The sequence below is a fragment of the Melanotaenia boesemani genome, chromosome 21, assembly GCF_017639745.1.
Source record: "Melanotaenia boesemani isolate fMelBoe1 chromosome 21, fMelBoe1.pri, whole genome shotgun sequence".
Classification (NCBI taxonomy): domain Eukaryota; kingdom Metazoa; phylum Chordata; class Actinopteri; order Atheriniformes; family Melanotaeniidae; genus Melanotaenia; species Melanotaenia boesemani.
Window position 1 is genome coordinate 17451860 of NC_055702.1, and position 140401 is coordinate 17592260.

The following is a 140401-nucleotide window of genomic DNA, read 5'->3' on the forward strand; positions in this document are numbered from 1 at the left end:
TTTAAATCATAGCCTCATTATTCAGTCAGCATGAGCCATGCAGCCCTAAATTGTTTTTATTACCTATTATTTATAGTTGTGTAGAAAAGACATAATGTTCTTCTCAACCACACAATAGTCAGCATTTAAAACATAATTACATTTCTATTTGAGCTACATATGCATCTAGAAAGGAAACCTGTTCCACGAAAATGTCTGTGCTGTTGTTACTGATCAACATGCCAGGCTATAATGAGAGTTTTCACTTTGCACTCACTTCCTTTATTTATCCAGCATGTGTTTTTCCACACATACAAGTTGTGCCAACACTTCATGTTTATTTCCAAAGATCCTGAAAACGCTAACATTTCTTGCCCAGGAAAACTCTTTAAGTTGTAAATGTATTTTCAGGCCCTTACTGGGGTTTTTATTGGAGGAAGTATGTTCACAGTTACTGGATGAAATAGACTTAGTCTGAAAAAAGTTATATAAGCTAATATTAAAGGAATACCATGGTATTCCTTTAATATTAGCTTATATATATAAAAGTGCACTTTTGTGTATTTACGTTTGTTAAACATTAAGTCCAGCTATTGTTTAGGTATTAATGTTTTCACTACATCTGACAAAAGGCTTGTGTATAGCCAAAAAAAAAATGTCATCTGGAAAGTTCCATGTCAAGATTACTGTTTTCAGTCCCACATGACAGAATCCAACAAACCTTTAAGGTGTTGATATAAACAAGACATGAATAAAATTAGATTGACTGATGTGTGACTTGTTCTTGCATTTATAGCGTTGACTTCGTTTTTTTTTGTTTTTTTTTAATGCAGGCAAAAAGTCATAAGCTACATGAATTAAAACCAATTTGTTAAGCGCTCGTTTCAGCGAAAGACCTCCAACTCACTATGGGGCTACTTGTAGTTTATGAGGAAATGAATGTCTAACAATGAGCGCAGCCATTCGGTGGCAGCATCACGGACAGACCAGCTGCTCTGTGCAGCTTCAGGTGTTTTCTCTGACTCACTCCCGTCGGATTTCTGAGCGCACCTTCTCATTTCCACAGGACCCGTCAACTGTAAGTGATTAAATGCTTTATTTTATTTATTTTCAGTAGCCAAGCTGACATTTAACAAATAATCGCATTTTAACCATATAAGCTGCATTCTAGAAATAAGTTTAACATAATTCTATTGACAATATTTTCCCCCAAGGATCCCTGCAGGGTAAAAACGATGTTGCAGCTGAATTATAGTGTTAATTCAAACTTACTCAAACTTAAAATTCTTTCATCAAAAAGAAAATGATAGTTTGTTTGAGACACGTTTCAGGGATGTTTAACTTTGCAGTTTGATTTTCAAATTGTTGTTTCTTTAGCGTTTGAGATCATCTACCAGATTATCTCGATCTGCTCAGAAGGGTCGTTTTTTTTTTTTTTTTTTTTTTTTAATTCATGCCAGTCATTGCATCGTATTTACCCTTTCATGAAGCCCCAGATACCGACAGCTGTTAAAAGCCCCTCACCTGTTGCTTCAGTAACCCACTACTTTAACGAAATTAGCTCTGTAATGCGAATGTAACGTAATGTAATATCACATGGAAACAAGGAGCTGCAGTCCTTCAGCTTTTACTAAGATTGTACGTTTATTTATTTATTTATTTAGTGCATTGTTCGTTAATAATAATCTGAATTTACCAACTGCTTATGTTTGATAAATAAACTAAACCTTGTTAAACATATTTTAGAGAAAGGGGGGGGATCAGCAGTATAAAAACAGATAGATAGATAGATAGATAGATAGATAGATAGATAGATAGATAGATAGATAGATAGATAGATAGATAGATAGATAGATAGATAGATAGATAGATAGATATGAATTATTCTGCTTATTTTGAGTTTTGGTTTACAGAAATATAAAAGTAATTGTAATTTATTACATCCAATTCCATATAGCTGTGTGTAGGATTTTAAAATGTTGGAAAAAAAAGCAAGCAGGCTCTCTTTAAAATTGTAGTTTAATCAGAGGAAATATTCATTTATGTTGTGGAGCCCAGTTAAATATCAAGAGATAAATTTTAAAGCCTTTATGTTGTTGGGAGAGTATGAGGCTATCAAAACCATTTTGAATCACCATGCCATTGAATTGTGATACAAATAAACTTGCCTTGCATTGCCTTACTTACATTACGTCAAGCAAGGGTTCTCGTTTATGTAATTTGATTTGGGAGAATGACATTTTTTGTAAAAAAAAAAAAAATATGATTAAATAAACAAAATAAGAAAAAAAAAATCATATTAATCAACAATCTGACTATGATGTGGCAGAGTGGAAATTAGGCTGAGTGGCCTGAAATATAATTACTAATGAATGTACAATGTATTAATTAGAAGATGTGGGGAGAACTCAGATAAAAAAGAGTCACAGATTCAATAAATTAATCTTATTTACTGAATTGAACGTTCTTTACTCATTACATTGTGAAACATCATCTGACAATATTAAGGTTTACTTATAAGCCTTTAAATTTAAAATTTCCAATTTAAATGACCAATTTTTTTGATTAATACTTAATTTCTTATTAAAGTGATATGAACCAGTGGTTCCCAACCTATTTTCCTTGATGACATCCTGATTTTCACAATAAATAACGTATTCTGGCTGAATCCTGTCATTCAAGAAAGCCAAAATTAAATCAACAACATATAACCTTACTAAATAAATAAATAGGGACAATGTGTGGACATCGATCACAATGGCTCTGAATGCTGAAAGCCTCAGGCACTCCCAGTGCTCTTTGGGGGACCCCTTGAAACCTCCAGTTCAGTGGGTGTGAAACTTTAGGATAAACTTAAAAACCAATAAAATAGGATTTTCATCATTTTTGCTAATTGTATTGTAGTTCTTCTCAACTTTTTTTTAAATGCAGTTAAACCAGTTTCACAAAGTAGTATACTAACAGATAAGGAGCAGACATTCAGCTTATCCACGTGGTTTTGTCAGACAAAAGTTAGTTAACTTAAAACTTGCATTTTCTTTACTACCAGTTGCTAAAAGAAGTCAAGCTGGATAAAGACGGATGATTAGGTTTTTTCACTTTAATCTCCACCTCAGTAACACTTTTTAGAAGTGTGAAGTAAAGACATAAACCCACATTGAGATTTTTAGTAGTTCTTGGTGGATTCATTATATGTTCTGCATTAATTGATGCATCGGGTCATTAGCATGTATCACATAAGCATATGATTTGTACCCTTTCATTGCTGTGACCCATTTTCATTTTAAAACCATGGAAAATGTAATGGTGTTTTTTTTCTAAATTACAAATGACAGCAAATCTGATGGTTCATTGCAGTCTTTCTTCAGACTACACAAATTACAGTTATCATTTAATTCTGAACTCAACAAAAGTTGTATGACAGTCAATTTTTTGGCAATAATGATTTTCTTTTCTTCCTCCTCTGACTCTTTTGAACAATCCAGAAAAATTCTGCAGTCATGGACAGGACACACAACACAGCTCTGTTCTGCCTGTTGTGCCTTGAGCTGCTAAAGGTTAGTTGGGGGTAAAATACACACTGCAGAATTTAGTAATCTAAGTACAAAATATAATGTTCATTTATCTATTTAGTGGCAATCGCAGTGCTGTTATTTTTTTTTTTTCTGTAGTATGTTTTTATGCACATTTTTTACAGTTTGAGATGGTCAACGGGAAAGTTTTAGAGGAGACTTATCGGAAGTGGGTTCAGTATAAAGAAGACTGTGTCACAATGATAAAAAATGGGCCACTGCCTCAAGGTACAGATAAACTTAATTAATTCAAGATTGAGTTACTCTGAAAAAGAAAACATGTTGGTAAAGTCAAATGAAATAATTTCAATATTGCACTAAAAATTACTACATGTGCCTTCTTTTGACAGTTGTCTCATTTGAAGCAATTTTCCTATCAATATTTACAAAAAATAAATTAAATTAAATATTTTATTTGCATCATTTATAGTATGTTTGGAGTTTCTTTCAAATTCAACCAGAACCATTGTCTTGTGCCTCGTAATGGTTTGAATATAATCTTTAGATGCGTCTCTTTGGTTGATTCTTCAGTCTGTGAATGAGCAGCTGGAGGATGTTAACATTTAGTGGAATGTTAACAAGGTTAAATATGTATTCTTAGTAGAAATGGTGTTACAGTGTCTCTTTCTTTGCAATTCCAGTTGGCTTGTTCTGTAACAGGACATTCGATAGATATGCCTGCTGGCCAGATACCCCTGCTGGCGATATGATCAACATCTCATGCCCTTTCTACTTGCCCTGGTATGACAAAGGTATCACCAACAGACTGAATCATATTTGTTTCTTTTAAGTATAGCATTGATATGTTATAAACTTAATGAACTTAACATTGTAAATAGGATTGGGTCAGTGAATTTACTTCCTTTTAAAAGCTGATGAGGACATTTTTTTTATTATGTCCAAATAGAGAAGACCTATAACTGATCGAGGGTGTACTTTCTCTTTCAAATGACTTTAACTCTAACTTAACAAATCAAGGCATCACCTAAATGTTAGCCAATTTCTTTTCATATAATATTTTTGGAATATTTGTTATTTGGCACATCCATTTGTGTTTATTTGTCAGGCCATCATTTTAAATGAGATTGTTTTCTTAATGACTTGCCTGGCTAAATAAAGGTCAAATTTAAAGAAAATAACTCTTATCAGCTGAAGGGATAAACTAGCCAGACATATGTATCCACCTGCCCTTTCTACGTTCCCACACTTATGCTAATTAGCAGTATGCAAGTAGCAACAACAATATAGATGTTATTGTTTTCTACCAGTATCCAAGGGCGTAGTGCGTAGGCAATGTGGATATGATGGACTCTGGGAAAGAAGTGACAATGGAGAGGTGTGGAGGGATATGAGCCAGTGTGAAGAGGAAAAAGAGGTGACATCTCAGGAGGTATGACAGATTATTTCTTTTCAGACCCATATCATCTTGAAAAGAAAGAACAGAAAATAAACTGAAGTGATTAACACTGCGTGCACTGCTATGACTTTAAAGGTGCTGGTGCAGTGTGTAACAAAATGACAGAAAATTTTTTATATTATCAAAAACTGCGTTTCTATTGGTATTTAATCACTTCACTGGACTAACTGTAATGTTTTCATTCTCTCAGAATGAACCATTTATATCTGCTTGTCATGGATCCAGATGGCAGTTGCCATATTTGTGCAACATATTTGAGCTTTAAAACAGCAATACTGCTTTGTTTTACAGGCTCTAGAGCACCATTTGGGATTAATAACACCTTAAAACGCACATAGAAAAACACACATCCATGCAGTTTTGAAGTAGTTACTTGTAGTACAGAGATAACAAGATTCCTGCATATAAAAAGAAATGGTAGAAATATCAAGATTTGTAAAAATGCAATAACTGAAGAATGAAGTTTAAATGTTTTAGTGGAATATTTTCTAAGTTCTTAAAGAAATATTTTGTACTCTCTGAGAAATCTTAAAGGAAGAAGAAAAAGAAGAAAAGTTTGAATGTATGGCTTCTTGCCTTGAATTGAAAGACGTTGGTCTTTAATGTTAAAGTTAGAATGATAAGATAGCTAGTCTCTTTTCCATGCACAGTGCTAGTCTGCAAAATCATTTTATGCTGTACAGCCACATATAATCAGGTATGCTGTTAGCATATAATTTCAACACATGGAAAATTGTCTGCAAGGTCTGCAAGATTTTACATGGCTATTAGCTCTAATGTCTCAATTTTTCCCATGAAAAATATTTCAGTTCAAAGACATGTCCTTTATTCAGGCATGAAACTTTGAAACCTGTCTAAAAAATATTAAATGAATATTTAAAGTACATCTGCATTAGTGACAGTGAAAAGACTTTGACTGCACATTTACATTCAACAATACCAGTCAAAAATATGATTACAGACTATGTTTTTAGCTAAATTGACACATTTTGTAGGTCTTTTGACTCATGACTTGGCAAATTTTTACTTTATCTTTAATATCAATATCGAATGTAATTTTATAAGCTCTCACTCACAAATGTCGGGATTTTTCTTTGTAGCTATGGATCAAACAGTTGCTGGTCAGCTTCAGGATGTTGTACACTGTTGGATATTCTTTGTCCCTGTCCACACTCATAATGTCTCTTATCATTCTCCTGAGCTTAAGGTAAGCTGTCCCACATTGAAACGTCCTTTTTTGTACTTATTCATTTATCCTTCTTCCTTTCACTAATGTTGCAATATGCAAACAATCAAATAAGACTGTGCTGCACCCTCACTAAAGCAAAACTGCAAACACTGCATTTTCAAAGTTCTCAGCACAGCTGGCTCACAAAATTAGGATTTTGTTGTTACTGTGTCTCTTAACAGGAAACTTCATTGCACTAGAAACTACATCCACGCCAACCTCTTCTTGTCTTTCATCTTGCGAGCTGTGGCTGTCATTGTGAAAGACACAATGCTGGATCGCCACTGGGGAAGAGAAATCATAACACAGACTGACGTGAGTGAGATGCTCAGTCATCAGGTAGGTCTTGAAATTTTCTGACAATGATTTATTGGTTTTTCTTGGCATCAAGTCCCCCAACAATGGCTCAGTATTTGCTTAAAGACTTCTCTCTGTATTCTCCATGCTATTTTTGTTTCTTTTAGGCTGCTATTGGCTGCAGGATAGCGCAGGCGGTGATGCAGTACTGCGTCCTGGCCAATCACTATTGGTTCTTTGGAGAAGCAATTTATTTGCACTCTGTACTCATTTCCTCTGTGTTTATTGATAACAACAAATACCTGCCTTACCTCTGTCTGGGCTGGGGTAAGTTCTGTCGTGAAAGGAGCTTTTGGCTGACTTAATACTCAAAATTTAAGGGGATTTTTGCCATCATTTGATACCCACACTGACTTTACATTAAAGAGAAATTCATTTAGGAGGTATGACAGTATCAAAATACATTAGGAATAACCATCGCTTGTTAAAAAAAATGTACATCAAATTAGGCTTACAGTATATGGCAGCAGAATATTCATTGAATGGATACCATGGAAACACTTAGTAGCTGAAGTACTGACCAGCATTTTCTTTTATGCTCACACTTCAGGAACCCCACTTTTATTTGTGGTTCCCTGGGTGGTGGTGAAGATATTGAATGAAAACAAAGAGTAAGTAAGCACATTTGTGGGTGTAGCACCCCCATGAGTAGGCAACTGTGCAACAGATACAAATAATGATTTGCCTTTTCTTATCAGGTGTTGGGCTGTCAATGAGAACATGAACTACTGGTGGATCATTCGTTTCCCAATTCTTTTTGCTTCACTAGTAAAGTTGCCTTATGCAAAAAGTCAATGTGTTTACTCACATGTTGTATGCAACACAATACATATATTCATGTACTAAATTCAGCAAATAATTCAGTTATTCTCTGATCAACAGATCAATTTGCTGATTTTTATGAAGATCCTGGGGGTCATATTTTCCAAATTACGAGCCAACAATCAGAGTCGATACCCAGAATACAAACTTAGGTAAGCTGTCTGCTTTTTTTTCAATGTTTGAATTCTAAGACTTTCACATAATGAATAATGAACATAAAACAATGTTTATGACAATGTGACAAATTGTTCTATTCTCTTTGATTGGTTCTTGTAGGCTTGCCAAGGCCACCCTTACGCTCATTCCTCTGTTTGGAATTCATGAGGTGATTTTCATCTTTGCTACAGATGAGCAGACAACCGGCATTTTTCGCTATGTAAAGGTGTTCTTTACTCTCTTTATTAGTTCATTTCAGGTAGGTACAATCTGCATGAAGAGCAAGTGCATGCTATTGCTGATGCCATCTAACACAGTGTCATCATTTATACATGTAATCATATGCAATATATATATAGTATATATATATATTTCACCTTTATTAAATAAAAATGGGCTTTGATCTCTCTGCAGGGTTTCCTGGTTGCTGTACTCTACTGCTATGCCAATAAAGAGGTTTGTGTAATCTTGTGTTAACATTAATTTTGAAGAAAGCAGAAGTAGTAAATCATGTATGCTTGTTAACGTCATGGAAAACATGTGATGAGCTTTTATGGATCAACAAAACAAAAACAAACAAAAACAAAAAAACAAAACAAAACAAACAAACAAAAAAAAACAAAAGACACATAAGTCAATGCAAGGGTTTGTAGGTGGAATTGATGTAAGAGTAACTCCAAATGTAAAGAAATACTGTATGTTTTCATTCTTGTATTGTCTAAGGATGTAATTATCAAATATTAATTATTTGCTTGTTTGATAGGGAAGTTAAGTTTTTAATAATCTTGTCATTACCATGGTGGGTGACTTATCAGCTTGTATGCAAACATTTAATTTTAAAAGTAGGCTATTGCAAAATGGGTAAATGAAATCTCATATTAAATCTTGAATGACTTACCTCCACTTTGGGTGCAGGTGCAGACAGAGCTGAAGAGGAAGTTGCGCAGCTGGAGGACAGAGACAGAGATTGTGTGCTGTGTACAGTGACTAGCCGTGCTTGAATCTAGAGCAGACACTTTCTCCATTGCCACAGTCCCACAACGCAACAGATCCTCTGTTTCAGTCAGCAGGGCAATTTCGGATGGTTTACCTACTCTTGATAGTTCACAGATTTTCAGACAACCAGTCCAGCCAACTTCCCTGCAAGCAGGTGATTGTTTATTGCACTCTCCATTAGCAGGAAATGGATATAGCAACCTGCTACAAAGGGATCAAGATAAGACGAGACAGTCTTCTGTGTCAATGCAGGTGTCCTTCCTCATTAATCTAAAAGACCCCGTGGAACTACTCCCACATGTTGTGAACACAGACTCAGACTGAATGCAGTATATCAGTTATTTTTGGACTAAATTTCAGGTTCTTTGTTGTTTGTTGTGAAGACACACACGTGTGTGTGTGTACAATTGTGCAGTATTAAAATGTTTGTTTTAATATTTTAATGTGTGATATAAACAAAACCACCACATGGTTCATTCACTGTCTAAGCCAGTAATGTGGTGGGTGATTTCTAGGCTATAACATGTTATTAAATGAGTTTTATGAGCTCTCACATAGAGAACAAAACCTTAACTCAACCGTTAACTCAAGAATTAGGATGAAATTGCTGTTAATTTTTTCGTTCCATAAACTACATTACCCAGAAGCACCACGACTTTTCCAACGTCATGACATCATCAGCATCACGGTGTCGTTGGCAACAGCGGAGACTCAAGCGGGAAGAAATGAAGTGCTGCAACAAGAGAAGTTAAATCTGATGTTCACACGGTATCCGAAGAATTGGGAAGACTCTTGAACCTTATAATGACTGAAAGCAGTAAAGTGTTTTATTGAGTTTCGCTGTGGAAAACGGAGAAGAAACTTTCTTTCCCGTTTGTTTATTTAACTGTAACCTTGCTAGCTAAATTACACAGAGGCTTCAACAGGTGGATTTTCCAATAGCAATATCTGCCAATGGCCTCCAAAGGTAAAGTGATCTTTTAAGTTTTCAATGAAAGCTGCTTGTTATAGTTATTTTGGATGCAGCATTAGAGACTGTGAGACTCAAACCATATCGTGAACTGCTTGCGTTTAGCTGGTTAATGACAAGCCTGTCCTGTTATTTTGATCATGCAGGCTGGCAGCATCCTTACGTAAACATATTCAAGCACATCAGAGTTGAAGAATGGAAGAGGTCTGCCAAAGAGGGAGATGTGTCAGTGTATATGGTAACTTCTTACACTCTATATAATTGATGTTTAAAGTTACATTGTGACTCAAATTGGCCCTTGAATAAAACTCAACAATTGTGGGCTTTAAAGGTGGTTATAACGTATTTGTAGTTAAAACGATAGATCTGTTGGCAGCAAGACACCTACGATCAATAATATGTCAGTAATAGCCAGTTTTCTTTTGTGTTTAGCTATCTAATGACTGATTAAAGATATAGTATTGTTTATCAATAAGTGTTCTGAACAAACTGGCTTTATGTTCTCCAATACATTTCCCCAGGACAAAACACTGAAGTGTCAAGTGTTTCGGATCAAGGGTCCAGTTCCTTCCAACAGCTACATCTTAATTCCCAAAAACACCAAGCAGTCACTAGGGCTGACTGGCCGCTTCTTCTACCTTCTCTTCAGACCCACTCCTGGAAAATACTTTGTGGTCCATCTTGATGTCACTGTGGAGGTATGAGACCTGATTCTGGTGAAATACAAAAAAGGGGCATTGCTATGTTTTTGATCTCTATACTATGTTTGATAGACGATAGATGATTAATAGGTCCTCCCTGTTAGCTCTTCAATCAATTAACTCCAAAGCATATCTTGGTTATGTGAAGGTATTTAAGGCTAATTGCTCAAAGTGTTGTGTGTAAATATGTGTTATGTGTGTAAATAAGGGAAAAATTTGCCTTAAATCAAACTGGAAAATTACTGTAAATTGGCCACACTGTGATGGGATAAGCCCCATCACTGCGAGATACTGTTTTATACAGTTTGAAAGAAAACATTTCCCAGATAGCAGGCATATTTGGGTCGAATCGGGCCACTTTTGGTATTTATGGCTCAGTTACAGCACTGGCAAGCGTTGCAAGGGCCAGAAGTGGATCAAATATCAGCCAGCCTGACTTGGATCATGGCAAGTCACCTGTGTTGCCACATGTGGTCCAGATGTCAGTTGTTGGCCTGGGCATGGATTATGGCAGGTATTTTGTGGGCCATAAGTGGTCCTAAGATGTGAAGTCTCCCTTATATCAATGGCCCACAAGGTCATGTGGCTGTGCTTTGACAGCCACACTCACATTTGGTCAATGCTGTAGGTCAAGGCCAAATTTGGGCTAAACAAAAATGCACATTTGGGCCAAACATTTATTGCTATCTGGGTGTCTTTGTTGTAAAATAATTTTTTTTCACCAGTAAGCATCATACCTCTTGATAAACTGAGACTATTTACTATAATTCTAATACCACCCATTTCCTCCTCTTTCTATGTGCTCTGATGTGTAGGAGGGCCAGGTGGTCCGTGTCTCCTTTTCCAACATGTTTAAAGAGTTCAAGTTCTCTCCTACATGGCTTCAGTTTCCTTTCTTGTGTGGTGCCGCAAAGGATTCGGTTTATGAAAGCACCTCCAGATCTGCAAGGCATGGTAAAACACATGCTTATGCACATGTTCTATTATGCACCTGTTTAAATATTTCTTCTTTATGTAGTTTGACAAACACTGGATGTATTGTTTCAGTGCTGGCAGTGTTTCTGTTTATGTAATGCAGGTTTGGTGGGTCCAGCCCCTGTTTCAGTCCGTTGGACCTGTTTGATGTTGGATCTGAAGTACACACTTTCTGTCTACCTAAGTCGCCATTATAAGCACCTGAAGAGCATTAAGCTATGTGCCAATATGGCAGTCAAAAACATGTTTACAAGTGACCTGCTGCTAGATCCTGGTGAGAGCCACAACTACTAAAGTGAGGTGTTCTTAAAAATTGTTTATGTCTGTGTTACAGTGTATTTGCACAATTGATTTTGATTTATAAATGTTTGAGTTGCTGGTTGTTTCCAATTAGTTTGAATTAATCAAGTATGAATAATGAGCAAGTTACTTAATGGATAGTGATCCATTCACATTGAATTATCGTGGATAATTCAATCATCGATAGTGGATAATAACCAAGTAGTGTTTTTATTAGAGGCTAAATGTATGGAATAGAAAATATTAAAAGGATCTTTTTTAGTCCCACTTTTAAAAAAAGAGATGTATTCTGGTCTTAACTGTCCTGTGATTTGTAACGAATCCAGTGTAAAGATTTTAAAGTAGGGCCTCCATCTTTAAATTTGTGGTGTTTAGGAGCAGGGTACCATAAAAACAATCCTCAAAAAGATTAACAGGTTGCTCCATTGTTATGTCTTTTATCAACTACACAGATACGTTATTTTTAAGTAACATTTTTCCTTCAAACAGTCCAAACTTGCCTTTATGCATATAGTTTCTTTCAAACCCTTTTGTAGGCACTCATTGAGACTTTAGCATTTTAAACTTTTGTCAGCTTTAAATCTTTCCTGATTTTATTTCAATACACAATCATAAGCTTTTTAGCTATTTTAAGCAAGACCCCTGCTTCTTTCTCAGGTCATAATCATTCAACGTAAAGAATCCACTCTGCTGTTTTGCATAAACAGGAAGTTCTAGTTCGGTGTTGTCCGTAATATGAAGCATATATTTCTTTTCTTCTTTCAACAGGAATTTCCTTCAGTGAAGCTAAACAAATGGGTCTGGCCTCTTCTCAGGGAACTGGTCCAATTCCCAGAGAGATGTCGTTCCCAGTGCCCAAGGGAGGCTCCTGGCATGACCTCTATGATCACATCAAGTACAGTTATCACACCACAGAACAGACAGTGCAGTGTTTTGGAGATAAAAAATATAAGTTTTAGATGTCAGTTAATCTGGATTAATATTGGGACAAGTTTTTTTTTTTTTACACTATCATTTGCTATCATTAAAGAGAAATCCATGCAAGGATCCAATAACAAGAATTAAATAAATGAGAATCAATCAAATATTAAAATGTACATGAGTATTGTGGGTAGATTTTTCTTTTAAGCCTTACACAGAAAGCACATTTCACATTTATTTGCTCAGAAAACCATTAAATAACATCTACAGTAAAAAGTATTGATATTGATTAAAAAAGAAAGTATGTGTTTCAGTTTGTTGCTACAGATCCCCTCACTTTTTCCAGGTTTCCATCCGATGGCACAAAGTTACCCTTTGACTCCATTCAAAAAGACAATCCACATTCTCGGATAGGTAAGTTCTAAAAAAATTCCAAAGCTGTTTACGTTCACGTTTTTCCTCAGACTTTTTACTGCCTTTGTTTGCTATTCTTCTAGATCTCTAAAAGCAAAACAACAACCTGCTTTAACAAGAATTTGTAATGAACTCTTTCTTTGCTCTGCACCATTAATAAATTATATTTCAGTCATTGCTTTTGTTCATTTCTTACATTTTAAATTGTTTTCATTATGTGCTAACACTGGACACAATTTGAAAACACTGGAGTATTAAAAAGTGGTTTTGTAGAACAAGCAAAATTAGGCCCATATTAATCCTGTTTATGCTGATATTTGTTTAATAATAAATTGTATTTGGCCCATAGGATTCCTTTTCAGTAGAAATTATAACATAACTGACTATCTCTCTAAGATTGTTTGACATTGTGTAAGACAAAGAAATGAAAAATGTACATTTTTTTTCTTTCCTTTTTAGAATTTTGTTCAAATGTGTTCAAAACTATTTATAACTTTTTTCTTCTCAGTTATCAAAAAACAAAAGCTTTACATGTTATCATAGGATAACAATTTGTTGTTTACTTTTGGTAAAATTGCCTGGTCTGGTTCATTTTTCTTTGTCTAGATGAGAATTTCTAAATATAAGTCAAGCTTTTGTGTAGATGTATTGAATTTGATCAGATACATTGAAATAAATTGTTTTGGACACAGCTTTAGTATCATCTTCATTTTCTAACCAATTAGTATTGTTTTTATTTCATTAAAACTACTGCAACATTGAAAATTCCCTATGGTAAAAATAAAGTTTTTTTTTAAATTTAATTTTAATTTAATTCACAAGTCAAAAGAAATCCCGATAGTAATGTACTGTGGACTAATTTCTACATCTCTTTCTCAGGAAGTGCTTCAAACCAAAGAAGCCCAGTTAGACAAGAGACTTGCTGTGTCAACCTTAGCAAACCAGTTCATGACCGTGTTTCCCTCATCCAGCAGATCACCACCCCAAAATTAGTAAGACTGATGTCATTAAACCTGCAACATCAAGCCTTTATGTTTTCAATCAGTGTGAACTGTTGTGTAATTATTGTATGTCATTGAGTTTGAGCCTCTGTAATAAGATGTAGTATGGAGGAGTATATCATATAAATGAATTTATTTTCCCCATCTCTTTTCAGCTCCCGAGGAAAACCACCCCTGTCGTATCAAGTATACCTGACCTGGGTGTTGTCACGACTCACCAGAAGGATTGGCTTTGTGATAATGACTGCCAACTGCAAGAGTCCCTACGTTCCAGTTCACAGCAGCTCACTTCCAGGCTAGCATGTGGCACTGATTATGGTGGGACTGATGAGTATGTGCATCCTGACGATGATTTCAGCACACATGGAGAGGAAAATGAAGAAGAGGTGATCCTTCCTGCATTTCCTGCCGAAATTCAATTTGATGTCACATTCTTTTGTCTTTTTTTTGTCTGGCTCTTCACTACTGAGTTGCTTTTGAACAACTTTATGTAAGCTTATAAAAATTTTATAAAATTAATGTGGATCTTATGATGTTTTAGCTGGTGTGGACTCCTAGTTCACATCCTGAAACTCTTCCATCACCTAAAGAAACCAAACATCAGGTGGGAGATGAAAAGTGCAATAAAAGAAGCTGTTAAGATGTATTTGTAGAGCACTTTGTGAAAATTACCCTGTCTTTATCTTCTTTAAAAGCTACTTCCAGACCCGATTCTCAGGCTCAGTCACATTATTGGCTTTGGAGGAGCAACTACAAGATATGTACGTTAAGTTTTAATTAAATCCTTATCGACTGAAAAGGCATTTGGTGCATTTTGATTTTATATATATCATGTCATATAGAATTCTATCCCTTTTATGCACGTGAACTACAGTGGACACGTGCATTAATATTTATTATTTTTATATATATATATATATATATATATATATATATATATATATATATATATATATATACAGTACAGACCAAAAGTTTGGACACACCTTCTCATTCAAAGAGTTTTCTTTATTTTCATGACTATGAACATTGTAGATTCACACTGAAGGCATCCAAACTTTGAATTAACACATGTGGAAGTATAGTACATAACCAAAAAGTGTGAAACAACTAAAAATATGTCATATTCTAGGTTCTTCAAAGTAGCCACCTTTTGCTTTGATTACTGCTTTGCACACTCTTGGCATTCTCTTGATGAGCTTCAAGAGGTAGTCATCTGAAATGGTTTTCACTTCACAGGTGTGCCCTGTCAGGTTTAATAAGTGGGATTTCTTGCCTTTTAAATGGGGTTGGGACCATCAGTTGCATTGTGGAGAAGTCAGGTGGATACACAGCTGATAGTCCTACTGAATAGACTGTTAGAATTTGTATTATGGCAAGAAAAAAGCAGCTAAGTAAAGAAAAACAAGTGGCCATCATTACTTTAAGAAATGAAGGTCAGTCAGTCCGAAAAATTGGGAAAACTTTGAAAGTGTCCCCAAGTGCAGTCTCAAAAACCATCAAACGCTACAAAGAAACTGGCTCACATGCGGACCGCCCCAGGAAAGGAAGACCAAGAGTCACCTCTGCTGCGGAGGATAAGTTCATCCGAGTCACCAGCCTCAGAAATCGCAGGTTAACAGCAGCTCAGATTAGAGACCAGGTCAATGCCACACAGAGTTCTAGCAGCAGACACATCTGTCGAACAACTGTTAAGAGGAGACTGTGTGAATCAGGCCTTCATGGTAGAATATCTGCTAGGAAACCACTGCTAAGGACAGGCAACAAACAGAAGAGACTTGTTTGGGCTAAAGAACACAAGGAATGGACATTAGACCAGTGGAAATCTGTGCTTTGGTCTGATGAGTCCAAATTTGAGATTTTTGGTTCCAACCACCGTGTCTTTGTGCGACGCAGAAAAGGTGAACGGATGGTCTCTACATGCCTGGTTCCCACCGTGAAGCATGGAGGAGGAGGTGTGATGGTGTGGGGGTGCTTTGCTGGTGACACTGTTGGGGATTTATTCAGAATTGAAGGCATACTGAACCAGCATGGCTACCACAGCATCTTGCAGCGGCATGCTATTCCATCCGGTTTGCGTTTAGTTGGACCATCATTTATTTTTCAACAGGACAATGACCCCAAACACACCTCCAGGCTGTGTAAGGGCTATTTGACCAGGAAGGAGAGTGATGGGGTGCTGCGCCAGATGACCTGGCCTCCACAGTCACCAGACCTGAACCCAATCGAGATGGTTTGGGGTGAGCTGGACCGCAGAGTGAAGGCAAAAGGGCCAACAAGTGCTAAGCATCTCTGGGAACTCCTTCAAGACTGTTGGAAGAGCATTTCAGATGACTACCTCTTGAAGCTCATCAAGAGAATGCCAAGAGTGTGCAAAGCAGTAATCAAAGCAAAAGGTGGCTACTTTGAAGAACCTAGAATATGACATATTTTCAGTTGTTTCACACTTTTTGGTTATGTACTATACTTCCACATGTGTTAATTCATAGTTTGGATGCCTTCAGTGTGAATCTACAATGTTCATAGTCATGAAAATAAAGAAAACTCTTTGAATGAGAAGGTGTGTCCAAACTTTTGGTCTGTACTGTATATATGTGTGTGTGTGTGTATATATACATATATATATGTATATATATATGAATGTTATAGAAATATTATAACATATTTTTGTAGAATAAATCGGCATAGGTTTATAGAAAGTTGAAAAAGCTTCACTTTACATGTCTTTAACGTCAGATATTCTGTGTGGAAAAACATGCATCACTGCAACTATTCCTTTTCATGCTGCAGGTGCTTTGGACCAAATCAGGTGATGAAGTGGTTTATCCATGTCATGCAATTATTGTCTCTATGAAGATATCCTCCAACCAGCAAAGATTCTTCGTTGGACACACAGATAAGGTAGATTAGTTGTGACGCATCTTGCAGTAAGTAGGGGAAACACAAGTGATGAAATAAGTTTGGTAATGATTCATTTTATTTCTGCAAGTGGAGAAGTGAAATTCTTGCACCACCTGTCCTTGTGTCCTCTCTGTAGGTTTCTGCACTGGCTTTTAATGGTAACACAACGCTGCTGGTTTCAGCACAAAGTGGCAACAACAGTGTCGTTCGTGTATGGAACTACAGCAAAGGAAACTGTCTCACGATGTTCAGGACTCACGCACATTCGTTGTCCTGTCTTAGGTAACCAGAATCATGCACACATTCACTCATATATATATATATATATATATATATATATATATATATATATATATATATATATATATGTGTGTGTGTGTGTGTGTGTAGAATTGTTCCTTTGTCTTTAATTTCAAGCTTAGAATAAATATTGCTTGCACACACTAACCTAATATGTTCTTTTTATTACTTTTTTTCTTCTTCCAATTTTAAGCTTTTCATATGGGGGTGGTATTCTCTGTGGAGTGGGTAAAGATAGCCACAATAAAACAGTAAGCTCCTCTTATTTATTGTTTCCTGCATGAAAACAATGACTGACTATATTTTTACTCACTCATTTACATATTTTTATGACATGCTTTGCCATTCCACCATTATTAGGAAAAGGTGGCAGCTGATTATTCTATGATCGTTTTGTAGATGGTGGTGGTGTGGAACACTCGCGGTGTTAGTGAAGGAGGAAAGGTGACCATCCTAGCCAAGGCCCACACAGATGTGGACATTAACACCATGAAGGTTGCCTTCTTTGATGATACAAGGTACCCTGCCCCTTGAATAAAGACATTTTTTCAATATATGTTGTTAGCCAGTTGTACATGTGTGCTTATATGGAAGCAGTTTTGTACATTGTGCTGCCATACTGTGAAAACTGTCACAGAAGTTGTTAGTATTAGTGACATCTGCTCTGTATCCTACATATAATACACATAATAGCCTTGGCAGCTTCTGCATTCCTCACAGACCTCATCTTGTTTTTGTCTGTAATAATTGCGGAATAAAAAAACATTTTCAAACAGCATTTATTTATCAACTTAAAGATGAAAGTTTTCTGTTTCCTTTAGAGTGAGGAATGTCATTATTTATGAGATGACGATTTGTGAATGCCACGTTAGCATAATATGATTCATGGGTAGTTTCCTTGGCAGTTTGGTTGCAGGAAGGCAGGATGGGTCATAATGAGGTACTGAGGAATGAGGATTCCTCATTGTGAAGTGAGATGTTCTGTATAAAGAAATCTGTAAATCATACATATGCATCATTAAATTTTTTGGTCCAGTCACTCATCTTCTCTGCCAGGCATTCTTATTACAAGCCAGTATGAGAAGCAGGTGAGAAGGTTTTAGCATCAACAGGCAAAAAAATAGCTAATGCTGCTTAATCAGTCATCAAAGTTCTGAAATTAGGTTAATATGTGACTTTGCTGACTTTAGGATGGTATCATGTGGCCGGGACAATGTTCGTCTTTGGCGCGTACGGAATGGGACGCTGCGGTCCTGTCCAGTCAACCTGGGTGAATACCACTCAATACACTTCACCGATGTGACCTTTGAGGAGGGAAATTTCTCAGAACAGCATATTGATGATCGAACTCTGTGAGCAAATCATTCATGCACTTTATCAAATATGTATTAAAATCAATTTGCACTTTACTATTTATTTTTGTACCTTCTTATTATATATGTATTGTTGAATGTTTGTCTGCAACCTGTCAAAGAACAACAGATGCAAATAAGCAGTAACACTAGTTCTGTACACATTTACATTTTGTATGTTTTTACTTATGTTTATTAATGTGCAATGAGTCCCTTTACAATAAATAAAAAAAAAAATCAGTCATTTAAACCTTCTGAGTTAAATTAGCTTTAGCGTAGGTGTAAATATGAGTTCACTGAAAATGTTGATTTAATGGACTGCTACTTTTACTGTGTGACTGTCCTCTCATAGATTTGCCAGCAGTCGGAGTGGCCATATTTTTGAGATTGACTACAGCAGAGTTGCTATCAAGAATGTGAGGAGGCTTTTGCCAGCTCAGCAACAGCATGCAGAGCGTAGGGAAAAATGGACTTTTAGCACAGGTAGGTCAGTTTTGGACTGTTTTGAAATTCTGTACTTTAGATGAAGTGTTGGGAACATCTTTGTAGAAATTTAGGTGATGTGTGTGCAGATTTTAAATGTAACTTTACATTATTTTAATTTACCCTCACAATAGTTGAACACCAACTAAGCCAAATCTTCCCCCCTTAAATATAATGATTTCTTCTCTGTCCGTAAAAGATTGTGGAATTCTGTTTAATTGACTGTACTAACATATTTCCATCCCCACAAAACTTATAAACATTTATCTGTTTATCTCAGGTCCAGGAATCGCCATCAACAGCATCAGTGTCTCTTCTTCATTCTGCGCCACCGGCTCTGAAGATGGCTTCCTGCGGCTCTGGCCCCTTGATTTTTCCGCTATCATACTTGAGGCTGGTATGCACAGCAAGGGGTGGAATAACATTTACCTGCATTAGACTAACAAATCACACTTTGCAGGCAGTGCTTTAATCCTTAGGCCATCAATGACTTCACTGTCATTTTCTTGTTTGGGGTGTTGGTTGTGTTGCATTTTATAATAAACTGAGTTTATAAATAGCAAATAAACTGTTAACTATTTAAGTAAAGCATTTTGCAAACAGAGTTACAAATGTTTGAACATGCAAAACTGGAAAACACCCTTTTTTTGTTTTTTATTTATTATGTTGCTCCAAAATTATTTAAGAAGATACACGGTATTGAAATCATTCCCCCTGTTATCTTTCCATTGTGTAATATGATCAAAGTGACAACTTATGTTGCATTTTTTCTGATCTTGCTTATTGTTGTGGCACTTTGCCAGACAGTTTGTTGCCAAGGAGACCAGCAGCAGAAATTACATGAAAATAAAGAATAAATTAGAGTTAAAAAAATTTAAAAACTGGACTCAAGTTACAGATGTCAGAGATGTCACTTAAATGCTGTGCATTCTTTAAAACTTCTACGTTTATTTTTAACGAACTGTCAGATCATTTAAAATTATATTTAATTTTATATAAAATTTTCGATTTAGTACCCGAGAGTCCTTTTTTTTTTCTTCTTTTTTTACATCACTGGTGTTTGAGCAGTCTCATGTCCACACACAGAGATAACAAGCATGTGTTTGTATTCCAGAGCACGAAGGACCTGTGAGCACGGTGTTGATATCATTTGACAGCCTTCAGGTCCTGGCAGCTACCTCTACCTGTAACCTTGGTTTCCTTGATGTAAGCAGCCGTGGATACAACACACTAATGAGGTCACATACAGATACTGTGCTTGGCTTCAGTGTGGACGGCATTCGTCGGTACCTCACAACAGCCTCCTCTGATGGAACAGTGCGCATTTGGAACATGGATTCATTACATCAGGTCAATCAACATTAAATATTTCAGCCAAGTTTTTTTGTTAAGCTTGAGAATTATTCAGGTCTTATGTCAGTAGGTCTTACTGTGTAAAAGTAAGACCACATGCAGATGGCTATTGCTCTCGAATCGAAATAGGCTTTTGTGAATTGAATTGAATCGAATCGATTCAGGAAATTAGTGACGATACCCAACCCTGCTACTTAGTATGTCTGAACTGATGAAACTAACGTTGTCCCTGTTACCACTAGTCTTTATGATATTTAGTCTTATTTACTCTATTTTCTCATGTGTTTAGTTGTACGACTTTGTGTCTGAGGACAATCCCTGCTCTGTGGCCTTCCATCCCCATGAGCAGACCTTCTCTTGTGGCTTCAGTTCGGGTATTGTCAGAGTGTTCGACATTTCCAGTTCCAACCTGCTGGCTGAACATAAGTACGTACCAATTCAACTGAAAACACTGTCAGAAACGACACATGCATACAGAAAACTGGCTGAAGAAATGACACTATGATTGAACAAAAACTGTTTTTGTTTGCTTGTTTTTTTCTTCCCCTTATTTGTTTTGTAACCCAGGCAGCACAGAGGTGAGGTGATTGGTCTTGCCTTCTCTTCAGATGGAGAGTTTATGTACAGCGCAGACTCGCAGGGCTCCCTGGTACTTTATAACGCTTCAGAGGAAGATCACAACGTTATCAGAGTTGCATGTATGTATATTATTACATAAACACGTCTGAAGTCGATTTCAGGACAGCAAATAGTATGTCACATACAAATGCATTAGAAATATAACTTGACTAAACTTATTAATATCAAGAAATCATATAGTAATAGCTAACTACATGTAATAAACATAGTACATATATTAAACTAACAAGCCTACATGTACAAGAACATGAGATACAACACATAAAAAAAACAGTTTACAAAGACTTCAAAGGCCAAGGTTAATGTTTTTGTGTTCAGTATTTGTAGACATTGGCTCCTCTGGATCAGTAACCCATTCATTAGCTCATATTCTGCCTGTTGTATCTAGCTGAATATCTTAATATTCCAGATTTTGAAATATTTTTGGGTGGTATTGTACACAGATCAAACTTAAGATGTTCTCACAGTGAGCTTTTGTCTCTTAATGTCAAGTATGTTATTTGAAGTTTGCTTTCAATCATTTTGCTGTTCTAGAAGCTAGAACAGCTAGAACCTCCTGTATTGAGGACTTGTGCACCCAGACTTTGATGATAAGATAATCCAAATCCCTCTGTTTGTGCAGTGTATCCTGTGCTTCTGGCTCATACACAAGTTTGCTTATGAGGCAGTCATATACAGCAAAGCGTGTTTTGATTGACTATACACAATTTTGTAGGTAATGTAGTGGCCCAAGGCACTGAGCGCGCTCCAGATGCTCTCGCAGTGAGCAGAGACAGTCACTTTCTGGCTTTTGTTGGTCCTTCCGAGTACATTGTCACCATTTCCAATGCACAGTCGCTGGATGAGGTAATTTCCCTATTGTGACATTTCAGCACTATAACACCTGTCCTGTTTCTTAATTAATTTAAAATGAGATTTCATGAAATAATCAAGAAGCGGCAATCTTTCTTTATATAAGTTTTTTTTTTTCTTGTAATCCCATTGTGAGCAGTTAATATCTTACATATCAATGTAGGTAGAACATAGGTTCTTTTGCCCCACTGTGTCCAAATTAACCTTTGGCTCCTCTATAGCTGCTGCATGTAGATGTGAGTATTTTGGATTTAGAGAGCCCCCGACTGGATTCTGCTCTGAAGGTCTGCTTCTCTCCGGCCTCCACTGAGCACTTGCTGATTGCCACATCAGCAAACAAAATCCTCTGGCTTAACACCAAGACGGGCCGTCTGCTCCGACAGGTAACTGCTTTAACACATGACCATGTGACATCTTTGAGTTAGGAATTGGTTTGTCGTCAGAGTCCAAGTTGGATCATCAACATGAGGTACGGAAATAAAATCGTCTAGTTTCCGTCCCTGTGTTTATGTTTGGTGCTAGGAATCGTAGAGTTACTATAGTCTTTGAAATACTGGTGAGAACATGCATGACTCATTCCGACACAATCTGATTAAAATGTTATCATTGTAGTAGTGATTATAATAGTATTTCTAAGGACAAGCTGTTGTATTCTGGTAGAAGTGTTTTTTTTTTCCTCTCTCGATTTCTGTCCTGACAGCTGTCAAAGGTGCATAAACACCAGTGCTCGTCTCTGGCCGTGAGTGAAGATAGTCGATTCTTGCTGACTGCCGGACACAATGCTGTGAAAGTGTGGGATTATAACATGCAGCTCCATATTAATTCACAGGTAGTCACCAATTAAACAATTCAGTCTTTTATAAGTACAGTTGGTTACCAAACTCTTTGTATTCTAAACTTTACAAAGCAGCTGCAGACTGTCTATGATTGTTAGTTCTGCCCAAACATTTATGTCCTCATGGGCACAGGCAGAATCATAATTAATGATGATTAAACTGCTATGGCATAAAACTGAAAAAAACAACCTTAACGACTATTTCTATATAGACAGGACTGCGAGTATGACTGTATCTGAAAACAAAGTCTCTTGTAACATCTGAAATCTATATAACTGTTTACATCAAGAGACTTCAAGATGCCTTCAAGAACACATACCCGTTCTCAACTTAAATGAACATCACTGTTTTATCTAACAATATAAAGTCTTTTTCTTTGCTATAAATAAACACAATGCTTTTTTCATTGTTTCATTACTCATAAGGGTGCTACACATCAAAGTACTGTTTCAACTGATATGTTTACGCCTTATGAATTGCAACCAAAGTTACACTTTTGCTATAGAAACATTCAAATTACACTAATATATGCTGTATTTTGTATCACCATTTTGTCAATAACATATCTGAATATTTTTGGTCATATCACTCAGGTCTACTGTTGAATATTGTAGCGAAATCTAGGTACTACTTGTATGAGCTGAAATGTGAACAATATCGACTTATTGAAATTATTTTCAATGAATTTTTTTAACTAACCAAACCCTAATCTGACCTAAAACCTAACCTGATGTTCTGCAAACAATTTAGTTTTAATTTTTCTTAAAGATGTGTGAAATAATTCAGTTTCATGGCGGGATAAACTGTAATAGCTAGAAATGAAAAAACATTGTGAAACAAATTATCTTTTTATAATTTAGCCATAGCCGTTATGTTATTGTTGTTTTATAGAAACTAATGTATGCTTCTCTGCATCAGATGTTCATAGGCCACAGTCAGCCCATTCGCCAGGTCAGCTTCACCCCTGACCAACTGGGTGTAGTCTCAGTGGGAGATGCCATATTTCTTTGGGACTTCCTTGCAAATCCTGTTGAATCTCTGGCTGACAGTTGGTAATAAATCACTCAACATATCATTTCAGTGCATATATGTCACTCTGTGTTAGATATATTATTTTTTATAGTACTGATTCAGGCTCTCTGTTCCCACAGTTCATGCTTTAAAGAAGGCCACACCTCACAACGGAAAGCAGGTATTTAACTCAGTTTAATGTTGTGTAATAATTTGAAGTGAATCCAATTCAGTGACTCCTACCCATCACAAATTCTGGCTTTGCTATATTATATAACTACTTAACCAGACACTGAAATGAGTGGAGTGCAGATGTCGAATGAGGTGCCTCGGCAGACGGCTCCCCTCCCCTCCTCACCACCACGGCTGGACATCAGCATTAACCAAGTTGCCCAGGAAGGCAAGTTTCTGTTGTGTTTTTAAAATATCCACTCGAGCATCTTAAGTAAGGTTGAATTGTCATGCATTTGTAACAACCAACTGGCACATCTTCATTTCACCCTTTGTTTCAAGACCAAGGGGTGTCATTAGGATGTGGTGCCAGTACTGAAAGAACTGTGTTGGAAATCTTTATTTATTCAGCCCTAGATCCAAAAAGCCAGGGTGCTGTGAAATGTTTAAATAAAAGCAAAATGCAAATATTTGCACATCTTATAAATTGACTTTTTATTTGTAATAAAACACAGAAGCATATCTTGAAAGGGACACGTTTTACTGTTTTGTGAAAACATTTTGCTCATCTTGAATTTGGTAACAGCAACAAGTCTTATTAAGTCAAGGTCAGTGTGTTATAAGGACTATATCTGAATACATGAAACCCAGCATGAAGTTATCCAGTTAGGGACAGATTTGTTTACCCTGCAAACCATCCTAAATGCTTGATTTATTAATTTATAAGTCACACTGACAGAGCTGTTTGACCATTTCTAGAAGTGAAATAGAGTAATTTGTATTCATGCTCCAGGATTATTCAAAATAAATAACCACCAGTTAACGGTATAACTGATTCTAAGAATTTCCCATAGAGTCATTAACATGGCCTTGTTTGTTTAATTTCCATTTACATGGAGGAAATCTGCTGCTCTGTCTAAAAAAGGATTCCATTGTTTTTTTATATTTGCAATAAGCTGCAATGATTTAATTCATATAAAATAAAGGGTTCTTTAAACTGATCGTTTTAAAGAAAAACTGATTAATAACTGCTGTGAACAATTTGCAATATTCATGCATAATTAAGTTAACTTTGTTTTTAAGCTGTTTTGGTATGTTTTTTCTGTTGTTTGCATACAGGCTTGTCTGTTTGTGAAGATAACTCAGTAAACCCAACCACTCCAGTTCAAGACACTGGTCCAGGTCAGTCCTCTGATCCTAGATCTGCTGTCTCCTTTCTCAAAGTGACAGTCCTGGACATGCCTCCTGTTAATACCAATTGTATGGACAGTGGTAAGTGCCTGCTACTTTTTTCATAAATATGAATTAACTTTATGTGTTTTTTATTAAATGTCTTTCTTGTTTGTAAATATGTTATCTTTGTCATGTAGTTGAGACGAATCAGAGGAAGCCTGCACGTCCAGATTGTTACAGGCACTTTAACCTACGTTTCAAGACCTCCTTTCTTGATCAGGTATAGAGCTTTTTTTTCAATAATGTGCTGAAGTCAAGGAGTTTATTTGTGTGTCTGGTTTGTGTAACTGTTTTCTTTGATCCAGACCATTGTAGCTCCCCAACCACAAGAAGAGGGCATGAAACTAAAAGCAGTGATAGGCTACAACGGTAATGGACGTGGCAACATGGTGTGGAGCCCTGATCAAGGTGAACATGGCATAACAGTAAAATATGTAGAAACCCTTTCTGTGTAAAATCTCAAATCAAGACATTTAATTTTTGCTGTAAGGTACTCCTAAGGTCATTTTCTTTAATGTTTATTTGAAATAAAAGTAATGGAGTAAATTGTACTGTACATAAACAGTGTATAGCGAGAATAACATTAATGTGTGGCATACTGAACACATACGTAAGACTAAATATCAAAATTGCATTATGTTTCTCATTTTAACCCTTAACAATGTACTGTTCATAATTTGTTGTATGTTTTATTATAACAAGCAATTATTTTCTGTTGCAGGTTTATTTGCTTACTCTTGTGGTTGTGTGGTGGTGGTGGAGTACCTTCATACAGGCAGTCAGAGACACTTACAGGGTCACAGCGAGGAGATCTCCTGTCTTGCAGTAACAAACGATGCACAGGTACGTGCTTTGAATGTTTACTGTTATATGGCATTTAAACCCTGAATGCAGGAATGATGTGTACAGAGCCACATTAACTTTAACTGCACAAAATGTGGGAAAAAAAATCAGATATTTAGTTGCTGAAAAGTTGAATTCATTATTTGAAGCAACAGCTGGCACCATCACAACATCGCCTGCAGTTATATGTTATTCAGGACTCCAATTCCAGTGGAACCTTAATTCTTGCCATCTCATTAGATGCAGAAAAGGCGCCCGATAGGGTGGAATGGGTGTACCTATTTGACATAATGAATAGTTTTTTTTAGGGGATAAATTTATCAACTGGGTGAAGATATATAAATCACCAATGGACAAGTTCTTGTAAAAAGACGCTGTTCAGGCACATCAAAGTTGTCCTTTATCACTTTTCCTTTTTGCTCTGGCTCTTGAACCACTGGCAGAAATGATCAGGAGTCATAAAGACGTTACAGGTGTTAAATTGGCAGGTAGAGATCACAGAATCCACTGTATGCAGACAATATTTTACTTTCTATATAAAAAGTCTGATTTTGATTTCTGTAATTTTCTCTTGTTATAAATCATTTCTCTAAAATCTCAGGTTATAAAATCAATTTTGAAAAATCTGAAGCCCGCCGTCTTGGGACTTTTATTCAGCAAGCTGATTTCCCACTTAAATAGTCTCCATCTGGTTTCACATACCTCTATATAAAAATATCTGCCAACCTCAACCATCTTTAAAAACTAAATGTTGTTACAGGTACTAAAACAGATTTAAATCGACTGATGAATTTACCGTTATTCCTGATTTGTAGGCCAAGCCTGATAAAAGCTGTATTGCCAAGGCTCCTTTATCCAATGCAAATGTTTCCTCTCCATAAAACGAAAAACACAAGTTATGATATTGAAAGATCTGTTTCTAGATATTCAGGGTATGGGAGGAAGAAAAGAATTAAAACTCCTCATATTGTGATCCTGGTGTTTTTTGTCAAGTAATACCCAGCTCCCAAAATATGTTCAAAATAATATAACTGTATTCATCCACAAATTTATTTACATATCTGCAAGTCTTATAGTGATGGTCTGCAAATTTTCTCATGATTAATATCTTATGAGTCCTCTTAAGGACTTTTTATTATCTGTATATATTTGCAAAAAGTTTCTTATTTTATCAGAAACTTCTATCTCTGGACTCATATAGAATAAATAAAATCACCAGGAGAAAGACCTCATAATACAAGTGGATGCACTTTTAAAAGTGACTTTAATGCTTGGTTAGTCAGGTAGAATAAAAGTTGCTTTGAAAATATCTTTGTGTCAAAAAGTAGAGAGAACTATAAGTAGCAAATTCAAGGTTCTGCTCCATTTATCTATTTTCTTTACTCGTTTTATCCTGTTTAAGGCTCCAGGGAAGCAGAAACTTCTCTCAGGTGCCACTGGGAAAGAGAGTAATTCCTTGGGTTTCCTCCTTTCTACCCCAGGGTTGATACCATGCATGCTTTGATTTAATTGTTGGGTTTGTTTGGTTTTTTTTCTTTTTGTTTGTTTTGTTTTTTTATGGACAAATTTCGATGACAGAGGTATTAATAAGTGTGCATGTTACTTGAAAAAAATCAGCTGTGTTTTGCTTTAGTTCTAATAATTTATTTGCAGACCATGGCATCTGCAGCTGGCGGTAATAACGGTAGCAGGAGCCTCATCTGCATTTGGGACATCCAGAGTGGGACTTGTCGTCGCAGCATCACCTACCACAAAGGAGCTGTGCAGAGTCTTGCTTTCTCTAGAGATGACCGCTTCTTTCTCTCAGTCGGTTGGTAAAGGTTTTATTAGAGACACTTGAGTTATTAATGCACCCTGTAAATTTCAATTTCAGCTTGTATTTTCGGTAATTGATCAAAATTCAGCAATAAATGTGGATTTTCAAATGTTGTTCATAACTTCTTTTTTTGGGGGGGGGGTATGTTATGTAGGGGACTTCTCTGACCCAGGGTTAGCACTATGGAGCAGCCAGAACTTCCAGCTCCTGTCCACTGTGAATGTATCAGGACCAATCCACGATGCTGCCTTTAGCCCCTCTGCAGCCAGCCAGATGGCGTGTGTGGGCACCCACGGGGTTTACTTCTGCTTCATCCACACACAGAGCTCAGATGTAGACCTCAAGGTAAATGATAACAGAAAAACACTGACGATCACAGCTCAGGATGCAGCTTTTAAATTTGTAACACAGTCTTCATTATCAGATGAAAGACTTTAGGTCTCAAGTGCTTATAAGTGAGGCTGCACAATATCAGGATAACATGCAATATGCGATAACACTGCTGAAAGCTGCAATGACAAAATGGTCTGCAATAAATTAAAATAAATCCAGCTGCTGCGTTGATGTTTTCCTATATAGCTTGTGCCATAACAACGCTAGTATTATAGCACATAAATAAAATAATAAATAATAAAATCTAGCTAATTTGGTCAAAACACAGATTATTTACTATGGTGTCCTTCAGCCTAAAGACTAGAGGTAAAATAAAAAATTGACAGCCTTTGTTTGAAGTTTGAAGATGTTTCTTCTTTACCAACGTTTGATTAATTATAAGGAGATTCATTTTTTATTCCAGTGTGTCAAAAGCAGTTTCTGTCAAATGAAGCAGAGTTTTAGACATTAATGGACTGATGGCTAATATGAAAAACAGAATAACTCTAATAACGCCAGATAAGATGCCCTCATCAATAACTGTCTAACACCATCAGTCCAGATATCCATAGGACTGTCCTTGTCGGCAAATATGGGGTAATTAGGACTCGCAACACACAAAGTGTCACGGGGATTCGTCTATAGCTACTTGTGGTTGTGTAGGTGGCAGCGGAGATTAACATGTAGCCCCTGGTGTTGTACACAAGTGTTTGATATGTCTTGCAGAGTACCTGTGTTTGTAGTGCGTCATCTCTCTTCTAACCAACGCAGTTCTATATAGTGGATGTGCTGTTCTGTTTGCCACAAGTTCCTCTGCATCCACATTTTCCTTGCTCCTCTTGTTACCTTCCCCATTAACACACTCACTCCGTGTGCTCTAGGGGACAGCTGTTGGCATCTACATAGAGCAGGTACCCAGGACAGTAAGAGTCCATTTGATTCGCCATTGAAGCGTACAGAGCATGAATGTTCAGCAGCGTTTGGAAGAGCGCCACGTCACTTCCTTAAAATATGCAAATAGGGACTGCTATTCATCACAGTTTAGGCAGTTGTTGCAATATGTATATCACAAAAGCTAATGTCACAATAAAGTAAATTTCTATATATTGTGCAGCACTACTTGTAAGGTATATTTAGTTTAAAAGTTATGGCAAATATGTTTTTAGTTCTTAAAAAGGCAAAGACTGTTCTTGTATTCATTTTTGTGCATAAGAATAAATATTCCTTTACCATGTAGGTCCAAAGGGTGACAGCACCAGCAGAGGTGGGTGATGTGGAGTTGACAGCTCTGTGCTACCACATGGACTGCTTTCTGTTCACGGGCACAAATCGAGGACATGTTTGTGCTTGGGACATAAACATGCAGCGCTGCTTCATGATCTGGGAGGCTGATGATGGAGAGATAGGTACAAATTGGCATTCTATATATTCTGTGGTATAGGTATAGCATTTCAAACTACATCATGGAGAGATGTGTTTTACTTAGAAAAAATGAGCAGCAGGATTTATTTGTCATGGACTCATTTGTATTTTGGCCCCAGGGTTCTATAAATGCTAACAGGATTGATATGGTTTCTTGGTGCAGGAGTGTTGCTGTGTCAAGGGAGTCGTCTCTTGACGGGCAGCAGCACCCGCTGGTTACGACTGTGGGAGGTAGAGGATGTACAAAAAATGAAGCTTGAAAATAAAGTCTGCTGTGTGGAAGACAGGTATGCAGCCTATTTTCTCCTAATATTCCCTTTCTGTGTACAGTGCATGCCTTGTTGTTTTTATTCAAGATAGTGTTGCTACAAGTGTCAGCTGAAATGTCTTCATTTGTAGCTGTAAGAGTTAGTTCATTCAGAAGGGGGGAGTCAAATTAGTGCAATGAGAAAACACAACAGTAATATACATGCAGATTTATTGACTAAGTATTACAGACCTAAAACAGACAGAACAAAATATAAATTGATGAGGGCGGCAGTTTGTGTTAAAAATAAAATATCTGGAGCATATTGTAGGATGAACAGAAAAATCATGAAGCTCATGAGTGAATTTCAGGGGAAAAAATTATTGTGATATTAGTATGGACATGAATAAAGGATATGTAGAAACACATGTAGCCTTATAAATAAAAGATAGAATAAAACATAGAAAATTCTAACTTCAACCTAACCACCATGAGCTCTGTGAAAGAGGCATTTTTCTACTGTTAAGTTTGGCTTAAGTTACTGAAATATGGTTCGAACTATGTTACTTTTTTGACACAAACACGCATGCAGGTTTGGGTTCAGGCATTTCCAGGTCTGCAGCCATGCACCGCTCTGCTGCTGGATGAGAAAATCCTCTCTCTGTGCTTCTTTCAGCTCTGGGTTGATAACAGATAAGATGAGCCATGGTCCTGCACAAGGTTAAAGACGCAAATCAACTTATATAAACTTTTTATTCCAAGTGACGAGTTGGCAACAGCATCTCTAAATGTCTTGGTGCTATTTTTATATTAAATTTAGTTGGACTTCCATGTAGACTGATGCTACAAATTTGGTTGCAAAGGTCATTTTAAAAAAAAGTGCCCAAATATTAGAGGGAAACAATTTAATTGTTTGAAAAGAAAACAAACTAGTTTAACACCCTCCCATCTCTTGTTCACAAGATATTTACAAGATATACTTTACTGACACAGTACAGCCATTGTCTCATTTGGACTTGTGGTCTAGAAGTTGTCTCTCCTAAAATTTTATTTTTTTTTAAGTTACTAAAAAAATATATTATAATCTGCCATATTTGTGATTATTGAGGGAACATTTTCCTTTAGAAAATTAGATAAATCCACTGGCTCTTCAGTGCAGAGTGCATGAAGGCTCTCTGCATTAACAACACAATGTTTGGGTTTAGATAAAGTAGAATCAACTCTGGCGTTATGAATAGTAATGCTCGAGGTGTGACGCAGCTGTTCAAAGGTAGAAGGTGGGTCAGAGCAAATCATGTTGGAGCTAAAGTTGTTGACTCTATTGTTCCAAAATCACACACATACTGTCCTGATGATGCATGAACAAGCACATTTTGCTTGCAAATACTCTGTATTTGTCTGTGGAATGTCTTGGGCCTTCATAATTCTAATAACACATGGACCAGCTTTATAACAAAAACATAGATGAAAATGCCTTTTTACACAATAGTACCTTTTAAAGAGAAATCTAAAAGGTATTCAGGAGTGTTGGTGCACTGATACACACAGGGTGGAAGTGGAAATGTCAGTATGAGAATATCACATCTCTAATCCTATTATCAAATAAATCACTATTAAGTGGTCGGTAACATCTGTATATATTTCATAATCATTTTAAGAACATTTAATATTGCTAGATAAAGTTTAAACTTGACTCTTGACTACAATTGCTAAATGTTTAGACATAAAAAGTATCAGCTTGGTGAAAACACCTTCATAGCTGTTGCACATGGAAATATCTTAAATTTGTGGTGGTATGGAAAAACCGCCATGAACAACTTCAATGGACAGAAGCTGGAGCTTTTGGACTGGCTCAGTGTGGGTAGAATTTGCATACATTGTGCATTCAAAGATATCTTAGAAGCTGAAATGTGCTGGAGCATTGTATAATTTCATCCCAAAGAGTGGAAGAACATTTCGAAATGAGGCATACTGTGTATTTTCTTTTATTTATTTGTTTGCTCATGAAATAAATTCTATCTCTGCACATACATGCAGCACACAGTACACAGTTACCACTTTGAAATATTAGATAGTTAGTAGATAGGTTTTCTGTGTATTTATACCAAACGCTGTAATTATGGATAAATACGGGATTCATGATGTTTTTAGGTCTCCTGGCTCACAATGTATGATTTTGTTTTTGATTTATTCTTTCCAGTGGGTGATTTCAGCCGTAAAAAAGTGCCCATAAGAAATCAGTGGACCAGCTTTCTTTTTTTTTTTTTTTTTTTTTTTTTTTTTATAATGAATTTATTTTTATTTTTCATCTCACCTGTATGTGTTCTTTAGTGGGACAACAGTGTCAGTGGAACAAGAGATAATGTTGGATGGGATGACTGTAAGTGCAGCTTTTGATAGCACAATGGACATGGGCATCGTTGGCACTACAGCAGGAACCCTCTGGTACATCAACTGGTCAGAAAACACCAGCATTCGTCTGGTCAGCGGGCACAAAACCAAGGTAACCAATGGAAGCTTTTGGAGATGAAAAATAACTGCATGCACTTTGTGAGTCTCTAGATGGGGCCGGAATCTATAATGTATAACTTGATGGTTGGGGGACATGCTCATTGAAGGTTTTGAAACAATCCACATGTTTTGATAATGTTTTAATCACTCATTTATTATTATTATTATTATTATTGTTGTTATTATTATTATAATTAATTAATTAATTTTTTTTTTTTTTTTTTTTTAGAAAACCCAGTAGCTTTGCAAAGTGAAATGCCTTCAAAGATCTGATGTGTCCTTCACTAAGTCTCATTTACCAGCACCTCTATTTAATTGTGTGAATGCTTCTTTATATTTGAACAATAATTAAAATATAGGTATTTACTAACATAAATATGTATAATTTCCCTCAGGGATGAGTAAAGTATTTTTCATTTCATTCACTTCATAGTCTGTCTGGCTAACTTAATATGCATGGCAAGCTTATTTGTATAGAGATTTTCATGTACATAAAAAACTCAAACTGCTTAACATGAAGCATTAAAAGCAAGTTGCAAAAGAAACTTTTAAAATATATTGAAAAACAAAAGAATTAAAACAAATCTAAGGAATTAAGTAGAACAAGCTAAAATAGAGAGAAGCAGAAAATGAATGCATTGTGTTACATATGATACAGACTGACATCAGTGGGAGATGCATTATCATTGTTATCGTCACCATCTCTGTCAATGCACGTATGTGAGAAAATACTGTATATTCAGGAAAAAAGAAAAGGAAAAAGACATTCGTAATTAAAAGTGGCATCAAATAAAAGGCACTTTCTTAGCACTATTCCTTCGGTGAGAATCAAGACATTTAAAATGCTAAACGTGTTTCTCTACAGTATTTTAAATGTCACCTGTTCTCCACTGCCTTCCCCTAAAAGGGCATAAAATACAATACATCCACTTACATCCACTGGAATTCTCATCAGACTACCTTGCTAGGGCTCTACAGACTTGCCACTCCCACACTTAGATGAAGCAGATGTCTTTAATGTCGGCGCCTACATGAGCCTGCATACCATTCCCCTGTCAGGCACACATCTAGACATTAACTGTGTGGTGATCATATTCAGAGAAGCAATTAATGGTTTTGATTAAATTTCTTGGAACAGATGTTTAATCTTTCATCACATAATAAGCTCCTTTTTAAAACTCAGAGGTACTATGGATCCAGCGGGTGTGTTTTTTTAAACATTTATTATTTTGAATGCACTGATTGTTGGAAAGCAGAAAGCTAAAGTTCTTAAACAGAAAAGTCATTTTTAAGTGAGCAGGGGTTTTTTGAGAAATCTCTTTTTTTGCAGAAACCCATGCTGCCAATGTGTATGTGTTCAAATAAGAAAAAAGGCTTTATTCTCTGTGTGCATTCTTCTCTGTTGTTCAGGTTAATGACGTCGTGTTTAGCTTTGATGAGAGCCACTTTGCCACATGCAGTGAGGATGGCAGTGTTAGAGTGTGGTCAACCTCCAGCTATGAACTGGTGGTGCAGTTCCAGGTGCTCAATCAGGTGAGAGAATAAATCTCATATAATGAAATGTGAAAGATACACTTTCCACTCATATATTTTCAGGCACCAGGTCAAAACATTAAATCCACTGTTGATGCAAATAGAAGAAACTGTACTTGCCAGCTGTATAACTTCCTGTAGAATCATCTGTCCTTTAATTGACTCTGTCCTGTTTGTCTATCTTGATCAGGCTTGTGGCTGTGTCTGCTGGAGCCCATTTTCTAGCAAAGATACCACATGTATAGCTGCAGGATACAGTGATGGGACTCTAAGGATCTTTCGACTTGCCTCTGCAGAGATGGAGATGAAACTGCATCCTCATCATGTGGCTGTCACTGCTATCCAGTACTCTGCTAATGGTAAAAACAAAAACAATTCTAAAAAAAAAAACATTGGTGTGTTGTTTTGCAGTATTTGTTCAATTTGCCTTGCAGTTGGTTTGAGGTGAAATATATTTCTAGCCACTGAAAAACCATGAATGCTATGATAACTCTGCAACACTGACAGCAGAGAGCATAGACTGTATTTCCAAGGTATAGTCTTCGGAAGGAAGCCTTTTGTTTTACTGAAAGTGCCAGGAGCATTGAAAAGGTAAAGTAGAGTTGTTATGTTTCATCCTGTTGTTGTCTGCCTCCCTTCAGGTCATGTGATCCTTTCAGCAGGGAAGAATGGCCTGGTAGCCATCAGCAGCCCATTAAATGGAGCAACTATTCGTACAATCAAGGACCACAAAGGAGCGACGATTACGACAATCCAGTGTGTGAATGAGCAGGTCAGCTCATTGAAGTTTGTCCACGGAGAAGTTGTGTGGAAAGCAAATAAAAGGATAAAACAAAGAATAATAGAGCTTAGAGTTCCTGATATGAGCCAGAAAATAAAACATCAGCTCTGTAGAGAGACCAGAGAATCAGTTTGGATATTGATTCTCCCCTAAGTGTAAATTTCTGTGTATGCTGAATTTACTTTGTTAAACAAACTTTTTTAAAATAACAGTAACAGCAACACTAACATCTTTATATAAAAAAATCACATGGATCATCCTTTTAACAACGGTTTTGTTCTAAGAGCTGTTAGAACAAACCTGTTCCTAACTTTATATGTGTTAAGCTGAGTTATGAAAAAAAAAATTTGTTAAAAAAAAGTATATTTATTGCATCTAATATTTTAGATGCAAGGATCTAAAATATTAATTAAAATAATTTTGCAACATTTTCTAAGTTTGTTTCATCAGTTTTTCACTGCTGCTGGTTCATCTTCTCCTCAGTGCAAGAAGTTTGGACTGGAAGGAAATGAAATGTGGTTGACTGCCAGCGCAGACAGACGCGTCAGTGTGTGGGCCACTGATTGGTCGAAGGAGAAGTGTGACCTGCTTGACTGGCTTTCATTTCCTGCTCCAGCCTATTTTACGGTACCATCTATGTTTAAGTAATTGTTAATTTAGGTTAAGTTGTTACCTCTCTTGAAAATATTTACGCATTTAATCTATTTCTATAATTTCATATTAATGAGTAGAGGCTACTTGGCGCTTCGTAGAAATTTGCAGACTTGGCACGAGGAAACTGAGAAACTGCAAAAGAAGAACCTGAAGCACTTGAGAAGCTCACAGTTATCAGTGAAACTGTTCATTAAAAGGTTTTAAGTAAAAAAGAGAAATGAGTCAACAGAAATACTTTGTCCCTGTCTCATCTGTTTTGCATATTACAATTAAAAACCTCCTTGCGTCAAAAATAGCTTTATTTAGGAAAGAGTTGGTTGGACAGAGTTACAGATGGAGGTCAGACTGAACTCATGGTTAAGTGCATGACTAACTTGCTTCAGTTCTCAGCTCATTTACTTTTAATCTTGCTGAGGTTTTGGTTAACGCCATGACAGTTTTACAGCTCCTTCCTACATAAGAAAATAATTATCATTATAGTTCAGATTTGAGAAGATTTCAACCACAAAGGCTGATTTAAAATGTCACTGAGCTATAACAGCCTTATTGTGTTTACAAAAAGAGAAACTAAACAACAAAAAACACACTTGTGTTTTGTTACTGTTGTCTTATTCTAACACAGGGGTCATTGTAACTGTAATGTTATTTTTGCTTTTATTGTAAAATGATGCTCAGTGTCTCTTTAAATCATATTTTTGTTTAATCTGTATTTTCTTACTGTCTCTTTCTTCTACATTCCTCATCAGAGTGGACATGTAGAATTATTTTGGGGTCAAGATGTTGCTTGCAGGATGATTGAATGGTTGGAGATGTAATTAAGGTATTTCAGGGGATTTGGCAGCTGGTTCTGGTTGAGTTTCTGGGCTGTAAGTGACAGTGTGGTTTTCATCAAGCTTGTAAGGCTCCGAGTGTAGCATCGGTGTCCATTTCTCTGGTTTTTTGACACAGTACATTGTAATGACCTGAAATGTCACTCCAAATTTTGAGTACTATGTTCCCCACATATTTAAGATTGTCTTTTTTTTGGAAAATATGCTTGTATTTTATAAAGATTTAATTATGAGGTTAATATTTGTCAGTCATATAACGCTGAGAAATTTCTGTTGTATTAACTGTTTTTTGTAAACATTCACCATTTACCTCCATTACCTGTCGTTTTGCCCAACAAGGTCATTCTGTATTATCATTTTAATCAATTATATCATTTTGTGTGTAGGAAGGAAAAGGATGAAAGGTAATTGATGTGAATATTAAAGTTTTTTTAAAGACACCACAAACTGAAATGACGTGAGGGAAACACGATTTAATATTTGGTGGTGCTCCTGTGGGATTGTCAGAATTGGTGAGACAGAAGCAAAACAGGAAATATTTGGATTGTACTAAGACCTTTATTATGGAAGCCGAGAGCAGTCATTATCGGCTGTTATTCGTTTTTTAGTCATTATCAGTGATGGATGTTGCTTGAACTGACGTCAGCTTGTGTTTGTGCTGTGCTGAGTCATCCCAGTACAGGGAAGAGCCAGACTGATTGACCAGGAGCAGCTATAGCTCCTTCGCAACTGCATTTGAATAATCTGTATAACGAGACAAATTTTTAAGGAAGACCTGGAAGAAATCTGTTAGAACATAGAAATTGAATCATTTTGGGAGGGAACAACCCTCCCATTTTCAGTTTTGATGCAGTCTGTTTTTGACTGTGTTGCATCTCATAGTTTCTGTAATCTCTCTGTGTTTTAGGGTGACAGCCTGCCACCCAGTCTAGCTGCCTTCTACCCTGATAATCATGGCCTGCTCGTCTACACAGGCTACGGAGTAGAGAAAAATCTGACTTTTTACAGCCTGGCAAAAAAACAGGTAACACAGTCGATCTGTTGCTATGCTTAACCACTTTTCCTATACCAACCCATAGAGGGAAGGTGTTGGCAGGATGTCCACAAAAATGTAGAGAAGGTTATGCTGTTTTCTTTTACAACAGATAATAAAAACGATTGCCCTGCCCCATTGGGCCACATGCATCAGCCTCTCCAGCCAGCTCATTTCTGTGGGATCAAAAGGTAAGACTCTTGTTATATGACATGTTTAACGTTAGGAGATTTTGTGCTGAAAATTTCTCATTGTGTCTAATCTCTTGTCAGAGCGAGTGCTAAAGCTGGTCAAGTCCACCAGTGGCAGGTTTCAGGATTTCGTGCAGCACAGCGACGCACTGCAGACATGTCACTTCTCCCCCTCTGGGATGCTTCTTTTTTCCGTAGCCTATAATGAGATCCTGCTCTGGGAGGTGCGGGGCCTCTGATCTATTGTAGAAATTGTGGCAATGTAGATTTGTCTGCTATCACATGTACTAAAGTTTTTGTTTGTTGTAGATTTATTATCCTGTAGATATTTTTTTATTAAAAGTTTTAGAGAAACTGGTTTAATTGGAGTATATGAATGGAATATATTCTTTCCACATGTATGGTTTTAAATAAACTTTTTTAATGTAAAGAAAAAATCTGTTGCATTGCCAATCTCTTTTAATGATGTCTTTAAAATGCGGACAAGTGTTTGAGAGTATTTTGCATCTGTGAGAGAATTTTCATCACTTTGCAAATCACTTTTGAAAAGTTGCCTACACTAGAAAACACGCTTTAAACTTAGCCCTCTCAAAATGAAACTAGTTGTAAAATCACTTCTGACTTTTTGCTTGACTTTTCAGAGTAATTTACCATGTTAGTCAAAGAATAAAATGCACACAGTGTGTAATGAACAACAAATGGATCAGAGGAATACAGAGCCTTAAATGACTAAAATGGGTAAATTGACAGAAATTGTAATGTCATTATTTAATGGCGCAAACCCTAATTTTGAGTTTTTATAAAACTGAAGAGGAATCTTTGAGAAACATGACGTGGCACAGGATATCCATTTATTTTATTGCATTCTTCCAAATTACTTGTCCTGTTTAATATATTACTAAAGTTTGTGCAGTTCTATCAATAGCCTCTGTATGTGTGCGTGTGTGTGCGTATCTGAAGAAAGAAGCTAAACACAAGTTGTCCACCAGAGGGCGTCTTTCTGCAGCCTGCTCTGTATGAACCGGAAAGATATGGTTTCACCTTGGGTGCATATCTCTGAAAGAGGCGCACGTTTGGTTTGAGCTGGTAATTTGACATTCAAATGAAAGTTATATGTCTCTGTAGCAGCTCGGTGCGTCTAGCTGTTCTTCGGAGAGTGAAGAAACATGAAACAAGACGTCAGGATACTTCTGTTGGGGGAACGTAAGTCTTTCGCACTAACCGTGGACCACAAGCTACACGATTAGCAAACATTAGCTGCTGCAGCTAATTAACTTGTAGCTGAATTTGTCTGGAGCATCTCTTGTGTCAGATATAGTTTTAATAATTAAATCTACAGTGAGTAAATCCAATAATAGTATATCTTGTGTTTTGTGCTAAGTGGTTGTTTTTCAAATGTTAATTTCTGGCATGCTAGCTTTCAGCACTTTTTGCTATAAAGTTGAAACTGTCGGTTTGGCTAGCTGTAACTAGTGCTTTTGCTTTAATCTACTTATTGATGGATTGTACTCTGAAAGCAACACAAATCAGACGCCACATTTAAATTATAGGCTAACATAACCTCTCTCGGTGTTGCCTTTCTGAAAGTTCAACTTTTCCATTTTGATGAACTTAATAGAATTGTGTGGGAAATCCGAGGCCTGATCCGTAGCTAAATGTTAGTTTGAAGCCACACTAACCAGCAGCATTGCAACCTGTATCGCATTTGTTCATGATAATATAAAGAGCAGCTAGTACATGTATTGTAAACACTCTCATGGTAAGATCTTTAAATAAACAAGAGGTCTCTAAAGTTCTTTTGGTCCTTGCCTGACAGCTGTTTTCATCCTCATTTTCTTTCAACAGCCAAGGTGGGGAAGACCTCCCTAATCATGTCCCTGGTTGGAGAAGAGTTTCCAGAGGTGGTAAGTGTTAACACAGCTATGTTATGTTTTTGCTTTAACTTCCTTCATCTTGGTCTCACATAGATGAACACCTGCCTCTTGGTTACAGCATAAAACACATTTTGCTTAGGTTATTACATAATACTAAATATTGTTGGCTTTTAATGAATCATCTTTTTAAACTTGTTTAACAGGAGGACAGGTAGATCAAGCATTAATGAAAGCTATAAGTGTCTAATCTGTTGTAAGATGTTAAATCTTTTTTATTTTGTTTTTTTACTGGTGTAAATGTTTGCATTAGTGTTGAAATGTGAATTTCTTTTAGTTTCTTTCAGTTTTATGAATGAAACATAATCTAATGTAAAATTAACACTGTCAGCCTAAATAATCCTTCTCTGACGGTCATGTAACCACTGTGATGCAACTACATAACAATCAAGTGTAGTTTAATTTATTTGTGTGACCTTTAAGACATTTTCTGTGGCATAAACAGTTGCCTGTCTTGTTAGTTCAAGATTTTTATTTGCTGTCAAACCATTTTGCCATGCTGGCTGTATGGTTGAAAAACTGGAATTGGGTTGTACGTGGTTATAGTCTGAGCTCATACATTTAAATGGTCTTCAATCTCTACTAGGTGCCCCCCAGAGCTGAGGAGATCACCATCCCTGCTGATGTAACTCCAGAGAAGGTGCCCACTCACATTGTGGACTACTCGGGTAAAAAATACAAACTCAAACTTATGTCACCCACTATTACTTGTCTATGTGACTAACCTTAGTACTTGTACATTACGATACAAGCTGTAAAACAAGCATGTTTGTGTTCAATTTGTTGAGCCATAAATGTTGCATGTGAGATGAATGTGGGATTTTAAGATTTCTTTGTTTGATCTTAACCCCAATAGAAAAAGAGCAAAGCGATGAAGTCCTTAGAGATGAGATCATCAAGGTAAATATGCCATACTGCACAGATAAACACACTAAAAATAATAAACTCCAGCAGTGTAGAAGTAGATGACTTTCATACATTGATGTGCGGAGAAAAAAATAAAAAATAGATAAGGTGCAGCCAATCAAAACTGAGCTTCAAGATTTTCGAGGGGTTCCGTCAACCCTGAATAAATATATGTAAGAATGATCCTTATTAATTAATGAAGTTGTTTGCAGCTTTTCCTCAAACTTGGCACCAAATATGTCAGATGTATTTGTTACTCAGGGGTTTTAAATAAGAACTCATGACATTTTTTTTGTCTGTTTTTAGTATGAAGTTCACATTGTCTCAACTTTGTCTAACTTACAGGCTAATGTGGTGTGTGTGGTGTATGATGTCACCAATGAGGATACAATAAATAGGGTAATAACCAGTTTTACATATTATCTAATACTGAACATAGTTAACAGACTTTATATTAATGAAACTTAATAGATTAAGGACAGAAATTGCATTCATAATGCTTTTTCCCCCCCAGATTAAAACCAAATGGATACCCTTTGTAAATGGAGATGCTGAGAAAGGGAGCAAGTATGTATCAGCTGTGGATGGTTTTGTGTTGAATGGGCTTTGCTTGTCAAGTGAACCTTGAACTCCTTCCAGCATGTTTACATGTAATGTTGGCAGACTTTGAAATCTAATAACCTAAGCCTCTTGTAAAGTTGCATTATGTGGCCTTGAGTAACATTTAAGATCATTAATTAAATACCTAAAATGTGGATTGGGTGCATTATACTGCACTGTATTCAAGTTCACTAACTCAAATAATCATGTGGTATTGCTGTCGACTGATAGTTTGTTTGTTCCATCAGGATTCCTATCATCCTTGTGGGAAACAAATCTGATCTGCGTAGTGGAAGTTCAATGGAAACCATTCTTCCCATCATGAACCAGTTCTCTGAGATTGAGACGTGTGTTGAGGTGAAACTTAACTCTGCAGACTTGTGCACTTTCCATATCTCCGCTGTTTGCATACACCTGCTAGTTTTATCACTGAGATGCTGATAGTGGCCTGGTGTACACGTTCACATTTATCCTACTTTTAGATTGCTTTGAATAATTTATGAAAAATAATCATTCTGCTTTTTTTCTTTCTTTCTTTTCTTTTTTAAGTGTTCTGCAAAAAACCTCAAAAACATTTCAGAGCTGTTCTACTATGCACAGAAGGCTGTCCTCCACCCTACTGCTCCTCTTTATGACCCTGAGGATAAACAGGTCGGCCATATTTGGAAATAGTTGCTACTAGCTATGGACTGTGGACCAGATTGTCTCAGTATAGTTATTGAGATATGTGCGTATCACCAACATTTAACATGTGATATTTTTCTGCAGCTAAAACCAGCATGTGTTCGAGCCCTGAGCAGAATATTCTACGTTTCAGACCAGGATAATGACCGCATCCTCAGTGATGCTGAACTCAACAGCTTTCAGGTGCCAGATAAAGTCACTTAACATCTCATCAGCTGCTATCAGACAAAACTGTTTTACTATAAGAAAATAAATTCTATCTCTTCTTTGTAGAAATCTTGTTTTGGAAATCCTCTAGCACCTCAAGCTTTGGAAGATGTGAAAACTGTAGTTTGGAAGAACACCAGTGATGGAGTACAAGACAATGGCCTGACCCTCAATGGTAGAAAACATTCGTAAATAAGAAAATGTAATTTTAAACCGTTTTGTTAGAGGGGCCCCACTGAACTAATGACCTTGTATCACCTTTCTTCTTTTTCAGGTTTCTTGTTTCTTAATACATTATTTATCCAAAGGGGCCGGCATGAAACCACGTGGACCATCCTCAGGAAGTTTGGTTACGACGACAACCTTGAGTTGACTGATGATTACCTTTACCCTGAGTATGCAAATTGTCTTCATCTTGCAGATCTAAACCATCAAACTGAGTAACTGTTAATTGCACATTTTTAGAGAATTGTATAGAAATATTTATATGTAGTTATTCTTATTTCACACTTGATGTATTTGTCCTGTGTTTCACTTGGATGCATAACCACAGGAATGGCTATTTATTTTTACCCTGTTGTTTTTCTCTCTATGTCCAGACTGCGAGTTCCTGTTGGCTGCACCACGGAGCTCAACCACTTTGGTCGCCAGTTCCTCCAGCGATTATTTGACAAGTATGATGAAGTGAGTTTTAGGCTTTCCTGTCCGAGTCGCTGTGTCCCACTTGAATATAAATCATGATGAATATAAAATCTTGTTATCTGGGATATGTTTATCTTGTTTTGAAGAAGTGGTCTGTATTTTTCCTCCTCAGGATAAGGACTCTGCCCTGTCACCAACAGAGCTTAAGAACCTGTTTTGCGTATGTCCTTATATGCCTTGGGGTGCAGATGTCTTTGTGACTGTACCAACCACAGACGAGGGCTATATTTCTAATCACGGTTACCACTGTCAGTGGGTGTAAGTATCTTACTGAAGTACTGAGAGTTCTTAGTAGTTAACAGCATGCTCTACCCTTTATAGCATTTTGTTTATTGTCTGCACTGTTTAAAACTCACCTGTATACACTTCACATGCAGGTTGTCTGCATACCTTGACATCCACCGTTGCCTGGAGCACCTAGGATACCTAGGCTACCCTATCCTCACTGAGCAGGAGTCACAGACTGCTGCAGTCACAGGTGTGTGGGGGATTAACTTTGTCAGTTGTAGGTAATGTGGTCCATGACCTTTTCAAAAGTTGAAGCTTTATTTTTCTGGAGCATGGGAGACATGTACTTGACTTGATTGCCAGCCTCATAGATGATTACCACGGGGACATTTCCTGTTATTATCCATTCTACTGTAGCCTCATAGGATTTAGTGCACGTGTATTTGCACACGATAGCCTGCATGAAATGTTCACTTTTAAGTTGGGAACGTTTAAATGGAACGTGTGTCCTGATTCATGGTTAAAAATAGTGTTCTATCCACACATGAAGCGATCTGTTAACTGAAATTTATTGTTTTTATTGCCATTACTCACACAAACCTTTCCTCTATAGCACCTTCGGATTAGCTGACCTTAGTTGTCTAAGAGGCAATGAAAACGCAAACAGACATTTTTTCTTCTTAAATGGTCTTGTGCAAAATCTGTCATTGTTCTGAAATTGATCAACAGCTGTTAAATGGACAAGAGCTTTGTGAGGTTCAGATGTTTATTACAGTTTGAAGACCAAACCAAAGAATTTGATTTTCTAATTTGTTAAGTATTTGTACAGAAATTTTTTTTTTAGAAAACTACAGCTAGTTTAAATAGTCACAGTAAGTGACAGACAGTACAGAGTTGTGCATGATAAGCAGTCCCACATATCCCAAACTGTATCCTGTACTGAGGACAAACCCTTCTGATTTTGGTAGAGACATGCATTTCCAGTTACATGATGGTTAGTAAAAGTTTTTGTGGCATTAGTGGTTAGAATCCAAGGTTTGTTTGGGTTTATTTTTTTCTCTCTCTGCATTTTTTTTCTTTACTTTGACATTGTTGGGGGCGATAACCAGGGAAACTAGTTTTGTGGATTTACAGTAAACAAGATGGTGAATTGGTTAGGATACAGGAAAGGAGGCTTATATGTCAGACAGACACTTCTCTGTGCTGCGAAGCATGTCCATTGCAGACTCCTTTGGTCAATGTAAAGGTGGCATGTTTTCATGACACAGCAGTTGCATAGCATATCTGAGGACTCCATCTACCGGCTTCTGTTGGATTTGAGAAGTGCTACAGCCTGCTTGTCCTCCTGTTTGATGTGATCACCTTCTTTTCCGGTCTATGAGGCATCACCATCACATGCCAGAGCCTCTAAACATGGTTCCAAATGAGGTGGGGATGGAGTGAACAAGCATAGAGCTGAGTGGGCTAGCCACCCCATGAACTGGCTAGGTCCTTGAACAGTCCATCCAAGCTTAGTGTGGATTGCTGCTGGGTGGGCCTTGTCTGACTAGCTCAATAGGAGTTATCAGATGGGGCTGGTCAGACCCAATGAGGAGCAATGACTTAGTCTCCTTTAGAACAGGAATGGGGATGTTACACAGTTGTTTGAACTTCCTTTGAAGTTGTTCAACAGGACATAAGTGGTTTGGCTAAGTTGAGATGGCTAGCTATAAAGGCTCCATCAATCTTATAGACAGTCTGAGGAGATGCTGAAAGAATAAAAGTAAATACCTGGCATTCTCCTCTTGGATGGCTCTAAGTCCTACATGGGAGTGAGAGTCTGAATACACACTCCGCAGGTACGAATGGGTGAATTCTGGTGGAAGTTCCCATTCTGAATCTCTCCTGTGGTGGTAGCTTGGGGCTAGCTGTGGAGTCTCACTGTGAGCAGCATTCCCATCAGTGGTTTTTGTCCATGGAAGGGGGTCGTCCGGAGTGGACTTCCATGAGGCAGATTCATACCCGTTAAGACCGGAACAGACTAACCTTACATACGTCACCTTACATACGTCACTTTCTTCAAACAGACACAGCAATACAATCATGAACACTACATATTTTAGCTTTTAATGCAAGTTTTACATGTTTCCCTGTTTGAACCTGATTCAAATGAACAAATCACTGAGGTGAACTTGATAAGCTCTTGGATCCATTTAATTTGAATCAGGTGTGTAGGAGCAGGAAAACCTAAAAACCTTAGAAGACATGGGTTTCCACCCCTGCTTTAACGGGACATCAAAAATTACTGCTTTTATGTCCCATTTCAAGGACATTATTAGTCATAATAATAAGTCCTGAAAAGTAAGACAACAATCACTTTAACTTAACCTCAGAAATGGTGAAAACGTTTTTTTTTTTATCTTTTGATCAAGTAGAGCAGGAGCCCAAGTGTTTTCTAGTTGTTCAGAGACAAAATGACAGAATGGCAAACAGGTTTGTTTAAGCCTTGTGACATATTTTGTATTTGTGTTCTATTTTTCTTTAATATGTGCAGTGACACGGGAGAAAGAGGTGGATTTGGAAAAGCGGCAGACTCAGCGAACAGTGTTTCTCTGCAAGGTGATTGGACCACGAGGGACAGGGAAGACAGTCTTTCTCCAGTCCTTTGTGGGGCGCCACGTTCTGGTACGGCACCATCATCTAGTCTGGAGTTGATAATGTCATATAGCCTGCGAGAAGCTCATACAATTCTCCATTATCAAACTTAAAAATACTGAAATATGACTTTTTTTTTCCTCTCCTTTTTGGTTTTAATAGAATAAAAGAAATCCCAGCAGTGCCTTCTCACCATATGTCATAAATACAGTCCAAGTCAGCAACCAGGAGAAATACCTCATTGTAAGTATATTGCATGGTAATCTTAATGGTGACTCTTCTTAGCATAACTAAATCCTAAAAACTACTTTTCCTGTTCCTGTCCAGCTTCATGAGGTAGATGTGGAGACAGAGTTCCTGAAGGCATCAGACGCCTCCTGTGATGTCGCTTGTCTCATGTATGACATCAGTGACCCCCATTCTTTCGACTATTGTGCCAGTATATACAAGGTAGGTCATGAAACAGCATGTGAAGGTTTCTGTCCATCAGCAACATGACTCAAAATGGAAGGATTTGGAATAAATTTCAGGAAAACAGAAATAAAATAAAAGAACAAGTGGCCATATTTTTTTAGGTTAGGATTTTTTACGATTACCAGAATCATTGGCCAAAAACACTAAACAAAACAAAAAAAAAGTTAAAAGATGACATCAGGGTAGATATTATAATCCCACATTGTTTGACCTGAATCATGTTGATGGATCAAATGATCCAGAAAGTTCAAAATATCAGGAGGTACTAGGTGTGCTATTGGACCTTTTTGGGGTTTTTTCTCAGGTACATGACGCTGTGGCTTGGCAGAGGTGTGCGCTCTCTGAGTCCTTCTAGTTATTGTTTTTACTGTTTGCCAGCTCTTTTACTTTTTTTTCTTCTGTTTGCATGCAGTAATCCAAGTTAATAATGCTCTCTTCATGGCCTTAAGCAGTTTCTTCAAGTTTCATGAGTTAATTAGCCAAAGCAAATCTGGAGAGCTGAAAGTGACTGATTAGATAATCCATTTTATTACACAGAATGCTGAAGGAAAGAGACAAAGACACCAGATCACCAACTGATCCCTTTTCAACTTTAATCTGTAAATATTGACATTAATAAATTAAACAGAAGGTAAATAATCTTCCACACCTGCTATGACTCAGATAATTAAATTGGAATAAATGCATTAATTAGCTTAAAGTACTAATTGAGACATGCAATTAAATCATACAGGTAATAATGGCTGCTTCCAACATCGTAGTTGTACATGACATTAAAAAATGTTTCATTCTTGCTCATTTTTTCCCCTCACTTTAATTTTTTTTTATGTATCTATAAACCAGCAACATTACATGGAGAGCAACATCCCATGTGTGCTGGTTGCCTCCAAGGTGGACCTTCCTGAAGTCAAGCAGTTCCATGGGATGACTCCAGCAGAGTTCTGCTACAAACACCGTCTGCCTCCACCGCTGCCCTTCTCCAGCCTGTTACTCGACTCCACCAGCAAGAACATCTACTCCAGGCTTGCCTGGGCAGCAATGTACCCGTACGTTCAAGTACCACTTTCCCACAAAAACAGGTTTTACTAAAATTAAAGATAAAATCAAGATGAGTCGCAAGTATAGTCTAAATGTGAGAGGATATAATTAGGCTTACATGGTTAATAGTAGTATCTGGATTTATTGTTGCTAACTCTCAGTGATTTCTTTTCCTCCCATTTCCAGACACCTGAATGGTTCAGACATGAGCAGCACATCATTCTGGCTCAGGGTGGCGTTGGGCTCGGCTGTGGTTGCAGTTCTTGGTTTTGCTATTTACAGAGCTGTAGCTAGACTGAAATGACCAACTGGAGACTTTTTTTTTTTTTTTTTTTTTAAATAAAAACCTCCATCCATCAAGACCAAACTTCTAAGACCAGATCTAGAATCACTGCAGTCTGAACAGAAGAAAGTCCACTTCACCCTCAAGTCTCCCAGGAATACGTTTGCCATCCTGTCTGACCGCTTCACTTTGAAGTCATTTGATCACAGCAGTCCGGAGGCAATTGGATATTGGTGATCATGTTATTCCACATGCTGCCAGCTTTTTCTGCCTTATATTGTCTAACCAGGCTAAGTAGGGGATACCCTGTCTGTGCTTGATACACAAAGAATTGCTACTGTTAGTGTCCAAAAAGGTGCTTTATCAGGGGGAGGGCCTGCAGGATAATTGTGTCACGTCCTCTGCTTTCCCCTTCGATGTGGGAGTGTTAAAGGTGCAAAAATGCTGTGTTTCTGAGCATAACAGGTAAAATGCCAAATTGACTGGAACCAAAATGGGGGGCATTGGAATAATTGTTAAGAGAGGACACCCTTACCGGCTGCTGCCCAAATCTCTAACATGAACATTGCTTTTATTTTTGCCCAGGACAAAACAGAGTGGAGATGTTTATCTGATTGCCAAATAACCTGAGCAGCAATGGGTAGTTTTAGCATGTTGTCACTCTTTTAGGCATATCATTCAGCCCGAAAACAAATCATCTTTAGCTTGAATCTTTTTGTTAAAATGTTTTTAGCAGTAAGTCTTCCATGAAAATGCTGCAACGAGGAGAGATTGCTCTTTGCATGAAGAAACCTTGCTTTTTATGTGAGAGGTGATTTGTATTAGCGTAAAGAACGTAAAGAAATTTCTACAGTTCAAAGAGTTTAAGGCTTAAAAACTGTGGTGTTAAAGAATGATTTCTGCCTCCAGTTTCCCTCTGCTCTGCTCACATTGACATGGAATTTATTTTATAAACAAAAATGGACTGGTAATCTGTGCTTTTCTCTTCTTAAACCTGCCACGTTTGACACAATCTGTCGCAGTTTCAACGAGTTGACTGTTGCTTAATTAATCTGAGGACCTGTTGTTTGTGTGGGATGCAAATCACAAAACTGTGACTTTTCAAACAGTGTTTTCTTACTGACAGTAAACTGATTTAGATGCTTAATAAAAGATCAGACTGGGCTGTGAGTTCTCGCAAAAAGACATTTGGGTGTTGACATGAAAAATGCACACTGTGACTAATGTAATACGTTTGATAGCAGGTATTTAAAACTTCTATACATAATATAACCTTGTCAACATTGTTTGCCTTGTGATATTTGAATTTGTAACACAAATGAGCTCCCTTTTGCACATAGCACTTGAAAACGCAAGAACAGCATTCTCAGTGAAGCTGGGAACAACACCAAGAGGTATTTGACACGGTTAGTTTTATTATGTTTACAACTACCTTTGTAAATTGTCAGTATTTTGAAGGTAATTTTAATTTAATCCTGATTGCCATCAGTTTGACTCAGTCTCCTGGTGCTGTCTCTACTGTAGAGAAGCTGTCATTTCCTGCAAGACTCCACAAGATGGCAGTGTTTGTCAGGTGAGAAGCAGGACTGTAGCGCATGGGTGTGTCTACAAAGACACCCCCTCAATGATGAGTTGCTTGGAGAAGTAGATGTATAAAATCGCATCACTGCTGCAAGTTAACCTTCGTTATCTGTTGGTAAGTTTTTTTTAAATAGCTCATCGAGTAGTTTCCAGTAAGTTAACACCCTGGCGTTTCTGTCCGAAGGTGCATTTCTCCTGCACGCTTGGTGACTTTCTCAATGGAATAACTAAAGCTCAAGTCCAAAGAAATATTACTGAAGTACCTCCTGTCTGCGCCTGAAGAGAAGTAAGCGTGCATGATTGTAATTATTGATTAAACGTGCCGAAGTGTCAGTGCTCATCATGTGACTCCTGTAGTGCCCATTTCAAAGTCTAACCTAGATTATAACTTGTTTTCTTGTTGAGCATAGTCATGTGTGGTCAAATCTGCAACACAAACATGTCAAGCCGTTGAAACCCGGGCAGGAAGCTCTACATTTTGCACAAATCCTGTAGTTTTTTTTTTTTTAAACAAACCTGCAAATCTCAATGGAGAATATATGGCCCATATGCCCAGAAAACCCTCAACTCATTTAACTGAAGCCCACACCAAGCATGACGCACGCGTAAAGTGAACACTTTTTTTTTTTTTAGAAGATGACAAAAGTTTATTGACATACATTTGTAAACAGTCTTCAAAGTGACTGAACAATGGGGTGTTTGTATATTATGAATGAGAAAATGTACATAATGGAAACTGAATGAGAACTATGGAACCTTTAGGAAAATCTTGCTGACGTCCACTGTTCTTTACATTGTAAAGGCTCCACAATGCTCACCATTCAAACATTTGTATTTTCAGTATGAACCCGTGCACTAACAATAACTTCATTAGTTCGACTGTATATACACCTTTTCAGCAAAATACCAGTTTAGTGTAGCCATTTGTGAACAGACAGAAATTAACTAAATTGTTAACGAAATTTAAAATGCTCACAATTACTTCTACAGCTTTTTGATGAAATAGTGCAGTGGAGGGAAAACTACTGATACAGCTTACTTTGAATGAGACCTTACAAAAATAATACATTTACGAAAACATTTACTCGATTATTTACAATGACATTGTGTGTCTAATTGTCCTTTTTCTTTTACTTCTTTTTTGATGTCTTGGCTGCCTTCTTGGGTGTCTTTGCCTTGGGTTTGGCAGCTTTCTTTGCTGGTTTTGCCTTGGGCTTAGCTGCCTTGGACTTCTTAACTGGTGCCTTTTTGGCTTTCGCTGGTGCCGCCTTTTTCGCGACCTTTTTCACTTTCTTCGCAGCTGCTTTCTTGGGTTTTTCCGGCGTCTTGGACACCTTCTTAGGTTTGGCTGCCTTCTTGGGTTTAGGTTTCGCTACTTTCTTTGGTTTGGCAACCACCGCTGCCTTGATTGGCTTTTTGGAGTCCTCTGGCTTGGTCAGCCTGAAGGATCCGGACGCTCCGATACCTTTGGTGTGGCGCAGCATCCCGGATGCTACCAACCTCTTTAAGGCCATCTTAATCTGAACATCGGCATTGTCGCCCACTTTGTAGTTCTTCCTCACGTACTTCTGAATGGACTGACGGGACGCTCCGCTCCGACTCGCATCGTGAACAATAGCCGCTTTGATCATCTCCGAGTACTTCGGATGAGAAGCGGGTTTTTTAGGCTTGGATGCCTTTTTGGCTTTGGCTGGGGCGGCCGACGTCTCTGCCATGGTGACTTTCTTTTAAAGAAGTTAAGGAAAAAAGTCCTGGAGGTGTAATTTCGCCGGCTCGGTGCGCTTGACCGTCAGAGAGCAAATAAAAAAATGTGTAGTCAGAAATAAAATATGGCTTTTCCTCAAACTCCGACCTCACAGGCTGTCGCACTTTCTGCTCTTTAGGATTAAAATATTAATCGAACTGTCCAGGTACAATGACGCTCCTGTATCTTGGTTCACTTAAGTGTCTTATTCCACAGGCGCTCCGGTGAGCCTATGAAGCCTATCTGCGGACGTGATTGAGAACACCAACTGCCAGCAGCTGATCTAGCGGACTCCATGGAACTGGCGCCGTCCCGTTTGTGTTTCTTCATCCTACAACTCCCGTCAAATATAAAAACTACGGATGGGTATTGATTCACAAAACATTATGGGCTGATAGCAGAGACATTGGGCTTCACTGTGACACACTTGTTTTCCTTCTTCCGCGCCGGCGAACAACTTTTATTCCAGGAAAACCCGCTGGAAGTAATGTGCGACGTGAACAATTTTGCACAATTCGCATTAAATTGACCCAAACAGTCGGAACCAGGGGGGAAATCATGCAATGTAAATCGAAATTTAATCTTTGCTCAAACCGATGCACATTGTTCGGCCAGTACAGGAGTCCGTTTTTCCTTTTAATACTTTGATACATTTTCCCAACTAACACAGTCCGGCCATTGACTTTGAGTGACGTGGTCGAGATTATTTACTGTTAAACCTCCTATAAATTAAATGTCACAATATCTAAGTTACAGGTGACCGTTGGGACTGTAGTAGGGCTTTATTTGGGTTGTAATACGGTGGATGGGTTTGCTGTATGGGCTGGTTTTAGGGCAGAATTGGTTATAACTATCACTATGGCTGTCGCCTCTCGAGCTCCATTGTCAGGAAAGTTGCCAACACCTCCAAAGATCAGGGATTCTGATGGCGGATCATTTAATTGATCACATTATTTCTGACATGCAAAGCAAAGTGATAACTGTGTGACCAGGTGTGAGTCCAGCTGCAGGAGGGGGACTGCAGCCGAAACAAAAGTCCTTCAATATAGGGCGCAGTGATTGCTTTCTTTTGTTCAGGAACTGGCGCATCAGAGCACAGTCAATAACAGGTCTGATATTTGGGTTTCCTCATAATAATAATGAAGTGTACCGTTCCAAAGCAACAAAAACCTCAAAAACAACTAACTTAATAATGATTTGGCTGTGTTGTTTCTTATTTTATTATCAGCACTGATGTCCCTCCCTGCAACGCCATTTTGATTCCTACATGAAAGTCACAGCCGCTGGAATAGTGCTTTTCCCCGACTTTTGTGACTTGGTTATTGTTATTTGACAGTATTTTTATTTTTACAAAATAACCACATTTCTATCCTTCTCAGCATCACTTGTTAGTCCACAGTAGTACCAAGGAACTAGGTGGTTTGCAAGAGGAGAGTTCCTTTATATTGTCGACAACTGTAGACCACTGCTCATTTTACAACAGCTAATTGTACAAAATGAAGTTATATTTAACTTAACTAAAACATCAAATGTCTTTGTTTGTAGTAGCGGACAAACAATGTCAGCAATTAAGAAACAAGTTTTTCCCCATTGGGAAATATGTATCCCTGTTTCTCCACCTGTCTCCTCATACTGAGTTGGTGAATGTTTTTCGTTTATTTATGTGCGTGTTTACGAGAAGGTGGGAGAGTTATTGGGTTATAGCGGGCATGGAAGGATGAACGAATGAAAAGGAAAGAGGGAGGGGGAGGACCACGATGAATGAGTGAGGTTTTTTTTTTTCATGTAAGACTGCGGAGCTAAAGAGGGAGGGAGTGGGTGAAAGGATGAGTTAGTGAATTGGTGAGTGTAAAAGGGAGGGAGAGCGAGGGGAGTCAATTTTAGAAGAGCGGTGAAGGAGCGGATAAATTAAGCCGTGGCGAGCTGGGGTGACTGAGTGAATGAAAATATTTAAATCGCGCAATTGAATAGGGGAGTAATAAGAAGGGAAGAGGAGAGCTTAATTGGGTTAAGCAGTGTTCTCCTTATATGCTTCCCTATAGTAGTATAAACAACATGTCCTTTGTTTACCACTCCTATTCAGGCCACGCGCAGACTGAAAAGCTGTCGTGCGTGGGATAATTTTTTTGGGATACTGATCCTTCGTCACGGTCACCGATTGTCTAAAAGTGATGTGTTAGTGTCTATGACTGTTGGTGCCCCGTTTAGTTGGTGCTGGAAAGCAGCAGCCAAACTGACTTCTCCCCCCACGTTAAACCACTCCTTTCAGCCACCGACAGAGGGACGTCTTCCACAGTGACTGGACCTCCCGCACCCTGATCATGATTGGCACAATAAAGTAGCTATCAGTGTAATGTGATGACCTGGACATTTCTTTTTTTTTTTTTTCTTCTTTTTTTTTAAAATAAATCTTATGTAATTGTTGGTCTGCCATCATTATAGTCTGATGTCTTTGTTGTGGTGAGGAGAAGGAGGGGTTCTTTGTGTTGGAAGGAGAGCTCGCAAGATTAGTAAATTCAGAAATATAATGTGAAGCTATTTTTGGATCTGATTTGTAGATTGTATTGTTTTTAATCACAAATTTCTAAAAAAAAAAAAAAAAAAAAAATGTTTATTCCATTCTGCTCTGTGTGGATTTATTGCTTCTCTGATTTGGAGTAAATAGAATAACAAAAGAAGCCTTTGTATGATGGTGTCACCTTGATCTGCAGTGTGTGCCTTGCATGTTCAAATCAGGTAATTGAACTGCCAGCAGGAATAAAAGTAATGGTTAGTTACCTCTGATGTCACTGTGTGAAAGAGATTTGATGTTCTTTGTGCCATTTTGGTGCATATAGGCTACTGTATAATGCCACCATGCTCTACAGACTGCATTTTGTCTGTAGTAAGAAACTGAGGTGCACATATATCCAGCTTACATAATGCTTAACCCACTTCTGGGTCATTTGTCAGGAGTCGGAGAGAGTGGAGTGGGAGTTATATTACATATGTATTTACAGAAGACAGCTAAACCATCGTGTCAGGTGCGTTTTAGTGTTGCGACTCTAAATCTCTCTGATGCCAGTTTGTAATTTTATCCAGCCGCAACCCTCTCAAGTATTGTCCTGCCTCTGGCCCAAAGCATTTTGGGTATCTACCATTTCACTTCAGCGTTATGCCTGTCAAGACTGTGGATCATTTGTTAAAGAGTCCAGAATTGTCCAGCACATGATCTCACTGTTACTTTAAATGCATACTTTCTGAGTTGCTCTGAGGTTTTTTGTTTGTTTGCTTTGTTTTTTTTTTGTTGTTGTATTTTTTTTTAGGACTGTTGGTGACTTCAGCTCTAAATGTTAGATAAGATCAAATTAAATAACTTCTTTTACATTTACTTAACTGGTGGAAAAAGAGATCTGGAGACGTTTTTTTTAGTGAAATGTTTTCCTTTTATGAGCCCAAAGAGTTTGTGCTTTTATTAGTCATCAACCAAATGAAATCATTCTTCTTGCAATTTTACATTTTCTATGTCAAATAGCTTTTAACTAGACTGTCGCACACACACCATAAATATGTGAAGATAAAAGTCACAATGATTGTCTGTAAAATAAAATATAAATGTTACAAAATTATATCATTTAAAAGAAGGAAGTAGAAAATGTGCAAGCTAGTGTTTTTACAACAGCTTTGTTTTGTGTAGCTGTAGACAGTCTAAGTGGCCTTCACTTAAAAAAAAAACATCAGGCGCTCCACCATCATGTACAACCTTCAAAGCAAACCATATTTTCACCCTTTCATGATAACTATTATTAATTATATGTTCAGTTGCATAGGTTTATATTTAGATATTTTTCTCCATCAGGCTCATCATTTGTATATGATGAAACATAACTGAGGTCAAAGTTGCACAAAAACAAACTCAGAGCCACAAAAACACATTAAAAATGTATTTAGCTATATTTGTTATATTTCTTTATACAAACACAGTTTGCTTTTAACTATTTGTTTTAAAAAACAAGAAATAATCTCTTACCAGAAAATATGAAAAGAATGTCCACTGAACTTGAGTGGGATTTATGACCTGAGGGGAGAGTTGAATTTCAGAAAACGAAGTACAAACAGCAAGCAGAGCATGTGCACAGCGGTGTGTGGGGTGAATTTATGAAACAGTATGACTGAGGAATTGATAAGATTTACAATTATCAACCATTTTAACCTTTTATTTCCCACCTATACGTTTCCATTGGTATTTTCACCAATATCACTTATAATTCAGTAAATGGAGCAGACATGGTAGATTTTAATGGTTTATTAAATGGGAGTAGGATTAGATAAGTATTAGCTGCCTCCTACTTCCTTTTGAACATAAGAAGGTAAACTATTTTTCGTGCGAGGACAGTCCATGGATTCTGAGGTGAGCTGTTAACACCATTGTTTACCGTGTCATTGTGATGACTTTTCTTTTAATAATTGTTTTATTGTTTGAAATAACAGAATTCTTACGAATTCCTATTCTTACATTCATAGCACACTTGCACTTTCAGCACTGTGTTTCAGCTAATTTAAAACTGAGTCATGGAAATAAGATGAAAGTTCATGTAGTTTCATGTGAGTATTGACAAAACTGTGTGGGGTAAAGTGCTCTTCTCGCCCATGATTCAGTCATTCACGTAGGAAAGCTGCACCATGTAGCTCAAGCTGATTGAAATGATCTAGTAGGCCACTACAAGTTGTGGGTGAGTGGAAAATTATTTGCATTTCTGAGGGCGAGTCAAAGGCTTGAATGGATTTGTACAGATTTTCTAAAGAAGAATTCATGATCATAACTTTAGTGGATCACCACAAAATGCAAAAAGCTGGTAAAACTCAAATGTGCAAAAAATGTTCATTAAGAAAGTCATATTGTTTTCTTCTGAAAACAAAAGTCAACCTCTAAAATTAGGAGGAAAGAGGGCAGCATGGAGAACAGGGAGCAGCACAAAGCCTTGTCTATGATCCAAAGTGGTGCTTCTTTCATTGTTGGAGATGCTGCATTCAGATTTATCAGATTTTAGGAACAGGGTGAATCTATTGGGACAAAAGTGTTTTTAGATTCAACTAGATGCATCACAACTGACTGGATTACTTCAATTATCGAAACAGTACTTTTCAAAGTGAGGAGGCGGATTATTTTATCACAGTCCATCTGAGCAGCATGCCATAGAGAACTTGGTAAAAGGCAGTAAAAGTACAGCTGGCTACAGCTAATAGTGCTAGACTTGGCATAATTTGTTGTTTTACCTCACGCCAGACCTGTTATAACTAAATCTCCCAGTGATTTATTTTAAACAAGTATCACCCTCAGAAATGGTTCTGTATAATTGTAAATTAAACCTGAAACCTTTGGTGTTTGATATTTAAAAGTGAATATTCAGAACCACAGAGTGGGGATACAAAGTAAAAGTGCATGTGATTTTAGCCTTCCTACATGTACCGTTTTAAAATGGTTTTTATTTGCTATTAGACCAGTACTCAGAATATTCCCTGATCTCAGAATATTGAAATCACTGAACATGAGAATTTTTTTTGACACACAAGCACTTGTTGTACAGTTTCATGAAGGCCATCTGGGTGTGAATGTGCTCTCTGGAGGTTGTTTGTTCATGTTTCAACAGTTGTGTCACACTTGGATGTCAGAGCAGATGCCAGTAGCCAAGTGCCACGCCGCAAGCCACACAGCAGCGGCCCATCACTTCGCCCCACACTAAGGACTTCTTTGTAGACATCTTACAATTCTCATTCAGAAACACCATCATCACATCTTTTATAGAGACAGTAACTATATCCACAATGTCAGCTGTCAAAGCGCCGCTCACATGACGGGCTTCTCACTGGACCCAGTTTCTCAGAGCACCTGTGGCAGTCAGTCAGAGCAGCAGGGATGACTTTAGAGTCTGTTGTGAGGTATTGTCAGCTGACATTTTTTATAGTTGTACTTAATTGAGAGAAAAATTGTAGCCATTACACTTTTCATTACAAGAACTTTTACATGCTTATGAGTTGGTACGAGCATTAAAATGAGAGCAGCTATCATTTTATTAGCTATACATGACCACATCTAATTTGACACTTGATTCTTTCTTCTTGAGGAAGTCTACATTTAGCCTTAATCCTGACTTTAACCCTTGCCCTGTTAATACACTGGGACTTAGGTGGAGTTCAGGAGTAACACAATCTGCTGCTGCAGCAGGCATAGTTGCCAGATTAGAGTCATGCTGTATGTAAATATTGTATTTGGGTAGTTTTATTTCCAGAAAAAATGTTGCAAAACTGTCTTTAACCAGTACAAGTTAATGAGAAGTCTTCATTTTTTTCTACATTGTCTTATGTTAAAATTGTTAACAGATAAATGGGATTTTTTTTTCTTCCCTTGTTCACGTTAACTCGGTTTTCAGCATGTTTTTAGGATACGTTGCAAAAGTGCATTGCTTCTAACACAATGTGTGAATTTGCCAACAGAGGGCAGTAGCAGCTAAAAGAGAAACAAATGTGTCCTTTGTCATAACATAATATTTGATTTTACATTTAACTGCGAATATATAATTCATAAATTTGAATAAAAGGAAAGAAGGCACACAAATGTATAAATATAAATTCAAAGTAATGTACCCATAAAATAAAGTCATGCTCAGATCTTTTTGTAAAAAGCAGGAAAAACAAACTTTTTTTAAGGCATCTCTTGTCTGTAACCAGTGATGAGATCATAACTGAGGCCTCTGTGGACCATCTCACTAAATCAATATTGTTGCCAACAGCTTTTTGTGACACTCTCAGAGGAAGTTGTCAAGTGTCACAGTTTATCTCCAACCAGATACAAAACTCTCATGCAGTACGGTGTGATGAATAAGAAAATAAAGTGCCTAACATTTTAAGCTCGGTACAAATCTGTATGTAGTGTCTTGCATCTTGTCTTTTAAGGATAAACAGAGGTGATGAGCTCAGATTGAGATGGAGCATTTCAAGGTTTAAACACTAGAGGTCTCTGCACACCTGTAGTTTATTGCACTTACTTCTAATCTATTGCAAGGAGCAAACCTCAGCACCGAGCCTGACTTAACAAGATGAGGCACTATGACACTACAGTGTCATAAAGTGCTGCAGATGCTTGACAGAAATATTATTCCCAAATGAGCTGTAGATATTACAGAGATTGAGTCAGACCAGTGTCCCACCCTCATGAAATAAAGAGCTGACAGAGTTCATAGAATTTACAATATATCCTTCCCACTTATTATTTTCATCTTGCTCATTCCTTTTCCTCTTAATTCTTTCTGATTTCAACCTCTTACTGTAACTCCTTGCCTCCCCCATTTTATGTCCTCCAGAGATTCTCTAAGTGGAGCAGTTTGGATTATAACTGTGTCATTCAGTGACCTGTTTTCTGCCATTTTTCATCATGCGGGTGATTCCCTCTATTGAACAATACTGCTTGACATCCAGGGACTCGTGTACCAGCTATTTTAATTATCACGATTAGTTGAGTGTTACACAATGCAGAAAACACCCAGAACAACTTTGTCTTCTTAATCTATAAAAGATTAAGTTGATGAAGAGAATAATAGAGCAAAATTTTAATCCCGTGATCCTGCAAAATACAGAGTGTTAATTATGTCTTACAGAGTTCTGTCCCTCTTTTAGTGCAATCAGTTTCACTGTGAACTTTCTGCTTTTTTCTAGAATTTATTTTCTCTTTCAGCTTCATTAATGCCACTGTATTTTCTTTCCCATTTGATTTTCTTTCCAGTGTGATATTGAGAAGAATTTTTCAATATGGTCTGGACAGCCCTTCATCTCACTTGGATAACCACACAGAACATCCTCAGGTATTTATTGATGTGAATCTTTCCCACTGCTCCTCCTCAATGACCACTTTAATTAAGATTTCATGAGGTAATTTCTGGTTATTGCTTTTTGTAGCAGAACTTGCATCTTTCCCAAAGGGGAGTTTTCTGTGAGTCTGGCTCTGAATTTACAGTTCAGCAAGCTACAGAAAAGCTTATTACTTAAAGCTTCTTGTAGAACTGAGAATCTTCACTGCATGTATTCACTGTCTAAGCTTTTGAATGACTGACTGGATTTCTTGATGGTCATATATATATCCAAACCATTCCACTCAATGACCTCACGGTGCCCAGATCACATAGCTACAATGCAAATCATTTTCCCTCCACCACTATGTTTTGGAATTAGTTTGAAGTGTTTATGCTGATCCAGTGTATTTGGGTTTCTGCACACCGTGCAGAAAATTAAACCTGATTACGACAAAAAAAAAAAAAAAAAAAACTGTTATTGTCTCTACCATAATCATCATAGATAAATAGACAGACAGACAGACAGACATACCATGCATTAATAAGCATGAATGAATCCAAACAATAAGCTATGCATTTATATTACTGTCGTAGAAACAGTATTCTCCAAGCCACCTGCCTTATGGACCTCTAGGTCATTAAGCTGCTGAGGAAGTGTGCAGACTGGCGGTCTAATTAATGCACTTTTTACCTCCCTGAAAGGCCTAGTTATTCTCTCCCCACACTCTCTCAGAGGCTATAGCAGTATTTTGTCTGCTCCTCTCAGGCCCTTTCAAAGAGGAACATGCGCCTGGGTTTGTCCAGCCATCTGCATCCATCCACCAGAGGTGAATAGAACATGAAGGGTTTAGTCAGGCTCAAGAGAGACCATTCAGTTGGGGATGCTCCAGGTGGCAGAGACAGTTTTTCATGGCAGGGTTATCTTGCTCCAGCAGTCATCTGTATAATGTCACTTGGTGGAAGTGTAATGGAAACAGTGATACTGGTGTGACCCTTGGGGGGATATGAGCTGATTTGGCATATTGTTCATACATTTTGAAATGTTTACCTACATGTAGTGCTGCTTGGTTCCATCAAGACTGTTTTCATTTGATATTACACTGTAATTAATAGAAAATCTTGATCATGCAAACTGATTTTACAGATGCAGTAAGAGAGTTCTCTCTTTCGCTTTTTCTTTGTGCTGGATCTTCAAGCTTTGCAGTACATGTCTGTTGTTTGATGGAAGTCCTGTGAGGTTACCAAGGCAACCATTGAATCCAGTTTAATTTTGGCTATTACTGCAGTTTGCAAATCCTCTAGCAGTGACCTTATAATTACAGTTGTCTTATTCATGCTCACAGCAACAGTACTGGAGACAAATTATTCCTAATATTGATTAGTAGTTGGATAAAGAAGCTCATGGAGTGACTTGAGTCTTTCCACACAGTAAAGGGAATCCTGTTGTTTTTATAGACTTGCAGGGTCATTACTGAGGCTTTGTTTAAACAAGAGTGTGTCAGATCTGCATACTGGAAGGTGACAATAGGAAAGTCTGGGTGCTCTGCCATGCTTAAGGTGGCCTTAGCCCAGTCCATTAGGATAAACATAGCAATTACTTGTTGTTTCATATTGTCAGAAACCTCCATCTGACCCAGTAAAGCACAAGGAGTAATGAAGAAGTTCAGATATATGTTTTTAACCTTCTTCAAGTAGAAGATTTTTAAACTTTTATTTATGTAATACAATACTGGTCCAAAAGTCAGATGCAGTCATGGTATAAAAACAGGTACCGGGAGTATTTGTGACAAAGACAGAGGCTTTTGGGGGGTAAATCTCTCTGGAAAGTGTACAGAAAAAATGAAACAGTCTTCGACTGTGGTCTATAAGCCTAAGTTGTCACCAGGTCACAACCTTGCCAACATCCCCATCTACAATCAGCAACATTTAAGGGTGTTTCACTTCTTTTATGAGTTGAAATTTATGTCCACTTCCTCCTCATCGCAATTGTCCCGAAGAGGAGGGGTCACTGCGGATTTTTGGCTGAAAGAAAACACCTTTCAAAGAGGGTTAGATCCACAGTAACGAGTCTACTTTCCATCTTTGGCGTGGTCTGGCGTGTTTGTTCTGGTCCCTGCATGTTGTCTCTTTATTTTCGCATGAACAGAAGGTGACCCTTTTTTTTTTTTGGCGTTAGTTGTAATGAGCATTCTGATCATGTGTTATATCTGTTGTGGATGTCATTTAAGCTCACTTGTGGATCCATGAGCCATCCAAGCCATCCAGTGCAATTTCATGTTCATGCTTGTGTGTGGGATGTGGGTGTGCATTTGATTTTTGCTGCATGCTAATGTGTCAATGTGTATAATTAGCACAGAAATGTAAAGGCTGTTGCAAAAATCATTTTATTAGGTTATCAATAGGGTATTGAACTAATAAAAATGCTAATGTCTTTCATTTAGATTAAATTAAGACAATTATAACACAAATCGGATTTTACCAGGTCTATTCATTTGTAGCCTGTGTCTTATTTACAGTGTGGGTTTTATGTATATGCCTGTCAGTTACAGACCAGACATGTGTGTTTGTGTTTAGTGGGGGTGGCGGTCTGTGCCTGTAGTAAGCGCAGAGCCGCAGTGGAACCCATCCCCTACGCCCTCCTTGAGACACCTTACTTGTAGTGAGGAGAAGAGCCGCAGCCCCTGGCCACTCCTTCCCCTCTTACAATTGGAAGAAAGAGGCCACCTCCCTCCCCTGCCTCATTGGTATGCTGGCGATGCGGTGTGTGTATGAGGAGAGGGGAGAGCGAGAGAGGTAGCAGTCAGTGCAATGGGATAGAGGAGAGCGAGGAGGAGGAGGAGGAGAGTGAATGAGAGCTGCTGGATCAGCCTTGCCTGCGTGCCTGCCTGTCGTCTGCTGAAGCTGGGTTTACCACCGCGCCACGCTGTACTGACACAGAGCACAGCCACGGGCCATTTCCACCACCGACGCACACTCAGCACCGGTTATTACTCCACCAGCAAGGAAAATCAGGGACGAAGCTCACCAGGCTTTGTCTATCAACATTTGGGGGGACACAGCAGCATTGAAGCGCCTAACGCTACAATTTAGGCACCAGCTGCTACCTAACCATATCCCCCTTCACCTTATCCCATCCTTACCAACACCGCCACCACTCCTCTCTTGCTCCTCCCTATGCCCTTGTCCTCGGCGGCTCCTCTCACCTCCCTGGCTAGTATATGGATAGAAGCTCCCTGTTTCAGCTCATACAAGAGCAGGTAAGCAAGCAGCGGCAGAGGTTTCTATGGTTACAGGCTCATGGCCACATCACCGTCTACCCAGTGACTGAGACATGGAGGCAATGGGGAGAGCTGATGTTAGGATTGATAACACAAGACTGTTTGCACGGGCAGAATGAGAGCACAGGACAACATGACAGATGTGAGTATTGTGGAGCCATGTTGGCCCCAAGAACATGAGGTCAGATCATCGGCCACCGCAGGAAGGGGGGAGCATCATGATTTATAGAAATGATAATGGAAGGGATGGATGTGCGAATGGATGGATTTATTACAAGAGTGGATGTAAAGATGGATTGATTGCTGTATTCTAAGTGAAGAGTGAAATTATTGGTCCATTATGGCAGCTGCATTGCTGTATGTGCATTGGTATAATGGTATGTCTGTGTGTCCCCCCCACCCCCCTCTTTTGCTCTTTAAGTTGTTTTAGCTTTACCTGCCACATGCCCAAGATTATCTCAGGATCACAAGATTTCTAATAAAAAAAAGTCAAGCTGCCATTTAGTTCCTGTGAAATCCAGATCATGTTTTTATTCTTGCTTTTTAAACAGAAGCTGATTTTTTTGGCTTTAAATGTTTCTGTTTTTCTCTGCCATGTTGTTGAAGATGCTTGCCAAGGCAAAACCCAATGTTGGTGGACCATATTTAGACCAGTGAAAAATGTTGTTCTTGACATCTGGTTTCCTTAAATCCTCCAGCCAAAGTACAGTTTCAGTTTTTTTTTCTTTCCAGTCAAATTTAGCTTTGGTTTACCATCTCCAGAATTAACAAGCCATAATGATTTGAGGGATAATCCTACCCTAAAATGCACGTTTATATGTTGGGGTTGTGGATCTGGAGGTTGGAAATGATGTCTGCATGTGTATTCAAAGCTCTGCAGTACTTGTTTTTTTTGTTTTGTTTTGTTTTTGTTTTTTTGTTTCTTTCTTTTTAAATCATATGATTCTTGGTTTTGGTAATGAACTGGGTAATTGGGGTTTGGGCTGATTGGCAGATTGATTGGAGAGTCATTATGTCTAAGAGAGAAAAATTGATTGTCTAGCTGCAGGGTTTAGGGGTTGCAAGTGACCTGTCAGCAACATGCTGAACAGACTCAAGGGAATGCAGATATTTGTGAGCCTATGATCATGTGCACAGCAGCAGTTTTTCTATTTTTATTTATTGATCTGTGTGTGTGTGTGTGTGTGTGTGTGTTTTCTAAATAAATGGTGGAACTCCCCTGTAGACTGAGTGAGAAGAATCTCTATAGTTGGCCCTTTGAGTCATTTATTCTATAAGCACTTTGTTTATTAATGCTTAGTGGTTCAGAGCTATACATATTCTTTCACCAGTCTATTAGTATGTGGCTTTAGAGAGACTGACTCATCTGTCTCAATATCAGTTTTCAGGTTAGACAGAGGCTTAAACTGAAGATAGAGCCAATATTCCCACATTTTAAACAGCTAGCTGTTTATTGATTGCCAGCTTTATTTTTGCTTATGCAGTATGTTCATATAGACCGTTTGTGAAGCTACAGTTGAGGAGGCTACAGTCTGATTAAGCTCAAGCCTGGACCAAATCACTCACTCTGGTCCCATGCAGCAGTCTTTGATTTGGAAATGGTTCCTCTAATTAAACCAGAATGCAATTTAATGTGCCAACCACTTTTAGATTGTGAACAGGTGAACTTCTTTTTAAACAAAAGCTGCTGCCTGCCTAAACATTGGGCAGTTTTTCCTTATCTTTATCCAAGTAAACGTTTTGCAGGGCATGTCTTCTGTTGTTGCAGCTCTGCCCTACAGATTCATTCTGTCACATTTCACTGGAGGCTCTCTGCAACAACCACAGTGTCCCTTTAGTCTCCATGAAAACCCACAAGCACACCTAGAGGTCAAGTATTTTACTTAAGGGCATTTTAAATGTTGTAGTTTGTAGAGTGAAAAAAAGTCACTGCTTTGTATTTATAATCTCAGTTTTATAATATACCATATTACTTTAACCTGTTTTTTTTTCTTTTTCTTAAAGATGTCTACTTCAGATATATTTATTATTGTAGTTGTTTGTTTTTAATTTATTTCTAGGCACCATTTAGGATTTACTAAACAGACAAATAAAGCAGTAGACTCAAAAATTGATAAACCATTAGATCACATGTACGTTAGATGCTGAAGGCAGTGAACTACATGAAAATGCTGCAAGCGGAGAGAAAGGGAATGCAACAGTGGTAGCATGAGTGACTTTATTAGTCTTTGTCTGCTGAGCTCAGGATATTTTTGGCCTATGCAGGCTCACACTTAGGCTCTTTCCGTTGCAGTGCCACTGACAAGAGAACATGATGCTTGGTAGCAGTCAGCTACTAAAGTTTGTAATCATTACTTTGTGCATATCTCATTGTGTGTCTTTCGGTTCTTATCTTGCTTATTCATATCTCGCCTGGGGCTTCTGAGTGCTCCTCTGACATATTTATGTCAAGTAGAAAGAATAAGGCTTATACACTCCCCCCTTTTTCTTCATTCTGGCTTCTGGCTGTTTGTGTGGTCTTTTAAGCATCGGGAAATGTAGTTAAATTGTTAATTGGATCAAGAAAAGTTCCTCGGATGTGTCTCTTGAGTTGTTGTCCTTGAGCATGAGGAATGGTTTGGATCTAAGGGGCATCGCATGGCAGTGCCACAGTGGTTAAATCTGAATGTGCTGATGGTAACATCACAGCAGAACACACATAGTAATAATTACACAGTCAGTGGCCCAGTTGCTGATGAAGACCAGTGTGTCCTGAGGGCAGCAGAGACATATAAAGGATTTTTTATCTGATTCCATGCAAATATGCTCTGTCCTGTAAATGCCACTGCCCTCTGTAGACACTCAGCTCTGTTCAGGCTTAGTGTTCTGGTTCACAGAAAACAAAGTACTGTGTAGTATTGGCTCTTTGCCACAGTGTTGGTACTTTGTCACTGAAGCTTGCTCCAAAGGCTAAATACAGTTTATTCTACAATCAGCATCAAGTGTTATGGTATCTTATTAGTTAATTTGTCAAATGAAGAAGAGGTAGCTTATTTAAGGTACCTGCTTCTCTGTTTTGTTGTAACTAATGGCCTTTTTTTAGTTCTTAGTCTGAATTCCTTCAGTAACTGTAAATTTCACAGACAAAATACCATTAATCAGACAAAATACCATTAATCTCAATAGATCTGGCAGAGTTGGGTTTAATGTGTACAAACACTGATAACCTCAAGTCAGCTTAAGCCTTTTAAACATTTCAGAGCAAATCCTAATTTGTTGATTTTGGGCTAACTAATCTTTATTATAAGCCTAAATAATGTCAACAAATGGTTACAACTGCCCACATGTTACTTGGGTTCTTTGTGACTTCTTTGTATTAATAGTTTGTTTGTTTGTTGAAATGCTTTTACTATTAATAAAAATAAAAAGAAGTCTGAGAGTCTTTATTTTTACCAGCTCTATTTTCTTCCAACAACTCTGTGGGTGCTATGTTACATACAGCGGTGTCATGTCTGCTGCATTAAAGTTGATTATGTCTGCTGTGTTTTGGCCCACCTGCAGTATGTCTGTCATGGCTCGGTTTGTTTCTGGTCTGCAGCCTGTGAAACAGACTGATAAGTCAGTGGTTTACTGGGGTCAGTCCGAGTCGCTGTTCTGGAAGTAATGGAGGTCCCAAGGGTTAACACTGAGGTCATTCCCCTGCAGTCAGCATTCTCCACCTCCTTGTTCTCCTCCTTGTACTCATGTTTACATTATGATCCAGTGTCTGCTCCATCTCTTTCAACTTGCTCTTTAGCCAGCCAAGTTTGGTGTCTTGGTCTTCACCCTACAGCTCCGCCTTCCATCCATAATCCTCCAGCGCGCATCCCTTTATATTCATACCCTATCATTGTCTTATTGTAGATCTATTCTTATCTCACTAGTCTGATTCCATACTTCTACATTTTATCTATTGTCTTCTTAAGTATGTAAATTATACCCTTCTTTTTTCTCCTGTTTCTGCTTTTGCTTCTGGAATGCCAATATGTTGTGAAATAAAAGGGGGAAATGTAGGAGAGGGATGACACACAGGCGACTAGTAACTATGGCAACGTATGCGGCTTGTCAAAGTGTCGCCCTCACCCGTGTTGGATCGCTTCAATAACTGCTTCCCTCTCAGTGCTTTTCCCCTCCTTCTTTCAGCCCTGTCTTCTGTCTCTGAACCCCTCCCCTCTGTATATACACATCACAAGCCTGAACAAAAAGCAAGGAGGGGGTCTTCTTGCCACCACTCATTCGTCTCAGTGTTTCTCATCTTGGTAATTGATAACCCTAATTGGCTACAAGAACCAGTCCTTCACCTCCTTGTATCCTCAGTGGACAGTGTCCCCAGTGTAACGTTCTTCCTGAATAAGGTCAGACTATGAAGGAAATAGTATCTGTGCAGTGTGACAGCTCAGCATCAACACTTGGTTTGCATAATGGTGCACAGTCATATACAGTTTGCCTCTGCGTGTGAGCTGCCGCTCTATGTGTAGTGTAGTGATGTGCTGACATATGGAGGCTGACAGTAATCAGACGTCCCCAGTGTGGCTCTCTGTTCCCCCTGTCAGCCGAGCCTGAGCCAGGAGCACATTTGAATCTGATCTATCTCTCCTCTGTGGAAAGTGGATGCAGGGCACTGGAGTGTGTCACAGCCCTCTTATAAGAAAAAGAAGAAGAGGATTCACTGCCAGACCACTAGGCTAGACAGATGCTCATGCTGTATAACAGTCAGCGGTGAGGCATATTTATACCTCTACGTTTCATTTCTGTCTCCTCTCTTACTCTGCCAACCCTTCTCCCATGCTTCATACCATCTTCTCCTACTTTAACAGAATCATTTTTCATTTCTTTCATCAACCCACCAACCATCCATATCCCTCATCCATTTTCCACCTCTTGCATCTTTGCTGTCTTTTCTTTATGTGCTTTTTTTCTTCTAACGCTGCTACTACAGTTTCAAATATCGGAGAAATCACCACCATGTCGCTCTGCTCTCTTTAAGGGAACAAGGGGACCACGTTTGAATAAATAGCCATTGAACACAAAGTAAAGGGGATTAATTAAATATAGACATGGGCTTTTTTTTAGCTCATTTTTGTTCAGAAATATGATTTATGTGCATTTCAGGCTATCTAGAGTTTGCAGTAAGTTTAAACCACCAGTAGATGGGTTTTGATATTATAATTGAGATATATGAGAAACAATGACCATACAGGAGTTGTTCTATTGATTTTCAGCTTTCCTCAAAGTTTGGAGTAAAATAAATAGCATTATAAAATTATTCTCGCTAGTAGGAGTTGTCGGTGTGCACAGTGATGTTAAACACTGTAATAAGAAAAATCCTTTTTGTCCTCTGCACCTCCCTAGTGTGTAAACACTCCAGTGTTCAGAGAAAAATTATCTATCAAAACTTTTTTATGCCTCAGCCTCTAAAGGAACAAGACTGTGAAAAGGCCTGGAAACCATATTGGTGGGAAGCAAAGCGCACACAGTGAAGATGTTCAGACTGAAATTCTCTTAACAGCTAATATCCTGATTGATCTTCTCCACCCCTTTCCTAGAGCAGTAGGCGCCTACATGAGTTTAATACCATCCTCTTCATGCAGCTGGTGAAATATCTCTGTCTAACCACGTTGGAGCAGTTTGCATCAACACTGAGGCAGCCTTGATTGGATTCTTTTAAATGGACATGGGCGACGATGACCCAACATGACTGACTGCACACTGACGCAACTTCTGAAACTATACTCCTCCCTGGAGCAACTAAGCCATGTTGGTTTACTATCTAAAAATCTAATGAAGCTGTGTTTGCTTTCAGGATTTTGCTAAAATGAGAAGCACCACGTTGTCTCTTTGTGCTGAATCAGTTTGTTCTCTGGCACTTTTGGACAAAAACAGGACACACTAAAGCAAGCTGGCTCCAGAAATGAACACTCCATTGAAGAGTATTGAATTGCACTTAAGAAGGCAGGGTGAGGAAGAAAATCAAGTAAAAAGCAGACCCCCCCGCCCCCCCTATCCCCGCCCCCCGCCCGACCAAAGAAAAAAAAAAAATTACAAGAACCGTGCATAAATACACACCCGATACTGTACATGCCTTTTTTTTTTAAAAAAAAAAAAAAGAAAAGCTGGGACTGTTTCAGATAACTGCTCTCAGTCGTTTTTAATGACAATCTCCTGCTCAAATCTATTACAAGGAGTAGCACAGTCATCAGCAGTAATAACCCATGTGCGTTTTTGTTTTTTTTTGTTTGTTTTTTTTTGCCTCAGTGTGCGAGTGGTCATTATGAAAAAACCATCTGCAAATGTGACCACATACAGACTCAAAAAGTGAAGTGATGCATCAGCTCAGAAATAATGACTGAGAAATCATCCTTACTTAATTCAAAAGGGTTTTTTTCCACTGGGTAACAGTAGATCATAGTGTGTTAGTATGGCGTGACTGGCTTTTGTTGCTTTTCCCAGCATTAACAAGAATCACCCTGTTTGTTTCATTTAATAAACTTCTTTTACTGTTTACTGTTTTTTCCTTACAGTATTGCAGTATTTATCCCAATAGTCTGAGGGTGGACTTTATTTCTTCCTTTTTTTTCCCCCAGCTGGACCCAGAGAACACCGGTTTTATCCCAGTGGAGAACTTCACCAGCTTGGTGGAGCACCATGAGCTGCAACTGGACCCATCCAAACTGGACATGTTGTTAGCCCTTGTCCAGAGCAATGAAGAGGGACAGGTGTGCTACCAGGAGCTCATCGAGCTGGTGAGTAGAAACTGTACACATGCATGTAAAGGCACAGCAAGTTGTGTGATATATTTCAGGACCTGCAGAGTCAGACACAAAGTTTCACACATTGCACGTTTTGTTAGATTTCAGAAAGGTTACAGAATTGATTCAGACGGAGCCAAAAAGCTCTGCACCGGCAAAAATTGACTGGATCATTCAGATAGTTGTCCTGCAAAAGAGGGATCAATTCCTCCACTTAATGTGTCGGTAAATCCAGACACTCTCACAAAAGGTGCACAGCGAGCACTAAAAAACACCCACGCTGAGCTGAGAGAGCATGTTATTAAAGCCAAAAATTTTGTTTATTGTAATGCATTTAAAATCTGTTGGAATTAAATTAGATAAAATAAAGTGGGGCTGGATTGTGTTTCACCACTCTGCTTTGAAGCATTTTGTGATTTCTAATGGCTGATTAACTGTAACTGCAAGGGTGAGTTTTATACACTGATGTGAGAACAGTCGATGTGCTGTTATATTTGCTTAACAGCCACAAATGCCTTTATGCCGTGCCACTATTTTGGCTTCTCAGGCTCTTCATTCTCTGTTCATTTATCTCCTGTTTCTGTACCTGTCTGTGTTTACCTATATATTCCTATTAGAAATTCATGTAGAGATTAACATGTTTAATGCCGATTCTCTCCAAGCTCATATTTGAGCACCTGCTCTTGGCTCCTGGCAACATATGAGAGTTAGCATTGTAAGTAACTCAGCACAAAGCAATTCTTGGCATATTTTCACTCCTTCAAGATCATTTCCCCTTTTCTTGTTTTCATCTATATATATATATATATATATATGTACATATATATATTTGTCTTTTTTTTTTTCATTTTTCCTGCCTGTGTTCTTCTACCAATGGTTTAAAATGAAAGCCACATGAGGCCCCTTATGTTTGCAGCTGGTTTCATTTCTGAAATCTCTGCTGCTGTAGAGAAATAACTGTAGAGGTGCTGTTCCCACAGAGACATCGACCCTCCCCTCTTTAGAAGAGTACAGCACCATTCCTTCACCATACTTGAATTTTTTTTTTCTTTCTGTTCTTTTTTATTATTCTCATTTCTTTGCTTTCTCATTTCAGAGAACCATGCAACATCATATAACTCCTTCATTTTAAACTTACCCCTTTGAACCCTAAGATATCAGTTCCTTTTTGTTTTTAGTTTTAGTATATGTTCAGCAAAAAATAAAAATGAAAACAAAGGCTTCACCTCCATCAGCATCAGGGGAACACTTAAAAAATTGCTTATCCACTAAATGCAAATTACCTTCGATTTGTGCAGTATTGGTAGTTTCAGGTCGTAATCTGAGGTAATTTAAGAATGCAGAGCCTGACACCGATATTGACTCCCCCGGGCACGTTTTTTAAAGATTTATCTGATGGATACATGGGAAAGCATAAGGGACATACATGCACTGCTTTGCACATGCATAAAAATGTGCAAACATACAAACACTGTCAAGGCATTTATAAGTAATTAATGCTGCTGCCACCCACTTCCTCCTAATTCGTCTCACTACCCCCATTTCCCCGTTATACACAGACTGTATCAAACACAAACAGACTTTCATTCATACGCATGAGCACCGCCAGTGCAGATTTGCTGAGTAATTCAGAGGATATTTAAATGTTGATGTGAACTGCCCTCTGTCTTGCAGCATGTGATGTGTGAGCTCTGCAGGTCTCAAAACTGAGCTCCAGGCTGCACTGAGAAAAGTTCACCTAGCGTGACATTTATAACCAGGTCATTAACTAATTCCTTAAACTTTCCTTTCTCTCTTCACTCCATAAAAATTTTACTTGCTTCATGTGATCCAATTCAGTACTTTTATTCACAACATCATTGCCATATGGGAAATGTTAACTCGTTTTATCAGAATAATACAATTATTCTGTTGTGTGTGAGCACTTCACACAAGACGCATCTATGTGGAAATACCAGCCACATCATGAAACGGTTAAACCAGGTGAAGCCTATTTACTCCTGCTGCTTTCTTGCAATTTACAGCTAAATCATGGTGCACTGGTGTGTGATGTTGTTTGAGGATTTGCGTCACTCTTTTAAGTGTCACCATCACAACAAGCCTGACTGGATAGAAAGGTGTCAGAGAAATTTAAATGTGTAGACAGTTTTAGCATCCATTTTTTACTATGCTAAAATGACTTTGCATAGACTTGATTGCAGCTGTTAACAATCACATAATGGTCAAATTATTGTACATCTATATGTATGGAAAAATGTTGTACAAATAAGATGATGATTTTAACTTGAGGTTACACTGATTTACATTATTTTAAATTGGGCACATTTAAATTATAATATTCATCAGTGTACAATGAAAGGCAGCCCAGTCAGATTTGGTTTGTAAGTTCATTGCTAGCATTATTTGTATTAGAGCCACTTCCTTAAGTCTGGTTCTGTATCGATTTGTGGTCTGACCTTAGTGGAAGATGGAACACCCCTCCACATTATTAAAATGGACATGACAAAGTGCAGGATGTGTGTGTGTGTATGTGTATGCATTCACCCAGCCTGTGCATTTTCAACAATCTCAACTCTCAAACTAGTGAAATTTATCTCGGTTGTGTCTAACAGGAGTGTTCAACATCTTGTCTCCTTTGTTGTTCTACATTTATTTGGTGAGATTTGCAGCCGTGAATCCACATCGCCTCTCTCAACCTCAGTGGGTGTTAAAGTGTTTGAACTGCACCGTTAGGCAACAGCTTCTCTGGGGTGCATGTGCCCAAGTATATGACTGCCTCGCACGTCATTCACATTCAATCCATCTTTCATGGAGGGCAATCTTAGCTAGAGAACTCCATCAATTCAGCCAGAAGGGTGAAAAAAGCAGCGCTCTGCTAAAATCTCTCTTGGGGAACCGTGCATGCACTCATGCACACACACATACACTCATAAAGAGCAGGCTGTATCTGACTGCTAATCAACAGAATATGTCTGCACAAATATCTTACGAAGCAAAGGCAAGCATCGTACGTTTTCCAGCCAGCTATTTATTTGTGAACAATAATACACAAACATTTTTAAGACTTCATGGTAGACGAGCATCTGCTTTTGAACTGAGGGTTGAAGCAGCACATCCTGAAGTCTGATATATTGTATTCCTAACTGCACATATCGTTTTCTTTTAAGTATCCTCTGTTGCTATCATGTTCCATCTGTGTAACTGAAGAAGTATGTCTTTGTCTCCTTCAAGACTTAATTTGGCTAATGTTCAACATAGATCCAAAATGGCTGCCATGGCTAATTACATGGTGTGAGGGTATGTGATTAAGGCAGGACTGTTTTTTTTTATTCAGGCTGGTGGATTTAAGACTGTTTACTCTTTTGTCCAAATGTTGCATTTCAATTTTCTGAACAGTATCTAATTATAATTAGACAAACTTTTGTACTGTATATTAAGATTCTTAAATCTTTTTTCAGAGCAGAAACTTAAGCTTTGGCCCAGTCTTGAAGTTTTAAAAGTATTTATACCCTAAAGTGCATCACTCTCCAGGGACCCAGATGTTACCTGTCAGCATCACCGCCTGCACCAAACTACCAAGCTCTCTGTTTTAAATGGCTTGCTGTTGCACTTTGGCTAAGTGTCCTAGAGTGAAGGTTTATTTCTGAGTTGCAGTACTGTAATGATTAAAGCATGAAGGAAGGTTGTGGCCACAACCTACTGAAGGGGGGACTTAAAGAAATAGGCAGACTCTCATTTTAAAAGGATTTAAGCAAGAAAGACCCTGAGTATCTGGGTCAGGGTAGAATCAGCGAGGCACAGATCTGCAGTGATTTAGATTCTGCTGTGAGGGTGAATGAGAGTAGGAGAAAGCAAAGGACAGGGGGATTTTTTGGTCCTCCGGATGGCTCAGATATTTATGTATTTGGGGATGGTGACACTGTTAGGCTGCTGATGGTGAATCTCTGTGTAAGCCTGGTTAATTGGTGCAGTTTTGTGAGGTTTTTGCAGCAGCGACTGATGTATTGTCTGTGCCAAGGAAAGTGATTTAGAGACAATTGCTACAATAAACTGCGCTCAATTTTTGATTTTTTTTTCCCTCTTTTTTCCTGCTTACCTACAGTGCAGACTCCTGAATGGCACTTGAACTATTTTAGAATAATTACTAATTTGTATATTGCTGTTAGGAATTGACCATGCGGTGTAGCTAATTAATCCATCAAGGACAATTGACAAAAGCATAAAGCAGCATTTACAGTTGTGAACAGGCAGCTGCCAAGAAGAGGTGGATGAACTTTTAAATAAGCGTACTGCTGCCAGTTTGGCTCCTTCAGGCATCCCTAGAGGAGAATACTACCTTTTTCTTAGTGCTCATTGCCTCAACCTCAATTATTCCCTGGCAGCTTTTGTTTCATCAGGGAACTTCCAAAGTTACTGATGCTCTAACCAGAGGTGTTCCCCCTCCAAATTTTTTATTTATGCCATGTGATTCTTGTTGCACCTCAGTCTGTCACTCCTCTCAGCCAGCTATCTTAGGTTTGGCTGTTCATGCGTGCCTTATTTTCTGTTCACTGTCTCTCTCCTGTCGTCACTTCAAAAGGCTGCTAATGCTCACTTTAAAGGTGGCAGTCCTGCATGTCAGAGAAGGTGAAGCAGAGTGACAGCTATGCTAAGCTGTGTCTTCAGGGAACAAATCTTCACAGAGGCACTGTGAATGGGAGAGAGCACTGCTTAGAGAGGCAGTGTTGTCACAAAGCCAAACACAGACTTCAAAAAAGCCAAGAGAAAAAGAAAGGATCTATATAAAAAAATGTTGTTTGTTTGTTGTGTGGGGCATTTAGAAAGAATGACAGAGATGTCTCACCTTTCCTGTCCACTGATGGACTCCGGAATTTGTTAACCAAGCTTACATGAGCAAGCGGTCTTTGTCTCTTAATTCCCACTTTCTGTTTCCTAATGTCTCTCTACTCCTCTTCTTTGGCTTTCACTGCCTGCCTCAAGAATAGTATAATTGCATTTTCCAGGACTGATTTCCATACTAAATATGCAACCCCTCTGTGACGCCCGCCGGCTTATCAGCCAGCCAGGAGAGAGTTGCAGGACGTGCTGGAGACGCTGACAGTGGAGGATGCCCAGCACCCGCCTCCCCTGATCCCTGATTGGCCGCCTTACCACTCACTCCCCAAACAAGCTGTCCAATCCGGAGAAGAGGCCTCCTTTAAGACAGAGTCATCACCATCATTCGGGGCAGCTGTGGATTGTGGGACACATGCCTGCCAGTTTGAGAAAGATTGTGGATTGTGTGGTTTAAGAGACTTTTCTGTGCGAGTTAGCGATTTGGTTTAGTGATAAATACCTTTTTGTGTTCTGAGCTTTAGTGCCGTCCCTGCCTGAAAGAAGGAGGTTTTTGTGTTTAGTTTATTAGGAGTTTGGTTTTGTTTTGATAGAAGTCCGCCTGAGAGCGTGTGTTTATTTTGTTTGTTAATTAGTCCGCCTGTGTGCGTGTAGCCCGTTTTGGGGACATTTTTGGTTTGTTTGTTTGTTTTGTTACTAAGTAGAGTTAAGACTAATTGTTAAATACCCGACAGGGACACTTTGAGTTGTTTATTTTGTATTATTTGCCGGTTAAGGGTTGTTTGTGTTTTGGAACCCATTTTTGTTAATAAACATTATTGTATTTCATTTACCCTTGGTCCGGCCATTCCTGTGTTACAGTCCTTTTGACCCCTGGACGTAAAGGGGGACGTAACACCCTCCATCTGTGGCAGAGCCAGCAGCCCAGCTCGACATCGTTCTGGTTTATCACTATGCAACAGGCCCTCACACTCTCACTATACTTCCACCAGTGTCATAATTACCCACAGTTAGGAAAGTTACCATGTCTTGCTCTGCTAACTTTTAAAAGCAATTACCACTCCACCCCGTCCTTCCCATTTTTTCTGAGTAATTTCTTGAAAAAACTAACAAAAAACAGTCGCTCTCGTTTATGCTTCACCATTTATTTTGTTCATATTAATAGCCGTTGTCATCCAATATGTTTTCCTCATTAATAGATTGACCCACAGTTCCTTTCACTGAACCCCCCACTGTGTCAGCAAGCGGCAGGGCTTGGCTAATGAATTTCAAATGGTGCACTTTATTGGTGGATTGAACTTCCTAGGGGCCTCCTTGAGAGGTTTCATTACACCTCATGTAAAGCTGCTATATTGGCTAAGGTTATGAAGAAAGTGTACATTAGATATGCTGCTGTATGTTTGTACTGCACACATACCTTCTTTTTCTTTCTTCTTAGTTTTCAGCTTGAAATAAAGGTGATTGCTTCATGAGCTTGGTTGGATTTACATCAGCTGTATTGCTGAAGCTACACCAGAGATTTCAGACAGCCAGTGAAACCTTCCATCGTCTACCAGATGTTACCTGTGATTCATGCAGATATCGACTCCAGAGGTTCCCTGCTGTGGTTAGCTAGTTTACAGTATTTGTAGCGGTAACTCCATCGGAGAAGAAATGTCACTGTTTATCCCAACACTTTTTCTGCCTTCACTGTCAGAGTAGAGGCATTAGGATAGTTTTCATCCTAAGCCTCTATTAAAGAACTTATCAAGAGCTGGTCCTGCTGGCCTGCAGGCTGCTGCAGAGTTCCTGCTCACTAAAGAAAAACTGGAGTCTGTGATTATACAAGCACACACACACACACAGTCACACACTCTCTGCATTCACAGAAATTGTCCTGTAAACAAAGATTTGCTTCTCAAGGGCAGAAACATTTCAGCAGCCCATTTATTATGATGTCTGAACACAAATCAACTCTCCTGGCAGTCCTGCTTCTACTTAGTCTTCAGCAAAACCTTCATATACATTAATAATTAATTTTCTTATCTCTCTGAATATTCAGCTGCAGTTTTGTCAACTCTCTTGTGCCAAAATGTAATCACAGGTTGCTTAACATGTGTAAGCATGGCTTTGAAAAGAAAATGATCTGCTGTTGAAATATGAGAAAAAAGGATTCATTTCATTCTCCAGTAATAAAACTGGCACACATTACAGACTAATTAAGCTCTCAATACTGTTTTTACCTCATAATTAGTGCTTTAATAAGAATAAAAGCTTCAAATGCCAGTTGTGCAGAGGAACTTAGACATTTTTACCAAACCAAGTACAGCTTCAATACCACAGCATTTGTCATTTATCTCACTGAGAGAAAGACTGTCAAAGTGCTCTACAGAACAGCATTTAACTGGTTTATCATTATGAAAGACAAACGTTTCTCAGGGAATTTTGACCTAATTTTGTTTTATGTTTTTATTATTATATTTGAGCCACACATGCAACAAAATAAAGCAAATATGTGAAATATAATAATCCATAAAATGGTATATAGTAATGAGCTATTTTTTTGTGTGAAGTTATAAAAGATCAGAGCATCTCTCCCCTGCTGTTTTTTTATGTAATCAGTACTTCATGAGTGTTGGCTCATGTGTAAAATGATGATTAGTCACACTGATGACCTCCAGATTGCAAATGAACAAACCTTTCTTTTCTTATGTTTGATCAGCGTAGTCTTAAAGTAGTTTTGGCTTTAATTTCTGGGATGATGACTTCAGCAGCAGGCTGATGAGATCTCTTTATCGTGGTTAGGTCTCATCCAGCTGAAAACAGACTTCGCTGTAAATTAACTCAAAGGGTTTTTTTTCCCTCTTTCTTTCTTTGTTTTTTGGCAAAAACAGAGATAAGCAAAGTGTTGTGCTCTAATTGCTTAAAAGTCAAATTGTCTGTCAGCTAAAAAAACAGATTAAGTTTTAGGAAATGCATAGCAGTATTGCAGCATAATTAGCTTACTTACCTTAGCTTGATAATGGAAAAACAGCTAACTGTTCTGTCCAAGCATGACAAAATCAATCTAGAAAAAGCGAAACAGCTCACTTATTAACAAGCTCTCACTAATTTGTTTGAAGGGCAGAAAAAAACTAAGTTGTGAAAAAGACAAGTTGGACTTTATGGTGGTTTGTGTGTTGATTGAGTTACTACTGCTTGGCTTAGAGGAGAACTTTTGGAAGTTCCATGACTTCTTTAACTTTAAGAGGTTTTGTTTGTTAGGACAAAAACAGATTTTCTCTTTCTCTTTATTTCCAGTGTTGCCTCACATATAACTCACAGATCACATAGTGATGAGTGGCATTGCAGTGTGGTCTAGCATATTTCAATAAAGTGTTTAGCTTGACGTACTGAAAAACTCAAACATGCATTTTTTTCATTTTTCACTCAGATGAGCAGCAAACGCTCCAGCAGTTTCCGACGGGCCATCGCTAATGGCCGCCGCACGCTGCAGAGGGAGATCCTGCTGGACGAGACGGGGCTGGGTCTGTACAAACGTTTTGTCCGTTATGTGGCCTACGAGATCCTGCCCTGCGAGACAGACCGGCGCTGGTACTTCCACCAAAACCGCCTGTGTCCTCCGCCTGTGTTCATCGCTGTTGTAACCATTGTTCAGGTTAGGGGGTCACATTATCAGCTTTTTGTAGGTAATCAGTTACATGTTATAATTTTCTGATTATATATAATACTACTCATTTATGTCCACTGATTCAAATATTCCTAAAATATTCTTTTGTTTTCTTCAGACCTGTGCAGTCAGTGCTACAAGCCTCTAGAGCTGACTATCCTGTTGGCTTAGTCGTTTGCCAAACACCCTCTAAAAAAGATTTCCTGCCTTTGATCACATGGTTTTATTTTGAGCTTGATGTGAGCTGGTAACCCATTAGGGAGCCAGGGGCTTAGTGGGCGAATTTAATGTCATTCCTTCAAGCTGAAACCCACAGTCAGTCAGTATATAATGATATTTCGGACACTGATGTTGGAATCAGCTCTAGAAACCAGGTCAACCAGCATGCAGGCCACCACAGTGGCATTAACTTAACTATTATGTTCGTTTTGGGGGGAAAAAAAAGAGGACAAAACAAAAAAACAAAAACGCATGCATGGAAGCCCTCACAGGCCATCATTGAATACTTGCAGATTAAGCAGTAAAAAATAACCGACAGCTTTATAACAAATCTTCATCATTTCCCCTGAAATCATCATAATTCTAAGGATAGAAAGCCAAGTGGTCTTATAATGCCTCCAAATGGCTCTGAATGGTTTGTAATGACAATGAGAATGTAATAATAACAGTTCACATTCATTTTAATTCAGAGACAATGACTCATTATTCTATGAAAAGAAATTAATGGAACTGAACCAGATGTGACTTTTTTCTGTTGGCAGTAATTGTCTCCACAAGTACAATAAGCATCAGCTGAGCAATACAAAAAAGACAAAAAGATGTCATGTGTCTTTCATGAAGCACAATGGGTTTTGTTTTGCAAAGCAATTTTCACGTTTTTTAAAACAGCAATCTGCAGAGAACAGTAATAATGATCTTTTCAGGTAGAGCTGGTGTCATTTTTGTGCCTGTATTGCAGATTATTGTGTTCATGTGCTATGGCATCATGCTCAACAAGTGGGTTCTGCAGACCTATCAGCCTGACTTTATGAAGAGTCCACTGGTCTACCACCCCGGTCATCGCGCACAAGTGTGGCGCTTCTTCAGCTACATGTTCATGCATGTCGGGTATGTTCATGATCTCCACTTAAATCTGCTTGATTTCTGCAGGACTTGATCATTTTAAATCTGATTGACTGCTGAATCACCCTTATTTCTCCCTGTGTGCTCTCAATGCAGTTTAGAGCAGTTGGGATTCAATGCTTTACTGCAGCTGATGATCGGAGTTCCTTTAGAGATGGTCCACGGCATCTTACGAATAAGTTTGCTTTACATGGCAGGAGTTCTTGCTGGTGAGTGCATTTCTAAGATAAATTTTGTATGTTATAAACGATGGGCTCACAAAAGGTGCTGCCAAGCACTGTAGAGACGGAGCCCACAGAACCTGTAGGTTTTCTTGTTATTTATATTACCTCTCCACTCAGAAAATAATAGCACTTGTAAATTAAATGCCAATACATTTTTTTCATGGCGCTGGCAAGCATATAAGAATTGAAGCAAAAATAAATCAATCTTTATCTGATCTTGGTGAGATGAAAGCAACAGTTTTAAGCTAAATAATGGATGAAATGTTACGTTTTACAACATTGTTAGTTCCTTTTGTTTCTTTGCTTAAAAAAAACAACTAATTATACATATTCATGCAGAGTCAATAAACCCTGCAGCACAGTACATAATTGAGATATTGTTGCAAACAATCCCCAGGTTTAGATCATTTGCAGTGCATTATGAGCTTTCATTTTAAACACCAACCTAAATGGAAAGTGCTGTTTATTCTGTTCTCCTCTGTGTTTTCTCCAGACTGCAGTCAATCTGAACTGACCTACTTTTCTTTATCATTGTTTATAGAGGTGTTTTCTGAAAAGTGTTTTGCTTTTTGCTCATCATTTATTGAGCTGAAAGTGTAGTACTACATTTTATGTTTGCTTTATAAAACATTGGCAGCTACTTTGTGAAGCCCTAACACCACCAGTGAGACAGAATCTGTTTGCATCATGTCCTCTAACTAAACCAATTCTCAACATTCCTCGTTACTTTCCTTCTCTTCTCTCTCTTCTCTTTCACTCAAAGTTCAAACTCAGTTTAATTACATGCAACACAGTTTTAGATTTTAAACCCACACTGAAGTCAGAAGTAAATTCTTATTCTTAAAGCGCCTGTTTGCATGAACATCATTGCATTTGTTGAGGTCGTGTTAATGCTTGTTCACTGGAACATTTTCAGTCATGACACTTTTCTAACCATAATTTGATTCCTGTGGAAAGGAATCTTCATGTAAAGTTATATTCATCTAATTCCAGTAATGTGAATTTTAAGCTTTTCTCTTCGCGTGACAAAAAAAAAAAAAAAAAAATTCTTAATTCTCTCCTCTCCTGTCCTTTCCCTTCACAGACGAAGTTAAAGTTGCTCAAAAATCCTTCTGTAAAAAAGACCCCTTCTCCTCTCCTCTATGCACTTGCATGAACACACACTCTTAACACTCATGAATTATTGGAGCTTTGATTTATTTTCAGCAATGATGGCAGTGAGAACGCAAGTGAGCGTGGGACTTAGAGGAGGAAATACGAGAGAGTAATGCAGGGTCTCTCTCTGGAGAATTAGCCTAAGTGCAGTTTGAGATGCTGTTTGGAGATTTAAGCTGCAACATGAATTGAGAAGGAGAATAAAGCAGCAAGGAGATCATATGTAGTGACATTTGCACTCCCTGAGCTGAGAGTTTGAAACATTTGGCTTTGAAATGTGTACTCGTGTTGCTATGTGTCGCGTTCAGAACTGAATTCATGTTACATAAGTTCAGTGTAAACTGTGTGCATGTTTGGAATTTAACAATGCTTCCTTCAACCTTCAGCAGAATGTAATCAGTAGAACTCATCAGGTCATCATCACCTTCATTATATTCAGTAATAAGTTGATTTTGAGTTTAAATTTTTCTCATCAGGTCTCATAAAGATAAGAATAAACAGCTTGGCTTTCTTTTTTCAAAGATACTTCACCTTTATGAAGCAAAAGATTGCTGTTGTCTGTATAAGCGTGCAAACCCTCAGAACACACAAAAATCCTGAGTTCTTGTTTTCAGATTTCAAAGTGAGTATTAGGATATAGATGAGTCTTGGTAAACGCTTAGAAATGTTGCTGAGTTTTTGCATGAACAGAGAGGCGTCAGTAAAAGAAACTGACATGTTAATCAGCAGGGGTTCTTTGTATCTTCTGCATCATTTTATGCTGCAGTTTTCAACCATGTTAGCTGCATGACTGTATGGATTTCAGCATCAGTCTGCTGAGCCACTGCTTTGCTCCAGGGTAATATGTCACAAACAGCTGCAAGTTGGATCAACACAATTTAGTGGTAATTTCTGCCCCTCGGGACAGGCTGCTATGATTTTGATGGGCCCTTAACTTTTCACATAGTGCAGGGATGTCCAGCTCCAGTTTTGATGTTTACATGCTTCAACATATCTGACCCAAATGAATGGACCATTAACAGGGTTGTGTAGAACTTGACAACAAACCGTTGGGGAAATTTGTTTAATTTGAGTCAGGTGTATTGGAGCAGGGAAACATCTAAAATCTGCGGGATGGTGGCCCTTGAGAATAGGAGCTGGACATCCCAGACCTAGGTACACCAGTAGGTTAAAGTTTCTGTCCATCAGTTGTTATTTGTATATTACCTTATAGCAGTAATGCAGCAACCTTTCCTAGTATGTGTGTGATAAGTGGGTGCACTCGGCCTCACACATTCCTTTTTTCTTTTTTGTCTTTTTTCAAAACTCAAACCTCTGACTGCTAATGGATGTGAAAAATTACCTTACACTTTAGATTACGCTTGATTTTTCTTACTCCTGTTTGTCGCCTGTGGCTTTCTCATGTTTATATTCATGCAGTCTTATTCCCGCTCATGAGTTCAGTCATGCTGTTCATCTTGCTTGTTATTTTTGTAAGGCAACAGAGCTTCCAAGATATAGTTGCCCTGAATGGATGCATTAATAAAGCAACCATGCTCCAGGTATTGTGCCTTTATGTGTTTGCCATAAAAACAGGCTGCAAGACTTTATGCACTGCTGAGCACTTTTTCAAAGCTAAAAGAAATATCTCTGTTTTTGAAAATGACTTGAATTTCACAAGAGTGCAAAGCTGTTCTCACAGTCGTAGACATTTTTACATGCATAGATGCCCATCTCTGTGGGGATTAATGTTGAAAATAAGGTGAGTCATAAAGACTTATAAATCTTTGATAAAGCCTGATGTTGATGCCGTTCCAAAGTGCGCTCTGGAAGGAAAGTGTGACACTGGAGACTTTGTCCTTGGATGTGTGCTGACAAAAGGAACAATTCTGTAATTACTTTTTGGCAGCGCCATTCAGACCATGTTCCTTGTCCTTGATCATTTAGCATCCACTCAGTAGTCCTTCATCGCTCTGCAGCATAGAGCAGATGAAGTGCTACACTTGCGTCGGGAAATTTTAACAGCGTCACTCAGGATTCCAGCCCTTGCTGGCAAGATGAAAGCTAAATGTTGAGTCATGTGAAACATATCAGCTCAGCTCCACATTACAGAAAAGCAGCAGGGGTTCATTTTTCATCTGCTGTCTTTTTTTCTCTTTCTTTTAATTCTTTCCCTGAGGCCAAAAAACTTTTCAAACTCTTTGGTTTATTTCAAGACATCAACAGGTGCCAGAACACCTTGTATTTTTCTTATATCCTATTGTGAGCCTTAGGGTGTCTGCCTCCTGCAGCACCTCACGTTTTAGACAAACCAGCTCTTCCCACAGCCTTTCTGAAGAGTGAAAGATGCTGGAAGTATGTCCTGCCCAACTTAGATATCAAACAGTTAGTAAGGTTATAGTTTTGACATGCTGTACTATTTTTTTGTCTTTATTTATTGTTTCCTGTGCGCCACTTGTCAACATATAGTCTGTAATGTTTAAGTGACACAACGTAGAGCAACTGAGCCCAATCAGTGCCTTTTCACAGATAAACTTTAATTAAGGATTAATGTAATTTACATTCATAGATGAATTATAAGACCAAATCATCCCTAATTTTAATACTTAATGTAATTATAGTTATTTAGGTTTAATTAGTTCACATCTGGTCAATAAAAAACACAATGCATATATGCAAGAAAATTATATGTTGTGCAAATATTTTCAATGTGAACTGAATGAGATTTGGAGGTGCACATAAATGTTATTAAAATATTGATTTATTTCTGTAGATTGTTTAACACTATAGATGCAGAAATAAGATTCCTAAAATGACAGCAAACATTTGCAGAAGCCTTGTGAGCATTCTATGACCGCGACTGCAGAATTTACACATTGCATGTTAGTCATGTACAGTCCTAAGGGAGACAATTGTCTAATAAAGGAAAATCTTGGAGTTAAAGTAAATTGAAGGGTTATAGTACTGTCATTTTAAATCTACATATAGAAACATATATGCCTTGAAGGACAGATGATTCATGTGCTATACAAGCACATATACAACATGACAGCAGACCTCTGACTCACTTATTTTGCAACTCAGATAGTCAGAAAATTAATTAAACAATAGAGCAAAGACGTTGCTTCCTCTCCACAGCTAAATCCAGTCAGCATCTAGAAAATAACTAGTCAACAGATAGGACTGTGCTTCATCTACTCCACCACACCGTGGACTTTTTTTCATTTATTTTACACAAAAGAGCAGAAATTGAAGTTAATCCATGTACAGATAATAAAGTCACAGTTACATATTCACATTTTGATAGTGATGGTGGTATTGTGCAGGTTATATTTTGCTGCTAAGTGGGCCTGCAACTAATGATAATTTCTTTGTCATTTAATGTGAGTAAGCTTTTTTAATTTTTATTTTTATTTTAGTCCAACATTGACTCATCATATATCTGTTACAAAGGACAAAAGAAATGTTACCTAAAAAGCACAAATAGATACTATTTTGTCATAGTGTGGTATTTAGTGTAGTTGAATAATTTATGTTATACGAATGCTTGGTAAACTAAGGTTTCCGAATGAATAAAGATGACAATATGTCCCCTAAATATCTGACACAGAAGAACTGAGGTTTCACCAGGTTACTGATGGAGAGGTTTTTGTCTTACCCCATCATTTGAACAATGAATAAGGACTTTTCTCTTCCATGTGTTCAAGAGCCAGTAAACTCAAGGCCTAGAAATCATAGTGCTTACACTGCTTCTAGCTGTACTAGGAAGGAAGAGACTTTTGTTCTGGCTGGATTTAGTAATGGAAACCAGACCAGTGGTTGCCTGTTGGTATAACCTCATTGTTGCAAGCAAGTTAATGTCAGCATTATTGAAAAGCACCAAGCCAAGTCACATTTCATGTTTAATCCCTCAACATTTGATTAATATTGTTGAGATATCAGACAGGACTGCAGCAGTGTCGGATTTCTGCTGCTGCCACAAGACCTGCTGTATTAAATTAATTTATTCTTCACTCAAGTCCGTACAAGACTGGTCTCTAAATGATTAAAGGTCCTCAGACTTTTTTTCACACTGGTTTCATATTTTTATTGTATACCAAATTGATGCTTTATAAAAGCATAGTGCACATATTTAGATAAATCAATTATATCTGCTGTCAGTGAATAGAAGACCTTGGTGCATGGCCGGGAGTCGCTTTGTCCATCATCCATTTAGTTTATTTTTGATGTTTGGTCGAGGCATGCAAGCTGCTAGTTCTGCTATTCTATGATTATCCTATTATATCCAAAAGAAAAGCCTATGGGTGGAATTTACTAAATAACAATATATGGGTTGAATTTTAGGATTTCAAATGATTGATTTTGGTTAACTTGATTGTTTTTCAAAATAAATCTTGTTTTTTAATGTGTAAGTTCTTTCATAATTAGCTTTTCTAGAGCTTTCAGTGCATGTCATTGCCTTTTCAGTTATTCCTTGGGTAAATTGTAGATTTTTACTGTACTATATGACACATGGCATTACACTTATAACTCAAAATACTACTGAAACATATTTTCACTCCACTCAATTTACAGTTGGAATACTTGATTTCTAGATTGCTTCAGGACAATTGTGTTTGTTGGAGAGTAATTATGATTGTTGGAGAAGTTGAAACAGATAAGCAGACGCCTTCTACACCTTCACATTGCATCAGCTGCATCAGCATCTGAACACAGTTAATGAGTAGGAGATGGAGATAAGAAGACAAGAGAGGACAAGAAAAAAAAATAGAGGAAGCATCACAGAACCTGAGGCTGAATTAATCACTCTTGATACCCTAGAGGGATGTGACTCAGCCTCTGGCTCTTTGACTTTGGATGTGACTCACTTCAAGCTCTGGTGTAGACATGTTAAATAGCACACCGATCTGATTGGCTGTACGTGAATGTTGGATTTTTTTTGTGGAGAGCAGGAAGCATTTTCAAGACTTGAAAGATGAAGGCTGGCTTTGCTGTAGAGTGTATGTGTGTTGCTGTTGCCATGTGAATGCCAATTATTTCCTGCTCAGACTTTGAAGGCCTGCTAGTGGAGTGTGTGGCTGTGACAGTGCAGTATTGTTGTGGTGTGTGTGAGGAATACAAGGTCAGATTTCTGTGTTTGTAGCCAAGCTTTGCAGGATTGCAGAGTATTGTATGTGTTCAAACCCCCAGTGAAGTGTAAAGCGTCTGGTCCTGTGTTTCTGATGTACTCCCTCGGCACTGAACTGAGCTAAGACTGATGAAGCAGGGTGACCTTGGTGTGATGCAGAGCCTGCCAGAGTGATTATGGTAATTCCCAAGCCCCCCATCTCACCCAACAATCAACTCCTTCTGGTGACACCAAGCTTACTTCCTCTACAGCCATCCCTTGCCACCCCTTTGACAACAATACCAAGAATGATTAATATTTTTACTGTAATATAGTTTCTATAAAGGTGGTGCTTCGTATGGAGTGAGCCCACTGCGCTTATAGCGGCCAGTTTGCATTTACATACTGTGCAAAACCAATCTGGGACAGTAGTGTTTGTCAGGTTCTCTGTTGGAGGCTATTATTCTGCTCGCTTTATACTCCATTTACCACAGCTGTTAGTTTCAAGGTTTTCCAATGAAGAAGCTCGCCGTGCTCTCAGTAGCCATCATTGTGGCGTTATAACCTTGAGCAGGGGGAAATGATGTTGTGGTATTTTTCACTGAGATGTTGAAGGAATTTAAGCCATTTCCTTCCAAGGTCAACTACTGTGCTGAGAAGTATTTGTGAGTGATAATCACATTTGTCATTACAAAAATGATTTTGTATTACAGCTGTGGTTCTGACATTAGGCATGTATAAACATGCTTTATTTTCCTCCTATCCCCTCTGCTTCCTCTGTTTAGCACGCTCATGTTTCCACACACCCAAAATACAATCGTGCCTCATTCGAATTGTCAGTGCTGTGCTGAGCGGGCTACTTTCAGTAGCTTTTGAGAGCATTATTGATTTTTCCTGAAGCCCCTGGGCTCTGGGGTTGCATAAATATCATTAAGTTTTTCCCCCTTGTGGAAATTTTATACAGAAATGAAAACAGTAAAATCTCAAAGGAAACAGGGGGTAAGGTGTGTTTACAGTGTCCATGTGAGTTCACAGTGAAGATGATTAATTGTATCCACCTCTTCTGGCCCAGAACGTGCAATAAATATTGCTGAAATCAAGTTTCCTTTTGTTGTTCTTCTTCTACTGTTTTATGTATACACATATACTATACTATATATTATATTATATTATATTATATTATATTATATTATATTATATTATATTATATTATCAATTTTTGAATCATGTTTGTCTTTATTTGTTCCTCTAACGATCTGCCAATTACTGTGGTGCGTTAGTGCAGGTGTGTATTGTTTTGTCACTTTGATGATACTGACAGTATGAATTCTGCACCACAGCTTGATACTGCAGAAGTTAAAAAAAAAAAAAAAAATCACATTGTCCACACTCCATCATGCCCCATAGAGATGGATGAAGATGTTAAAATGGGCAAGAAGTGATTCCAGCTCATGATGCTTATTCTTAAAGCCAAGCATGTCCGACACAGGTGATATGTCCCTTATCTCTTTCCGTCTGGATGACACACAAGTGTCCATCTCTTTCCTAAGTAAAGAATATTGTTAATAGAGCTCCCCTAGTCTGACAGCAGTATCATATCGGAAATGAGGCTTTAAAATAGATGCTGCTGTAGTAAATGACATTAGAAGCAATGAGGTTTTTAGATAGTCTGTAAGGTAAACAAAAGACTATGTGACAAATTGTCCGCCTTCTAGCTGAGTCACCCAGACACTCACTCATTGTTTCTTCACTTACACTGTCTCCTCATGCAGCATATCTAAGTAAAGCTGTCCTTCTAAATCAAGTGATATGTCTTCTTAATGATACACACAGCTATTATACAGATAGAATACAGTCTGTCTTTTTGAGGCTTTGATTATATAGTTTTTTTACTTTAAACACGCTTCGTATTCTTGGACAGCACACAAGTATAATTTACTATTTGATGACATTTTATGTCAGCTGGAGACTGTCTTTTTTGCTGCTGGTCAGACAGCTGAGTAAATGAGACCTCTGGATAACTGTAACTAAAAATTTATTTGAATTAGCTCATTTGGATACATATAATGGGTGACATTTTTTTTCTTTTCAAAAAGTGTACATCTTTCACTTTCTTTCATCCACAAACACAAGTAAAATAAAAATATAATTCATGCAAAAGGGCTCCCTGGATTTTTAAAGTGCTCTTTGTTTGGGCTTATATTAATTTTAACGTGAACAAATAAAGAACTAAAATGCAATAATCCTATGAAAAGACAAGAATTAAGCTACTTTCTGCTAAAACAAGTCACCGGCGAAATCTATGAAAAGCTTACTTTTCAGATAAAAACACTTTACATTCAGACATGTTGTCTATAAAAAGTGTGAGGACTAAGATTTTTTCAATCACAGTAAAGTATCAGAGAATGCCTCTTTTCATACACAGTATTAATATGGAATAGCAGAGTTTCAGTCCCACATGAAACATTTATAGAACAATAATAACAGTTAACAGGCAGAATCTGCTGCAGATGTCATTTATTTGACTCAGTTTACACTGAGATTCAGATAATTGATGTTGATTTTTTATTGAATCAGCTTTTAAAGAAAGAAGAAAAATATTGGAAAACGAATAAGAGATTCATAGACGGTGTACAACATGATTTTAGGGTGAATTAGGTAGAGAAAAGGATGATGGTAGTTCAGACTGAGGATAAATTAATGCTGGTGGAGGTGGAGGTGAAAGAGGGAAGGAAGAGTTGCAGATTATTTAGTCCAAGTTGAAACCTCCTCCACCTGCTTGTTGCTGTCCTTTTGTATCTAGCTGCAGAAGCCACACTTATTCTTTTCTCATTGTTTTCCTGTTTTTTTTCTCCCTAAGTTGTTTGAGATGCTGTTGAAGTCTTTCTGTTGGAGTACAAGTTCATGGAGTTCAAGGCTGTTTTCTTCCTTTGCTCTTGAACTTCTTGGTTGTGCAGTTTTGCAGTGTCCTCAGAATTTTTCTTTTTTGTCCTGCAGGTCTTTTTTCTTCCAACTTTTGCTATGCATCCTGTAGAGCTTTCTTTTCCTGCACACGCTTGTGCCTCTATTCTTTTAAATCATCCTCCTGTTCTTGGAAAATTTTCCAATTCTCTCAGATTTTCTTTTCCTCTTCCTTTAAATTTTGTTTCTGCTCCTCTTCAAGTTTGAGTGCATAGAAAACTCTCCTTAAGGAGTTGAAAGTTGTACTGCTTTTTCATTTGCTCCTGGAGTTTTCTTGTTTTAGTTGTTTTAAACTCTCCTCAGATTCTTTATTCTTTTCCTGCAATGTTTGTTTCTCTGCTTGCAGGGTTTTTGCTTGTTTTCAGTCTTTTTCTTCATTTCTTTCATGTTTCATTTTGACTTGAGCCAACTGCTTTGGCTTGACCTTTTGGATGACTTGCTTCACTTTGTCTCCACTAAATTTTGTCTATCAGCTTCCAGTTTCCTATTTTCTTCATGCAAATGTTCCTTCTCCATCTCCAGGGTTGTCTTGGTCCCTTCAAGAGCTTTTATTGTCACCTGGATTTCTTTTCTGTCATCCTCCAACTGTGTTAAGATTTCCAGTCTTGCGTCTCATCTGCTGTTATGTTCTGGTGAGTGTCAGTCTGACTGACCTTCTCCACTTTTGCTTTGACTTCCTCTAACTTTTGTCTTGTCAACTTCCAGTTTCTTTTTCTCATCATTCAGATGATCCTTCTTCATCTCAAGGGCCTTCTCAGTTTCCTCAAGTGCTTTTTTAGCCACCTCGATATTTCTTCTGTTATCCTCCATCACTTTTTTGACAGTCTCCCAATCTTGCTCCATGTCCTCCTTTGTATTCAGGTCGGGCTCTGTCTGGCTGGCTGTGGAGACTTTGTGCTTAACAGTCTGGCAGAACTGGCCTCTTTCAGCCAGAAGTTCCTGGATGCAAATACATAGATTGTTGGAGTATTATCTGAGATAGTGGTTTTCAGACACAGCAGCATAAAAGGACCTTTTGAGTTGAATTAGGCCTTGGAAGACATCTTGGTCAGATCCAGTGGATCCTCCCTGGCCTTGACACCAACATCTTTGCTTCATTGTGCCAGAAATAGTGACTGTGAGAACAGAAGAAATAGATGTTCGTTTAAAATGAGCCATAATAAGAATGTTTTATGATTATTTCTAAAACCATTCGTATGGCTCTTATATAAAAACCCAAATAACCCATTATCACAAACCTGCAGGCCAATAAATCAGAGACAGATCCCCCAGCTCTCCAATAAGTTTCATAACTTGGCTCAAATGCTGTTGCATAATCCAAAAAATTGACAAACAGCAAACATAAAATCTCATAATTATCCTAATCCTATCGTATCATCATTTCCCACCCAAAGAGATCAGTAGAGTTTGATGATTCAAACTATAAAAGAGGCAAACTAGAAAAACGATTAGAAACCTATTGCCTTTAGTTTAGTGCTACAAAAAGCAGTAGCTTGTATGAGGCCACATTTATATGATTGTTTGGTTTGTTATGGCACTACAGCAAGTGCACCAAACATGTTTAATGCATGTTTTGCGCACATTTTGTAATTTTTTTTAACCTTTATTTAACCAGGAAAGTCCCATTGAGATTAAAAACCTCTTTTGCAAGGTAGTCCAGGCCAAGAGGCATATTTAAATTTGTGACAATGGGTACACTTCAAATATAGGTGTCTAGACTTATTAATCGAATTTACTGGTTCTAATCATATTTTCAAGTACAGATCAATTCTGAAAATGAAGTGAAAATGGCCAGTGAAGATGCTCAGTTTGATCCATCATCAGACTGATCTAATAGCTAACAGATCACCATGAGATCCATCAACCAGTCTAAGGTTCAGTTTTTGCTTTAAATCTCACAGATTTGATCAGAGATCTCCATTACATTGCCGACTTTGTAATAAATATCATTAATGATGGGACATTATGGGTCCTTGTTCTCCCAGTAAAAGCAACATGACCCAGATGTGGAAGAGAAAAAGTGACTTTGCAGAGCGTTTGAAAGTAACAGCTTGTTTTTACATAACATTGTGTACACAAATTTGTTCTGTTTTGTTCTGTGGTATTTTGTAGATTATAAATAAAGTGTAAAATGTGAAGTGTGTGTTAGAAATCAACTGTATGTTGGCCAGCAGCTGTTTGGGGTAAATTTTTATTGTTATATAAATGTGACTTAATTATTTTGTGAGATTATATAAGACTTTCTTCTTTCTGCTCCTTTTCCTTCAAGCCTTTTCATTCAAATTTTTGTTGTACTGATTGTTTTGTTTTAAGCTCTTGTTAAGAGTAAATAAATATTAAAAAATAAATAAATAAGTAGCATAAATCAAATTTGCATTTTAAAGTCTTTTAGTTTAGTCAAATTTTTTAACAGAATTTGTGATTAAAAGCTCTTGAGAGTTTGGTAAAGAATATCTGTACATTCCTCAAATTTTTTGCTAGAAGATATTTCTGGACAACAGTAAGGAGAGCCCTTGTTCTCTGGTATATGGAGTCCACCCTGCTGGTAGTAGCTTTAGGAGCAGAAATGAGTTGACAGCAGTGCACAAAGCTGTTACAGCCCACAATCAAACTGGGCTGCTCGTAACAGCTTTGATATCGCATGCTGAGATGTGTCACAGGTCCTCGTGCACTCACTCTCTCAGTCCAACAGTTTCCTCCTCTTCTAATTTGTGCTTAGTAAATAAATCTGATCTGGCATTTCCTCAGGTTATTAGCCAGTGGAGACAGCCTAGGGACTACAGAAGTGCTGACGGCAGCACATTTTTTTTGCAGGGCCACAAGATTTAATGCATACAGGATGTTTTTGGCGAGTGTGTACAAACAGAGAAACCTGAACTTAAAAGGCAACAATCAGACATCATCAGTAGTTGAAGGTTTTCTCTCCTGATGCTTTGCTGCAAACTGAGGCAGAAAATTGTTTCTCTGTAGTGGAATGTGTAGGATTTTATGAGGGTTGACAGCTTTAAAAATGCACAAAACAAGATTTTGTTTCACATATTCTTTCATGTCTCATAAAGAATTGTATCAACATTAGTGGATGGCATCCAGGAATAAAACTAACGGCTAATTCACTTAAACAGATCAACACTCAGCCTGCTTTAGCTGTCCTTTCTTGACTAAAGTAGCCAACCAGGATCAAGTCATTTCTTTCAGTTGCAGATTTGGAAAAGGTCACTGAACCATGCTTTTATTACTAATTTTTTAGACTTGATTATTGCATTGCTCTTTGGTCTGGTTGCAGCATTAAAACATTTCTGCATACAAACCATACTGCAGCTGATGTGAAACACAGATCAGATCAGATCAGATCAGAAATACTTTATTAATCCCTTTGCAGGGAAATTCATGTTTTCGGTACAACCCGTCCAAGACTAGACAAAAACATAAACACATAACACATACAGCTGTCAGGCTTTTAGCACAAACGATGAAAAGTCAACACATTACTCCAAAACTAGCTCCCATTCACTGACTACCTGTAAGTCTAACTTATTTTAAGATTTAGCTTGTTTTTTTCTTTTGTTTGTTTTTATTTATTTATTTTTTTCTTCTTCTTTCTTTAAATATTTTTGTGGTCTGCTTCCTGTCTTAATCTATGATTAGTTAACTAACTGAAACTCGGAAACTTTGTAATAATAATGAATTTTCAAATTCAGTGTGTTAACCCGCCGGTCTGTTGAACCTGCCTACATTTATCACACAGATGAACTCCTGTGATATTTGTTCTAATGTCTTGAAATATTGTATTTTTCTGTATTTTACTATAAATCTTTTTTAATTTTTTTGTGCCACATCTAACCACCCAAATAAGCAACTGATTGATTAATCCATTGACTCATGTGGCAGATGACCACCCAGGTATTTTCCTCAAAGTTGGTCTGAAAAAGTGAAAATGAATGTACGTTGCATGCATATTCACTGCACCTCTTGAAAACTAAGAATTATATAGATTCTTATGTGTGCTGGATAAATCCAGTGTACATCTAAAATGCTTGCAGTAGCAGCTTTATACTGTATACTAAGCACAGACTGACAGATTGTAGCAATACTGAAAGAAAGCATGTACCAATTGGTTCAACATTTACATTATGTAGTTTTTTCACATTATAATACAAATAATTAAACCAAGAATTAAATACGTTGGCAAGAAATCTTTATTTTTGAAAAGAAAACATTGATTTAGATGATCTTAAATCAAATTTTATTCAACTAAATCTGCTTTGAAAGACCTAATTGTAGAATAGATAGTGGCTGTAATAACAATCAATAATTGCCCACACATCCAAAGTCCAGAAATCAGATTCTGAAAAGCTTCATGGCATGAATTGCCTGATTTTCCAAGGATTAGAGCATTTCTTGTGGTCTAGATAAGCCTCTACTGGGGTGACCACAGAGCAGAGGTAGCCTTGGGCACTTTCAGACTCTGGCCTTGGATCATCTTGCCATCCCTTGTCTGTGCTTTGTCATAGTAAGAAAGAGAGAAATACAGAGATTTGACCTATAGCTTGAGGGCAGCCTGAAATAACAGTAATGGTGAAGCAGGTTTGGTTTGGCAGAGAGGCTCAGTTACTTTATCATGGCTGCACTGGGATCTATACTGAGGTAATACAGCCCGGAGTGTGTAGTTGACCTATACGCCACACAAAGAGCATCATTTCAGTCATTGTTTTTACATTTTAGTAGGTGAATGAAGTCTTTAGAGTGTCAACAACAAACTTCTGTAACACTAGGAAAAATTTGAAGAAATGTTGATGGGTGCCAGTGCAGTTATCGCCTGCTCATGTCACAACGAAGCAGCTGCTGTGTAACTGCTTGGTATAATGACATAGCCAGGCCTAATGAGTGTGAGGGAGGGGCTGCAGACAGACACTGACAGGTGAACACACCTTCAATATGATGTACTCAGTGTGTGCTAAGTCAGTTGATGATCTATTAAGTGTGAAGTAATCACATGAATCCACACTGAGATCAACATTAGTCCATGATGAGCAACAGCAACTCACAACAGATCCTGCATTAATAATGCATTAGTTCATCATGAGTTACGCATTAGTTAAGTATATGATTTGTACCATTATTGTAAAGTGTTATCTATATATCAGGCACATGAGATGGAATGTGTCAGCTCAATGCTGAAATAATCATACAAGTCACGTTGTGGGTCCTTCTGAGTGTGAGAATCCTCAATTTTAAATCCCTCTGAGCAGAGGGGCCCATACGGCAGGTCTGTTTAGTATTCACACTGTATTTGAGATCTTCTCTCTGAAGCAGAGGGAGCAGGAGGGGAGAAAAGTTTGTTTCCTTCCTGTGAAGTCTGTTGTTCTGAGCCTGAGGTCTCAGGCTGTCTCATCTTCCTCACCTACAAATGGTTATGACACTGAAGTGTCTTAAACAAGTAGGTGGTCTGGACTGATCCATTATATTAGTAATCAAACACCTGACTTCACTCCTCACTAAGCTGTTCTAAGCAATATTTATGTATTAACAGACTTCGCATATGGTCTCCTTCCAGCGTTAATGAACCCACGAAGGAAATCCTCTCTCTCTTCTTAAAAACAAATACAAAGCTGGTACACTTAGTGGACAGCATCTGATAGCTGCTGCTAGGAGGATGCTATACTGTAATTAACATTTGTCAGGTGGCCAGATACGTGACTCAGAAGAAGGCTAATGTTGATCAGTGTCAGATGGATGTAAGAATGGGAAAGTGTTTAGTATCTTGGCCGCACCAACTTTGCAAGGTTATTTTGGTTTTTATTGGAGCTTCTTACTGAGTATGTGAAGCTGACATCATATGTCACAATTTTGTTGTACTCTAATTTGCTATGAGGCTGGGGGGGGGGGGGGGGGGGTTATTTGTTTTTTTGGATTGGGTGCTTTTATGTTCACACTGCAGGGTCAGCTTCTAAAATCATATATATGCCCTTTTCGTATATACATAAGCAAAAGTTAAATCTAAGTGTTCATTGTATGTTTTAAAAACACACACTTATATGAATTTTCAGTACTAAAAGACATCTTTATTATTAACATAACCCATAAAATCCACAACATATGACTTCTTAAATTAAGAATATTGCTATATGTCTGGGGAAGTAGTATGATTTGTTTATTTTTTCATAAAATTAAACAACAAGATTCTGCAGGTAATCAGATTTTGGTACAATATCTTACATTCTCTGTAGCTATTCAGTTAATCCAGGTAAGATCCATCTCTTTTCTTCACTGAATTTGACTGTTTTTAGCCAAACACAACAAAATCCAACCAGGCAACAGTGTGGATGCCTCCTAAGTTTAAAATTACACACTTATGCATAGAAGTAAAAAGTCAACTGCAAAGATGTGATGAGGCCTCAGGAAAAGCTCAAAGAAGAGCTCAAAGCTGCTACAGTTGCTTCAATTCAATTTTTCCTCCTCTTTGAAGAAATCTCCACATACTGTGTGCTCTACTGTATAATTGTAGTTGGGTGGATGGAGTTTGAATCTACTCAAATCTTTTGCTGAAGCACCAACCTTCATAAGTCCCATAAATCCTCATAAAATAGCCATAAAATAGCCAACAGCATAGGTGTCAGAGCGAGGACAGATGAATGACTCAGGAACGCACTCTGATTACCATCTGTCTTTAGATGATCATCACCAGGGGCTGACAAGGCGTTCTTTAAGACGATGTTTACTCTGTGCGGTCCCAGAGCGTGCACACAGAGAATATGAATGTTAGAACATGCATTATAGATCTGAGACACAACTCCAGCAAAACCCATCTGCAGTTGAAAAGAGGCTGTTTTTTTTTTGTTTTTTTTTATCAGCCCTTTCCGCTTTCCTTATCAACTCATTTGCATAATTAACAGAAGCGGATGCTGTCCTCCCGAGCAACTGCCAGTGATTTCTCCAGCTTGGATTTCTGTCCTACGTCTCAATAGAGTGACATCGGTGTATTTTACACAGTGAATTAAGTAGTCCGTGTTTCCAGCTTCATTTAGAGTTTAACCTTTGAAACAAGGATTTCACTGTGTTGAAAAATGTTGGGGACACATGGGCTAAGATGAAAAAAAAATAGAAACTAAATGGTTTCTAAGCTAAAATGTTTCAGAGTAGGTCATTTTTAAACATTACATAATGCATAAAAAGAGCATATTTGATGTCTACAAAGTCATTTATCAAATCAAATCAGATTTTATTTATAGTGTTTTTTTTCATGCAAAAAGCAACAAAGTGCTTTATGTAATAAAAACTATTTATACTTTTAAAATTAAAAGCCTGCACACACCAAATTATATAACATAGCAATTAAAACACACACATCTTGTTATAGTCTCTTTCAGACACAATCGCACATACACACACAAACAACCTCTACCCCAGTCTGCACAAACATGAACGCCATATCCAGTTCAGATTTTAACCAGGTTTTGTCTGTGCTGATGATACTCACAGCCCCCAACTAACATGGGTTAGCAGAGTTAGCCATATTTGTGAGTAAACCGAATGACGACAAAGTCATTTACATACACATTGCATCATTATGGGCTGTTATTTCTCCAGTTTCTTACACTAAAATAGTTTAGTTAAAACTCATCCTTAGTGGGTTCTTTTCCTCAACCTCTCCAGATAGTAAATTGATATTTTCCTGTGAGGTGTCACATTTCATTGTTGCCCCTTTGCCTCTCCAATGAAATCTGAATCCTTCAGGAGATCATTTATTAAAATGATGCAAGTTACATTGGAGTGTATTCCATATCTAGCTCATGTTGATATAACCAGAGGCATTTCTTGAGTCTCTGGGGGCCCCCAAGCACAATTTCACAGGGGGGTCCTCCAACCATAGTTCATTTCCCTTTTACTATGATATTCTTTACTTATGACAATACCATGTCATCTTTAAATACTTTAGACATTGCTTAAGCTTGCAATATTAATGTCTATTATAAGATTCACTCATCCACTAAAATACATTTAAATAAAAAAAAAAAAATATTGCTTTTTGGGGCAAATATAGTTATGCGAATAATCAAGATTACAAAGCCTCTAATTAGGTTAATTTTTTTAAAATAGAGTCCCACCCCTACTATTTTCATTTAATTAAAGGGGCAATATGATTTAATGTATTTCTAATACAGAAGTTTAAACTGTTTTGAAACCTGCATTATGAGTAGTTTTCAGAGGCATAAAGCCTACTGGAAAAAATAAACATCACTTGCACAGAATAACTTTCATCCATGCACTTTATTAGGACATATCAGATTACTTGGCTATGTAATGGGGGACTGTAAGGACCCGGAAATTCAACCCCTGAATCAGCTGATGAGCCCAGGCAGGGCAGAGAACATGACAGGCTATAAATTCTATAATTTAACATTGTTAGATTTACACTTAACCTGAACTAGACAGCTTTAATTTGATATTATCCAAGTTATCTGTTTTTTTCTTCAGCTTCCTGAAACCCAGGCAGTCATCAGGAGGACAAACAGCTCTGAGCTAAATTAGCTTCTGGATCATATGCACTACTCACCACCGTCTTAGTCTCTTATTTACTCTTCTTGTTTTTTATATCCTTTGTTTGTCACAGCCAGATAAAAAAACTTGCGGCAAACTTTTCGTGGCAAGACCAAGAGGTGGAGGTGGGGCCCCTTTAGGGAGTTGTGTAGTGATTGGTCACTGTCATTGCAGACACTCCACATTGTCACTGCTCTGTCTTGATGCAGAGTTGGTTGGCTCTGGGAGGCCCCCTCTGGCTCAGGGCCCCCTGTTGGCTAGCGGCGCCTCTGGGTATAACATTACATGACTTGGTTGAACTTGTGCTAACCACCTTTCCATTTAGTCACCATTTATCTTTGCACTATATGGTTTTACTCACAACAAATAAAAACACAACAATAATACCCTCACCTGACTCTGCATTTGCACTCTCATTGAATACATTGCACTACTTTGCATGTATTTATGACTACAATGTACCTAACTTCTGATGGTTACTTCCAGCAGGAGAATGTGCTGTGTGCTCCAATGAACTTCTCAGTCATCCAATCTCAATTCAATAGAGCACCTTTGAGATGCATGGAACAGGGTGTTCTTATCATGGGTGTGCAGCCAACAAATGTGCAGCAATGTGTAATGCTATCAAGTCAATATGGATCAAAATCTCTGAGGAATGTTTTCAACACATTGTTGAATCTGTGTCAGGAAGAAATTAGGTAGTTCCAAAGGCAACCAGGGGTCCAACCCGGTACTAACACTTAACTGTGTCTAAGTATGTAAGCCAAGCCTTTTTTGAGGCAGTTACAGCATCTGTACGTGCTTAATTGTTTCGCCAGGGTAAGACTTTTTTGTTCCATGCAGCCTCAGTTTTTACATATAAACATTTTATAGTAGTCTAGAAGAAGATGGTGTGTACAGATTGTGCTTCATTAACAAATCTTTTCCATGTCATAGAACATTTTGCATCCTTCTAATTGTCGGGTTTTGTAGTTTGGTGACATCACATCATTTTAAATGCAGCTCTGTCACACCTTAACCAGGTCGCAGGTCTAATCAGCCACTGCAACAAAAAACACTAACAAGCAAGGCCTTGATCAAATAAGTAGCAAGATTTTTTTTCCTTTTTTTCTATTTTTTTTCTTTTTTTTTTTTTTTTTTTTTGCCAACAGCCCTGGTTGTTAAATGAACCCCCTCACAGCAGGTATTTAGCTGGAAAATTGCAGGTGTTGCTAATCACATTAATATTAGTTCTGGTCTGTTCAGGCATTGCACTAAGCCATGACATTGTGACAATGAGCTGGCATATGAAAGAAGCAGCTAAATGAATTCATCACTAATGTTATTATTTACTACTGCACTCTTCCTGCTGTGATATGTGTCTAAACGTTTTTAGTGAAACCAACAGGCTAGTTACGTATTTAAACATATTATGTGTGCACAGTGAAGAGTGACAACCTTTGACTTCTTCCCATATCTACACACCACAAATTAGATGTTCCTTATGATCAACACAAGCTGTTATCAATCTGTTTTCTTCTCACCAAGCTTGACTAAGGCCTTTTGGTCTAGAGTATCCTGAAGGAAAATCCAGTCTAGGTCATTAAGTTATCTTTTTTTTCTTTTCTGCTTCCTGTACACTGTACCATGTACAGCAATTTGACAACATTAAGTGTGTGTGTGTAGTCATACACACAATTATATACAAGTGCATATGAAGGTCAGCTGATGTAACATAGCCTCATGAACACAAGCTGATTTTCAACAGATTTTTAGAAAAATGCTGCAAGGAAGGTGACTTCTGTTGCTGCATGACGGGTAATCTGACTCTGCCATTGTTTATTCTCCATCCTTTGCTCTCATTTGCTTTTCCCTCTCTCTCTCTCTATCTCTCTCTTTCTCTCTCTCTCTCTCTCTCTCTCCCACACACTGACACTCTTCTTGCATTGCGTGTTCTCCCTCTCTTACGTCAACCTTCCTAATTTGTCTCTGTCTCTCTTTCTGTCCCCTGCAGGCTCACTGACAGTGTCCATCACAGACATGCGTGCTCCAGTTGTGGGGGGCTCTGGAGGGGTCTACGCTCTGTGCTCAGCACATCTGGCTAATGTCGTCATGGTAACTGCCATCATCATCATCATCGCATCCATTGTTAGGTCTGAAAATGGTTTTCAATAGAGAAGAAATGTCAGAGACATCTGCTACCAAAAACATCTACCTCGCTGCTGTCTGCTTTTTCTCATTTCCTTAAAATGCAAACTTGAAGTTTCCTGGAAGGTGGATCATGTGATAAACACTTTTAATTGTCCAGGGCTTTTTCAAAGAATATCGTCTGTGTCAACTAGTAGGAAAGAAATAAATTAAGTGGTATGTATAAGAGTGTAGAATTGTGACTGCAAAGAAAATTAAAGTGGTCTCTGGCGGTGAGGTGTGGATAATATCATGTCTGGCTGGTCATCACATGACTGCCCATCACAATCTCTTATCTTGTCATCAGTAAAGTACAGTTGTTGCTGGAGCCTGCTGAAAGGGTGGCGTTCTTCCCTCAGTGTATCTATATAAAACATCTGAAATACACTGGTATTTTAGTGTTGTGCAAATTATTAAAGCCGTTCATCTGTGAGCCTTAAAAAAATCAGGAAGTTTATTCCCATGAAACTGCTTGACAGTCTTTTTTTTCACTGTCTATTTGTATGTTTTGTTGTCACTGTGCTCCTATGTGAAATGCCTTCCACACGCTCTTTAGCTCTCGAGGCGGTGTTGGATCTGACGAATCACTTTAACTAATGTCACCGTTCACTGTGGGCAGCTGCGATGCCAGCAGTGGTGGAAATCAAAGTGCACTGACAAGCCAAAAGCAAAACGTGCTCGCAGCAGCTTGATTTGTTTGGTCTGTTACGCATGATGGATGTTTGTTGTTGGGAAATCCTTAAAGGCGGTTCTTAGTTCTGCTCTGATGGCTTTATATCTACTTTTTTTCCTATCTTTCTTTCTTAAAGTGGTAAATCTTAGCTCCAGTACACCCCATACACACATATTATATTATTCTAGCAATTCTCCATGTTTGTGTCTTAAATCTGGTAACGAGATCTGTAAGAGACCACCTCTCTTGTTCTGCTGTGATCACCCTCCAACACATAATTAATTATTTATTTGTAAATTATATTGTGACATTAGCTGCACAGCTTTGTCTTTGTTTTAATGTATAGTCATAGCAAGTTTTATTCATACATTACATGACAGTCTGTTTCTTTTTCTGCTGTTAGAGAGGAGAAACACTGGAACTGTGATAATTCCCACACCCAGTGACTTAAGGAAGGATTGGATGGGTGCAATTATTCATCCTGTGTCAGAATGCCTTGTCTTTTCACCCAAGAGAATCACAATAGTTATTCACTGGCTCATTCTCTTAAATGATCACAGTCCCAATTAATAGAGCACCACTGGGTTGGAACCAGTAAGTGGAGACCAGCCAGGTGTATAATCACATCTCTGTCTTGTGTAAGCGCTGCCACCTCTCTCATATGGATATGGATGGTCTTTCTCTAAGGTCTAAATATGGGCTTAGGATAAAAACTGAGCTGTTTCTTGCTAAGGCTGCTTACGTACTCATGTAAGTGCTGCTTGTTTGTGTCGTGATTGTCCTGTGCTGACAAATCACTTTTGCTCTCTGTGTTGCAGAACTGGGCCGGGATGCGCTGTCCATACAAGCTGCTCCGTATGATCCTGGCACTTGTTTGCAGTACGTTCTCTTAATTTACTCTAAGAACACTTTGCCTCTTTTTCTTTATGTTGAATTAATTTTTAGCCATTAAATGTGAAGTGTGCATTATTTTTCTTTTCATATTTTTTCTTCTCTGCACACATATATGAATGAGGTGTAAAAATCTCTTAAAGCTAAGCACCAGACATTCTATTTAAGCTATCAATGTTAATAGCTCAGAGTGATAGGCACTCTGATTGGACATGCTGCTTTGTTTTCAAAGCACCCGAGTCATGTTACTTGTCCTTTTTCTCCACACGATGGACCGTACACTGCAACTGTCATTACTGAGCAATATGCTCACTCCATCTGTCCTGAGCTTGCCGCCTCCAAACTCTGAGTTTTCTTCTCACTTTTCAACCAACAGGGGATGGATATTTCTGAATAAAATGCGACATGCCATTTATGTGTACTACTGTGAAATCCAAATTATCATTTGCCCTAGTTTCATAGAGTTAGTGCTGAGTGTTTATTCAGCCTCAGAGACTTGTCACAGCAGCACAAAAACAACAGCAAATAAGATCTGAATGCAGTTTTCAGAGAAGAGATCCATTTAAACCCCCAGCGACCTTCCTTTGCTCTTAAAGGCAGTTGCTTCAATTTGGTAAGAAACTGCTCATTGCCTATAGATCATTTTTGGCACTGCCATCAATCCAGTCTTAATATTTATTCTTTGTATGTATTTAACTAGGTTATAAAGTGACTTTTTTAAAATGGTAATGAAAATGTTTTCATTTCAAAGAAGATCATAACTGTAATGTTAAATTAGATTACTCTGGTACAGAAGAAAGAATGGATGGAAGACTATTCAGAAAATCATGTTAAATCTTAACATGGTTTTGTTATATGAAAACTCAAAATGTATCAAATATAATAGCTTTACACTTCATACATGTGTTTATGGAAATACTTCACAAACTGAGGGCACAGCATTGTTAACGTTGTGGAACAGTATGTTTAACATGTGCTTAAATGCGCATATGCAGTGAATATATAATATGACGCTTTACCTAACTCCTAATTTGTGTGAATGAAAGCATTTGATTATGAGTCAGGTATAAAATGTGTGCTCATTATCTTTTCGGCTGTACTAATCTTTAGCTTGACTAGGTTCATTTCGTCTATTCCAATTGTAGTTGTAAGAATTCTTTTTGATCAGACAAAGAGTCTTTTAAGGAGCATGTAATTTTACCTTTGACATGTTTCGACTGAAACTTCTTGTCTTCTTCAGAAAACATCATCGTCATCGAGTTAAAGCTAAATTTGCAACTCCTTCAAAAGTCTTTGTCTGATCAAAAAAAGAAGTAGTCTACTAATCTTAGTTTCGAAGCAAGAGGACATTGTTGTCCTTTCAAATGTGATGTTGTAAGCTGGAAAGAATAAACAGGATAATCATAGACTAATAACATGAGTTTATATTTGCCAGAAAAAACAGTAAAAAATAGAGGAAATATCCTTCTCTGCTTTTAAAGCAAAAATTTGATGGTAGGATTAAAAGCACTCTTGTATAGCTACATACAGCAGCTTATCTTACAATAGCACAATGACTGTAAACAAATCACAGACAAACTAGGACTAGAAACTTTGTGCAAAGTAAGCCCACCACAAGTAGTACATGTACACTCAGCTATTACCAGAGTTGTAATGATACAATCTCACATTGCCAAACCCTTCACAATCATGAATAAGAACCAAAATACTACTGGTAAAGATTTGAGACTGTATTGTTTTGCTGTAAGCTCTCATAATATACTGAAGGTATTGTATTCATATAAACTAAAGTATGTCTTCTTGACTATATTTAACTATGTTCTCAGATTTGGCAGTGCTTTGCAGTGTGTGCAGTAAAAGCAATGACAACATTTAACACTCTGGTTTAATGGGCAACCTGAGAGATGAAGGATAATGTTTACAGGCTACAGGGAATACAGGATATAATACATATAAGATACATATAAATAGGATATAATACATATATAATACATATAATACATATATAATCTAATAATAACCCAACATACTGTATAATTAGTCATTAAGGAGATTATGATGGGCACTGTGGATCTTTAATCTCTGTTGGTTATAAAAACAGTAAAAGCGCACTCTTATTGGAAAATTTATTTTTCGTGTCATGCCAAACTGAATTTTATTGGGAGAATTATCATCTTGTAACAGCTTGTGCAATTTCCTACATGGACAAATGGCAAAGATTTTTGGAAATCATTGGTCCCACAAGAGAAATGGTTCAAATTCTTCTTTGTATGATCTGTTATTGTGTAGATTAAACAAACCTGATATAATTTGTTAGTGAGTTTTAGAAAAAATGGTAGGTTAACCTTTGAAAAGCATCAGACCAGCTGTTTCCTCCATGTTTATATGCATTTAGCTAAAATAAGCTAAGCTAATCATAATAATCATCTACTACTGTCCTTCTTCTTTGCTGTCTCCTGTGTAGTGAGTTCAGAGGTGGGCCGTGCAGTCTGGCTTCGCTTCTCACCACCATTGCCCTCCTCTGGTCCCCAGCCCAGCTTTATGGCACACCTGTCGGGGGCCGTGGTTGGTATCAGCATGGGGCTGCTGATCCTACGCAGCTATGAGGAGAGTCTGCAGAAACAGTGCTCCTGGTGGGTCATCGTTTTCTCCTTCATCACCTTCCTTCTCTTTGCCATTTTTTGGAACATCTTTGCATATGACCTCCTGGAGGTACAGATACCACCTCCCCCCTGATGATGGCCCCCGCTCCTGCAGCTCCAGTCCTGCTCTCCTTTGACCATAGTTAACTTTCCATTTCCTCTAAATATAGACCCAAATGAAATTATACAAACTAAAAATTGACCAAGAATCCTTTTTTACAGATACTTTGCAAAACAAAGACATATGTCTCTTTTATTAAAGAGGGATTACAGTAGCAACAAGTACAGGTGAAGGTTCCTCAGATCCAATTTGAGGAGCATTAAGTCTTTTTATATATATTAGATCTCATCCACATTACCAGCGTTAACCTTTCAGTGAGCATTTAGCCGTTGTGCTCTTTTTGAAAAGCTGTTTCATCTCTCATTTCTCTTTCATTTATGTAAAGCTGACTTCATGATATGTGCCTCTGGTGAAAAGAAAAATGAAAGAAAAGGTAAGAGATAAGGATCAGCTGCAGCGATGCTCCTCAAACTAATGGGATGTCAGTGTTTTGCTCGTAGCCTGGATCTGGGTCTATGCCACAAATTGTACCCATGTGAAAATTTCAAGTGAATGTTTATTTCTGAAGGCAGCAATGAAAAGAGAAACACAATTCAGATTGTTTTTCTGCTACTGTCCCTGCTGTAACACACAGGGGTCACTAACTTTTCTTGAGTGGAAAATCAGCTAATATAGAAAAGAGTAAAAACTGATGAAAGAAATCTGCACCGAACATTTATAGATAGAGCCCAGGTTTTAATTTCATGTGGATCTTTTAGTTTAAAGTCAACTTTAAGATCAGAAACATCCTGTCATTTTCACTTCATGTAAGGACATCAGTGTTCCTGCATCACTTCCATGCCATGACGCCTACACTGTGGACCCAGAAACATAGTTCACACAACAAAAACAATGTGGAAAAAAGAACTTTAAAGTGACTATGTGTCTGGAGAGCAAGTGAACGCCTCCTATTGCTGCGTCGGACGTCAACCACACATCTGCTCGGCACGCCGTGTAAAATATGCCATGTCATCCTCTATGGCTTTTAGCAAGGCGAGGACACACACACACACACACAGACACACTTACTTGTCCTCTTTGTCTTTGAGAATAGTCACTGCTTGATTCCGCCAGTCAACATGGACAAAGTGAAGAGAGGATCACCACATACCGCCACACACACACATACACACTTGCCTCTGCCTGTTCTCACTCTGACAGACTGAACTGGGGGAGGGCGTGGATGTGTCACCACCTGACCTCTGAGCTGCGTGTCCCAGAAGGCATTGGGGTCTCTAAGCCAGGCCCAGTCAATACCTCAGTTTTTCATTCTTAGGGACTGTATACATTTGTAAAGGAATGTACCTATAAAAAAAAGAAGAAAAAATGTTATTCTGTTGTCCCTGTTTTTCATTTTAAAGTGGATATGTATATTGTATGTTCATAACCAATACTATAATTATTTGTATTATTTTCTCTTTTTAGGAGAAAGGAGAAAAATTTCAAATGGTGCAAAATTAATGATATGATTGTCCTGACAAGTCCTGTATGGCTCTGATCCTCTAAAAAAAAATAATGAGGCAAAATCCCCTGATTTGTTAGGTGACCACCAACAAGTGAAGCTCACTTGATTTTATAAATCTTCAGTCAGTGCTTTAAAAAATAAGCCATAGAAAGAACTAACTGAAGAGGGAAAAAGCAGAGAAAAAATGTGTTGGAAGCCTGCTAATAGGTAGCTTCAGCAATTTTTTTTTTTTTGTTGTTTGTTTGTTGTTTTTTACATGTGTGCGTGTTTATGAACAAAAATGACTTCTTGTGAATATTCAGCAGGTTAAAAGTGGAAAAAAAACTCAAACTGTGCAAGTACATGCCTGTGAAACCCCGGACTGTTTGAGATGTTTTCATGTAGCTAAACGCATTTTTACTACTTGTTTGTCAACTTGTTTATATTTGATGCAGCATAACTTTACAAGTGCCCACATCTGTAAACTGCCCCCCCCCCCCCCCCCCCCCCCCCCCCCCCAGTACTCCTGCTAATAACAAATTGTGGGCGGAGCTTCTTTCATATATTATCTTTACATCGATTCAAGCTTTTGGAAAGTGGAGGCAGGGATAGCAATTACATTTACCCTATTCTATGTTCCATTTTTCAGTCTTTCCATCAATAATCCATTTGAATGTCCAGTGGCTGGCTTTTTTTTTTTTTTTTTTTTAAGCCAGTCTTGATGGTCAGCAGTCCTACACATTTGCTTCCCCATCAAACTGTCACTAGTGATTGAAGACCTTGATGTTTAATGAGGAGAATGGGTATGAAATGAACATAATAAGCCATTTTCAGATCCATTTAAACAAAAAAAGGATCCACCAATAAGTGGTAGTGATGCGTCCTTGATGGAAACTAGTGTATATCTGGAAATATTATTGCTTGGGAAAGTAAAGATCTGTTGATGAATAATGCATACATACCCTGCTAGGCTATAATGAAGATAAAGAGGTTGCCTGAAAGAGGTTAATGTAGCTCTTTAACTTAAGATTCATAAGAACCCAAAGGGGGTTGGGGGGGAAATGGGTTAGTGAATGGATATACTTTTAAGAAACACATTAACTATGATTATGACCCCTCCTGGAAGTACATGAAGGACTAAAATCGAAGACTTGTGAATTCATGTCACCCCGAAAAATCAAAAGATACTTGACTGAGTTCTTATACAAAGTAAAACCCTTACTATTGAAAGTGTCATTTTTCAAGTCTCTGAAGAAAACAGACAGTAGCATGAACGACAGAAAAGAAAATGAGCATCAAAGTGGGGGAAAGAAATTTTACTTTTCTGGAAGCCAGATCTTCTGGCCTTGATCCAATCACAAAGCACATGCAAAAACAAGTTGTTCCACCTCTGCTGATGACACTCAGCAGTTTTGAAATACCTTAAACAATAGTGTCAGCATCTTAAATAATACTTTAACTTTTAATTTTCCCACCATAACACCACCAGTATCAAGAAAAGACACGGGTCTTGGTGTGGGGTGGCATGAACTGAATAGTTTAGCTAACTTTTTATTTGAATCCTTGCTGATGTGACTTTACCCAACATCCGTCCTCTTCTTATTTGAAATGCAGCATCACTTTGTGCCATTTCTCTGATGGCTCCTCCTTATTTCCTGTTTCTATATTTTTGTCAAAGTGGGCTTTTTGACTGCTGACAATGTAGTAACTGACATGTTGTGCTTTAATGTTTTTATTTTGTCTCCCTGTGTTAATCCATTGTGCTGTTATGCCCAATGCCTTGTTACAGTATCTATAAGCCCAAGACTGAGTCTGTTAAGGGCTGCTTTGTTCTTACCCATTTCGTACATTCTCCAAGATCATGTATAGAATTTGCAACAGAAGCCACAGTGCAAACAACTGTAGCTACTCTGAGCTGCTGTGTGCCAACAAGCTCGCCTGGTTGCCTTTTCTTAGTGTTTAGTTCTTCTTAGATATGGGTAACACTACCTGTAGGACTGTGCAGGTAAAGCAGGCTGCTGTAGCTCCTTACATGGAACTGTGCCATCGGATGCTCATCAGTACATACATTTACAATATAGTTTAAAGATTCTTAAACTTATTCATCACAAGCCCTAAAATAGCTGAATTACAGCTCTATTTCCCAAATTATTTTGGATATTGACATCAAAATGTGATCAACAGGGTCTGATGTAAAATACTGAAAAATGACCTTTTATAAGAGACATTTGTGAAGTTCATAAAAGGGCACAGATCTAAAAGAAGCAGCTTTTTCTTTCTTTCTTTTTTTTCCCTTGAGATGAGGGAACGATTTCTGGTTTGTAACATTGTTAAAAGTCTTGCTTGCTATGCTGCAGATAATTCACATGATCACGAAAACTGAGCCGCTGTAGGTCATGCAGAAACATCGCAGGAAGGGAAAGGAATCATTCTTCCTCCAAAGCATTAGAATAACAAAAGTCATATCTGTGCTGCTGTGGTAGTTTTTTCAAAGCTGCTTTCTTGTATCAATAAAATGGTGCCAAGCTTACGAGGTTCAATCTCTCAGACCAGAGAAGAGGTTGTGCCAAAACAGCGTTTACAAAAAACAGAAGCAGAAGAAGCTATTTTTCTCTCAGTCAAGAGGAGACTTAAGGAAAGCTAAATTTACTTATGGATAATTTATATCAAAATCCTCATGAATTACTTCACAATCTATTGTACTTTTTAAATGTTCTGAACTGAACCATTTTATATTGTATATATATATGAATATATTTTCTTTTATTTTGTACTGTTCATTGTACTTTGCTTTAATTTAGAAACGATATAAATAAAGAACAATACTGTGGCCACATCCTTCTGCTTTCTTAATTTGTGCTTTGTTAAGGTTTTCGTCACTGATGTGAATCTGAAAAGTAAACTATGAAATCATCAGATTATGTTTAACATAAAGGCTTTATTATTTATATTAAAAAAACACAAACATAAAATCAACTTTTGTATAAGATGCTAAGTTTACACAGTTTTGAGTTTCTTTGCTGGTCTCTGGTCAGTATCGGGGTCCGAGGTCTCCTGTTTGTTGGTGCCCTTCACATCGGCATCATTTAGAAGTTGGAGATGCTGCCGTGTGTCTATGGTCATCGCCCACAAACACATCTCCAGCTTTTGGGGTGTCCAGTCCTGCTGTGGATCAACTAAGGGACAAAAGGCAGTACAACAGCAGTTTGTTTTGTCCAGCATGTCAAAAAACTTCCTATCCTAGAATTTAACATCAGAGATCTAACTGGGCTGTGAACAAAGAGTAATATTCTAATTTTTTGTATTACTAGTTTGGATACTAACATGGTGATGCAAGAAACAGCTTCACTCCAATACTCTAATAGTGCAAAAGACAAGGAGAAGAAATACACATTAAATTGTAAGCAGCCACCTTTGTTTAATTTTTCAGACCGTGCAGTCATCTTATCCAGATACAGAGCATAGTGTTTGGTTGTGTACTGGATGGGCTTCAGTCCTGGTACACTCTCCATAGCCTCATCAGACATAAATGCTGCCAGCTCTGGAGCTCCTGCCGCCAAAACAGCTGGAATGACACCGACAGTGAGCCCCAAAGCTGTATGTAACCATAAAGAACTTACAAACTGTTTAAGCAAAGAGCAGTGGCAGAATCTTGCTCAGTCTGTGTGAGCAAGATTCTGCAAATTTACTGGAAATTAATCACCCTGTCCTTTAAATGAGCCAGACATGTTTTTATTAGTGAATTACTGAATTTGTATTTGTGGCTGTTTATACACAAAAGAGGGATGGTGTGCCGACCTGAGGCTGTTGCTGGGCCAACTCCCTTTAGTGAGCTGAGCTCTGTGATTGCTGCCCACACATCCGGCAGGAGACTGAAAGCCTTTCTGGAACATTTCTCTACTGTGTCTTCACTGTTGGACGCCACCAGCTGCTGCAGCCTCGGCCTAAACTTTCCTCTCTGCAAATAAGCCCACATGGACCACTGAAGGACACAGCTGACCAACATATGTATGTATGTGATATATTTGGAGGAGTCGTTACCAGAGTACCATGATAATTTGTATGGGAAATGGCAGTTAAATGGGAAGGTGATGAGGAAATTTCATTACAGTTTTCAGTTATGATGTTCACTTACTGTGAGCTTCCACTCCATCAGTTTCACCAGCTCTGACAGGGTAATATGTTTGTCAGATCGACTTGAAATCAGTGTGGCCAGCTCCTCTTGGTACCTGATCACAGACACAAACTCAGTTTAGGAAAAATTACACACAAACGAAAATCTAAAGCAAAGTAAGCTCTCTTTAGCTCATTCACAGAAAACAGATGCTCAATTTACAATTCAAAGGGGAGTGTAAAAAGACATTTCAAGTCAAAACCACTTTTTTAAGCAAGGGGTCAAGTAGTGAACCTCCTGGAACACTATTGTTCTTGCCCTGATTGTTTTGTTTTTGTCTTTTTCCTCATCCTAAAAGTGTTTTATATAGGAAAACCATAAAGCCAAAACAATTGAAATGCATTTCGACTATTTTTTTTAATGTACCTTACCCATTGTCATAAACCAAGCTAATCAGAGATCTGTAAACTGAGTACAGCTCTATTTCCATAAGCAACATCATAGGTATATACTAGTAACAAGTAGGTTTCTGTAATCCCCCAACTTGTTTATCATGATGAACACACCGTGGAAACAGACAAACCCTGAAAGCTCCGACAAAGCAAATAATAAATTAACCTAAAGGGAAAATATTGTTGTGAGGCTCTGTTGCTTTGCTTTACCATTTCTCAAGCTTTAGCAATTTCCCAGGTTTTCTGTCTTTGGTTTTGGCCTCCACTACATCCCAGTACTTCTCATACACACTCCTCCATGTGGCGGGTTCATCGCAGGCAAAGAGAGCAGTCATGGCTGCTCGGAGATCCCAGCACCAACCACAAACACAAAAATAGATTTTAAAAATACTTCGTGTTGGATGTATGTTCAGAATTAAACATGCAATGTCTTTAAAAAAAATAACAGCACTTGCTATAATTCCGCAAATACCACGTTCACGCAAGTTTAGACACACTAAGACAAAAATGAACCTTTCGACTTTTCAGTGGGTCCGCTCCTTTAACTTCAGCCGGGCGATGACCCGGAGAGAAGTGATGACGGTGGGGGAGTTTGTCTTTTTAAACGGAGAGCGATGGAAAGGGGCTTTACCAAAACAAAGTAGGCATGACTGTTTATTTAATAAAAATAACATAAAGTTAATAAGTTAACAAGAAACCCATAATTTTGTATGTATTTCTTTTAGTCTGCAAAGTGCAGCAGTGTCCATTGCAGGTTTCTTAACATAATTAGTTGGATTGTAACATAACTTCGCTAGCAGCTGAAAAGAACCATAATATCAGCAGTAGTTGTTTGAGGAATCATATTATTGCGAAATTATCTACTGAACAAATAAAAGCCAAACATCAACATTATTTACTAAGCTGGAACATTTTCTAAGTTTATCTGCAGACCGACTGATTTGTTCCACCCATGTGGTTAAAAGGGGCGTTCTCGCCGAACCAGCCATCGGATCTGAGCGGGCCATTCGGACGGTGACCCGGCTGATCGCCCGGTTGAGTGTAAACTCCACCAAAAGAGCTCGCCGCCAGTTTCACCCGGGTGATAAATGGTACGGACCCAGTAGCAGTACTTGGACGGTTCTTGTGAAGAGACTGGATTCTCGCGAGACTTTAGTAAAATACTACTTCCGGTACTACAAGTAGTTAGCATCTGCTTCACAACATAAGGTTTGTTCCTTGTGAAACTTGATTTTTTACTTTTTATTTTTACATTTAATTATGTGAATATACTTGCCATATGTCTCTTGTCTGCCTTCAGTTGTTTAACATACTTAAGCACGTGTCGTGTTTGTTCCTAAAACTGTTGTAGTTTAGCCAGCTAGCATTAGCGTCACATTGCAGTCATGTTTAGGGTCCAAGTGCACATACTGTTCTGCAAGTTTAGCTGTTTGTAGCCAACACATCAGCTGAGTGGACAGCAGCACGGAGCTGACTGTTATTGTGAATTGACACAGTGTTTTGAGTGAAATTCAAACTCCATCGGAAGGTTAACACGTTTGTCAGTCTTGATGTTATTCCTGTGTTACACCAAAATCTGTGACCCATCAGAATCTGTGACCACAGGGGGCGACAGTACTTTTCTCTCCATGCACGTCTTAGAAGACGAGCGAAGTCTTGAAAACACTTGTATTTAAAACTGAGATCGTTATAGTGCAAGTACAGTGAAGTCACACATTCTAAAGGCAATCAGAAATGGTGACCTCTGTGATCCTGGCTATGTGTGGGTCACATATTATGTTAGAAGAGTCCAGAGTATAAGAGGGATTTTCTGATAGCCATCAATAGCCAAAACCAACACCACATATATAAAGTTATTATAGTGCACACATTACACAGTGGTAAATGATTAACTTTTTAACCATGTAGCTCTGGAATCCGATGTCCCAAAGCAAGTATACCTTTATACACTGCTATGAGAGAGTGGAGCATCTCACCAACTGATGTCAGAACATCAATAATGTGTCTGTACATGACACATTACATGTCAAAGACTGCCAAGCTGCAGAAAATGTCTGAGGCCTTCAGTTCTTTGCTGAGTAAGTACTGTCAGATTCACTAAAATGGGCCAACAAATTATGTTGTGTGTGTTTATACAGTGTGTATATCAAACTCTTGATAGAGTATACACACTATGATATTGTTCGTTAGTTATTTTGCTACATACTCCAGGACAGATTGCTGTACTGTTGTTTTGATGCATTTTCCATGAGTGTCACCTACTGGTGAAATCTTAAACTGCCTTGCTATATGTTACAGTAGTGCTGTGAGTCAAACCTAGTAAATAGGCTGAACTATGCAGCATGCATATTGTCACTTTTTTTCTTTTAACAGTTTAATCTACTCTACGAACATGGAGAAAATGTCACGGGTTACCACAGCCCTCAGCAGCAACACAATTAGTGGCCGAACTATGTTCTGCCACTTGGATGCTCCTGCCAATGCCATCAGCGTGTGCCGTGATGCCACACAGGTGGTCGTAGCCGGGCGCAACATTTTCAAGATCTACACAATTGAGGAGGAGCAGTTTGTGGAGAAGCTGAATCTACGTGTTGGCCGCAAACCGTCTCTGAACTTCAGCTGTGCCGATGTCATGTGGCACCAGATGGAGGAGAACCTACTGGCTACGGCTGCCACCAATGGAGCAGTGGTCACATGGAATCTGGGAAAGCCTTCTCGCAACAAGCAGGATCAACTGTTTACTGAGCACAAACGCACTGTCAACAAAGTCTGCTTCCACCCCACAGAAGTTTACATGCTGCTGAGTGGCTCACAGGATGGCTTCATGAAGTGCTTTGACCTGCGTAAAAAAGAGTCTGTCAGTACATTCTCAGGTACTTAGATGTATTATTTAAAATGTGATGTATATGGCAGTAATTCCTTCACGTTGGCTGTAACTTGTGTCATTGCTTGCAGAGCATTGGTGTTTAATTTTTTGGTTTCCACAGTGGAATAATTTTAAAAGATTCCCATTTTTATCAGAGATCCCTTTTTAAATTTGTTGTTAAAATGAAATACTCTACATTGAACCCTCTCTATCTGTGGTTAAGAGCAGTATAGACAGTATTTCTTACGAAGGATTTAACAGCTCTGAAATAAACCATCAAAGTAACTTTTTGTCTCTGTAAGAGGGATTTGAATTCATTTCTGTAAGTGAACAAGTTTTAGGCTGACATTGAACTAATCTGTTTTTTTACTGCTCATCTAATGAAATGAATTCTCTTCTCACTGAACAGTATTAATCCTTGGTGTTCTCTAACATGCCATGTTGACATTGTTTCTCATCTAGGTCAGTCAGAGAGTGTAAGGGACGTCCAGTTTAGCATGAAGGATTATTTTACATTTGCTGCATCCTTTGAAAATGGCAATGTCCAGCTGTGGGACATTAGACGTCCAGATCGGTATGAGCGAATGTTCACTGCCCATACTGGCCCTGTGTTCTGCTGTGACTGGCATCCTGATGACAGGTATATGGGGAATTAAAAGGGCATTTTTAATTAGCAAACACAAGATCTCACACTTTCCTCTCTCAAGTGTTTCACCTTCAATTTTAAAGATGTTTGGTAGATATAAAAGGCTGTTTTGTATATAGGGAGACAACAAGTATCCAATTGTCCTTGTCTTACTTATTATAGTTGACGCTGTTAATCCTGTTTTCTGTCTAAGGGGTTGGCTGGCCACAGGAGGCAGAGACAAGATGGTGAAAGTTTGGGACATGACCACAAACAGGGCCAAGGAGATATTCTGTGTCCAGACGATTGCGTCAGTGGCTAGAGTTAAATGGCGGCCTGAGAGGAAGTTTCATTTGGCCACCTGCTCCATGATGGTGGACCACAACATCTATGTGTGGGACATTCGCAGACCTTTTATTCCGTTTGCCATGTTTGAGGAGCACAAAGATGTGACCACTGGTATTGTGTGGCGTCATCAGCATGACCCTCACTTTCTGCTCTCTGGCTCTAAAGACAGTACACTCTACCAGCATATGTTTAAGGACGCCACTCGTCCTGTGGACAAGGCAAACCCTGAGGGTCTTTGCTTTGGACTGATGGGCGACTTGGCCTTTGCAGCCAAGGAGAGTCTGATCAGCAGTGACACCAACAGGAAGCCCTACCCTGGAGGTGACCGTCGCTACCCCATCTTTTTCTTCAAGAAAGCTGACCCGACAGAACAGTTTGCCCACGTGTCCAGTGCTCTTAGTGTCTTTGAGACAGATTTAGAAAGTAACCGCATGGACTGGTTTGTCAAAACAGCACAACTCTACCTCCTCAGCGGTAAGCCTTTTGCTGAGCTGTGTGATCACAATGCCAAGGTGGCCCAGGAACTCAAAAGACCCCAGGTAAGACAGACTAATGGAACTTAATCATAAAATATAGTTTTGTTCCCATTTGTTCTTTTGGTTTTTATTTTTATTTTATTTATTTTTTTTTTTATTTTGTTTTTTGCTATTTCCTACTACTTTTTTGTCATCTAAATAATCCAGCTGTCTTCATTTCACTAGGAAACTGCAAGTGAAAATATTCCGGATGTTTGGTCTAAAAATAAATGCAAAATTTGCATTTAATGCTAAAAAGAGTATAAAATATCTTTTATTTGAATAACCAAAAGTCCCAAAGCTAAAGATATTCTGTTTAATCAAGTAAAAGCTCAGAAAATAAGCTGGATTATATTCAGAGTTGAGAAGGATGAACCATTTATTTTATTAGCATTTTAGGTGAAACAGTTCCTCTAACAGTTAATGGATTGTCAGCTTAGGGTAAACTACTTGCTACATCTGGTTCAACCTTCCAATGACTAGGCTGAGCTTTTTGTTTGTCACTGAGTAAATATATGTCATTTTAAGGGAGAGCATAGAGTAACAGTTACATGTTCTGCATCACATATATTAGAGAGCCAGACATGTTAGCAGGCTGTAAGACTATTAACATATTAGATGTGTAAGATGACAATAATACTGTTGCTGTGTTAATCTACGGGAAAAAGTTGTGTAAGATGGCTCCTTTATTTGTAACACTTTATGCGCTGTGAATAATCTGATTGCATTTCATACGAAGGTTTCCACTACGTGGACCATGCTGAGAATAATGTTCTCTGACCCAGCGAACCTCACTGCATCTGGTCCTAACCACAACCTCAGTAAACTCGGTTCCTTACCTTTAATAAACAGGTAGATAGAAAATTGTTCTTGTGTGCTTTCATAAAACGCTATTTTGAGATGTTTACAAGCTAAACTTGCATGTTGAATGTGTTGTGCTTTCAGTTTCAGTATGAAAGAAATGGGTTCAGGGATGGGCACAGAGAGCAGAATGGAGCGCAGTAAAGGTGAGGGCAGACAGGATACCATCCACCTGGAGCCGGGGAACTCGCACATCAGCAATAATAATGAAGGTGAGAGTGGCTGTTAGACTCTTAAAGCCCACTCTGGGTACTCAGAGGACAGAGGATCCTCATGTCCTTGTTTTGTTTTTGTAACAGGCACAACATGTATAATCAACATTAATTCAATTTCAGAAAATGAGGAGACAGAGGGCAGTGATGGCCCGGCAGAATATATGTTTGGTGATGCTGAATTAGATGATGATGACCTCTATACCGTGGAGCATGATAACCAGACAGGTCAGTCACAGTCTCATCACTGGGGAAACTTGAAAGCCGCCCACGTCAGTACCTGCTATTTATAACTAAGATCCTGTTCAGTGTTCTTTTATCTGATAATGCATTGTCTTCTTGTGGGCTAACAGAAGAGCAGGAGTACACACTGCCCCAGGAGGCTTTTCAGCTGCGCCATGAGATTTTGGACAACCCATCTGCTCCGGAGCACCTTCAGCAGGACAAGGCCGACTCCCCACATGTCAGCGGCAACGAGGCAGAAGTCCCTTGTCTGACACCCACTGAGTCTTTCTCTCTCATCTCCATTTCCCAGCCACAATTTAGCCCACATCTACCTGCTAGCTTCTTCTGCCCCATTGTGCGAGAAATGCTGAGCTACTATGCCGAACAAGGCGATGTGCAGATGGCTGTGTCTGTGCTCATTGTCTTGGGGGAAAGGATCCGTAAGGAGATTGATGACCTCACCCAGGTCAGGAAATTAACAAAAAAATACCATGGCATATTGCTTCATGTTGTGAAAATCTGAAATATAGAAGCATTTGCATTTAAACCACTTCATAAAGTTGAACCTAAGAGATTTTTTTCTATTAATGTGAAACAATCAAAGTGCAAGAGTGAAGAGGAAGGCACAAAAATAAGCTTTAAAAAATCGCTGTTTTTTTTTAATTTAAGTTATAAAATAAATCGTGTTGTTTCTTAAGCACATCAGACATTTCTGGCTCATGGTTTTGTATTTAAAAAAAAAAAAACTATCATGCTAGTTTTTAAAAAGAAACTAAATTTTTTTTCTTATTCAGGAGCACTGGTACATGTCCTACATAGACCTGCTGCAGCGGTTCGAGCTGTGGAACGTGTCCAATGAGGTCATCAAACTGAGTACGTGCAGCGCCATCACCTGCTTGAACCAGACATCTACAACACTGCACATCAACTGCAGCAACTGCAAGCGACCAATGAGTAACAAGGGCTGGATATGTGACAGGTAACACTACCTCATCATTTCATTTTACAAAGCAGTACTGTTGGACTGACTAATACTTCTCCCACATATTTATATTTTTTCAATTCAAACATTAGCCTTGTTGCACAGATAACTACACAAATGCATTTTTTAAACTTCATCCACTATCCATTAAGTACTTACTTGAATAACAAGCTGATTTAAATATCTTGTAATAAAAATGTATGTCTATATACACTAAATATGGAGCCACAGCTGACTGACATTTAATGCCATGTATATATACTTTGGTATTGCCACATTAAAAAACAAGAGACCAGGCATACAGTTGGCCCCTTCTTTGCATTAAGTTGAGGTCCAGGACATTTTTGCACAATGAATTGTGTCCTGTGTTGTCGGCCTTTCTCCAAAATCTAGAAAAAAAGGTTTAAACTCATCGTTGTTAGTTTAAAATGTTAACATTTTCAGAACCGGAATTTGACACCCTGGTATAAACTCAGTCATGCATGTTAATGCTCTCGACCACTGTGCTATTTTCAGGGATGCTGGCTGGTATTGCCAGTTTGACACATAAGCAGGTCTCTGTCATACTGGTTCTATGATGGTGGAAATAGTTTCCAAAGCTATCAAAATAGAAGCAAAAACTAATTCTTCTGAGAACACCTCTTCTCTTAAAAACCCTAGCAACCTAATGTGCAGTGATACACACTTTCTTTCACTTCTGCACATTTTTTCTACAGCTGCACCTGTTGTACATGTATTCTGTCATTTAAATGGTTAAAATGATTTTGCACTCAATGAATAGACTATGGTTCCTTACTGACATTTGAATGCTGTTACCTCACTAAGTGATAAAATGTAGTGGATTTCTAACATGGAACAAGCTTTGACAAGCGACGTTTTTCTATCCTTTAGGTGTCACCAGTGTGCCAGTGTTTGTGCAGTCTGCCACCATGTGGTGAAGGGACTGTTTGTGTGGTGTCAGGGTTGCAGCCATGGTGGACATCTGGAGCACATTATGAACTGGCTCAAGAGCAGCACTTACTGCCCTGCCGGCTGCGGTCACCTGTGCGAGTTCACATGAACAAGTCGCAACCACTGTTCACACAGCTGTTCCTCCATGGGAGAGGGAAAACCTCCTCAAACCCACCTGGAAAACACATGCAAACTGGTGCCACAGAGTGATTACATACCACCATCATTCTACATGTGCCTGAAGTGTTTTGTGGAAAGATGGATGGATGACTTTGTTAGATCTGACGAAAGGTTCTGACAGAGGAAGAGGTACCTGTGCTCTGTTCTGGACAGTCATTTAAGACCCAGCACAATAACATGTGATTCATGTTCACATGAAATGGTCAATGAGCTGCTGGTAAAATCATGTAAGCAGAAGTGATAACAGCAGTGGGTGTGTATTCACATTTGCTTGGTTTTACGGTTTATAAACCTTCTGTACATGACAAATGATCTGCTCATCTTCAGTGAGCCTGTTCATACTACTGTGAGGTACTGAAGACAATGTTGCTTTATATTATCAAAAGCTATGGTTCTCAATTAAAGCAATACAATAAAGCAACACATCTGACTCTGAGTTGTTCTGTACCTTAAAAGCCTGACGATGATTGTTATTTTTCTCCTTTGAGCTCCACCTCCTCACAAAATAACTGATCTCGGTGGATTAGTGTGATGTAAAAGGCATCACTCGAGGGCACCTCAGAGGGGGAGAGAAAACATATCTTAACCTTCAGGGGCCCTGACATCCCAATTAGCATCCAGCCAACATCTTCAGCTTCTAGTTACAGAGTAGATGTTTACCTGTCATATCTCACTACTCTACATGATTAGTTATTTGAAGTACTCCTCAGTATTTATCCCACCCACTCCTATCCTGCTATTAAATTGTAAATCAGCAGCAGAGCATCACTACAGACGGTAGTTTAGCTTCCCTTCATTACCTGTGCTGCTTTGTGTCCGATGTTTTTAAACAGATTTCAGAATACAATGTTAATAACTGAAACACCACAAAATGAAGTTTTCCAGTAATTGTGATACCACCAAAGCTCCAAACACACGAGCATTTATAGATGCTTGATAAGGACACCCTGACAATCATCTGGGGATTTGTCTAAAGACTGTTCATGTTTTGGATAACAGTGCTAGCAAGGTTTTATGTTATACACACAATACACATCTGCCTCCAAGGCTACTTTGCTTTCACATGATCTTAAGATTCATGATTAAAACTTGCACAAGCAAATGAGAAATAGTGTAATTAGAAAGTCATGTATTTTTAAAGAGAGTATGGTATAAGGTAACATCACATATTTCAAGTGGTGAGTAAAGTGTAATGTATTACAGACTGATTAACAGTTCCCATCGGAAATACATGTCATGGTCAAGAAAATAAAGACAGATTCCAAATCGAAGCATTTACCTGGAGGTGCTGTTTGCAATTTGAGGTAGCCTTTATGAAGCCACAGACTGGAGTGCTGCAGTAATTTCAAATGCTCTATTGTTTTCTATTTGTTGTGGGAATTGGCTCACTAAAATGAACGAGCACGGATGGATGCCCTTTTACGTGTTACTTTGAATATTCCTGTAATTACAGAAAATCAAAAGTACAAAACGGCTTTGGCCCTCAGTTAGCTTGTTTCACAAGAGTGAAGTCTAAACAAATGTTTGGACAACCATTTTGAAGACTTGGAAACAACAAGGTACTCTGGGAATTAAGTAAGTTATTACAAGTTCAATGATCTGTATTAGAATGTGTTTTTAATGTGGATTCGTGGTAAAAAAAAAATTCTTAGTATTGTGTACATGAAGTCCATAGAATCATATCTGTATGAAATTCATGTTGTACTCAATATATATTGCAAAATTGCTTTGCTAAATATTCCTCAATTACGTATCATGAATTTCATGGAAATCATATTCCAGAATTCTACTTCCTGCAATTTTAACTTTAGTTGCAATTCCGCTTCCTGTTTATCTAAATTCCAATTACTATTAGATAAAATCAAGCATCTGGTCCTGCAGTGAAAACCAGTCAGATTCAGCATTACATCAGTAAATACTCAAACCATTCATGAATATGTGGCGTACAAGATCTGCCACAAATTCATTTTTAAACATTCAAATTCTTAATTTACTTTGTTCATTAAGAAATAATGAAACTCTAAAAGAACACTTCTATTCCCACTGCAGTTCAAGCTTCTAAAATATCTATTCATAATATGTAAATTATTCAAGAGTCAGATATGCAGATGTGCTCTGCTGGGGAATCCTGGGTCTTTGCGTTCATGTTATATAACATGTACTGTCACAGCCCAAGTACGTTATGTAAAACTGCAAAAATACTAGCAATTTTACTAAATCTGTGTGGGGTTTTTCTCATTTAATGTTTGATCATTTTACATCACATATGCAATTCCATCTGGCTCCGAGAAGTAAACCTTATTAGAGAAACGCTCACACATTATGGAATTAATATTTTTTTTACATGACTGTTAATGGAAAACTTGGGCATGTTTCCTTTACAATGATGTGCATTTTAACATCAGCTGATACCTTATAGTACATCTATATAAAGACAAAAAAGTTTTCTGTTGCATATTTTACCTTTCAGTTTAAAGTAAAATGGAAAATGGCACAAGTTTTGAAGAATCAACATATTTTCATAGATTTTTAATTCACGTCCAAACAAACAGATATTGTGGCATTTTAAAGATTTGGGTTAAAATAATTTAAAAACACGATATTATCACTGAGAAATCTTAACCTAAAATATCAGGTATTTATTGGTTAAGGAGAAATTCTGGATCACTGACTTCCTGAAGGACAGGAGGCAGCACGTGAGGCTGGGGAAGAACATCTCGGCCTCCCGGACCATCAGCACTGGCACCCCCCAAGGCTGTGTACTTTCTCCTATGCTCTTCTCCCTGTACACCAACTGCTGCACCTCGAGCCACCAGTCTGTCAAACTTATTAAGTTTGCGGACGACACCACCGTTATTGGACTCATCTCTGACGGGGATGAGTCTGCCTACAGGATGGAGGTTGAACGTCTGGTGTCCTGGTGCAGCTACAACAACCTGGAGCTGAACGCCCAGAAGACAGTGGAGATTATTGTGAACTTTAGGAAGCACACAGCCCCACTCCCCTCCATCATCCTGACTGACATCCCCATCACCACTGTGGACTCATTCCGCTTCCTGGGTACCACCATCACCCAGGACCTCAAGTGGGAGCCCACCATCACCTCTGTCATCAAGAAGGCCCAGCAGAGGATGTACTTCCTGAGGCAGTTGAAGAAATTCAACCTGCCAACAAAGACAATGGTGCAGTTCTACACAGCCATCATTAAGTCCATCCTCACTTCTTCCATCACCGTGTGGTACGCTGGAGCCACCACCAGGGACGTACAGAGGCTACAGCGTATCGTGCGCTCTGCTGAGAAGGTGATCGGCTGTACTCTCCCATCTCTCCAGAACCTGTACGCCTCCAGGACACTGGGCCGTGTGGGCCGGATCGCAGCCGACCCTTCTCATCCTGGTTATGGACTTTTTGAGCCACTCCCCTCAGGCAGGAGGCTACGGTCCATCCGGACCAGAACCTCTCGCCACAAGAAGAGTTTCTACCCCTCTGCTGTTGGACTCATGAACGAGAACTCTAGGCCATAAACGCTCTGTCTCAGTCACAGGACCTGTGCTTCATGCAAAAAGAGACAAACATACTAAAGTTACTTTACTGTCACTTTAGCATACTCCCTTCTGGATTATGCTCTAACTCCATACCCATCCTGTATATTTTGTAATTTTGTGTTAAAGTGTAGAGACTTTATTTTGTTTTTAAAATTTTTATTTTATATTTATTGCATGCTTAAACTTATATTGTTTTTATGTCTGCACCAAGTACCGCAGCATTTTCCTAATGATGTGAACCTGTTCACTCATATGGCAATAAAAAAACCTTTCTGATTTCTGATTCTGATTCTGAAATCTTAGTCTTTATAATTAAGTGACTGCTCATACAAATATATTTAAAAAAAAAAAAAAGCATTCAGCAGGACATCGTTTTCACTTCGCAACAACACACAAATGAAATTTCCTTGAAATGATAACTATGCAGAACATTTTAGAGTTGTATCAGGCTGTTCATAACTTTCACCACATTTCCCACTGGGAGAGAGTACAGTTTTGTAGACATATGACAGTATTACAGCCTCTGATCCACTCAGTCCATCCTCTTCTTCTCTGTGCAACATTGCACAGCTCAACTTCAGGAGTCCTGCATACACCAGCACAAGCATGAGGGGTCAGGTGCCCTTCCTGCCTGCTTGTCGTTTTCCTGCAGCAGCTGCATTGCCCTTGTCCTCATCTGGCGAGCTCTGGTCGATCAGCCAATCACAGACAAGCCTCAGGTCTGCCCTTCTTGCTGCGCCGCTTTGCTTGGGCAGGGTCGGCCTTGTATTTGGCCTCCTCCCATTTCGCTGAGATTGTTCAGGGTGGTTAGATCACCCTCCGTCAAATATCGGCAGGAGTCTCCTTTAAAGTATGAGAGGCAGGTTATGTTCATTGCTGTAACACCAGATGAGACAATAAAGTGAGAGACTGTAGTCACCTAAAAAGCTTAAGGCCGTTCCCAGCTGTCTGAGACTTTTTCAGGGGCACTCAGTCGCCTCAGACTCTGAAGAATGGTTTGTAGAGTCTCTGCTGTGATGACAAAACACATCGCCTTGAGACTGCAGTCACTGAAAAAACAATACTTTGGTCTCAGATTATTATAACTACTCACCAAGTTCCTCTTCATAAGAATCCAGCTTCTTTATCAGCTCTACAACACTGGAACATGTCAGTGCCTCTGCAGCTACAACAAAAAGCCAAATCCCTTACCTTTTTCTTTTTTAATTACAATTCAAAGTGTAAAGATTTCATCCACTGCCACATAGCTCACCTTTACCACCAGTGTCACTTTTTACTTTATCTTCCAAACAAGTGTACAAACTGCTGTTTCCGTCTGAAGTCAGACGGGAAAACAGTTCAGCTCGACATGTCCTTGCCTTAACCAGCGTGGTGTTCATGTCCTGGGCCAGCCGGTGGTTCTCCACCAGCTCAGCATGAACCCTCTTCCAAGCCATTTTGTCCTCCATCAGGCATCCCTCCATCACTGTACGCAGCTCCTTCTCCTGAGACACCTGGCTCTGCAGGCTTTCTACCTCCTCACAGTGCTACACAAGTGGAGTTTGATTTAAATAAAATAAAAAAAAAAAAAAAAGGAGGTAAAAAAGTTTTCATTTTTCGGCATAAATGTGAACAGTGAGTGTTTGCCTCACAGTTACCTTGTGTAGCTGTATGGCCATCTCTTGCATCTCAGCCTCAAGCTGATCAGCATAAGCTTGTTCCAAAGCTTCACTGGGTGGTCGAGCGCCGCTGTGCCACCTTGCAATGGCTGATGTCATCTTCCGTTTAGGCCCAAATAGTCTGGATAACAACAGATTGTACACTGCATAAAAATACAAATACTGTAACTGGGTATTCTCGGATAAAAAATAAAAAATAAAAAAAAAGTCTTATGTCTCTTACGTGATCCCTATTTCTTTCAGATCGTTCTCTGTCAGGGTAAGAAATATCCGTAGGTCAATGTCTTGTTCTTCAAGTAATGGGAGGTATTTAGAGAAACCAATTTGTTCCAAGAACTCTGCCAGATCCTGCAGGGGTAACAGATATTAGACCAAAGCCAGAGTTAACTAAAACCTGAATGAACACGATCTTAAAGTGAGGCAAACTACAAAAACAGAAAAAAATATATAAGTAAGTAAACAAAGACATGCCTTTGGACCGGTATAAGAAGGTGGGGTACGAACAGATGTGTATTTGCTACAGTTTCTTGTTCCACTGCTGCGAGCACCATCATTAGTTCCATGCCGATTTTTGCCTTTTGAGTGATGACCCTTATTTACTCTGCTAGAACAGCTCTTTTTACCCTGATCAGAGTCCTGATGGTGAAAGGTAAAATTATTTGTCACTAAGTAGGAGAAAAATAAATATAAAAAGTGCATCTTAAGAACAGTCTATAGCGTTCACCTCGCTGCACTCCACAAAACCTTCCCAGTTGTGTCCAACTACAGGAGGCGGGCCCTCACTACTGCTACTGCTGCTCCTCATGGTGGGCATGTCATTGTCAAAAAATGGACTGTCATCTGCAAAGATATTAAAAAATATCAACATTTATCGAAACCTGCAGTACTTCCCGTGATAACAGGGTGTCCCTCACCTCTGCTGCTGTGACTCTGGCCATCTAGCTCATTAATTGGCGACGTCACATCACGATTGCAGATGCCATCACACTGGTCACCGATTTTACGAAACATGTATCCTGGCAGCACAGCCTGAGGCTCTGTTAGGACAAAAATTACACTCAATCTCTATCCAGTGCATACCAGTGAGGCAATATTTTGCTTAGAATAAAGCTGTCTGTTCACTTGCAGACAGCATTTACTGAAGTTTTTGTCATTTTCTGAGATTAAATCAACAGTAACACAACATGGAAAATGCTCTATGAACTGATTTCCTTTTAGAAACATAATCTTTTCATGTATGACTTTTTCACTTCAAGTGCCAACTTTTGTAAAACTAGGGATGCCCCGATGCCAATTTTTTTCAACATGAGCACAAGTGCATACATTTGAGTACTTTCCGATACCAAGTACCAATATAAGCACTAAGAAATCCCATTACAGTGCACGGGTAAGGAACGTGGACTAGAATACCAGATGTGATAACTAAATGGTTAATTGTGTGTTATATCATATGGGTCATCCTGCAGCCATCCTCTAAACGTAAGGCTTAAAAACAGCCAGAATCTTAATAAATAAGGGACATTAAGTGGTTTTGGAGTGACAAAGCCCCTACATATTTAGATCAACTTCTCTCACCGATATGCCAATTTAGATTTTTTTTAAATAGCAACAGGCCACTTGGTGATAAAAATTTTAAATATGGGCTTGAAAACTATCAGAAACTTCATAAATAATTTGGATGAAGTTTTTTTTTGGGGTGGAATTGCTCATTTCTTATTGATTTTACTCTGGAGTAAAGGACTTCAACTGTGTTGATTTTAAAGTGCTATATATATATAAAGTGGAGATGGAGATGGAATGGGGGCACCACAGTGACAAAGCACCTGCATACCTAAAATAACCTTCTGCCATTGAGATAATGCCAAATTCAGACTTAGAATAGCATGAGTTATTATTGTTGTTTATGCATTCACAAAAATGAAAAAAACATATTTCCACAGATTAATCTCTTTACATTAACACGTTACGTTTGAACAGCCCTAGTTTGTTGACATTCGTATTGGGTTCTGTAGTATCAGAACCCTTTATTGAATTCCAAATACGAGTGCACGTACATAGTATTTGAACAACACCTGATACTGGTATTTGTATGGTGCATTCCTACTTGTAACAAATCTTCAGTATGTATGACCTACCACACAGTTTGCTGGTCCCTCCACCTCGGAACTTGGCGATGGCTTGAGGCCCATCGTGGATGCTTCGGCTCGGGCGAAGCCTCTGTGGTGCGCTATCAGAGTCCTCCGAGGAGCTCAGGTCATCAAAGTGTCCTAAATAGTTGTAATATGTAATTAAAAAATCATTAGAAAAGAAAAAACAAGGAAAGGACTAAGTGGTACGCTGTTATATTTAAAGCAAGTACCTGATTTCATTCTGGGAGAACGTGAGTCAATGAGGCTAACAATTTTAGTATAACCATACAGTATGGCAAGGGCACGTGCAGTTTCTCCTTTAGTGTTGCGATCATCAACTTTAACTTTCTGTAAATTAATTTAAAAAAAATGGCATGTGAGTCATTTTAATTATCTCTTACCTTACACATAACCTACCTACTTAAACACATGAAAGATGAGCAGGAAGTTTGGAGAAACAGAGCAGGAGATTGGCAAGCAGCGTGGTTTAGACTAGCCAGGAATCCGCAGTCTTGTACCAGCAAAAGAAAACACATCATAGTCAGTAATTTACTTACATGATCAAGCAGGTACTGAACAATGATTTCATGTCCACAAGCAGCAGCCTCCATCAGGGGAGTGAAGCCAGACCCTGGTTCCCTGTGGGTGAGCAAAAGTGTTTAAAAAGGAAAAAACAAAACAATATTTTTGTTGGCTTTTCTCTGTAACAAGATAAACGATGACACTGACTTAACATTGGCATCAGCATTGTTATCCAACAGGAACTTGACCATCTGCTGGTGGCCTGTGCTTGTACAGTGGAATAAAGCTGTCCAGCCTCGAGAATCCTTCAGCTCCAGCTCAGCCCCTTGCTTGTGGGTCAAGAGAAAGAAAATGATTTAGGGTTGGTGAAATTTTCACTCAAAAATTTGTTTAATGTTTACATTTTAAGAACAAAGGTGCAAAAGTTTAACTAAAGCCTACCGCTCTACCTTTATCAGTTACCCATTCAATTCACAGCAGCAAAAACGTGCTCTCACGTTTAACAATAACATTGTATTTCTACTCCCTGACACTTCTTGCTATGAATTATAAGAGGGACATTTTGTACCTGAAGCAGAAAATATGCAATACTTTCATTGCCACAGCTTGCTGCCAGCATCAGGGGAGTAAGTCCTCTAGGAGTGGTAGCATTTACATTCACACCGGCCTCCAGCAGGAGATTTGTAATGTTGTCATGGCCAATGTAAGCTGCATACATTAGCGGGGTCCATCCTCCAATGTTCTTTCCATCCAGGTTCACCTCACGCCTAAAAACAGTGAGTCATAAATGTAATTTCTGGAGAGCTTGAGGACGTTTAATGATGAGGTTGCTTGTTACACACTTTTTGATGCACTTAGCCACCACGTCGTACTGGCCGATGGAGCAGGCTGTGTGGAGGTCCAGAGGGACATTCAGCTCCTCCGGTCTTAGCAGGGAGTCCCCCAGCCAAACGGAGAGGCTGGCACCCAGCTGCTCCGATTCGCTGGCCTCATCGCTTAACTCAGACATGTTTGTACTCTCCCCCCCGCGCACCTGAAAGCAAATTAACTTCATAAAATGCTCTAAACTACACAACATTGCTGATAACAAGACGATTAGAACAACTGAATATTAAACAGACATTTCTAAGAAGAAAGCAATGCTAAAGAACAATTACTTATTAACCTTGCACTGGTATTGTTGACATATCCAAGCTAATTCCCAACTTTCCTCTTTAAGCTAGTTAGCTTAGCGAGCCCACATCTGTTCACCATAACGCTATAAATAACACAATACTTGTAGAGCACGAAATAAACTTTAACGAATTCATAAAACATAGTACATGTAAACTAACATTTCATTATGCAGATATTTGTAACAATTTAAAGACTTACAATCAACAGATTATTTCAACAGCAGCCCAAACTTTTCGTGTTTTGTGTGTCACAGTCAATTGTGTTCGTGCTGAAGCACACCCCTCCCTTTCCTGTGGAATAGTGGGAAATTTCCAGGTGACAAGGCAGGAGTTTTCAAGCTCATCAAAGGTTCAAAAAGGAAGAGTGGAGAATGTTTGTGTACAAATAATAACCTTATGCATAGTTTTTATTAAAATGTTTGTTTTTCTGTAATATTGGATACTTTAATAATTGTCACTATAGATTCCTTAAAATAAGGATGCTGAGAACCTGTAGATGTGATTGAATGTTGGCCAGTAATGGTTGCATATTACTTTTGGGTAAAGTGCTGCTGTACATATTCATAATTTTATTTGAATAAGGTTTAGTTGTTTAATGATGAACCTATCTATGTTTATCATTAAACCTGGGCCCTTCTGGTTCGGACATGTCAAAATATCTTGGATATTTGGGTCTATCTCATGTACAGTCATGGATGAAATTATTGGCACCCCTGGAATTTTTCCACAAAATACACAAATACTCCCAGGAATTGTTGCAATTACAAATGTTTTTGGTTTAATTGTGTTTATTTCCTTCATGTGCATTGGAAAAACAAAAAAGCTGAAGAGAAAAGCCAAAATTGACAAAATTTTACACAAAATCCAAAAAATGGGATGGACAAAATTGTTGGCGCCATCTTATAACGGGGGTAAATAATTTTATTTCAATTAGGTGATGCTTGTTTAAACTCAACTGTGGCACTTACCAGGTGCTGGTAATATAGAAATCACACCTGACACCAGTTAGAAGGTATAAAAGTTGACTTAACCTTTGTGTTGTGTGCATATGTGTCACACACCAAACATGGAGAAGAGAAAGAAGCGCAAAGAAGTGCATGAGGATTTAAGAAGCAAAATTGTCGAAAAATATAAACAATCTCAAGGATACAAGACCATCTCCAGAGATCTTAAAGTTCCTTTGTCGACTGTGCGTAATATAATCAAGAAGTTCATAACCCATGGAACTGTGGCTAATCTCCCTGGACGGGGACGGAAAAGAAAAATTGACGAAAGGATGCAACGCAGGATAGTTCGAATGGTGGATAAATATCCTCAGTCAACATCCACACAAGTTCAAGCTGTTTTGCAGACTCTGGGTATAGAAGTTTCAGCTCGGACCATACGTCGTCATCTGAATGAGAAGAAGCGCTATGGCAGAAGACCAAGGAGAACCCCGCTGCTGACTAAGAGACATAAAAAAGCCAGAATGGAGTTTGCAAAAATGTACCTGAGTAAGCCTCAATCCTTCTGGGAGAATGTTTTGTGGACAGACGAGACTAAGGTAGAGCTTTTTGGAAAAGCATATCATTCTACTGTTGACAGAAAAAAGAATGAAGCCTACAAAGAAAAGAACACAGTGCCTACAGTCAAACATGGTGGAGGATCAATGATGTTTTGGGGTTGTTTTGCTGCCTCTGGCACTGGGTGCCTTGAGAGTGTGCAAGGAGTCATGAAATCTGAAGACTATCAAAATGTTTTGGGTCGCAATGTAGGGCCTAGTGTCAGACAACTGGGTCTGCGTCAGAGGTCATGGGTGTTCCAGCAGGACAATGACCCAAAACATACCTCAAATAGCACAAAGAAATGGCTAAAAACAAAGCACTGGAGAGTTCTGCAGTGGCCATCAATGAGTCCGGATCTGAATCCCATTGAACACCTATGGAGAGACCTCAAAATTGCTGTCGCAAGAAGGCACCCTTCAAATCTGAGAGACCTGGAGCAGTTTGTTAAAGAAGAGTGGTCCAAAATTCCATCTGAGAGGTGCAAGAAACTTGTTGATGGTTATAGGAAGAGATTACTTTCAGTTATTTCTTCCAAAGGGTGTGCAACCAAATATTGAGTTGAGGGTGCCAACAATTTTGTCCATCCCATTTTTTGAGTTTTGTGTAGAATTTTGTTAATCTTGGCTTTTCTCTTCAGCTTTTTTGTGTTTTTCCAATGCATATGAAGGAAATAAACACAATTGAACCAAAAACATTTGTAATTGCAACAATTCCTGGGAGTATTTGTGTATTTTGTGGAAAAATTCCAGGGGTGCCAATAATTTCATCCATGACTGTATACTATATGATAACAATCCCAACACTGTGTGTGTGTGTGTGTGTGTATATATATATATATATATATATATATATATATATATATATATATATATATATATATATATATATATATATGAAAGGCTTATAGATATATCTATCACAAGTACAGTATGTCTGCTGATGCAGAGGAAGTGATATTTATTCCCAGCTTAGAGCTTTTTGACAAGTTTTCTTTCAAGTCAGATCAAAAGAAATTGAAGCAAAACTCCTCCTTTGATGGAACAAAGACAAAATCTGATGTCTGTTCATGAGTCTGTAGTTTTGGCTTTGTGTTATCCTGAGCTTTGGTTTCCTGCAGGTTTCCTTCTGTGGCTGGTGGCTGGGTTTTGACTTCAGCTCTCCGGTGGAAAATTGACTTCTTTGGGGAATCAGAAACAACTTTGACCTGAGCTGATGCAATCTCTGTCAGGAATAGAGAAACTTGTCAATTAAGATAACTTCCACCACACTCCCCCTTTTTTCCCCATAAGCAGTCGTTACAATTTAAATCACCCTGCTGCAACAATCCACTCACCACTCTGAATGAGTTTGAACTGCTTGCTCTTCTCATCTTCCATTTTTTTCCTGTAGTCTCCAGTCATGGCTCTCATCACCTGCCTCTTCTTGGCCAGAGGAGCTTTGGAACTGCGCAGAGTCTTCAGAGAACGTGAGGCCTCCTCCTCTGCAGGAACAAAACCAGTTAAACCTTAAATCAATTTAAGGTGATTACATCTTACATATAGAACATTTAGGTCTGATCAGACTACCAACCATGAGTTATGAAATGGACAGATTGTGAAACAAGGGGCCCTTGGCAGTAACATGTAAAAGACCACCTCATTTCTCCTACAAAGTAGCACGATGTCCAGAATTTAAAAGATAAAAACACCATAAACAATGCACACATGATTATGTTTGTTTTAAATGATGGCTGACCTCTATCTTTTTCAGGGATAAAATACTAAATAACTGAGTTCACTGGACACCTGGGCCTGTGCATGATTCTAGGGGGAAATGAATGAATAGATAAATTTAAAAAAATCACACTAACTCTGTTTTGGTGTTCCCTTCTGGGTCTTCAGTCCTAGTTCCAGCTGCTCAATACACCAGTCCAGCTGCCTGTTCAGCTGCTCTTCTACAGTCTGAAAGACAGCGCCACATTCAACCATGAAATATCAAATGAAATCATCCCTGGTTACTTTTAAAAAGGAAAATCCACACTGACCAGCTGTTTTTCTCCCTGACTACCCTCAGCTGGCTTTTGCTGCGTCTCAGACTCAGGTTTCTTCTTTCCAGATTTCTTCTTCTTCTTAGTCTTGGATTGCTCTGACGGTTCAGGTGGAGCAATAACCTCTAGCGCAAGGGAAGCTTCTTCCTCCTGGACACACTGTTGACTACGTGATGAACAAGTGTCCGGTGTTTCTGTTGTATCCATGTCCTCTGCAGGTGTGGTAGTAGGGATCTGAAAGTTGAACGCAAAAGCAGAGCTCTGCCCAGTGAATGATATCTGGCTTGTTGCTGCCTCAGTCCAGTCAGATGGAGATGCTTTCTCCCGAGGCACTGAGAAGCTGTCAGAAGAGAAGTCAAATCTAAAAGAATTGTCACTGTGAGTCCAAAGGGGTTTCTTGGCACCACCTTCAAAAGCTGAGGGGCTTTTTGATTCCGCTTCAATGTCTGTAGAATAAACAGGACACACAGACAACAGGTAAAAATAAATCGTTTAGATTCGCATCTCTTAATGAAGGCTTAGTTTTATGGGAACAAAAAGTTGTTTTAATACAATATTAATTATGAAATTAAGAAAAAAAAGAGTTCGGATTTAATTAAGTTTCTTTCTTATGATCAACTCAAAGTACGAGCTGGTTCGTAAGAAATATAATCGTATCACCATGTACCTATAAACAGCAACCTTTGCTCGGTCATGCTTTCCTCCAGTGTCGCAGGATTTCGGCGGAAACCTGCTTGTTCAACCAAATCATTAAGCTCGACACATCTGGATCAAACATGCTCAACAGAGCACGCGGAGACAGTTAATAATTCTGTTCAGAAAAAGAATTCTGTTTCCAGAAACCGTAGACAGTGTCACACCAGAATGGGCCCGTCTAATAATACTTCCCCAACAACCTATCGTTCCACTTTATTGAATTTATGTGATACAGTTAGTTGAGCTATCAAACTAACACATATGTACGTTTGTCCATTTGTTTTTGTTAAATTTGATTAGATTATTTTGTATTTTATTAAGAAAACAGGTATCTTAGATTGTGTTTTCCTGTGTGTCCTTTTAGAAAAACCAAGACGAGCGGTGTGGAAAAAATGTACAGCTATTAAATAATTGACATGTATTGTACCTATGAATACAAAACACGTGAGCGTTAAAGAACATGTAACTATTTTGATATGGCTATTTTGAGTATGATAAGGAATTATTCCTTGGAAGCTTTTTGTGTGGGCGGGCTCCTGACTAAATCCGCTTCGCTTCCCTCCTTTTTTTTAAAAAAGAAAAAAGAAAAAAAGAAAAAAGACATCCACAAAGGATCAGAAAAACCGTGCCTCGACTTTTTGTATTATCTTTGACAAGATCCCAGAACCACATGAGTACTTAGGTTAAATCAAGTAAAGAATTATGGTAAGATGTGACATCTTAGAATTTGCTAAATCCCATCGTTTATTTCATTAAGAAATCTCAAACTGGATTGGAAATAGAAGAGTTGTGTTTATTTATTCCCTTTCGTGTGTGATCAATAGATGCATTTTAAATGTCTTCTTAATAAGTCGATCATGTTTATTAAAAACTATCTTTGTTCTGCTGGCCAACATATTTTCATCTTGTTTTATAAAGATACAGAAAGGTCGGCGAGCACCTTTAATAATTTGATCGATCCTAACACCGCAGGAAGAACTTCGTGTACAAAGTTAATATAAAGCACTATTATGTGTTTCATTGGAAGAAAGAAAAATAAATCATATCTACACTTTGCTTGAAATAAAGTACTATTTCTAAATTCGTTTAACTTAATATGCAGAAGTAATGATCCTCGTTTGTTTTTCCACCAATCAAATTCCTTCAGTGGTCTTGGCCCTAGCCAATCCTGAACGTCTGAAGGTGGGACGTAGTGTTGAGGTCCGTTCAGCTTATAAATACCGCCTCCTGCGATTCACCGATAACGCTGAGAGACGACAAGAGACAAGGATACGACGTGACACCGGGAAAACAAACAAGAACGGTAGCGCAAATATTTTTTCCCCTTCGTAGTTTTATATATTCAGTGTTAATGATCATCAGTAAAATGGTATGACTTGACTTGGTGTGGTTGATAACGTTGAAATGCACAGGAACTAGCTTTAACAATGGACAACAAAACGGCGCGCGCGCCATAATCATAAGCTACAACTCAAGTGTTCACGATTAGGTTTATTTTTTTAACAGGAAGACTGATAAAATGTCGTTCGATTGGGCCATTATCTTGTGTAGTTTCAGCATGTATGTTTTGTTTGACTACGGTGTCTTCATACTCATGTTAGCTTCGGTGGTAGCTAGCTGGCGCCATTTTGCAACCGTTCATGCTAACGTTTAATTTCTTTGCCAGACAGCAAAGAAACGTGTGTGTCCTCTGAAGCTTAATGGTGGCTGGGCTTTACGTAGATTTAAAACAGGAATGACATGCTGGATTTAATCCGAGAATCTTTTAAGGGAAAATCGATTTACGGGAAGCTAAACTACCTCCATGTGAGACGTTGTCGCTTAATTTGTTTACAATTTTGGTCATACGCAAAAACGACAGTGTTAAGCGGATTTATGTTTTTTTTCAAAAAGGAAGAGGCGACCCGTATGTGTCATCGTCAGCCTGAGCGCACTAATTAGCTTTGTTTGGTTCCTTTAGGTGTTGCAGATTGTGATTTGCGAGAATTATTAGACATTATTTAATGCTATTTTTATGCATGCGTTTTTTTTCAGACTTGCAGGTGAGAAATGGCTCGTACCAAGCAGACTGCTCGTAAATCCACTGGAGGAAAGGCGCCTAGGAAGCAGCTGGCAACCAAAGCAGCCAGGAAAAGTGCGCCATCCACTGGTGGAGTGAAGAAGCCCCACAGATACAGGTAAGCTTGAATGAACAATTTAGCGTTGCAGTTGTTGTATTGTGTGTGTGTGTGTGTGTAAACACAGTTTATCATTTCCCTTTGCAGGCCAGGTACTGTTGCTCTGCGAGAGATTCGTCGATACCAGAAGTCCACTGAGCTGCTGATCAGGAAATTGCCTTTCCAGCGTCTTGTAAGAGAAATAGCTCAGGATTTCAAGACAGATCTGCGTTTCCAGAGTGCAGCAATTGGTGCTCTCCAGGTGAGGTGTCTCAGGATTTGGTTTTGGACTTTGTGTGTACAGTAGAGCTGCTTAATATTTTATAGCAAAGCAGTATTATAAACCTAACTCATTTACAGCTGCTCACAAACTTCTTTCTTGTCCTTTTGGTTTGAGCTGTAAATTGATGTATAGGGCGGTGAATGCAAAATGGATATGTCAAAAGTTGCTTGTATCAAAATGTGTAATTGGAGGAACCCACCACCCCCACCCATTTATTTTTCTAAATGTAGGAAGCCAGCGAGGCATACTTGGTTGGACTGTTTGAAGACACCAACCTGTGCGCCATTCATGCAAAGAGGGTTACCATCATGCCAAAGGACATCCAGCTGGCCAGGCGAATCAGAGGAGAGAGGGCATAAATGATCACTTTGGGTTTTAACTTTTTAGTGGGGTGGGGTGGGTAGGAGTGACCAGGGTTTTGTTTTGTAAATCTTGAACTATTACCAGCATGAGTGCCACATATTTGTAGTTTTGGGTATGTTTTTTTTGTACTTAATTTTTTCATGTTGTATGATCTCTTTAAATGTCCTGTTCATTGTAGACTAGAACTTCATACCTGTAAATGCTGAAATATTCCATTCCTTTCTCAGGTTGGCAAATATTTTAGTCTGTACTTTTTTTTTTTTTTTTTTCTAAATCCTGTGTTTGCATGTCATAGGATTTCCTGTTGTGCTGTAAATAAACTTTCCGCTACCTCAGTTTGACTCTTGTATTGACTAGATGGAATTTATGGGTCTTTTTAAAGGGAGCCATAAACATTTTAAGAATTCAATCAGGGGTAACTCTTACCAAGAAAAAGGGTTACCCCTTGTAGCAACAAGGCAGGATTTGGATCAGAATTCACTTTCACAAACTTGTTTGGTATTCTCATATGGGTTATTTCATGTGGTTTGTGTTTTCCATGCAACCATTCTATAAGGTGGCTCCATATCCCCATGTTTGACAGAGCACTTCTAGATTTTGTCTTATGGCACATCAGCAACTAAGCTAGCTACAATCAAAATTTTAGTGAACGTTTTAGGTGGAACGCAGTATTTGATTCTATGCATGAATGGAGTGTGGTAGACATGGCACGATGTCAAATGATAGCAGCATGGTTAATTTGTATATGGCTCACTGCTGCAAGTTGACCCTCAGAAGAAGTCTGGACATTTAACATTCGCAGTGGACCAAATTGTTTAATTTGGGATGGGTTGTTAAGAATGTCCAAAGACATGCAATGCATTGTATTCAATATAAAAAAGGTACTCATTTAAGATTTAATTGAACAAAGGCATTTTAATCCATATTGATCTAGACTAAAAATAATACATGGCCTACAATCTTTTTCTTTAAAGCAATGGATGGTGTCATTACTACAGTGTCAAAAACAAAGTCATGTTTCAAAAATAAATACCAAAATTACACGTGCTGCATTATTTCTCTTGAATTTTATCCAGCTCTTCATCTGAAATCAAACCAGGTAATTGCTCAAACAGCTGCTTCTCCAACTGTGCATCAATGTCTGTCTCTTCTCTCAGCACACACCACAACAGGAAGGCAGTGCAAACCAAGCTTATGGGGAGTACCTTCCACAAAGGTCGCTCATAATGGCTCCCCATTGAGCGATCCACTTTCCAGGTCTTGTGACTGGCCATACTGGTGGAGAACTTGATGGGCTCACTGTTCACCTCTTCATCTTCTTTGGGAGTATTTGATCTGGCTGACAAATGAGAGCTCACAGCTAGAGAACGCGTACTGTTAAGCCTGTCGGTAAAAATCAAAAGGTCATTTTGAGATAGATGGACTTCAGTTGAGTAATTCATTTGAAACTAGTCAGTTCATTGTAGGAAGGGAAAAAAACATATTGCTCATCCAAAGCTGTAAAGTGGAATACAAGTATTGTATATATACATAACTTGTTTTATTAAAGTTATTTTATAATGTAACCAATAATTTGTAAAATAATAACTTTAAGCAAAGGTGCTGGGTAGTTCATCTGTTTGTTTGTCAAAACTGTCATGCAATTTTAGGTCATTTGCATTGGGAATGTTCAGTATGAAAGATCAACTTTTAAACAGATATAATTTCTGTGGAAAGAATGAGTGAAGAGAAAACTAACATAAAGTGTCTTCGTAAAGCTTAAGGACACCAGAACAGCATCAGTATACATTGGTCAGATCTTACCAGTCTCTACAACAGTTTGTCAAAAGATTTTAGGGTGTGATCTGGTTACTTTACATTTCACTCATTTAAGAATGCTTGACTTTAACAAGATGTTAATATGAATCTAAATCTTTTAATGAGAGGTGAAATGTCATATGTGATATAAGCATTATCAGACTTTAAATAACCTGTGAATTATATGAGAAACATAGCTTAAAGAAATTCTAACATGAAGCTTTGGGTTATTTATTTATTTATTTATTTAACACTAATCTTATTTATTGCTGTAATTCCTAAAGGATGATAACACAGTGATGCAATCTAGAGACAAATCATGATGATTTCAATTAACAGTCAGCTATAACAGCAATCTTCAGTATGGCTGGCTACTGTAATCTTAATTTAAATAATCAAAGTAAGAGTAATAAAAAAAGGCATAAGGTTAACGTCGGTGGACCAACGTATATCATCTGTATAAAATTATTACACTGTCATTGAGCCATGGGCACCATTAAAGTCAACCCTTTCGTTTAGCTCCTTACAAATTTCGACTCACCTCAAGATAATTGAAATGTTGTTTTTAGATATTCCTCGACTGAAAGCCACTCGTGTCAGACCACTGAATAGTCTTCCTATTGCTGAAGACATCTTGGGAAAATGGGCATCTTACTTGACGCAATGTTAGGTAAAAGTGAACCTACTCCTCGCTCATGTAACGTATCGTTGTGCAACTTTGAATCCCTTCCGGTGTAAATGTGGGACTTTATTTCGACCGTTCCGACAAGATGTGTAGGATACAGCGTGTTTTTCCGCTTTGTTTAATGTTACATATGTTGTTTTTAACTCAATAAAATACTATTTACAATACTGCCCATGGACTGAATTTTTAAGTTGCGTTTAACGTGTCACTTAAAATTACTTCAATAAATTTTTAGTTTAATTTTGATTTACAATTTAATCTTTAAGCTTTTACAAGTTATCCAAACATAGTAATGTATTTAAGAGATTTTCAGACTTCCCACATTTCCGAATAAACCCTATATTTTTTTTCTTCGCGTCAATATGACCTCCCTGCAAAACTTAGGGGGAAAGTACAAAAAGTTTAATAATTTCACACTAACGCTTTAAAACCGTTCACCAATCACAACACACGCCAGCTTTTTGTCCAATCACGTTTAACGTGACCACTGTACTTCCTAGTTGAGAACTCGTGCTTTGCTTCTGGAGGCTTGCACGTTTTCTTTGTACTTAAGTAAGTTAAGGGTTTTTTCTTGTTTTTTTCTTTCAAAGAAATTGTAGCAAAAGTTGTTTGTTTTAGTGGAACGGCCATTTTTAATATGACGGCTAAAAAGAGTGAGGACAAAATCAGGGATACCCATGTGCTGTACGTTAACTTAAATCAGAAAAAATGGGATCAGATGTCCATTTAGTCATATATTTATGTTTTTCGTGTTTGTTAATTATCAGGGTTTAGTATATTTAAAAATTCTTATTGTAAATGAAGAATTTGTCTGCAAGGATGTTTTCAGTCCGTCATAAATTAATACAATATGGCTTTCTGAACGCGTATGTTTTGTTACACATCTTTCTTTCCCAAGGTAAGGCGATGAAGAAGTCTGTGAAATCTGAATCAAATCTTCCTAAAAGGAAGAAGCTGAGCTCAATCGAGAGTCCAATTCCTGTAGAAGAAATAATGGAAATTAAATTAAAAAAGAAAAGGAAGCACATGAAAGTAGAGGTGAGAGGAGAAAAAGAGAGGAAAAATAGCAAACAGTAAAATGTTCTTCTTTCTTAATGCTTTTTTTCCCCCCTAATTACATTTTTTTTTTATTTTTTTGTTTAATTTACAGAAGCCTTCTATAGCGACAACTACAAAGGGCGATAAAAAATGGAAAAAAGACAAGAAACACAAAAAGAAACCTGCAGATAGCAAACAACAAACAGAGCAAACGAAGGTAAGGACATAAGCTACTGAAAATGTGTCCTGTTTGTTGCTATGATGTTAAAGTAGTCATTTTATTTACGTGGAAGGAGTCAAGGTACTTGAAATACAGTGTATTGAAGACAGTATTTATTAACATAATTAATTGATTTATTTATGAAGTATGTTATTATTTTAGTAAATGAAGAAAGCCGAGTTTGATTTTCATACCAGAAATAAAAGAAATTCATTTGAAAAGTAATTGATACTCAGTTTTTACAGTACTTGAAGGCCTTGGTTTCACATTGTCCATTAGAGAGAAGTGTCTTTTATATGCCTTTAATCTCAGTTCATGCTTGTATGTCCCCCTCTGGAGAGTGTATAACAGTTTGTGGGAGAATGTTGAATCTTGAGGAATTGCTTGGTGTTTCACTTGTTTTGTGTAAGCATGTCTGTGCAGGTGGTACACAGACAAATTTTCCTGAAGCTTGCATCTTGGACCATCTGCGCTTTATCTGGAAGAAAAGCCTAAATTTTTTCCGAAAAGTCTGCCCGAGAAAGCCGTAGATGAGTGGGTTTAGGCAGCTCTTAGAGAAAGCTGCCAACCTGACAGCATGGCCTGTCAAAGGGTAGTCCTGCCAAAGTGTGTTATTGTCTTTGTCACTTCTAAGGAGGTGGACACTTATGAAAACGTTTTCTGGGAGCCAGCAGAGGAAAAAGACTAGCACGGCTGCTGAGATCATTCGCAGGGCTCTTTGCATGTAAAACCTTTGCTGTGGCCTGTCATGCTCCCTCTGGCTGCGTTGGAGCACACGTGCTATTCTCCAGTAACTATTGCCCAGGATGCAGAAGGGCAGCAAGAATCCCAGCATCACCTCCAACCACTGAATCTGTGTTACATTAGCAAAGCAGAAGTGGACTTCTCCTGCGTGTTCCACTTGAGCTACAGCAAAAGGGAGAAGGGTAAGCAAGGTTGAGGACACCCAGATGAGGCAGCAGCTGAGGCGGGCCCGTGACATACTGCGGCCGATTGAGCTGGTCAGTGCAACAAAGCGGTCAAAGCTTATCCAAGTCAGGAAGAAGACACTGCTGTACATGTTGGCCTGCTGGAAAAGGTTCATGAAAGTGCAAAGGCCAGCATTGTCATAGTAGCCCTTTTTCAGGTTGAACACTTCGATTAGAGAGTCGGCTACCAGAGCGAGGTCAGCCACAGCCAGGTTCACAAAGTAGAGGTCTGGTGCTGTCAAGTGGCCCCTGTGGTCCAGGTTAACCACAAGGATTAGGATATTCCCGATGAGGCCGACTGGAAACAGGATTATGGTGTAGAGGCCAGAGAGAAAGACGCTGACAATATAATGCTGACTGTTCTGTGAGGCAGCCTGCAGAAAATCAGAGATGGCAACCTGCATGTTGTTGGTTTGCACTGTGAGGTTATACTCTGTGATGATTATAGCCCAGATAAATGGTTGTGTCCATATTACACCTTTTTATTCAGCTGTAAAAACTTTCACTAGCTTGTCATTGCTTTTATTTTCAGAGTTTTATGTGTAGTTTCTGGTGTCTTCTGTCTCCTTTTCTTGAACCGTGACTTTTTCTTAGAGATCAAAAATGTGATTCAGGCTCTTTAGTCTAGAAAAAAATCAAGAGTAAAGAAAGTTAAGTTTGTTTTCAAGACAATACAATAGCAATACATCAAAATAATTTTTACATAACAGAGTATATGAATTAATCTGGAACTATATGTTAATATCTTGTATTTATTTTAATGGTAACCAGTTCCATTTTAAACTACTTAAAGTTTGGCTGTAGTTGTTTCAGTTGAAAATATGTGTAATTAAGTTATGAATTAAATATTTTCAGACTTCAGATCAAGAGAGAATTTCCACCCCACGTGTCATTGTCCAATTTGCATTTTATGTTGCCCGTTACTACCGATTTCTTACTTGATCCTTTTTCTTTATTGTTGCACTACTAAAAAGAAAAATCTGCTCACGAACACGGTATTGTTTTTGTCAACAACTACTAGTCACCCATCTATAGAAGCTATACAACTTAGTTATTTGTGTTAAACAGTTAGCCTCACCTTACCTTTATGTCTGTGCAGCGTATGCAGTCAGGATAGTCCTCCCTGCCTTGCTGGAGTGACTGTAAAAGGCTGTACAAGGATGTGCAGGAATACCTAGCGAAGCATTGTTGTGCACCACAACACACGATGCAGGTGTTCACATAAGTTACATCATTTAGGCTTGACTTGAAAGTTAATAAGTGTCTCTGCAGTTTATTCACCACAAAGTGGTCGTATTGAATATCTACTATGAATTTAATATGAGCTTCTTTTAGTTACTGATGTAATTGTTTAAAGTTCGGAAATAAAGCAGAGCTTGGGCTTTTGCATTAAAATGCGTTAACAGGATTATAGTTGTATGATGTTAAAATATGTAAATATGGGAGTTGTGCTTTTAGTAATGACTGACTGATGGCATGTTTATACAAAACAAGATGAAGGACAAATGAGGATGGTCTCAGATAATCTTTCCTCTATACAAAACTGTAACCGCTTTTCTTCTTTTTTAAAGAAACCTCTGCACGCTGCATTAAAGCTAGTACGCATCACATTTAGCATCAATTGCCACATAAGTTTTTTTTTTTAAATAGTTGGATCCCCGAGTTCAACTCTTGCTTTTGGTTTAAACATGACTAGTTTTGACCTTTTAATGTGATACCAACATGCTATGCAAATTATCCCCTGCTGGTCACTCGTTCACTGTTTTGGTGTCAGTCTGTTTCCACTGTGGCAATATGCCATCAACATTTGTCAGTTATTCCTAGAATTGGGGCCCATCTTTTGTTCTGTTTTTCTTTCTTAAAGAGCTAGAAAGTTTACTCATGTAAACTTAGTAAGTAAGGAAATGTGTGTTTACCCACGTTTAGTTTTGTTGCTCATAAATGCATGACCACTACACATTGTACCTTACCGTAAAGTGACTAATCAGATATCCCACTGATGTAAAATAACACCAACTGGTATCATTAAAGGGGGGAAATATAAAGCCAAACGCAAATTTCCTTAGCTTTTGTTCTAGTTTTGGTCTTCTGGTTCGTTGACAGCTTTGGGAACTTAACATGACGACCGTTGACACTGTTGGCAAAAACTAAAACCAACTAAATGTTCCGTTTATTGCATTCTGGGAGTTTTTCCTGGCATTTGTCTAAATGGTCTTGGTGAAAATTAGGTGTTTTCCAACAGAGTGGCATAATACCAACTGTAAGTTCCAGTTTTTTATTCAAAATTTACAACAACTATATAAACATGAATCATATTGTGGCAAAACTTTACACATTTTATTATATATAAAAAAAAAAAATCAGACACAGCTTTGCAACTTTTCAGTCACCAGAGAAAATAAAATGCCCATCTTAGAAACATTTACAGCATCAGTTACAGAAAGGGTACTTTTTAAGAATAAAATAATAAAAACTGAAATCCAGTTTGTCTAATATATGAGCTTTCAGTTCTGTCTTTGACATAAAGCTCTTCTCCTCTTATTACTCAATGTCCTGCAGAGTGTCTGTGATCTCAATGTGTGGAGCTATGATGTTTCTGTTGGGCTGTGCGCCTCCTGGGTTTTGACAGCAGTCCCTCAGCTGCCTCAACACTCCGTGGAGACTTTCTCGGCATGGTCTGTGCATGAACAGGACCAGCACCAGGCTGATGCTGCTCCCTGAAAAGAGCACACACTCTGAAATGCTCAGAAAGGCTTGCTCCCGTGGGTTCAGGACCATGTTCTTTGCGAGGTGGGCTCCTCTCACCTGCACTATGCCGTAAAAGAGCAGGCAGAAAAACATAAATACGTTGACCGTCAGGAACATTGGGCCCTCCTCAGAGCCAGACAGGAAACGTCCTTTAGACTTCCACTGACGGATGCAGCCACATATCAGAAGTCCTAGTTGTAGGATGTAGGGAATCAGAAATGACATACACAGTCTAGCAGCTGCATATGAAACACCGGCATGGGCTGGATCAATAACACAATCCTCCACTTCCTGGAGACCATTTCTGGATCCACGAAGTCCAGCTAGCAGCAGAGAGATGAGCGTAGAAGACAGGATCACTACCGCTGTGCAGACCCCAGGCTTCCTCAGCAGGGCATGAGATGGGGGATCAAGGGAGAGAATATACGCCATAAGCACCAAGACAAACAAGCCACACAACGAGGCTGTGTTGATGCTAAAAGAGAGGGCAGCACAACCCAAAGCCGTGGTTTTCAGGTAGTGAGGTCTGTACGCCACAATGTGGAGAGAGAGGAACAAGAGCAGCAGCTGGAACCCGCAAAAAACCCAGATGAGGCAGTCGAGCCATGCCAGTCGTCTGTGGGCCCTGTAGGTCTGAATAAAGCTGTAGAGCAGGAAGCAGCCTGCGAGGAAGCCCAGGCCAGTGAAGAAACTGTAGACGTAGTTAGCTCTGGAGGATATGTCATTGGCTGCAATTCTCTCTAATACAGAGAAATTGGTGCTGCCTGAGATGGAAATGTCAACAGTGGTGGAGCTGATTGTCGTTGGGATGAAAAATGATTGTATGGTGGTCCTCTGAGTGGAGTTTGTGGTTTGATTTGTCTGGAAACAAAAACAAAATAATCACAGATGACATTTTTACCTCTCCAGCATCAATCACCACTGTCTACCAAGACTTTCCTCCCACTGGGAGATGAATAGAAATATACCCTCTTCAA

At 38.4% G+C, this 140401-nt stretch overlaps 14 protein-coding genes across 25 annotated transcripts in view; 7 read left to right on the plus strand and 7 right to left on the minus strand.

Moving 5' to 3' along the window:
* The first annotated feature begins 1025 nt into the window (after positions 1–1025).
* Positions 1026–8904, plus strand: LOC121632688 (glucagon receptor-like). The gene is made up of 14 exons (XM_041974361.1): positions 1026–1057; positions 3465–3536; positions 3677–3779; positions 4193–4303; positions 4820–4941; positions 6069–6175; positions 6379–6535; positions 6661–6820; positions 7104–7164; positions 7252–7321; positions 7436–7527; positions 7652–7790; positions 7946–7987; positions 8447–8904. The coding sequence occupies exons 2-14, from the start codon at positions 3480–3482 to the stop codon at positions 8516–8518; spliced, it is 1293 nt and encodes a 430-aa protein (XP_041830295.1). The 5' UTR covers positions 1026–1057; positions 3465–3479; the 3' UTR covers positions 8519–8904.
* A 151-nt stretch (positions 8905–9055) lies between these two features.
* wdr90 (WD repeat domain 90) lies at positions 9056–37590 on the plus strand. Of its 4 annotated transcripts, XM_041974024.1 has the most exons (44): positions 9056–9295; positions 9429–9494; positions 9644–9735; positions 10019–10195; positions 11014–11152; positions 11277–11447; positions 12242–12368; positions 12741–12808; positions 13688–13800; positions 13965–14195; positions 14351–14413; positions 14505–14570; positions 16600–16710; positions 16847–16992; positions 17204–17261; positions 17410–17528; positions 18201–18362; positions 18715–18845; positions 19126–19242; positions 19960–20195; positions 20488–20624; positions 20766–20896; positions 21553–21683; positions 21911–22072; positions 22390–22518; positions 23444–23577; positions 23677–23717; positions 23826–23936; positions 24827–24979; positions 25078–25160; positions 25246–25348; positions 25662–25783; positions 27437–27593; positions 27754–27944; positions 29209–29377; positions 29557–29680; positions 31972–32143; positions 33562–33684; positions 33875–34043; positions 34326–34456; positions 34949–35092; positions 36857–36973; positions 37095–37173; positions 37255–37590. In XM_041974024.1, the coding sequence occupies exons 2-44, from the start codon at positions 9482–9484 to the stop codon at positions 37410–37412; spliced, it is 5511 nt and encodes a 1836-aa protein (XP_041829958.1). In that variant the 5' UTR covers positions 9056–9295; positions 9429–9481; the 3' UTR covers positions 37413–37590. The 4 variants fall into 4 exon arrangements, with proteins under 4 accessions (XP_041829958.1, XP_041829957.1, XP_041829959.1 ...); XM_041974023.1 differs by having other exon boundaries at positions 9056–9494; XM_041974025.1 differs by having other exon boundaries at positions 9056–9494; positions 24932–24979.
* A 538-nt stretch (positions 37591–38128) lies between these two features.
* On the plus strand, positions 38129–48146 carry rhot2 (ras homolog family member T2). 2 transcript variants are annotated; one of them, XM_041974032.1, is made up of 19 exons: positions 38132–38376; positions 39019–39077; positions 39691–39772; positions 39961–40004; positions 40356–40409; positions 40525–40577; positions 40859–40967; positions 41160–41261; positions 41379–41477; positions 41568–41676; positions 41776–41896; positions 42101–42185; positions 42316–42461; positions 42581–42681; positions 44965–45095; positions 45228–45308; positions 45393–45515; positions 46383–46585; positions 46764–48146. In XM_041974032.1, exons 1-19 carry the CDS (start codon positions 38340–38342, stop codon positions 46879–46881), a joined length of 1857 nt encoding a protein of 618 aa, XP_041829966.1. In that variant the 5' UTR covers positions 38132–38339; the 3' UTR covers positions 46882–48146. The 2 variants fall into 2 exon arrangements, with proteins under 2 accessions (XP_041829967.1, XP_041829966.1); XM_041974033.1 differs by lacking the exons at positions 46383–46585; positions 46764–48146 and adding an exon at positions 46077–46170 and having other exon boundaries at positions 38129–38376.
* Positions 48147–48682: 536 nt separating this feature from the next.
* rhbdl1 (rhomboid, veinlet-like 1 (Drosophila)) lies at positions 48683–103473 on the plus strand. Of its 5 annotated transcripts, none has more exons than XM_041974038.1 (9): positions 48683–48727; positions 57945–58023; positions 67892–68050; positions 76302–76526; positions 77497–77645; positions 77757–77869; positions 97618–97718; positions 99282–99342; positions 101819–103473. In XM_041974038.1, the coding sequence occupies exons 3-9, from the start codon at positions 67985–67987 to the stop codon at positions 102088–102090; spliced, it is 987 nt and encodes a 328-aa protein (XP_041829972.1). In that variant the 5' UTR covers positions 48683–48727; positions 57945–58023; positions 67892–67984; the 3' UTR covers positions 102091–103473. The 5 variants fall into 5 exon arrangements, with proteins under 5 accessions (XP_041829972.1, XP_041829968.1, XP_041829970.1 ...); XM_041974034.1 differs by lacking the exon at positions 48683–48727 and adding an exon at positions 50397–50551; XM_041974036.1 differs by lacking the exons at positions 48683–48727; positions 57945–58023 and adding an exon at positions 60835–61431.
* LOC121632484 (histone H1.0-B) lies at positions 49060–50397 on the minus strand. The gene has a single exon (XM_041974042.1). The coding sequence runs from the start codon at positions 50154–50156 to the stop codon at positions 49572–49574; it is 585 nt and encodes a 194-aa protein (XP_041829976.1). The 5' UTR covers positions 50157–50397; the 3' UTR covers positions 49060–49571.
* Positions 103474–106464: 2991 nt separating the features above from the next.
* Positions 106465–108663, minus strand: zgc:112496 (uncharacterized protein LOC541336 homolog). Of its 2 annotated transcripts, none has more exons than XM_041974041.1 (5): positions 108386–108663; positions 107676–107769; positions 107339–107498; positions 106953–107105; positions 106465–106716 (listed from the first exon to the last, which is right to left on the minus strand). In XM_041974041.1, the coding sequence occupies exons 1-5, from the start codon at positions 108439–108441 to the stop codon at positions 106538–106540; spliced, it is 642 nt and encodes a 213-aa protein (XP_041829975.1). In that variant the 5' UTR covers positions 108442–108663; the 3' UTR covers positions 106465–106537. The 2 variants fall into 2 exon arrangements, with proteins under 2 accessions (XP_041829975.1, XP_041829974.1); XM_041974040.1 differs by having other exon boundaries at positions 108317–108661.
* A 555-nt stretch (positions 108664–109218) lies between these two features.
* On the plus strand, positions 109219–116707 carry wdr24 (WD repeat domain 24). Of its 3 annotated transcripts, none has more exons than XM_041974027.1 (11): positions 109228–109315; positions 110015–110184; positions 110480–110979; positions 111435–111612; positions 111812–112484; positions 113200–113312; positions 113406–113533; positions 113621–113761; positions 113887–114224; positions 114553–114737; positions 115632–116707. In XM_041974027.1, exons 3-11 carry the CDS (start codon positions 110499–110501, stop codon positions 115798–115800), a joined length of 2406 nt encoding a protein of 801 aa, XP_041829961.1. In that variant the 5' UTR covers positions 109228–109315; positions 110015–110184; positions 110480–110498; the 3' UTR covers positions 115801–116707. The 3 variants fall into 3 exon arrangements, with proteins under 3 accessions (XP_041829963.1, XP_041829961.1, XP_041829964.1); XM_041974030.1 differs by having other exon boundaries at positions 113657–113761; positions 115632–116705; XM_041974029.1 differs by lacking the exon at positions 110015–110184 and having other exon boundaries at positions 109219–109315.
* A 3058-nt stretch (positions 116708–119765) lies between these two features.
* Positions 119766–125705, minus strand: anks3 (ankyrin repeat and sterile alpha motif domain containing 3). The gene is made up of 16 exons (XM_041974031.1): positions 125100–125705; positions 124568–124758; positions 124294–124492; positions 123933–124054; positions 123761–123842; positions 123434–123551; positions 123210–123341; positions 121989–122111; positions 121799–121914; positions 121546–121710; positions 121298–121422; positions 121054–121195; positions 120669–120942; positions 120510–120581; positions 120336–120427; positions 119766–120259 (listed from the first exon to the last, which is right to left on the minus strand). The coding sequence occupies exons 2-15, from the start codon at positions 124732–124734 to the stop codon at positions 120345–120347; spliced, it is 1920 nt and encodes a 639-aa protein (XP_041829965.1). The 5' UTR covers positions 124735–124758; positions 125100–125705; the 3' UTR covers positions 119766–120259; positions 120336–120344.
* A 1679-nt stretch (positions 125706–127384) lies between these two features.
* c21h8orf33 (chromosome 21 C8orf33 homolog) lies at positions 127385–129337 on the minus strand. Its single transcript, XM_041974039.1, has 5 exons — positions 129138–129337; positions 128468–128916; positions 128294–128384; positions 127778–127924; positions 127385–127665 (listed from the first exon to the last, which is right to left on the minus strand). The coding sequence occupies exons 1-5, from the start codon at positions 129163–129165 to the stop codon at positions 127448–127450; spliced, it is 933 nt and encodes a 310-aa protein (XP_041829973.1). The 5' UTR covers positions 129166–129337; the 3' UTR covers positions 127385–127447.
* Positions 129338–130362: 1025 nt separating this feature from the next.
* On the plus strand, positions 130363–132303 carry h3f3d (H3 histone, family 3D). Its single transcript, XM_041973979.1, has 4 exons — positions 130363–130469; positions 131201–131343; positions 131431–131584; positions 131836–132303. Exons 2-4 carry the CDS (start codon positions 131216–131218, stop codon positions 131962–131964), a joined length of 411 nt encoding a protein of 136 aa, XP_041829913.1. The 5' UTR covers positions 130363–130469; positions 131201–131215; the 3' UTR covers positions 131965–132303.
* A 560-nt stretch (positions 132304–132863) lies between these two features.
* Positions 132864–134495, minus strand: c21h16orf91 (chromosome 21 C16orf91 homolog). The gene is made up of 2 exons (XM_041973978.1): positions 134307–134495; positions 132864–133351 (listed from the first exon to the last, which is right to left on the minus strand). The coding sequence occupies exons 1-2, from the start codon at positions 134396–134398 to the stop codon at positions 133021–133023; spliced, it is 423 nt and encodes a 140-aa protein (XP_041829912.1). The 5' UTR covers positions 134399–134495; the 3' UTR covers positions 132864–133020.
* Positions 134496–134909: 414 nt separating this feature from the next.
* Positions 134910–140401, plus strand: part of LOC121632346 (uncharacterized protein C7orf50 homolog) — a 12230-nt gene continuing 6738 nt past the window's right edge. The window contains exons 1-3 of the mRNA XM_041973760.1: positions 134910–135002; positions 135349–135488; positions 135601–135705. Coding sequence (XP_041829694.1) covers positions 135357–135488; positions 135601–135705 — 237 coding nt within the window. The 5' untranslated portion in view covers positions 134910–135002; positions 135349–135356. The remainder of the gene's footprint in view (positions 135003–135348; positions 135489–135600; positions 135706–140401) is intronic.
* Positions 135571–137893, minus strand: LOC121632343 (G-protein coupled estrogen receptor 1-like). Its single transcript, XM_041973754.1, has 2 exons — positions 137760–137893; positions 135571–137300 (listed from the first exon to the last, which is right to left on the minus strand). The coding sequence occupies exon 2, from the start codon at positions 137078–137080 to the stop codon at positions 136022–136024; it is 1059 nt and encodes a 352-aa protein (XP_041829688.1). The 5' UTR covers positions 137081–137300; positions 137760–137893; the 3' UTR covers positions 135571–136021.
* LOC121632342 overlaps positions 138936–140401 on the minus strand; it is a 2162-nt gene continuing 696 nt past the window's right edge. Inside the window, exon 2 of the mRNA XM_041973752.1 lies at positions 138936–140285. Within this exon, the coding sequence (XP_041829686.1) occupies positions 139218–140285 (1068 nt within the window). The 3' untranslated portion in view covers positions 138936–139217. The remainder of the gene's footprint in view (positions 140286–140401) is intronic.

Excerpts from the sequence above, each read along its gene's own strand:
- LOC121632688 (XM_041974361.1), top strand. The coding sequence starts at position 3,480 with ATGGACAGGACACACAACACAGCTCTGTTCTGCCTGTTGTGCCTTGAG. Across the intron at positions 7,165-7,251 it reads ATATTGAATGAAAACAAAGA|GTGTTGGGCTGTCAATGAGA; the intron begins GTAAGTAAGCAC and ends TTTTCTTATCAG. Across the intron at positions 7,322-7,435 it reads CAATTCTTTTTGCTTCACTA|ATCAATTTGCTGATTTTTAT; the intron begins GTAAAGTTGCCT and ends TCTGATCAACAG.
- wdr90 (XM_041974023.1), top strand. Across the intron at positions 12,809-13,687 it reads CAATCCACATTCTCGGATAG|GAAGTGCTTCAAACCAAAGA; the intron begins GTAAGTTCTAAA and ends TCTCTTTCTCAG. Across the intron at positions 35,093-36,856 it reads CTGCTCCAGCCTATTTTACG|GGTGACAGCCTGCCACCCAG; the intron begins GTACCATCTATG and ends TCTGTGTTTTAG.
- LOC121632484 (XM_041974042.1), bottom strand. The coding sequence starts at position 50,156 with ATGGCAGAGACGTCGGCCGCCCCAGCCAAAGCCAAAAAGGCATCCAAG.
- LOC121632343 (XM_041973754.1), bottom strand. The coding sequence starts at position 137,080 with ATGCAGGTTGCCATCTCTGATTTTCTGCAGGCTGCCTCACAGAACAGT.
- anks3 (XM_041974031.1), bottom strand. The coding sequence starts at position 124,734 with ATGTCTGAGTTAAGCGATGAGGCCAGCGAATCGGAGCAGCTGGGTGCC. Across the intron at positions 123,843-123,932 it reads AATGCTGATGCCAATGTTAA|GGAACCAGGGTCTGGCTTCA; the intron begins GTCAGTGTCATC and ends GCTCACCCACAG. Across the intron at positions 123,552-123,760 it reads TTCAGTACCTGCTTGATCAT|AAAGTTAAAGTTGATGATCG; the intron begins GTAAGTAAATTA and ends ATTAATTTACAG.
- h3f3d (XM_041973979.1), top strand. The coding sequence starts at position 131,216 with ATGGCTCGTACCAAGCAGACTGCTCGTAAATCCACTGGAGGAAAGGCG. Across the intron at positions 131,344-131,430 it reads AAGAAGCCCCACAGATACAG|GCCAGGTACTGTTGCTCTGC; the intron begins GTAAGCTTGAAT and ends TTCCCTTTGCAG. Across the intron at positions 131,585-131,835 it reads CAGCAATTGGTGCTCTCCAG|GAAGCCAGCGAGGCATACTT; the intron begins GTGAGGTGTCTC and ends TTCTAAATGTAG.
- rhbdl1 (XM_041974034.1), top strand. The coding sequence starts at position 50,481 with ATGGAACTGGCGCCGTCCCGTTTGTGTTTCTTCATCCTACAACTCCCG. Across the intron at positions 77,870-97,617 it reads CATGGCAGGAGTTCTTGCTG|GCTCACTGACAGTGTCCATC; the intron begins GTGAGTGCATTT and ends TGTCCCCTGCAG. Across the intron at positions 97,719-99,281 it reads ATCTGGCTAATGTCGTCATG|AACTGGGCCGGGATGCGCTG; the intron begins GTAACTGCCATC and ends TCTGTGTTGCAG.
- rhot2 (XM_041974032.1), top strand. The coding sequence starts at position 38,340 with ATGAAACAAGACGTCAGGATACTTCTGTTGGGGGAAC. Across the intron at positions 42,186-42,315 it reads TATTTGACAAGTATGATGAA|GATAAGGACTCTGCCCTGTC; the intron begins GTGAGTTTTAGG and ends TTTCCTCCTCAG. Across the intron at positions 45,309-45,392 it reads ACCAGGAGAAATACCTCATT|CTTCATGAGGTAGATGTGGA; the intron begins GTAAGTATATTG and ends GTTCCTGTCCAG.
- c21h8orf33 (XM_041974039.1), bottom strand. The coding sequence starts at position 129,165 with ATGACCGAGCAAAGGTTGCTGTTTATAG. Across the intron at positions 128,917-129,137 it reads GCAAAGGTTGCTGTTTATAG|ACATTGAAGCGGAATCAAAA; the intron begins GTACATGGTGAT and ends TTTATTCTACAG. Across the intron at positions 127,666-127,777 it reads GTTCAAACTCATTCAGAGTG|AGATTGCATCAGCTCAGGTC; the intron begins GTGAGTGGATTG and ends TATTCCTGACAG.
- zgc:112496 (XM_041974040.1), bottom strand. The coding sequence starts at position 108,441 with ATGACTGCTCTCTTTGCCTGCGATGAACCCGCCACATGGAGGAGTGTG. Across the intron at positions 107,499-107,675 it reads TGATGGAGTGGAAGCTCACA|AGAGGAAAGTTTAGGCCGAG; the intron begins GTAAGTGAACAT and ends GCTTATTTGCAG. Across the intron at positions 107,106-107,338 it reads TGGCCCAGCAACAGCCTCAG|CTGTTTTGGCGGCAGGAGCT; the intron begins GTCGGCACACCA and ends GTGTCATTCCAG.
- c21h16orf91 (XM_041973978.1), bottom strand. The coding sequence starts at position 134,398 with ATGTCTTCAGCAATAGGAAGACTATTCAGTGGTCTGACACGAGTGGCT. Across the intron at positions 133,352-134,306 it reads AACATTTCAATTATCTTGAG|GCTTAACAGTACGCGTTCTC; the intron begins GTGAGTCGAAAT and ends TTTTACCGACAG.
- wdr24 (XM_041974029.1), top strand. The coding sequence starts at position 110,499 with ATGGAGAAAATGTCACGGGTTACCACAGCCCTCAGCAGCAACACAATT. Across the intron at positions 110,980-111,434 it reads GTCTGTCAGTACATTCTCAG|GTCAGTCAGAGAGTGTAAGG; the intron begins GTACTTAGATGT and ends TTTCTCATCTAG. Across the intron at positions 114,225-114,552 it reads AGATTGATGACCTCACCCAG|GAGCACTGGTACATGTCCTA; the intron begins GTCAGGAAATTA and ends TTTCTTATTCAG.